Source organism: Dipteris shenzhenensis, chromosome 16, assembly GCF_047967505.1.
Source record: "Dipteris shenzhenensis isolate YYH24624 ecotype China chromosome 16, Dip_SZ_1.0, whole genome shotgun sequence".
In the NCBI taxonomy this organism is placed as follows: Eukaryota; Viridiplantae; Streptophyta; class Polypodiopsida; order Gleicheniales; family Dipteridaceae; genus Dipteris; species Dipteris shenzhenensis.
In genome coordinates, this window is record NC_141611.1 from 40,942,539 (window position 1) to 41,086,717 (window position 144,179).

General features: G+C 42.3%; 1 protein-coding gene across 2 annotated transcripts; it reads right to left on the minus strand.

Moving 5' to 3' along the window:
• Positions 1 to 22,699: 22,699 nt before the first annotated feature.
• LOC147892958 (zinc knuckle (CCHC-type) family protein) lies at positions 22,700 to 69,232 on the minus strand. Of its 2 annotated transcripts, XM_087387348.1 has the most exons (8): positions 68,808 to 69,228; positions 66,451 to 66,503; positions 53,472 to 53,637; positions 53,189 to 53,277; positions 52,640 to 52,772; positions 52,375 to 52,467; positions 31,415 to 31,517; positions 22,700 to 23,228 (listed from the first exon to the last, which is right to left on the minus strand). In XM_087387348.1, exons 1-8 carry the CDS (start codon positions 69,006 to 69,008, stop codon positions 22,939 to 22,941), a joined length of 1,128 nt encoding a protein of 375 aa, XP_087243474.1. In that variant the 5' UTR covers positions 69,009 to 69,228; the 3' UTR covers positions 22,700 to 22,938. The 2 variants fall into 2 exon arrangements, with proteins under 2 accessions (XP_087243474.1, XP_087243475.1); XM_087387349.1 differs by lacking the exon at positions 52,375 to 52,467 and having other exon boundaries at positions 68,808 to 69,232.
• Between the last annotated feature and the right edge of the window lie 74,947 nt (positions 69,233 to 144,179).

Consider the following 144,179-nt stretch of genomic DNA (forward strand, 5'->3'; position numbering starts at 1 on the left):
CATTTTTTGAATATGGAGTTTCCCTCTCTTGCATCTACCCTCTGTCCCATCCTGCTTTGGCACCTATTGCTCTTCTCATTCTAGTTACAACAACTCCTGTTGTTGCTTTGCTGCCTCATTTCTACCCCCCCTCCCCCCCCCCCCCTCTCTCTCTCTCTCTCTCTCTCTCTCTCTCTCTCTCTCTCTCTCTCTCCTCTGCCTTTGCTAGAGCTGCTCTCTCCCTCCAAGATGTACCAGCCTATGTTTTTAGCTCTATTCTTGCTATTGTGACCTATGTAGCATGGTCAGGAACAAGGCTATAAGGCCATGCAATGTTGTAACATCTTGTGTGTTTGCACAACGCTACAATGCATTGCATGAGTGGAACCCTTGCACCTACATCTTGAATGATTGGGGATTCATGAAACGATCGGCCAAAGGACCACATAAGCTTCCCAAGAGCAAGAGAGGTGATATCTTGCATGCCATGGAAGGGCCACATCTTGAACTTCATATCTATGTACTTTTTTCACGTGTAACTGTAACAAGTCCATTTGTAGATTTGGTGTTGGTTTAATAAGAGATCTTATTCATTGCAAATGTATTCCCTTTAGACTTTGAGGAGTGGGAGTCAATCGAGTCATTCATATGTAAGTTCACTACGATTCATGAGGATTTAGGAAAGCAAATACATGCTAGGGAGAAGTTGGACTCTTTGTGAAAGAAGAATGTATATTTTTAATGCAACATACATCATTCCATGGACAACATCAAGCTATGGCCATCTACAAAGCATTGCACCACCACAACTTCAAGACATGGATTGTGGCATGGTGGACTAAAGACATTGCAATCATACAAGGACAAGATCACAAAGGATGTGGGCATGGCCATGAAGCTCACATTTGGTTCCACATGGGTGAGGTTTTCTTGGTTTATGCCTCTACATATTTTTGTTTCTTGTTTTTAGAATATACATATGCATAGAACAAAGTCTATGTGGTCCTACAAGCATGTAGATGAAAATGCTCTTGAAGATTTGCTTGGGATGAATTGGGGAACCAATTTAGGTGTACAAAAGTGTGATGTGTTTCAAATGGCATGCACAATGTGGATATTAGATACCACATATCATGCCAAATGTTGTATTTATCTTTTTAGAGGCACTAGAAGAAAAAAAGTGGTCAGTGGCTTCCCCTTGGCTCTAACGATGAAGACAATATAAGAGTATGTTTATCTATTGATGTTGATCAGGGAGAAGTCAAGAATGTGATAGTGACATCATTATGGACTCTAATGGACATGCAAGAACACCTATTGTCATGTAGGATGGCATGTCAGAGTCCTTCAACTTTACTTTAAATGGCAAAAAAGTTGTCTGGTGTGTAGAGAAGTGCATGTGTAGTGCCAATTTCATGCCTCCTACAATATTGAAGATAGTAAACAATGTGTTTGACTAGTGTAGCATTAAATTATTTGGCATTTCCAAGTTCTTATTTCAAGAAATGGAGGACATAGAAAATGTGATATAATCTATTGTTGTTCTTCTGCTTTGATGTTAAAAATTTTCCAACAAAATTTGGGATTTTAGGATTTAGGGTTTGGATATATATAGAGGTAAGAGGCAATTTAACATTCAATTCTCACTTTCACTTTTAAAGATAGACTTTGCTTATACACACGCCCACTTGTCGAAGTAAGAGGACGAGAATAGTGACAAATGAGGAGGAGGAAGATACAAACGAGAGAAAAACTACTTTATAAGTAACAACTTGCTAAAACAGTAACCTATGCATTGGGATAGGGGTCCCATGTTTGGGCACTAAATGCACTCCATAAATAAAAGCAAGCCAAATTTTGGGGGATGGGGCTCCATAAATAGAAGCCTGCCAAAATTATGAATTCTTTACTTGAGAAGCAAACCTAATGTATGGATGAGCATAATGGTCCTTGTCCTTTGTTTTGTAGTACTCATCCTTGTCCTTCTCTCCTCTGACACTTTTGTACTCCCAAATATTTCGGAGCGAGTACCTTCATTCTCCCTCCACCTTTCAAATCTACACTAATGTATAGATATGCACATAGAGATCTGGAGGTAGAAAGCACAAAGGTCTACACAGAGGTCTAGAGGGAAAAAGTAGACAAATTTTAGCCAAGATCTTCCAGATCCACACACAAATCTAGAGGAAGGAATGAGGTGTGAGAGCTATTTGACGCTACTTGAGTTTTGGTTGCTCTAAGTTTGAATATAATATTTTGTCAAATCCAAAATATAAGGGTAGGAAGTCCCAGAAAAGGGCTCTAGATTTTACTGAAGACGTTGTAACTAGGTATCATCCTAATCCAGATAGAATCATCAAACATGTGTCCTAGATTTCATATAATTTTACTCTGAGAAATTGTGCTTGTGAAAGTGATTTGGCTTGTTGGGAGGTTCTTTGGAGCCAAGTAGCTCTATTTGGCACATTTGGAAAAAGTGTGCTTAAGAAAGTGATTTGTACTATTGGAGACCTACCCAATCAGCCAAATTGCTTTCTTGACCACATTTGAGCTTTTTTTGCCATATTTGATGGAGTAGTGCTTATGAAAAAAATTGTTGTTGTTTGAAGCATGGACAAATAATGGAATAACTTTTGTTGATATTTTTAATAGGATTGGTCCTCATAAAAGCTATTTTTACTATTATGGGCCTTCATAACGTTCCAAATGTCTTGCTAGAGAAAAAAAGCTTAAGAAATTGATTTATGCTATTGGAAGTCCATCCAACATGCCAAATAACTTTCTTGAATTAGTCAATATAATAATCACTTGTTCTTCCTTTAACAAGGTCGTTTTGGAGTTCATCTAGAACCTGCAAAAGTATTCTAGTCTAACAGAAACCCAAAGTGCAATGCACAACTCATATACGGAATGCTGAATGTCATTACAGATAGTGCAAAGAGTACATCATCAGAATGTTGGTCAGAAATTGACAACACATTCAGTAAAAAGAGTAGATCAATAGATACGGAAGAAATACTATCCATTTTGGAATATAGTAGATCAAAATCTCTCTCCATACTCATAATCTCGGAAACATAACGTTCTAGCTCTCATACATTTTCAAGTGTGGATTGAAGAGGTACACCCAATAGGTGGTGATCCTTTGTATATGTAAGCATTTAACTATACCTAAATATATCTAAATACTATCTGGATAATATCCACCTATTTTGAAAGCATTCTTGGACTTGAAGACCTGAACCCACCAAAATGCTTCCATATGAAAGTCTTAATGCTTTCCATATAATCCCTCTTCATGATGTAAACATCACATCAATACAATACTATAATGGACATAGAGTGAAGAGCCTGGTGTAGTACCAAGATTCAAACTATGCCTACACATAGTTGCTTTACATGGTTTATAAAATAATATTATGAACAGACTAGTCTTATTATTTTCCATAGCAAAAATTGAAACTATTTATGAAATATAAACAAATCCTGCTTGTATCTATTTGTGTTTAAAAACACAATTAGTGGATGTTTGGTAAAGATGTTGTTGTGTTAGAAAACACAAGTGTGGTGACTGTTTTGAAACAAGAAAATGTATACTGATATTAAAAGATCAATTAGGGTGAATTCTTTGTGCTCAACATGTGTTTACAGCTTTAGCTACTAGTTTTTTCAACTCTTTTTGTAAAGGAACTGGCCAAGCATCTTCCTTTTCTTTCAACCTTCCTGATATTTTCACTTGATATGCCTACTTCTTTTGTTCTAACATATCACTTGACCTGCCTGCTTCTTTTGTTCTAACATATCACAAATTATGTCTACTAACTCTGAGATTGTCTGTGCTACTGCAAATCCAAATCTTCTTTCTCATCATTAAACTGTGTATGCACTATGAGCTCAATCTATGCATCTCTTTCCTCATTATCTTTACTGTTATGGGCCTTGAGAGCATTCCAAATGTCTTAGTAATGTAAGAAGTGATAAAGAAAGCGATATGTTCTGTTGAAGTCTATCCAACATGCCAAATCGCTTTCTTGAGCACATATTAGACTTTCTTGAGCATATTTAATGAAGTACTACTAATGAAAGAAATTGTTGCTATTTGAAGCAATGGACAAATAATAGAATAACTTTTTTGAGATTTTTAATAGGACTGATACTCTCAAAATCTATTTTTACTATTATGGGCTTTTAGAACATTCCAATCTCTTGGTAGAGAAAGAAGAGATTTATGTTGTTGGAAGTCCACCCAATAGGCCAAACCACTTTTGTAAGCACATTGTGGACTTTCTTAAGCATATTTGATAAATTAGTGCTTATGAAAGAAATTGTTGATGTTTGAAGCATGGACAAATAATGGAATAACTTCTTTTGATATTTTCAATAGGGCTGGTGCTTACAAAAGCTATTTTTATTGTTATGGGCCTTTAGAACATTCCAAATGTCTTAGTAGAGAAAAAAGTATTAGAGAAAGTGAATTTTTTTTGTTGGAAGTCGACCTAATAGGGCAGATCGCTTTCTTAAGATCTTTTTTTTGTTTGCTTATGTAATGATATTTTTATTTTTTTGCAATTTGAAAATATATTTTTCCTATCAAATCAAAGAGATAAGGATGCGATATATGAGAAAAGGACTGTAGACTTCACTGTTCGTTTGGCCTTGCAGGAGGAACCTAAGCATGGTAGAACATTCATTCTATTATCCTCGGATTTTTCTTGTTAATGTTTGTAAGAAGGTGTTGATGTAGTCTTTACAATGATGTAGAAAAAAAGAGGGGGACCAAATAAGAGGTATCATCTATTCCCAAGGAAGGGAGATCCCTTATCCTTGAATGTTCCAAGACAGGAAAAGGAAGCAAGTCATGTGATGAAATGCTCTTTGACTTCCTCCATAAGTGCAATGTCCAATACAAGTTTATCTTCTATGACATGTTCAATAAAGAGTTGGATTATTTAGCTTTGGTGGATGAGCACAAGGAGATTTTGGCTAAATGTTGGTGGTGTCTCCAAAATACTGAAAAAAACCTACACATATCCAGTCCTGGCAATGGGAATGCCAGGGTCAAGACTTAAATCTAACTAATGTCAGGAAAGGAAGAGATAGTACAAAACATGCAAATAGTCGAGAGAGAGTCGAGACAATCGTTTCTAAAGTAAAAATATTGCGTATAGTTTATATTTTAGTAGATAGCAACAACAACCCTCATGCAAGAGATGATGATCAGCTTATAACAACATCTGATGGTATTCCGACCTCAGTCAGATAAGAGTCAGAAACAGACAGTCCCAAAAATGATGTGGTGGATAAGGCCACTACTACTGGGTGTTAGGGACAGTTATAATTGTCCGTGCAATTACAAAAGTATCCACTACTTATTGCTATTGTAACCTCCCTTTACTAGAGGTCTACTAACCCTCCTTAGTTGAGGTCCAAGTGGGTGGAGGGGTCATCCTCAACACCTAGCACACCCGATGGTAGAACTTTTTGCAAAAAGTTGGAGGACTTAAACCCTTCACTAGAAGTAATCCATCAGTTGAACTTTGATGGTGTGGGTGGAGTTCACATCTATGACAGCTCCCTTAGCAGCAATTGGGTCTACCTCATCTGCATCTTCTTTGCAGGTTTCATTCAGTTCTAGTTCCTCCGCAAAGGTTGTCAGTTCTTCTACAATATCTGCATAGGGGCTCAGGCATGGCTCGAGGTTGCTATGATTTTTGTGTCTTCATATGTGGCATCCATGAATGTGGTGTGCTTTGCATCCAATTGTGTTAACAGTTTCTGCTATTGTGCTGTAGCAGGCTTCTTAAGCTCTGCCTTTAAATCAAACAATGCTATGTCATCATGCATGGGCATCTACCTCTGTTTTGCACCCTGTGCTTTAGATCGAAGCGTCTCTAATTCCTATGCCATGATATCATATGCATATGTAGCAGATGCAAAGGCATCACAAGGTCTTTCAGCAATTATGAACATGCATTTTTTGATATTTGACCATAGGTCTTGAGACGTCTTTAGCAGCTGATTCTTCAAAACTATGATTTCAGAGGAGCTGAGAAAAACTCCATCTACCTCTTTTGCCATGTCTTTGAGGTGTTGTTCAACTCCTTCCAATGCATGGATCCATTCCTTCAGTATAATATTCTCAATATTCAAGTCTATATGGGCTACACCCATTCGATCTAGTTGCAGAAAAAATTATGTTTTCATTTCCTATAGCCAAGTCGTCACAGTTGGCAGGCATTCTTGTTGTACTTTCACTTGGGTAGTGAGTTTAGAGACTTGCTTGTCCTGCACAACTCTGTATTGGGCATATTCCCTCTTGATTTTCCCTAGTTCCAGCTGAGTGGCATGGAACTTTTCCTGCATTTTTGACTGCTTAAGCATATATTCGTGTCAGTCCTTCTTATCTTATGTCGATTCCTGCACTTGCCATTGTAGCTGTAGCTGTACTTTTTTGTAAGACTATGAGGGCATGTTCTAGCTCCATGCTGGAATCTATTCCTGCTACAAGCGGACCGGTCATATCTTATTCAGGGAATTGCTACAATTGTGTCATTTTGTGGATAGGGGATAAGGCTTCAAAATAGCTTCGGGGAGGAGTTGTAAGCAATACACTGGCAATGTTCTCCTCTAGTTTTTTCCATGTCTCTAGCTTTTGAAGCATATATTTTGCCCAAGGATTTAATTTAATCTTCTTGGAAGATTTGGGATCTGCCGAGTATCTAACAGCTCTTCTCCTACTAAGGGCATATCCCATAGGCATTCTGTCAAAGATTGGCCATACATATCCATAGTAGCTTCCTCTTTGGAGTACTGAGCATGTTCCAATGCCTGTAGCATGTCCTAGTTTGTCTTTTCCTCCTCATGCTAGATGTCATGCATTGCTTTGGTGCACTCTTCTCTGTACTAAAAGATTACCTTCGAGGTCTTTGTACCCATCTGGCCAGCAAATTCAAATAAGGTAGCAATAAACGGTCCTATCTTGGAATGAGCATTTGAAGCGCTCAAATCCTTTCTAGCTATCTCACTCATAAGGAGTGAGTGGAGTAGATGGGCCCATGGTATCTTTGTTCCCTTCTCGGCTGCACTCAGCATAGCATAAGAATCTCTCCTCATAGTATTTGTCTTTACTAGCAATTGCATCCTTTCGAGATACCAAACAAGCTACTGGCGCCTTCTTAAATCCTGAACATTATTGATGAAAAAATAATTTTTCTATGTCTCTGGTGGCCCGAATTCTTTCTGCATGTCAAAATCGACATCCTTTTTGTACACAACCTCCTCATTGATGATGGAAAGCTAAAAGACATGTGCTATAATTTCATAGGAAACCATGACACTCTAAGCAAGCATACCTCCGCTTCGCCTAAAAACTCTTGTATTGTGCAGTGCATGCAGGGAAGCCTTCCATGATGCCCAAGGTAAGCTCGTGTACTGTAATAAATTGATTTTCTTTAGCCACTTCTAATGCTTGGAGAGATCCAACAATACCTTTAAGTTTGCAAAGCTGTCCATGAGCATCTGCTTCTTTTGTGGAGGAAGGGGTGGTTCTCCATCCGATTTAGTCTCCTCCGGATCTGGTATGTGTATAGCCTTTTTCGCGGCCGGCCTTTGGCGTGGGCTTTTCCGAGCAGGGGTGAGAGATTTCTTAGGACCCATGGCTATGTTGAGGAGCATTGTAGCGCTTAAGAGTTCGAGATTTGGCTCTCATTGTCCTGATGGCCTAGTAAGTGTGAGCCAATGGCTTCTTTTGGGCACCATAAGTAGATCAGTCGCATGGGAGAAGCTTGTCTCGATGTGTTGTTGTGATGGACCGTCTGTCAGTGCGGCATGCAAGGAACTAGCAGTGCTTTTCAGCAATTGGGAGGGACTAGTGTTGATCTTTCATTTGGAACTGCGGGTGTTATACTCCATGATAAAGTTCATCGGGCAGGGGTCGGCGAGGATGGCTATTGTGGGAGTGAGAGCCTTATCCGAGGGAACAAGCTTGTCCGACAAGAATCGGGTTGATACCTTGTACGTCCTTGGATGGTCCGGTTGGTACAAAAAATCTAGCACGCATGGCACAAATTGCGTTATTTTTGGTGGAGAGTCAGGGCGACACATTTGTTCATCGGAGCTGTGTCATATGCCAAAGTAGTTGTTGGATCGGACGTGGGTCTTTTCTTTTGCGTGAAGTGGATCAAAATTGGATGTCTCAGTCAGATTGCAATCGACTGTGTTGTCAGCGCAAACTCAAAAAGACTCATCGGATGTGAGTTCGGGTCGGACTGTAGGATTCATGTCGCACGTGTTGGGCGGAGTCGTTTGTCCACTCGCGTGCATTCGTCGGATTGGGGTCGGAGTCGGACACACTGGTCAAACTCAAATCATACTCAGAGTTCGTAGTTGTGGACATTGTATCAGTTGGATTGGAGTCAAGACCCAGACTAGCGTCATGTGGTCACCACATGTGGTCGCCATGAAGGTCAGCTAATTGGAAGGTGCCTCGATCAAAAACCTCAAGTGCCTTGAATGGGCCATCATATCTTAGCTTAAACTTTCCTGGCCTTTTTCCCAACTTTTTGTTGAACATTAACACTAAATCACCCTTCTTGAACGACTTGAACTTTATGTTTCTATTAATCCAGGCTACCATCCTTTTCTAAATAATATCAACAGCAGTATGTGAACTTATGAGCCTATCCTCATCCAATTGTAGAAGTTTTTCTAATCTTGCATTGATGGAATCTTCTAGGGATAGTCTATTATCTATTGCCACTCTCAAGCTACTTGCAAGAAATTCCATAGGTACTACTACCTCACAGCCATACACTAATCTGAAAGGTCTTTATCCAGTTGCAACCTTGTGTGCTGCTCTAATTGCCCACAATACTGAATCCAAGTGCTGATCCCAATCCTCTGGGTGATTAGCACAACTGTTCTTCTATATACTTTTTTCATGAGTTTGTTAGAGCTCTGAGCCTACCCATTGGCTTGTGGGTAATAGGCGGTAGACTTTTTCTTCAACATCATGTGCATTTTAGTCACCTTCCTAATTGTTTTGTTGAGGAAATGGGTCCCTCTGTCAGACACTATTTCAAAAGGAACACCAAATCTGGTGATAAAGGAAATGTGCCATAGTCCTAGCCTTGCATGTTTTGAGTGCTAGAGCTTCAACCCATTTTGTACAATAGTCAGTGGCACCCAAAATATATTGATTACCTGAAAACTTTGCTAAATGTTTGATGGGTCCAATAAAATCTAGTCCCCATTTTGGAAAAGGTTCCAAAAGGACAATTGGTTGATGGGGCATCCTATCATTGTCAAGTGGTCTATCATCTCTCTAACATGGCAAACATGCTTTGGCCCAATTATGAGCATCTTTTAAAAGTGTAGGCCACCACAAACCAGCTTGCAAAATATTTTTACCTATAATATCTCAAAGAGAAGTGTCCTCCTACTGGTCCTCCATGGGCTTTAGCTAGAACAGCAATCTGCTCATGATCTTGCACACACCTTCTCGTCACTTGGTCAATTCCTCTTCTATACAAAACACCAGCAATTACTAGGAAAGGTCTTCTCTATAAAATAAGTTTCTTTCTCTGATCCCTAGTTAATGTTTCAGGGATCAAACCATCAGTAAGAAAGAACAGCATTTTATCATACCAATTTCGTGGTTCTTCAATTCTTACCATAAAAATGTTTACATCAGGAAGTTCATCTGGTATATCTGTTGGACCTTCCCATGAATGTAGCCTGCTCAAGTAATCAGCAATGGCATGTTGCTTTCTAGGCCTATGCACAATGTTATCGTCAAACTCCTACAACAAGAGCATCCATCTAGCCAATCTTCCTATTAATTGCAGTTTATTCACTAAGTAAATGAGAGCTTGATGATCCACATGAAAATTCACTTTGTTTTCCAATAAATAATGCCAAAATTTGTGCAATGCATAGATCATTCCAAGTGCTTCCCTCTCTATGACTGCACAGTTCTTTTCATGCTTTGTTAAGATTTGCTGGCATAGTAAGTTGGTTTGAACCACTTAGGTGTTTTTTGCTGCATAAGCACTGCACGTATTGCTATATCAGAAGCATTAAAAAACAACTCAAATGGAAGAGTCCAATCAGGGGGTTGTAGTACAGGTGTCATCATCAACATTTTCTTCAGGATATTAAAAGCATATTGTTGTGGATCACCCCATATGTATGGCTCAGTTTCTCTTGTGAGTTTTGTAAGTGGATAGCATATATCAGCAAGGTATCTAAGGAATTTACAGTGCCATTTAATCTCGCCTATAAATCTATGAAGCTATTTTATGTTTTTGGGTGGTTTGGCATGTTGTATGGCTGACACTTTGTTGGGATCTATCTCCATTCCATCCTGTGAGATAATATGCCCTAGGAGAATTCCTCTACTCACAGTAGCAAATGCACATTTGGCTAGGTTTAATCTGAGACGAGCCATTCTACACTTTGCAAAAAGTAAACTCAAGTGTTGCAAATGTTCCATTCTTCTCCCAAATACTAAAAAATCATCAAGGAAGACTTTTGTAAAAGATGTAAGATACTCAGAAAAGACCTTCTAGATATACTTTTGAAAGGTTGGCAGAGCATTCTTAAGACCAAAGGTCATGACATTAGAAGCCTATACTCCCCACTCAGTGTGACAAATGTTGTTTTGTCCTTATCTTCAGGTGCCATTCTTATCTAGTTGTAGCCACTGAAACCATCAAGAAAGCTATAGATTTCATGACCTGCCACAGCATCTAGCAAAGAGTCACAAAATGGTAGAGGGAAAGGGTCAGTAATGGTGGCAACATTCAGCTTTCTGTAGTCTACACATATTCTAAGCTTTCCATTCTTTTTGGGCACAATGACAATAGGTGAAAGCCATGTAACATGGGTGAGAGGATATATAAAACCAACTCTCAACAACTTATCAATCTCTTCTTTGACTTGCTTTGTATAGTTGGGATTCATTATGTATCTTCCTTGCACCGTCTCCAAGGTTCATCTCTTCCAGGTCATTCTGTTGGACTATGGCACTCTTTTGCATATGCTCTTCAAATTGAGTTTTAGCTTCTAGGATGGCGTGTGCAGCTGATTTTTTATTGTTCTCTTGTAGGGTGTCATCTGGTTCGGCATGATTGTCACTTATCACTTTTGTAGTTGGTAGAATCTGCCTCCAACTGCTTTCTGACCATTGGTCGGTTTTAGGTTGGGCTATTGTGTTTGTTGATTTGAGAATGTATACTGATCAATGATTTTGATTACATCAATTTCAAATATGGGGAAAAATAGTAGGATTTCTCCTAAGGAAAATCTCCTCCTCATCTTTCTCAAATTCAGCTATCATTTGGGTGGTTCCTACTACTTCATGACGCTAATCGATGAATACAGTAGAAGGATATGGATATACTTCCTGAAGACTAAAGATGAGGCTTTTAGTAAGTTCAAAGAATGGCATGTAATGGTCGAGAAAGAAATGGGGAGGAAGGTGAAGAAGTTGAGATCAGACAGAGATGGAGAGTTCACATCAAGTGAACTCAAAAGTTGCTTTAAAAGTCATGGGATTAAGAGGCAGAAACCCCCACCACATACATCATAGCAAAATGGAGTAGCAGAGTGCAAGATGCACAACGTCTGCAAAATGGGTAGGAGTATGATGAAAGGGAAAGATTTGCCAAAGATATTGGAACCAAAATAGGAAAGGGGGCTCCAAGGAGGCCGTGATATCACAGCCTTGTACCAGGCTCCTCTCGCGAATTTTACTTTGGCCATAAACTTATAGTGGCTGAACTTGTCTCGGGAAGCTTCTCTTTGAAGAGAGATTGATTTTAAACTTTTTTTGCCTTTCTTGATCGTTATTCTTTCTGATCCCTAGTCTTGTTTTACTTTAGCAGCTCCAGCCATGGCCTACCCAATAACATGGAATAGGCACAATCTCTTTCCTCCATTCTGAGTACCATAAATGTGACCATAAATGATAATCCCATTATGCTAATTTCTAGTTCTCTTAGTATTCCAAGAGGTTGTATTCTTCTTTGATCAGCCATTCTGACCTGAAATGGTGCTGGTGCAAGTTCATTGCAATAAATTTTCTTAAATAGATCCTCAAAGAGAGGATGTTCACTCCTAATCCTCCATCTACCCAATACTTCTGGTATCCTTTGCCTTTTATAATCCACATCTATGAGTGGGACTTGGTAATCCACATCTTCAATGGTGGATGTGTAAATGTCGGGTGTTTCATCTTCATCTTCACTCTATGGATGATTTTTTGTTTGAGGAATGTCCTTAAAATGCAAATTTTGACATAATTGGTTCTTGAATGCTGGAACAAGATTCAGAAGTTGATCCAATGTGATCTGAACTTTGGAGTCCCAAATCTCTTTAAAGAAGAGTGTGGGATCTTCATGTTCATATTTTGTCTTTTCCTGCATCTGACTTCTATTCTTCAATGTGTTGTCTGCAATTAGAACATCTTGCTCCTCTTTGATTTCTATCAATGTGACCTTGTCCCCTCTCTTTTTCTGCACTGCTGTTGTTCTGTCCAACAAATCAATTTTTTCTTAGGGAATATATTTTGGGTTGGAAGAAGCTTGTCATGCTGTGTGTGTATTCAAAACCCTATTAGGTTGTTGAATGCTTCTTTGCTAAAGTTTAACCACGATAAGTACATGCTAATCCATCGCATGGGCACTTCAAATTTTTAAAAAACAAAGATATTAAAAGCTTAACTATGAGGTCCTGATAGAAAATTTATTGCTAGCACGAGTCAAGGTTGGGATCAAATCCACTGCAAAGAGATAATTTTATAGGAGCCTTCAATGCGAATCCATTTTTGCATATTTTCGAGGAAAGAAAAAAGAGGAAATGGTGAATTTCTTAAAAGGTCCAAAAATGAGTTCCCTTTTTTTTTTAAGGGTCTCCTACCAATAACGCACACAATGGAGGAGTGCTTTATTAGACATTCTTTATAGATATGCTTTATTCTTAGTGCTTATTATCAAGAAAAAAGAATGCATGCAAGCTACGTATATATGAATATAAAAGTATATATCTCTCCATGATAAAGAAAGAGTGCATGTGTGTGTGCGTGTGCATGTGTGTGTGTGTGTGTGTGTGTGTGTGTGTGTGTGCATGCGTGCGTGTGCGCTCGCACGCACATACATACATATAAGTATATATTTATTTATTTATACATATAGTACCCGTGGCATTAATAGGTTAGTATTGGTTAACATTAATAGATTAGCATTAAGCATTCTATACATCCAAAAGATGTTATCTTTGAATCTTTAATATTTAAGCTCTTTAGTTTTCAATAGGTGAATATTTTAATGATAGTTTTGAAGTTTGAAAGTTATTACTAGGTTAGCTTGAAGAGGTTGAACACTAGGTTATTTTATTAGACTTTACTAAAATCTAGCTTTGATATTTAGTATGAAGAGGTTATTATATAGGCTACTATTAATGTGATTTTTTTTTTGCTTTAGTTCGTATGTTTTTTTTTGTTGCTTTATTTAATGTGATGTCTTTGATTTTTTAATATGCAAATACTTTATGTAGATATTAACTTCAAAATTTCAAAAAAATATCATATGTAGATATAAACTTCAAAAGTTTATGTATGTACTTTATGGAAATTTTAAAATTTTTGGCTTTGCAAGGGTAGAATGGCATTAGTGCCATTCTCCCCTTGCAAAGCCAATATATTGAATTCTAACATTGTAAAGCCAAAATGTTGAATTAAGACAATGCGATGAGGAAATGACACAATGCAATGAGGGAATGGCACTAGTGCCTTTCTCCCCTTACAATGGCAACATTTTTTAATTATGACATTGCAATGGGCCAAAATTTTGGCTTTGTCAAGGAGAATGGCACTAGTGCCATTTTCCCATTGCAATGCCAAGTTTTTAATTATGATATTGCAATTATTGGTGCTATTCTCCCCTTTCAAAGACAATATTTTGGATGATGACATGGCAATGGTAGAATGGAACTTGCATAGAGCCAAAAAATTTCAGCTTTGCCAGGGGGGAATGGCACCAACACCATTCTCCAATTTCAATGTCCTAGTTTTGGCTTTGCAATGGATAATGGCACCAATATTTTGAATTAAGTCAATGCAATGAGGGAATGGCACTAGTGCCATTATCCCATTGAATGCAAATTTTTGAATTCAGACATTACAATTGGGAATGGTAATCGTGCCATTGTCTCTTGGCAAAAACAAAATTTATGCAAATTTTAGTTTCCCATTAGGAGAATGGCACCAGTGCCATTCTCCCATTACAATGTCATAATCCAAAAAGTTTGGCTTTGCAATCCCATTGCAAATCATAATGGCACCGGTGTCATTCTCCCATTACAAAGCCAAAATTTGGAATTGGGACATTGTAATGGGAGAATGGCACTAATGTGGTTCTCCCATTGCAAAGCCAAATAATTAAGACTGGGATTGCAAAGCCAAAAAGGTATGATGGCACCGGTGTCATTCTCCCATTACAAAGCCAAAATTTGGAATTAGGACATTGTAATGGGAGAATGGCACTAATGTAGTTCTCCCATTGCAAAGCCAAAATTTTTAACTAAGACATTGCAAAGGAAATTTTGAAAAGCTGGAATTTTGGGAGAATGCAAGGCATTCTTCCCTTGGAAAGATGAAATTTGGGAGAATGCAAGGCATTCTCCCGTTCAAAGCCAGAATCTGTCTATTGAATCTCATTGGACTTGTCTTATGAATCTTTTGTGTATAATCTACTCACAATCTTACTTTCCATAGTTGAAGTGACAAGGAATATCTACTAGATGTGGACACAAGTTTAAGATGTTTGTTGGAAATGAAGTAGTTACAACAACAGGTGCAGTTTGTGTAATTGATCCAAATAGGTATTGTAGGGTGTGAAGATTGAGGTGGATATTTGTATCGCTGATAGTGGAGGTATGTATCAATAATGAGACCCTCTTGCTGCTCCCCACTGCTGATGCAATCATTATCAATGAAGCACTTTGGAGTGTTATCAAGTGGTGTAAGACCTCTCTATAGCATGATGGTGTTGCTTTAGATGAGCCAATAGCTCAAGGGCCTGCGGCAAGTGAGCTTCAGCAACCGTTTGTCAAGGCAAAGCTAGTTTATTCAATGGAAACTAACAACTACATTCATAAACATTCTGTAGGCAATATTCTCAACAATGGTGATATGGTGGAACTTAGTATTAGTGGCACTGTTGTTGCACATGGTGCAATATTCAACAATGATGCAATGAGCTTGTGTCACGCTGTGCAAAATGGGTCTTCATATTGTACGTGTAAATTGATGCATGTTTGGGTGCCGACATTAGACTTTCGTTTCCAACAATGAATACATGCAAACTTGGGGATGCAGTGGGAAGAAGTATTAAGTGAATACGAAAGACTTGCCAGAGCTTTATAATAAAGGTAGCATTGTAGAGGAGGATGAGGTGCATGTAGAAAATATATGTAGAAAACTTAGTAGATCAAGTGGATTAGAAGTATGGGAGACATGGAGGCTCTGCTATGGGCAAAGGATAAGACACAAAAATTAGAGGTAGTGTTTCTAGTACAACCTTATGATATTGTGAACTTCAAAGTATTGAATGAAAATAATATAGGAGTGATAGTCGAAGATTAGTTAGAGAATTTAAGCAATGACATGGTTAAAAATTTTGTTCCAACTCTAGAGGCATGGCCTATGGATCAAATCACATTCAAGTATGGCTTAGTATTACAACCCTTGGTCTATGAAGCATGCATGGATGAAATGATGGGAAATTCCAAAGCACAAGATGGGAATACTAGTATTGGGCTGAATGTCAAACCACTTCGCATAAAATAAAAATATCACGAGTCATGGGAGTAATATGCATGAACTTAGAGAATCGATTGGAGTTTTGGAGTATGAACTTAAAGAATCAAATGACTCATGAGTCGCGGGAGTAATATGCATGAACTTAGAGAATCAAATGACTCACGAAGTATTTTCACGAGTCGTGGGAGTAATATGAATGAACTTAGAGAATCGATTGGAGTTTTGGAGCATGAACTTAGCGAATCAAATGACTCATATCTTCAATAATTTCACTAATACTATGCGGATTGATTCGAAGGGTGTTGTGTCACACTTGTTTAGCTTTGATGGGAGGAAAGAATGTTGCAAGGCATGGTGTGAATTGCATGAATTACTATAGTATAACGAACAACATAATGCTATATGTAAAAAGGTTAGGCATGGAAACAAAGTAATCCTCAGAAAAGGATGGGATCATGTGGAAGCTATCTTACATGACTTTGTGAATAACAATGCTGAAAGGATGTCCCATAAAGCTCAAACAACAATGGATGGCAAGAGAGAAACACAACTCTTCATTCTTCATATGTACAAACAAGTGGCTATAGGGGTGGTGTAGATGTATGGATTGATGAGATAAGCGATACACACACGCACATACCCATACACATAAACATACACTTTTCTCGTCCCCATGTATAACTCTTCGAGATAGATATGGAGATACGGACATCTAGCCATTGTTATAACCATAATTGTATGAAAAAAGAGGACTTGAAAGGGATAATGGCTTATTCATATTCATTTTCCTAAATATCAAGATTTTTTTGAAGTTAATAATACAATGTTATTTCCCTTTTATATCTTTTTAACCGTGGCATCTACTTGGATTCCCTCATCGACTTGCACCTTCAACTCGTATTTCCTTGGGCATCCTTATCTTGACATCCTTGCATTGCCATCATGTTGATAGGTCTCAATTGTCGTGTTCTATGGTGCTTGTCTATCCTTCACGTCGTGCCTCTCACTTTGTCGCCTCCTCGAGATACTCACCTTCTTGGCCTTACTACTTTGTTTATTGGTGCTTTGACCTTCACCTTTACTTGTCACTTATGTCCTCGCCTAACACCTTTTGTCTTTTAGAGCTAGACCTTTGTCATTCCTTTTAGGCCCTATTCACCTTCGGCCAGATGCTCGTTCTTCGTTCTTCCTATTCACTCTCGATCTTTGGCCTTTGTCATCGCGATGTTAACAAAGTTTTCCTTTGATGTTAATATTTAACCCCCCCCCCCCCCCCAACAATCCCCTTTGACTTTATCCATGTCCTCATGGACCTCATTTGGTGTGCTCTTGTTCATGATCATTCGGTTGTGACGACACCTTTCGTTCATGTCTCTGTTGTCGGACTATTTTTTGTCTCACATAGTCGGGGTACACTTTGTCGGTTCTTCAAGGCATCATGGCTTGTTTTTGGAGGCCGTATCCCTGAAACCTCGTAGCTCCTTCATGCTGACTAGCTCAGTTTACGCTCTAGCTCAATTTCCATCATTCTGTCTTTAGCCATTCTTCAGTTTTGTTCTTTGGATTTAACTTCAATATTTGCGTGTGATGTTGGCCTCATGTCTTGCCTTCCAATGTTGCTTGGCTTGTCACCTCTGTCCTTGGTCTTTGGTCTCTTGGTTGCCAATCCTCTAATTGATGCTTGGCTTTGCTTTCCTTTTTGGTGCCTTCATCAGTTGATTCGACATCACCAACCTCTTGACCCAAAACATACGGTCCTTGAGGATGCCTTTGTGAATGTCCTGGCAATCGGCCTTCTTTTGGTCTTGCACAGTCATCAATGGATGCGGCTCAATGCTCTGCCTGCTCCATTTCTCGATCGGTTAATTCGCCCTTGTTGCTTCTGACTTGGTTCACTTCTTCATTAACTTGCACTTTGTTCTTCATCCTTTAATTTGTCTTTGGTATTTTGGTTGTTTTCCTCTCGATCTAGTCTGGCCTATGCTTTTCAAACCATCCTTTTGCGACTCCTCTTCCTACCAACATTCTACCTGTGGACATACAATCTTGGCATCGCCTTCTTCACCACCCGGCCACCACCGTCCTTTTGGTTTTGTGCAATCTGGTGTGCTCCTTCAACTCGCCTCCACGTGAAGGTCCGCGGTCGACTGGAAATTAATTCCAGTCGTCGGATCACGACCTCTTCATAGAAGTCAAATCCTGTACTGCGACGAGTCACATCAAACGAGACAAAGGCGCTGATTCTGGAATTTTTGAGTTGGCACATGGAAGATCGCGCTGTTGTCACACTCAGACGGAGACACTGTGAACCTGTGTGAGGTGTCGAATGGAAGATGAGTTTCCTATCATTGTCGCTCTGCCTCCCGTAGGGCCCTCCACATCCAGGAAATACCTCCCTCAGGCATTTCCTTAAGGACTTCATTCCTCAGGTAGATGCTCGTCATTTAGTGCTTTCAATTATCTCATGTATCTTGTTTTTATCCAAAAGAAGATTCTACTTCTACTTCCCTATCATATTTAGATAGATTATAACTGTAAACAAAAGTTTCCATTAAGCTCTGAAACGAGCAGCGTTGCGGAGTTATGTGATCATAGCTGACATGTCCCCACTCCTTCTACATACATAAAATCGTTGGGAAAGGTGGCCAAACTCACCTGCATCCATCCACAAGCATAGCATGTTAGGACATGAATACAATGCAATGTGGGACTGCAAGCTTCGCAGCGCAGCGATGGTTGTTAACCATGTCAAACCCAACCCTTTTTTATTAAGAAGAAGACACTAATGATGATTTTTAGGGCCATCAAGGACTGTAGTGTTTACCAAGGGCATTAAGACCCTTTTTCCTCAAAAATCTTAATATTCATACTGTGTGAATTTCTATTAATTTGGGAGAGTGTAATCATCAATCCCATTAATAATGTGCAATAGTACAATACCCCTTTCTTTCTAATAACATTTGCTTTCCTAAATTTCTAACTCTTGTCTAGATTTTCATCTGTCATAAAATGTATGTGTCCAGAAAAGTTGTAGGAATCACTTCCTTCTTTGGGAGGCAATCCCTCTTCGACCTTCCCTCATCGGCTTCCATGAACATGCATTCATGAAGTTGCCTCAGTCGGCCATGTTGTTGTCTACTCTAATATGGTCCCCAGGGGTGCATCATTTAGAAGGCGCGAGTCTTCATGATTTGGTAGTCCCATGCTTCTACATCCTTGGAAGCGTTCCATGGGTTTGTGGGGCTACATCCCTCAAATTCTTTTATTGCCGGCCCTCACACAGCCCATCGCTCCGTCATGCTTTCTTTGGCCCCTTAGTTCTTCATTCTTCCACCTTGGACCTTAGGTTGTCATGTTTTGTTTTCAAGCTATGCAGGGGTTTCATCCTTGTGTTGTTGCTAATCCTTGATTTGAACGCGATAACAATCCATAAAGTGATTTACAACTTGTTGGCCCATCCTTTTGTTCTTTGCTACCACTATCTTGAATGCAGAGGTCAGCATTCTGCCAACTCCCCTCCATGTTACTACTTTATGGCATTTGCTTTCTTCAGTTCTACTGACAGTTGCCTTTCTTTCGGCAATAAGTCATCCTTTGGGATCAACCAAATGGGTAGCTAATATGATTCAATACATGTGGCTCTATCGGCTTCATCTTACATGTCGGATATAATTGAATATCTACCGTACGATCTCAGGTACTTCCCCTAGAGAAGATTGCATCGATTGAGCTGTGCTTCACTGTTATAGGTTAAAATCATTGGCAATTGACCTCCCGTCCCGTGAAATGTGAAATTTCCGAGAAAAGAAATGGCCTCATTTTTCTTTTCTCAGAAATTTCTCCTGGGGCCATTTCCCTAAGGTCTTCTTCCCACCACCCTATTGTTTAGTGCTCGGAAACGTCCCTCTCTGAGAACTGCTTCATCTCCAGTGTGTTCCCTTGGTTGTGTTCGTCCATTTTGCATCTCCAGTGTGTTCTTTCGGCAATAAGTCATCCTTTGGGATCAACCAAATGGGTAGCTAATATGATTCAATACATGTGGCTCTATCGGCTTCATCTTACATGTCGGATATAATTGAATACCTACCGTACGATCTCAGGTACTTCCCCTAGAGAAGATTGCATCGATTGAGCTGTGCTTCACTGTTATAGGTTAAAATCATTGGCAATTGACCTCCCGTCCCGTGAAATGTGAAATTTCCGAGAAAAGAAATGGCCTCATTTTTCTTTTCTCAGAAATTTCTCCTGGGGCCATTTCCCTAAGGTCTTCTTCCCACCACCCTATTGTTTAGTGCTCGGAAACGTCCCTCTCTGAGAACTGCTTCATCTCCAGTGTGTTCCCTTGGTTGTGTTCGTCCATTTTGCATTTTCAGGCTGGTTATGCAAACCATGGAACTACTCCATCTCCTACTCGGGCTTCATCCTTCACCTTTGCTTGTTACTTCTTTCCTCGCCTGTCGCCTTTTGTCTTTTAGAGCTGGAGCTTCGCCATTCCTTCTAGGCGATGCTTCGTTTTTCGTTCTTCATCTTTGTTCTTCGTCTTCGCTCTTGGTCTTCGGCCAATGTCAACGCCGCTTTCCTTCGACGTTAACAATTGACCAATGTTTATTGCCTCTGATTGTTGCATCAATCGACCACATATTCAGTCAGGATGCATAGAGGGCATTCCCCATGAGGGATAGCTTTGCACATTATACGATATGCAAGAGGTTGAGTCACATGAGTACTCTGTTTTAGAAGCCCAGTGCAATATCCATCCAAGGATGACACTATTGCCCATTCACCACTCATCTTTCTCGAAAAAGACATGTGGCAACTTTCCTGCACAAGGCCAGTGACAAAGATCGATTGCTCCGAGTGCAAAGACGAGATCAAGAGGTCTCTATGGAGCCAACCATACGACGGTCCCTGATTTCTTCCACTTGGATGACACAGACTAGTGGTCATGGAGGGGACGATGCAATCGAGCCTCAGAGTGTATGACACGACTAATCCACCAATGTGTTGACACATACAAGGAACAAATATATCCCCTCTCTACTCTCTAACTTGGGACAAACAATGAGTGATAGTGGTGCTTGGTAAGCAAGAATCCATTTCTCAAAGCCCACAAAGGAGAATAGCATGGTACGAGCAGGCTACCCCAGCTCACCACCAATAGCATCCTATCACTCTCACTAGAGCCATTATCCATTGGGATTATTTTCAATATCCTCATTGCGTAGTGGCCCTGGTGTCCTAGACAACGTACAGAGAACCCAACACATAGGTGATGAATGACCCCGACTTGCTCTCAATAGTGATCTTCCATGGCCTCTTATAGGCTGATATGATTTGCTATGTGATCCTTCCACAAATACATGCAAAGTTATTTTCAATACAAATTCTCCCCTTTTTCTAGTTTCTGTCTTTAGTTTTCTCATTGTATCCAATGTTCTTTAGACCCATAAACCCTTCGGTCCTCCAAAGACTATAATAAACTCTCTTGCTTTCTTGTGTCATGCATGTACATGCAAAAGTAAAGTGCAAATGATGGGCCTTCTTCCTTGTTAAAAGTATCCCCATCAAAGTGAGCTTGGCCACCCTCCACAACACCCTTCAAAAATTCCTCAATCAACAATTGTAGGGTGAAGAATAAGCACCCAAGTGAGTTTAGGCTTAGCAAAAACGACCCCTGAAATCCTCATTCCACCAATGTGCACCAAAGCATAAGTTAGGGGCGAGATCAAGTACTATTTGCAATTGTTTAACTCTACCATCTACCTTCACATAGGTCGACCACAAATTTGATTTCTTTCAATTATAGTTTGTAGAATGGTTTGCATGTAAAATATCCACTACCCTTAAATGTTGTTACTCATGGGCTCCTAATGTTTTTAGCTTCTTGCATATGCCTACCTATCAACCAAGGGATTCGTTGTTTAGCAACTCTCCGGGTTTAAATATGACTAGTTCAATTACTTGCCCAAGCTAGTAAGGATTGTTGCATGGTTGGCACAAGAAGTGGGTCAGACTCTGCACCCTCAAACCCTACTTTCTTTAATTAGTTCATCCAATGTAATTTTGTCTTAAATAACCTCCCTTTCTACTTCTTGGTGCTCTCTCCTACTACAGCATGTAAATGAGAGCAACACATGCTACTTGGCACTCTTAGTAAAGAAAGTTCGCATGCAATCAATTGCCAATACTTTTATCTAAAATTTGGCATTCTCGATAATTAAATGCATGCTTTGCTCCATATCTTGCAGGACCATTATACCATTATATGCACATGGATATATGGATTTCTTGTTTCTTTCAGTGACTTGGAATCTCTCTCTTCTTAGATGTTTTGATTAAGCACCAAGTTATTTCCCAAACTTTCCTCCTTTAGGGTTCCTGGTCTAAGTTTGGTTGTTGGCAACTAGGGCATAATTCTCTTTCACGGGTTTGTGTGTGTAGACTTATCTTTGCTTGCTAAATTTCTATTGATCAAGATCTATGCAACAAAAGGTAAGCACTGCTACATTGGTGGTGGTTTTTCTTTTGTTGTAGTCTTTTGCTTGATAAGGATTACTTTTAATTCCCCCAAAAAAAGCATTGAAACCAAAAATCAGTTGTTCTGGTGAAACAATAGCACCATTCTTGGCAAGTATTAAACCAAGTATGACTTTGATAGGTGCTCTAGTGGGAATTTGGCAGTTGTGCTATGTGATCTTTATCGGCAAACAGAATAAAACTAATCACATTCAAACAGTTGCGAACTACATCACATATTCAATATGAAAACCAAAATTCAGGACGATGTGAAAAAACAGCAGGAAATGAAAGATAGTGCAATTGACAATTAGTACAAGAGAGATTCATTTGATAGATCATAGTTATACAACACTGTAGCCACAGTTACAAAACAAAAGGCTCAATAAATTCATCAACTGCACAAGAGACATCCACTCAGGTAAGCCTTTGAGCTGTCCAGTGTCATCATCTATGCATTGCATAAGCTGCCAATTTCCACCGTACATAATCTTCAGGTGCACTAAATTATGCTAGTAAATTCCCCAAAATATTGTATTTAACATGACACTTGCAACGAAATTTCACACACCTGCAATAGAGGAACAGAAAGCATGCGATCATACATTGTCATACAAGGCTTCCTACCCACCAATATCCTTACTGCCTTTACTTTTTAAACTATTTTGACAAGTCCTGGCATTATGCCCGACTACTTTACAAATACTACATTTATAATCCTTCTTCTTTATCAGAGTGCTTTCCATGGCAGCATTCAATTTACCGCAGGTCGTCCGCTTATGTCCAATCTGGCCACACAAGCTGCAATGATATGATCTCGGAGTCTGCTTTTTTGGTTCTGCCTCTGATAAATCTGGACAGTAATGGCGGCGATGGCCTTTTCCCCCACAGTAACTGCAGTGAAAGCCTACACCTGTAAAATCACAACAAAATTAAAAACTCATCATTAAAAACTCGCTCGTGCATACTCTTGGAAATTCCACACAAAGACGGATTAACCCATGGTTGGGCAGAAATTGTCAACCTTCTTATTCTACTCTAACTGGCAGCAAGAAATCACACATAGGAAAGTAGGGCATCCTGTTGTGAAGACACTGCCCTATCTCGATTTGCAAATTCCTCCCTTGGAAGAAAACGAGGAAGATGGATTGTTTTTCCAAAAAGGATAAATGGACGAGTTGCAAAGATTATTGAAGCTAGAACTAATTAAGTAGATACCCCTAAGAACCAGTTGATTAGGGCATAAAATCTACATCTTTCTGGAAAAACGTCTTCAATATTGAGTATAAACATATAGCATGGTCTAAATACATGATTTACCCATTACATGTATTCCCACCTGCACGTTTGCCAGGGTCTAGAGATATCCCATAATTCATCATAAGACTTTCTAGTCTTGGTTCCATATTCCTCTTGGCAAACCTTGATCCTTGCATTGACTCCTTTTGGGCGAGGGCATCAGTTTGGTTCAAATTGAATCATAGTCATAGTGACCAAAAATTGTGTTTCACCCTGTAAAAACGTCTAGAATGTTTTTGCAAAACTAGAATTGGGGCACTTCTGCACGAAACTCCCTAATCTTGCCCCTTTTTTGGGGGGCAAGAAATAACCCTACACTGATTTGTGTGTGTGTGTGTGGAAAGATCAAAAGAAAGAAAGTTCATTCAAAGTCCTCAAAAGACCAAAGGGTCTATGAGACTAGAAGAGCCAGATACAATGAGCTGAATGGGTGTCTAAGACGGGATGGAAGCTATGGTGTGGCATCACTGTGATGATCCTCTAGAAGCTGGCTAAGGGGCATAGTTTTTTCCATACGTTACCATATGCATACGGCATATGGGTATGGAAGTATGATTGGAGTATGGTTCAGCCCCTAGGGCTGAATCATACGTGACCCTAATTTTACCCCCCCACAAAAAATAAAATAGACATTGTACACATTTAATTGACACAGAGAAAAAACTTTCAACTTAAAATTTTAAACTTGTATTAATTTTTAAGTCGTGATTCATGAAAGTGTCCAAGGACCCGAGTCATCTGAATTCGGGTACATAGCAATAGATCAATACTACACCACAACATCATGATCAAAGGTAGTAGATAGTAGAAAATTGGAAGTAGGTACCACACCAAAACATCATATAAGAAAAGGCTGCCAGCCTGCAAGCTGCCACAGCTAGGAAATAAAGCTGAAATGCATCACAACTGATGAGGCTCAAGCCTCAAGCTGTATCCTCATCCTCATCCCGATCATCATCACCATCAGCATCAATGCCATCATTCTCCTCCTCATCATACTCATCACTATCTTTCTCATCTGCCTCGCCATGGGACTCCAAAAGACTAGAGCTGCTTGAAGCTGCAGCAACATCCATCCTTCCTATAACAAGAGGGGTTGGAATCTCCTCTTCTCCCTCTGTAATCTCTTGCAAAGCAAGAAGCCTCTCATCATCCTTCTCCTTATTGATCATTTCCAAGGTCACTTCTATCTTCGAAAATCCCTTCCTTGATTTTGGAGATGAGACACAAATGTTGGAAAGGTCACCTCCCCATCTGTAAGCCCCCAAATGAGGAGAGCATGGGGGAGGGAGACCTAGGTCAGAAGATGCCCACAGAGAGAGAGGGGGGGGGGCTGCCACATGGGCAGCACCTCACAAGAAAAGATACATGGAGCTCCAAAAGCTGTCTCAGATAGCGACCATGTGCAGGAAAGGTGGCGAGGGAAAAAGTCCTTGGATCTGGCCTGTCCAGAGGCGCAGCAGGGCAGGGAGTCTCTGGGCAGTAGGCGTCTAGGTGGTGAGCCAGTCGGCAAGGGTTGTGGGCAGGAGCACGACCTGCAGCAAGCCCTAGCAGTGGCAGACACATGACAGAAGGAGCCAGCACCTGATCGGCTGTTTGGAAGGATGATAGGGCTGGTCACAGCCAGCCTATCAGGCCTGGAACATGGCTGCACACAGGGGGGCTGGACCCTGTATATATAGGGGGGCATGTGCCCTAGTTCGTGGGCCAACAGGCCCTTGTTTTGAGCCCCATAAGGGGCGCATTTAATGGGCCAAAGGGGCCACGTTGACCGACCAGCAGGTCGGCCATTTTAGGTCTGCTAGGTCGGTTGGTTGGCCAGCCCTTTAGCCCTATAAAAGGGAGGGCCTTGTGCCCTCATAAATGATCACTTGGAGCAGCATTTGAATTTTGAGGAGCAGAAGGAGCAGCACCAGCAGCAGCAGTTGAGCCTCATCCTGGAGGTGAACCTGGCTGGTGTCACCATAATGTAAATATCCTAAGTCAAAGTACAGTTGACCATTTATTTGATCATAATTAAAGAGTTTTATATGTATTAATTATGGTCAAAGAGTTATTTTAATGGTCAAAGGATTGACTACGGTCAAAGATACTTGACTCCAGTCAAGTAAACCTGACTGCGGTCAGAGAGTGTTGAGTCTTGACTTCGGTCAACAAGACTTGGCATGCGCCAAGAGGGTTAACCCCGGTTAACCAAGATGTGCCAACTTCGGTTGGAGAGACTTGGCTATAATTAAGGCGCCTTGACCCTTAGTCAAAGCTCTTTAATTATAATCAAGAGTGTTGACCCTAGTCAACCAGAGAAAATATATATATATGTTTATTTGTATATATATTTGTTTTGATGTGCACATGTGTTCAGTGGGGACGCCCACCGTGACTAGGATTAGTCCACAGTGTGTTATTTGCATGCAAAGCGCTAACAATTAATGGGTACCATGGTGGTGCGCTTTAATTAATTGTTGCAGGTACTAGGAAGGACTATTTTTCCTAAGCGAAATGGGAGCCTGACAAGCATCTAGGAGGCGGTTCGTGTGACCGAGAGCTTTGAAGACTCCAGAATGGCCCTTAGAGGCTTGTAATAGGATTTAGTCTAGATTTTAGACAAGTGGCATGTTGCCAATTTGAATGGAGCTTGAAGCTCTTGTAAAAGTAAGGATTTTTCACGTTTTAAAGAGAGAGACTTACGAGACAGCTTGAAGCTGGACTTATGTAACAGAATTTTTGCAATGAATAAAAACCTTCGGGGGGGTCCAGCCCGACAATTTGTCCTGGGCCCTAGTGTATCTTCAGAGAGAGGGAGTGAGGGAGAGCTTTGGAGAGTAGAATTCCGTCTGGTTTTATGAAGCCATAGCTGTTCCCACCGTCTGGTTGTAGCTGGAGACCTGCAGACTTAGCTCACTCGGAGGGCTGCCCACCTAGGCTGGTTTGCAAACAGCAAGGTGGAAGAGATCTGGACAGAAAGTCTACTTACGCTCGAGGTGGAGCACACAGGCTCGATTCTAGAGATAGCCAGCAAATAAAGGACCTTGTGGTAAGATCAGAGGACCACACCATTGGTGGGACTCTAGATCTATCTCTTTTGTATTGTGTCCATAGCTTTGGACGGAAATATATTATTTTGGTGTCTTCTATATCTGGCTGGTTCATTGTCTATTGACGAGTCTGCACACCTATGCTATGCACATAAGTTTAAGAAGTTTGTTCCACACCCCACACCACAATGTGTGAGCTCCTGGGCTATTCTATCAGTCTTCCGCTGTGCGTACCCTCTGTTGGGTGATTTCTAACAACAAATTCGTATGGATGTATTATGTATACTAATTTCTCTTTATTCTTTGGAAGCAGCCTTCTTTTAGTATGGATAAGAGAGAATGTGCTCCAATTCCTCTCACAAGGAGAAGCACATGTGCCTTGTGAGAGCACTGGAATAGCCAACTGCTGCAAATTTGGTGTGTGAGCCCCAAATGTCTCCCACCATTTCACCCTTTGGTGCATCCTCTTATCATCCTTCGCAACTGCCCGAGCAAATGTGCCTGACATGGACTCGTAAATATCTAACTCATCACATAAGATGCCATGTCTCTCAACATCATACTTCGTATACCGCTCTATAACATCCATCCACCCATCATGCACCTCTTTGTCACCATCTAGATTTTTCTCTCCAAATAGGATGGAGAACAAAAGTTGCTGCATGCAATCGAGAGTGCATCATATCCCACCTCAACACACAAGGCTCTGACATCAACCAACTTTGAGGAGTCAATCCCATCCATAGTTTGTATCTTCTCCACCATTTGATCAGTGAGCTCATATAAAAGTCCCATGGTAGCCCCTTCCTATCAGCCAAACGAAGAATCTTCAAAATAGATGCACAAATCTTGACAATGACTCTTGCTTCCTGCTAGAATGAAGCACCCAATACAATGGGAGACACCGTGACACCTTCTTCCTACAATACTCATCACTCACAACCATGCGGCACAATCCACTGTAGATTATCTCATCCAACAAGTTTGCTAACAAGATAAACATGTAAGAAAACCGATTCTATGCAGGTTCACCAATTCCTTCTTGCTGAAAGTACTATACAATGCTAACACGGTGTGCTTCCGAGTAACAAATGTCACAATCATGTTGGTATGTGCCCACACAAGCTTCACCCATGCAAGCTATCCAATGTCCTCAAACAAGAGGTCAAGGCGATGGCATGTGCATCCAGTATAGAATCGAGGCACTCTTCCTCTACCAATTCTCCTGCTCGCACACAGTCAATGCATTGTCCATGCACACCTGCACCACATTATCAGCCCCAAAATCAAGAATGGCATCTTTCAATATCCCAAAAATGTACTCCCCTGCCTTATATTGCCCAACTGTATCCACTGACTTCAAGAAGACTAAGCCAAAAAATGCATGAGACAAAAAAAAAAAGCATGAGACCATGATATTCTACGTTGAGTGTCAGACCAGCCATCACATACTATGCTGCAGCCATATTTCGATTTCTCCTAAAGCTGTAGCAAATCTTGATCTATGCATACAACCTCATTATTTAGCTCTTTGGTGTGCAAAACTTTGTAAGATGGAGGGCCAAGGCTTAAAGCTAGGCCCAACTTGGCCAATTGCACAAACCATTTCTAAAAAATAAGGACTCCTCACCTTCCAATGAGGAATATCCTCTTCAAAGAAAAAGCAACAATGAGGAATGTATGCATCCTTTCGTGCTTGTGACTCCCATGCCTTGGGCCAAGGCTCCCTTTGATACCTTGTGTTTCTTTTGTTTGGCTCATGTGCAGATGCACTTGCACTTGCAGCATCACTTTCCGAGATCAGCCACATCTACATCAACCTCTTCTGCAAATCTTTTTAGACCTGCCTTTGCATGCAACCGTTTGCAAGTTTCTTTCACCTTTTCAGGGAGAGTTACATCTGTCAACCCCAAAGCCTGTCAACCCAAGAAAGTGTACTCTTATGCGGGTAGGTCCTCCATCCCAATGATGAGGGAAGCACTTGCATTTACAAGTGCGCTGCCCCTTTCCCAAAGGCTTCCATGTGTACACAAATTGCCTTTCAGCTCGCTCCTTTCTTCCGATCTACGTAGTTCTAGGCACAATGACAAAAGAATACGTCGCTTCATCAAATGAGAGAGAAATTTCAATTGAATTGCCTGTAGCTCCACAGTGAATTGCTCACTAGAGAGAGAGAGAGAATCTAATATTCAAAAACTCGAAAAATGCAGACGCTCTGAAGCGGAAGAGAGAAGGAACCTTCAACAGAGAGGGACATGGGAGATATAAGGGGGAGTAGGCCAACCTCCTTGAAGAGCTCTCAGGCTGAGGGCTCTATGCTCAAGGAGCCTTCGAATGAGTCAAATCTATAGATGCAGCGCTAAAAAATAAGCGCTTGGGGACTCTAGGCTCCGTTGTACGGTGCTGTATGGAACAACAGCCTCAAAGACAAGTGCAAGTGATGCAGGTCGAGACTCCCAAGGAGGCGTGCTGCTCCGACATCCGTACGAAAATGTGGAATAAATCTTTTCACAAGACTTGGGGAACCGTTCCCCCTCCCCCCTCCAAAAAGCATGTACGGTTGGCAGTACCATACGTGTATAGAATCCGTACAATTGGCAGTACCATTTGTGTACGGAATCATAAAAAGGCACATACGATTGGCCGCACCATACGCATAAATTTGTACACTTCAGCCAACCGTACGTGTACGAATCCAACTAAGCTAAGGGGTCCAGCCCAAGAGGGAGCAAGATGGTGTACAAGGCTATGGGGGCATAAAACCTGTGAACACTGGTGGCAGTCGATGCGTTCGGTCCGTTGTGGTCTCTTAGCTATGGCCCTGGGGTTGGACGAGTGCCATTTCAAACCCATCATCTGTGCTCCAGTCTAATGAACATGGACGGAAGATTGCATGAACCCTCTGGCGAGTCTGTCATGTCTCTCACTCTCGACCTCAGCTCCACCGTCTCCCGAAGGCCTACTGGTCCATGCTATCAGGCTGGAAAAACTAAGTGATCATGCTTTGAGTGGATTCAGGATGTACACCCTAATCTCGCCTATGTGTCATGCGCAGATGTCATGTGTAGATGCTCTGTGTGTCGGACAGCCTCGTATGAAAGCCGCTAGGCGTCTTTGATCTAGGTAAGACATGATACTGGAAAGGGTCCAAAATCATCCTTGAAGTGAATGGTAACAACCTTGAATCTAATAGTACAAAGAGCATTTGAAAGCGAAGTGCTCCTCCAACTTGATCTCCTATCAACCACATAGAGTACAAATGCGGCCCTCTCTAGATATGCCCTCAGCTCGTCCACTCACAATACTTAGCCAATGCGATGGGACATGGAACTACTTGATCAATATCCTGAAAGAATAGGGAAGGTAAATGTGTATAGCCTACTGGGTCAATGAAGCCCTCCTCTCGAATCTGTAAACCGTGATCTCTATAGAAGCTGAGCTTGTCCTAAATGTGTGTAGCTGTAAGAAATCCTTCCAAATAACCCGGTTGACCTTGTGATAAGAAAACCCCAAGGAGACAACGTACACGAGGCGTAGAGCGAGCGGACCAATCACAGATCATGCTCGAGGATCTTCCCTTTATGTTCACCAGAACAGAGACACGGCCGACGAGTGTGCCAGTGGCACTCATCTGACATAGGGCCATAGCTAGGAGACCACAACGGACCATATACAGTGTTTGTCGTTAGCACTCTATTATAGGTTTTATGCTGCCGCCGCCCCATACATTATTGGGATCTCTCGTAGGCTTTGACCCCTCTACCAACATCTAGACGTCCATTGCAGTGATGCCACACTACGGCTTCCATCCTCTGCATGGGTTCAGGCATTTTATGTACTAGTGTTTCTATGTTGATGTTGCACTTGTCTTAGCTTGGGCGCACCATCCATTGAGTTCATTGTATCTAGTTTTTCAGTCTCATAGACCCTTCAGCTTTTCGAAGACTTCGCATTGAGAGCGGATGAGGGGTGGAGGTACCCACTGAGAGCCAAATCTGCACCTTGTGTGATCGGCAAGAGATCAAGTTAGAGGAGCACTTCACCTTCAAGTGCCCTATATACTATGAGTTGCGAGGCCACTGTCACTCTCTCTTTAGGGATGGTTTCGGGTCCCACTCCAAATTAGACTTTTTAGATCTCTGCTGCCCCCATAGCCTTCTCTGATGTGTGCGTAGGCTCTATATCTCAGAAGTACATGCTGTTCATTTTCTACCTCCACTGTGAGGCAGATTTGCAGATTCCTTCCTCTCTGGGGATCCTCGGTCTTGCCATCTACCCCTCTCTACCTCGAGACCATGTGAACTATTTGTCGTTAGGCACTTCATTAAAGTCTTCGGAAGACGGATGGGTCTATGAGACTCAAAGAAACCTGATACAATAAGCTAAAAGGGTGGAGCTTCTAAGCGAGAGCTAAGTACTACATAGCCACAGCATCATCATCATATCAAATATAATATCAAGTCATCAGATATGTGAACGGGAGTCCAAGAGAGGTGTGGGATATCACGGTGGGCTCGATGCTGAGCAAAATTTTCAAGGACGTCTCATGCTCCATTTCATGCACGTTTCGGTAACAAAATGAATCGTGTTTAGCAAACCCATGCACTTGTTTGGACGCACCACAAGCTGCTACCTTAATCAATTAAATTGCAAAAATATATCACAATCATCCTCCAATAGATGAGCATATGCACAATGCATGTCACTAATTCTTTCCTTTAACAATAATGCTATGAAAGTTGTGTGGTGTTGCACCAAAGGATACCTTTTAAACTAAGGCTGCGCTGAAAACGATTCTCTGGATTTTGAAAATACAAATGCAATTTTTCACTCGTGTGTTTTCGTGCAGCTTCCGTGCACTTTGCTTTCTGTAAGAAAAAAAAGAGGTAGCTGATAAGCTGTGATTAAGAGAAACCCTAAATCCAACGTAAGAAACTTTTCATTAGTATTGGCATAGAAGTTAAAACGATTTTCAATTGATGCCTTCCAAAAAAAAGCTGCAGCTTTCCCTGAACATTAAAAAAAACTAAACTTTTCTTCATTGCCCTCATTAGATCTATTCTTAAACAAATATTTCATTGTTCCTTCCGATTAAAAGAATCCAATTTTTAGAATTTTATGCCAAAACGTTTAACCCTATACTATACAAAGCTCTTCACACCTTTGGACAATAAGACAATTGATGTCAAGAAATTGTACTTATCCCAAGAAATAAAGAGAAATCCTTTTATTATTGACTCCGGTCAAAGAAAGTTAACTTTAGTCAGCTAGAGCAAGCTTACTTTCCTTTGTTTTGCATTGCTTAATGTGCACTATGGGTATGGCCACAAGGGACTAGGATTAGTCCAAGAACCAGAATGCGTGCATTAGCTAACCTCTAATGGGTTAAAGTGTGTTGGATATTGTTTTATTTGTTGCAGGACCTTGGAGAGTGCAAGAAGTCCCATGTTTCAAGGGAAAGGGTGCCAAGGTGGACTACCAATTTTTAAGAATGGGTCTCATGGGGCAAAGTGTGAATTCCAGCTTTATGGGTGCCTTTCCTAGAGAAAACGAGATTCAGTCAGCTTTTACTGGCTGAAAGCTCCGCTTTTCGGGCAAAGCTAAAATTAGCAAGGCTGCCCTAGTTTATAAATAAGTGAGCTTTGAAGCCCTTTGTAGCTGTATCAGATTCATGCTCCCCATGAGCCATCTTGTAAACAGTTATAAAGACCTTCAGGGAGGGGCAACCCTTATATCCGGCCCCTAGTGTTGTGTTCTCTTCTGTCTCTCCCCCCCTCTCCACCTGCAAGCTGATAGCTGAGTGAAATTGCTGCCTTCCCAACTCTGTTCTTCAGTTTGAGTGCAATTCCCTGCAAATCGTTGAGTTCTAGCTAACTCGTTCCAATTTCAGTTCCATCACTTGAGTTTTTGTTCCAGTTTCTGAAGAGGGATTGAATTGGTTGTAAATTCCAGCTTTGCTTTGGAGGTGATTCAGATTAGTGTTTGCTGTGGTTTATTTTGCCAAAGGTATCAGAGCCTAGTATCGTCACTTTCCTTCGTGAAGAAGATCCAAGCCCCCAGAGATTGTGGAGACTGCTGCATTCACACAGACACACACGATAGCCGCCATCAAAAAGCCAGAAGAGAGCTTTGACTGCAAACAAACCCTGACAAGGAGCTGCCAGGGTGATTGCAATTTCATGTGCATGTTCCAGTTCATATGATTTCAGCCAGGATTTTAGGCGGATTTGTAGCTTCAAACAGCCCTCGACTTGCTTCAAACTCTGTTTGCTGTCCCAAAATAGCAATTTGGCCTGGCAATTTGCTGATTTCACTCAGGCTATGAAGCTGTTCCAATTTCAATTCAGTTTTGTCCCTGCTTTTTGTCAATGATCTAGTGTTTTCTGTACCAGCCATGTTTTGAAATAATTCAGCCCTGATTTCTTTCGACTTTTGAGAAAGATGGCTGATCCTACAGAGCACCGACGTTCAGCTACCAAATGGGGGATCTGCATATCCAAATGATGACCTTGACGAAGAGCCTGTAAAAGCCACGATCCAAGAGCTTAAGACTTTGAAGAAGATCCCTCGATTTCAGCCTGTTTCTGAAGGTATGGAGTGTGTGTCCATGCAGGTGACAGTTTTTTCCCCTAAGAAAGTCAGCCAGAGGCATTGTCCTAGTCCATCACCACCCCAAAAAGCGTCAAGGCTCCAGAAGGCGTTCCCTAGTCCATCACCACAAAAGGGTCATAGCTTGGGCCAAAGGGGAAGGAGTCCAAAGCCAAGTAGACGAAGAAAAAGATGACCTACTCCCCAAAGCAAGAAGCACAAAAGGAAGTCTCCTAGTTCCAGTCCCTTGCTACCAGTACCCAGTCCCTCTGCTACCAGTATGAGTTCATCATCCTCTTCTTCTCTTTGTCTAACTCTTCACGCAGAGGACATCGAGGAAAGTGCTCAAAGACCAAGGAGAAAAAGCTTAAAGAAGCAGGCAAGTCATTCACTTCGTCCCATATGATGGAGCCTATGGACAAACGGAGAAAGCTATGCAGTCCATACGCCTGTTTGAAGTAGCCTTTGGCATAGAAGCTATCAAGAATCATCCAAGCTTCAGATGGTGAGCAGAAATATTTCTACTAGCAGTTTCTTCCCGGGTGCATATTGCATGGAAAGGCCTTCACATGAAGGAAGGACAAAAGATTGAGTCCTACAATCAAGGGTTTTGGGATGCTTATTTGCAGGTTGCCCCATTCCAAGAAATCCCAACCAAAGTTCAGCTTCGGAAGTATCGAGCAGGATTGCCTCCCAATGTTCATGCCTTTGTGAATATCCTGCGAAATACCCAAATTCAGGACCTTGTGCATTCCACCTCAATTGGTTTCCTTATGAATATGAAGTACTCTCTTTCAGTCCAGAAAAGGAAAAAGGATGTACCAGCCCCAGAGAAGAATAACTTTCATATGCCTCAGATTGAAAAGAAAGAATCCCACCTACGAAGCGCAAGGGGAGAATCGAAGCCCTCCAAAGGCAAGTCAAAGTTCACACTAGAACAAATTGAGACCTTCCGAAAGGAGGGTAAGTGTTTTCAATGCAAAAAAGAAGGGCATATGGCTGCCTAGTGCCTTGCAAATCCCTTTGGCTCTAGGGAGCAGAAAACACCTATAGAACAGCAAAAGAACTTGGCAGGAGGAGCCCTTGACGTACTAGGGAGAGTGGCTAATTCAGAGGCCTAAGTACTTCGTCTCTCTAAGAGACCAGAACATGCTGATTTTGTTTGATCCAAGAGCCATGGACAATTTTATCTCAGAGGACCTGAGGCTAGAATTCAGGACGGAAGATTTGAGGCAATCCCTTGTTGCCCAACAGATACTCAAAGGAAAACTAGTCCTAGTCACTCCTCTTATTAAAGAACTCCAGATTCATATCAAGATTACGTGGATCAGGTAGAATTTATCATCTCTCCATTGAATCAATTTGATGTGGTTTTGGGTATGCCTTGGTTCCATAGGAAAGGAGTGCATCTCATGATGCCGGAGGGGACACTTGTTTTCAATCATGGAAGCAAAGAGCATCGGATTGTTGCTGAAGGAAGAGGGGAAACCACACCTCTTGTATCCACTGCTTCAGTTGGAAAAGTAATAAAATCTGCAATTTCTGCGTACATGATGTTTGTTAGGGATAAAGTTGATGATCCAAAAGCTGAGTTAAATCCGAAAGAAAAAAGAATTTTCAGTTTTTAGAATCCTTAAAAGATTTCTTTTCAGAATCTTTGCAAGGAGAGCAGCCAGCTAAGCAACAAGAGGAACGTACCATTGAGCTTATTCCAGGAAGTGGACCCCCCAAACAGCTGCCCCAGGTCAGTACAACCCAAACCGAGAAGATTTATGGCGCAGGTACAAGACTTGCTATCCAAATGACTTATCAGACCCACCTCTTCTCCCTTTTGTTCTCGTCTTATTCGTTCAGAAGAAAGATGCAGCCTTTTTTCTCGTCCCATCATATGTGTCTTGATTATAGAGCCCTCAACAAGATGATTATCAAAAACAGGTTTCTGATTCCACACATAGATGATGTGTTTGATAGGTTAGAACGAGCCACTATTGTCAGCAGGATTGATTTGAAGAGTGGCTATCATCAGATAAAGATCCATCCCCAAGATACTCACAAGACAGCTTTTCAGATGACCTTTGTGCTGTACAAGTTCTTGGCCATGCCTTCTGGTCCGACGAATGCTCCTGCTACCTTCAACAGTATAATGGACCAGACCTTCAGACCTCATAGCACTTCACAGGTACTTTTTATGATATTCTTGTGTTTTCGAGGTCAAAAGAGGAGTATAGAGGGCATTTGGCCCTTGTATTTCAAGAATTGAGGGATAGAAAGCTCTATATTAATGGTAAGAAAAGTGTGTTTTTTTTTTATAAACCCCACTACCTTGGTCGTGTATATTCAGATGGAGCGCAATGGATCCTGCAAAGATCAAAGCCATCCAAGAATGGCCGAAGTTGAGAATGGTAGCATGAATATGCAACTTTTTGGGACTATGTCCCTCGTGCATGAGGTTTACCATGCATTTTGCCGATATTGCTGCCCCGCTTCACGACTTGACTAGACGAAGGGGAGGGTGGCAAAGATGCCATACACTCTCAAGGAAAAGTTGACTATGGAGCCAATGCTAGTTGTTAATGACTTGCATAAGCCATTTGATGTGGATAGCGATGCATGTGGAGAGTTTGTTGGGGCTTCTCTTTACCAAGTTGGCCATGTAGTGGCCTACAAAAGCCAGAGATTGCATAATGCTGAAAGGCATATGCAGGTTTATGAGGAGTTGTTGGCTGTAATTCATGCTTTAACCATCTGGAAGCACTATCTTTTGGGAGCTGATTTTACAGTCAAGACAGATCATCAAAACCTCACGTATTTCTTGACTCAAAGTAACCATATGAGATGGGAAATTTTTATGTCCATATTCCGTTTTCGGATTGTGCGTACTCCAAGAGCTCATAACAGAGTGGTGGATGCCCTATCTAGAAGTCCTCAAGCGAATAATGTCACAATAGCCTATCATAGGGACCTAAGGACATGAAAGAGCACTATCGACAGCACACGGATTTTGGGGAGATCATGAAGAATATTCGTCGACCAGCCAATACCCGATCTGCCCCCTTCCAAACCAGTCACATGCTTTGTACTTGGCACCCGCTCTTGCAGTCTTTTTCCTTTGTGAGGTGCTGCCCATTTGGCAGCCCCCTCTCTCTATCTTCTTTGGGCATCTTCTGCCCTAGGTCTCCCTCCCCAACGCTCTCCTCATTAGGGGCTTACAGATGGGGAGGTGACCTTTCCAACACCCCTCTCACTAACACAACTCGGCCCGATGCCAACACGTCGATGACGTTGCCCCAACAGCTCCCATGATGAAACCCTCTGGCACAATCCGGTGTCGATTCTGGTTCCTGGCTTTTCAACTAGTGGCTTCTGCTCCTCTAGGTCCGGTCCTACACAAGCAAACCATCCTGGTACATAGGTCCATCCACGGTAGCACCAGATGGCACCACCACCTTTAGTCACGTTCCTACCTTCGAGCTTGAGCAATCCAGACACGACGATCTTCCAGTTGTCCCCCTGGTAATTAGTGAACAACCTGGAGTCTTCCAGGCACCATGCTCTCAGGGTCTGTTTCAACCCGTCCTTCCTTTCGCAAGGTCCGCAACAAAAGAACCATCTCAAGAAATGAAATCCCAATAACATTTCTAGATAACTTGTGCCACGAACTCTCATTGAGCTCTCAAGCAAGTACTCTTCTGGCACGGGCCTCTTTTTTAGCAGAGCATTGTATCATACCTACACCTTCGGCCCCAGATTTTCAGCCCCTAGATCACTCTGTCCACATCAACTATGCGGTCTTCTTCGACCCCACATCATTCGACAGAGATTACACTACTATAGCATCCATTCGACGTTACTGTCAATTCTTTTGGGTTGGTGACACTTTTGTATGTCACAACCTACCGGATCACATCGCCATAGCTACATCGACTAGCCTCACATCTGGATGCCTCTTCCACAGAGCAGCTGCACAGTTCACAGTGACTCACGACACGTTCAGCTTTGACATGTTTAGTACGCAGCCATACATACTGTTGTTCACACAATTTCATCTTTCAATCGATCAGTCTTTGATCTAGGTGGACTTGACTCAGTACACCTTGTCCATCACCTTCCAACAATCTGTGTTCGAAATTTGAAGAAGCACCCACACTTCCCCTTCTGCCTTCGAAGAAGGCCCATTCCTTCCAATCTCGCATTACCTAAGACTTATGAGGAGCAGTTATCTCCACATCATGCTATAAAGGCTTAAAATAAGTAAGAACATCAAGTACATACCAAATCGTCGCACTGCCTATGTGCTTGCTTTGAAAGAAAACCATGCACTTCATGGAGGCACGTTCTAATAACCTGTGTGCCATAATGTACTATCCCCTTCTGAATTACAGCAACCATCTGAACATGAAACCTACGACTCTCCATGGAATCCACCCTCGTGTCTGTATCAACAACCTAGAGATAGCCGGCAGATAGGAGAAGGACCTTATGGTAAGATCAGAGGACCACACCATTGGTGGAACTCTGAATCTATCTCTTTTGTATTGTGTCCATAGCTTTGGACGGAAATATATTACTTTGGCGGTTTCTATATCTCTGGTTCATTGTCTATTGATGAGTCTGCACATCTATCTGATGCACATTAAGTTAAGAAGTTTGTGATTCCACACCCCACACCACACTGTGTGAGCTCTTGGGATATTCTATCAGTCTTCCGCTATGTGTACCCTCTGTTAGTCGATTTCTAACATGACGTGCCTTCCATTGCCGTGGAAGCAACACATCCTGAGAACCTGTATGCAGCCGTCTATCAAACTCAGTCAAGGACTGATCTGATTTCTCTGCACAAATCACATTTCTACAGACAAAATTCCTTCTTGTCTGAGGATTGTAGAGACAATAACCATGGCTCTCACTGTAGTAGCAAACATAAATGCACTTAATGGCCTTAATCATCTAGCTTGCTTCTCAACTGACTAGGCCTATGTACTAGGCTATGCAGACCAACATCCTGAGGTAGTCCACCTTGGGTTTTCTATAATACAAAGCCTAAAGGGAAGTCAATGGTTTCACAGGTTTGGGAGGGCATCTATTCAAAATACGTTGCACACATTCTTGCCTCCATCAAAAATATGTGGCAACCTGTTCCTTTTGATCATGCATTTGTCCATTTACATCAAAAACCTCTCAGCAACATCGTTTTGCGGAGGTGTATATGGAGCTGTATGCTGATGCATAATCCCTCTCTCTCAAGAAATCTTTGAAGGCATCTGACATATATTCTCAAAGCCTGCACTTTGCACCCAAACTCATTCTTAACCATAGCAACAAACTGCTTAAGGCACTGAAAGACATCTGATTTGTTTTTTAAGGGATAGACCCAGGAGAATCTCGATAAATCATCTATGAAATTTAGATGCTGTATGAGTATCAATTTCCTTCCATGTCTAGAGAAGTCTCCAAAGAAGGCATATTATGTACCATCCCATGTCTCTGCAATAACTCCAAACTGCCAGAGTTCACATGGCCACATCTTGCATGCCATAATTCTGCATTTTTTATTTTTGAAGTAACTATTTCCATATACATTAGACATGCTGCTGTCGTGTGTCAATGACTATCTAATTGTCCTTTTCTCTATATCCGACAACGCACCTGTCATCTTCAAGATGAGAGCAACGTCTCTTCTCCCAAAAGAGGACACTGACAGCAAATTCTTCTTAATCCCTGGTACATATAAGACATTTAGAAGGCATAAAGCAGTCCCATCAACTGATGACCGCAAAATCCTCCCAACTTCCTTTATGGCATGAAGCATTGTTCGCACAAGATACTCTTTTGCCAACTAGAGCAGGCTGCAGATCTGTGAATAAATTCTTGCTAGAAGTAATGTGCCTAGAAGCCCCACTATCAAAGTACCAAACAGCAATTGAAGCATCACTCACACTAACTGAGGCGACTTTATGGTCGGCATAACGCATGGCATTATAACTGCATATTGACGAAAAGAACCAATCTTCAGCCACAAAGTTTGCTCCATATTGGCACCAAATGCATTGGAATATGAAACTGTCACTCCAGCTTCCTTCTTTTTCCTTTCTCCAACCTCTTCCTGCATTTATTGATGTGGTGTCTAGGTTTCTTGTAATAATGGCATTTACACTTTTAGGGCTGACCTGCTTTTTCTTTGATGGCTGAGCTGAATCAGTCATGGACGCAGAGACGCCAAAATGAGGCTTGTTTCTGCCTTTAGCCAACAAGGATTGATCCCCATCATGCACATCAAAAAACATATTTTACCCTGTTTGTTCTTCATGCAATAACAAACCCACTAGTTCTTAAAAGTAAGTGGAGCTATACACCCCCCAAATACAAATTTAGAGAAGTGTGAAAACACAAATAAGACTCTGGCAAAGAATTCAAAGTTGGTAGACACAAAACTAATATCATGCATAACTTCATCAATGTTCAACAGTTGTTCTCTAAGAGGATCTGACATTGAATAAAGTTTTATGCATCCTAACACTGTCACACTGTCTTTTCAAATAAGAAATCCTGGCCTCATTTCTTGCTTGATACATATTCTCCGAAGTATCCAGTTTGGCTTCATCTCATTGTCTTAGGTAAAAAAGAATGAATTTCGGATTAAAACCAAACCAAAAAACTTGTAACGACTTCGTTAATGACAGCACTCTACGTTTCCCTAAAGCCCACCCAAAGTGCTTTGATCCAAAATGTCACGCTCAAGTTCAACCAACGCAGTGGTTTCACACATTTGTAGAAATTCGTGCAGAGGGATTCCTAGACTAATCATAGTATCTTTTTATTACCAATTCAATATTGTAATATGGGGACTAGAACTAGATATTTATTCGATAGTTTGTGGGGTATGATAGATATAGCGATGGACTTGTTGTAAATTTGGAGGTTATCTTTTGCATGGAAGTGTGGGCCAAAGGCCCTAGAAAAGAGAGCCCCAAAGGGGCGTTTATATACAGTCCAGGTCAGGGCCTGGTCGGCCTGTTTGGTTCGGCCTGACTGGTCGGTTTTATGACAGGCATTAGGGCCTATCATAGGCAGCCTGACTGGTCGGTTTTATGACAGGCATTAGGGCCTATAAAAGCAGAGGCACTTGCCTCATTTCAATATCCAGCAGCCAGCAGTTCCAGGGCAGAAAGGAGCAGCAGGAAGCCTACTCTCTGGGCCTATCTACAGGAGGTGAGAGAGTGCAACAGGTGCTGCAGACCTAGCTCTAGGGAGATGCTGGACCTTGGCTGTCTTCTAGGGCAGCAAGGTGCTGAGATCATCATACCTTCTGGAGCAGCCATTCACAAGCAGGCTGGAGCAGTGGAACAGCTATCTTGGGGCCTACATTCAGGAGGACCAAGGGGACCTGTGTGTTGCAGACAAAGCTTGGCAAGGGCTGCCCACCTAGGCTGATTCACAGGCAGTAAGGTGGAGAAGAACACACTGGATGGAAAGTCTACTTATGCTCGAGGTGGTGTAGGGGTAAAGGCACATTGCCACCCCTTTATTAAAGATAGGACACCTATGACTGTCTTAAGACAGTCATAGGGTAAAACCTAATCCTAATAAAACTAATGAGTTTGTGGTGTGGCTCATCACTTCACACCCGCACACTTGTGTCTTCTCTCTCTCACACTCTCTCCCTCTTTCTCTTCTTCCCCCTTCAGGCCCTTCAACTGGTATCAGAGCCACTTCTCCCTCTACCCTTGCCTACCCACACCCCTCGACCTCTACCTAGCCTCTGCAAGGGCCAACGGGCCAGCAGGCGTCAGCGCAGGTCAGTAGGTGACAGCGCCGTACGGACGTACGTCGTCCGTACGGACGCACGTCGCAGATCTGCAGGCAGCGAAGGCATCGCAGCGCGGGGCGCATCGGCAGCACGGGCGCGGGCACAGATCAGGGCGCGGGCGCGGTCGCGGGCGTAGAGCAGGGCACGACGCGGGCGCGGGCGTAGAGCAGGGCAACAGCTGCTAGCTGCTAGCCTGCGCAGGTGCAGCCTGTGCACAGCACCAGGCTGCGCGGAACTAGAGCGCGCAGCGCGCGCTCAGGTACGGACATCCGTACCTGCTGTACGGACTCCGTACAGGAGCCATACATCCATACGGATCTACACTCCGCAGGTACAGGGAGCTGCATCAGGGAGACCGTCGAAATTTTTTTTTTCTTCTCTCTTCTGGGATTCTGCACACGTGCGCAGGTACATCAAGTACAGCAGGCAGAATTTTTTTTTGGGGAAGAAAAAGAAGGAGAAAGAGCTCTCTGCTCTTGATTCAGGATCATCTTTCAGTTCACAAAACTGTGTTTTTCTTGAAAGTACAGCAAGTACCTTCATTTACCTCGTGCTTGAGGTGAAGAGAACCACAGTGTGTGGTTGATTGCACAGTTGTCTGTTTTCGTGAAGGAAATGCCTTGATTTTGCAGAGGACTTTTATGCTTTTACTGGGCTTGAATCTCAGTTTCCGGGTGAGCAGATCATAGGGCTTTTGCCTGGCAGTTGATGCTTTGTATGCCTTGAGGTAGTGTGGTGCCACAGAGCACACATTTGCCTCGATTTCCGCAGTGTCGAGGTGACATTTTCTTGCAGGTCACATTTCTTGTGCAACACTCAGAGAACCTCAGTTGAGCCACGCTTGGCCAGGGCGCATCGAGTTTACTCGGTCCCTAACTGTCCATCGTTGACAGTGCTCAAAAGGTTCCTCATTGAGTGTTTGTACGTTGGGATCTGTGTATGTCATTTCTACACAGGGCAGTATATGCATTACACTGTTGGATGGTTTTGTCAGAGAGATTTTCATATTGCATGCTACCTCAGTGTTGAGGTGTTCTTCACTTGGTTCAGGTGTCAGATCAAGGGGCTTTTGCCCAGACTTTGTTTGATAGCACTTGGGTTACTGACAGAGATCTTCAGATGCATTTTATCCCCTTGGTAGAAGGGTGATTGCTTGGGATTTATCCCATTTTCTGTTGCAGGTTTTGTGACAGGCTGAAGTGTCATTTTTTTTTGGGTGTTTGCCAAGTGGTTTATGCATATTAACTCAGTGCAATACCTCATCTAGGAAGTGATCACTACAGCCAGTACAGCAGTGTTTACAGCAGTGTTTGTGCTTTGTCAGCTGATTATGCACTGTTAAGCACTTGTTGAGCAGCTGCAGCAGTCTGAAATTACTGTCTTTATGCCTATTTGAGCACAGTACAGTGTTTCTGAAGGTACAGTAACTGGGAGAATTTTCTGTTTTGCTGCAGATTTCCTGACAGTAAAAACAGCACTATTGTGAGTGCTCCTGGCTCTTGATAGAGCAGGTTTTTTCTGAGAAATCAGAAGTTTTTATTCAGTCTTTTTTACTTCCAGGGAATCAGATACTTTCCTTATCTGATATGGCATCACGGGGAAGTGAATCTTCAATTCTGAACATAAAGAAACTGGAAGGAGCACACAATTATGCATTATGGGCAGAACAGTGCTTGAATGTACTTTTGTTAAAGAAGATTTCTAAGCCCATAAGGGTGAAGGGTGTCAAGCCATCTGACATGGCAGCTGATGACTGGGAAGAGCTTGATTTGTCCGCGAGGGCAGCTATCATGCTCACTATTTCTGACACTCTTGTGTTCAATGTTCAGGCTGAAAAGACCTCTTATGGTCTATGGCAAAGGCTAGAAGAATTGTATGCCCAAAAGAGCTCAGCCAGTAAGGTTTATTGGTTGAAGAAGCTGGTTGATCTTCGCATGAAGGAAGGTACAGCTATGACCTCACACTTGAGTGAGTTCAATGCCATCTTTACACAGCTGATTGCACAGGGATTGAATCTTGATGAGGAGTTCAAGGCTACTTTCTTGCTGTGTACCCTCCCTGAGAGTTGGGACACTTTCAAGACCACCCTGTCAAATTCGAATGTCACTCTTATGTCTCCTTATGGAGGAGATGAGCAGGAAGAATAATGCGAGCAGCAAGTCTTCAAATGCCTTGCAGGTACAGGATAGAGGCAGGACTCAGCAGAAGGGGAGATCTGCTAGTAAGTCCAAATCCCGCAGTCAGTCCCGTAGCAAAAAGGATATTGAATGCTTTTATTGTGGCAAGAAGGGACATGTGAAGTCTAAGTGCTTCAAGTTCATACGGGATCAGAAAGCCAAGAAGGCTGAAACAAAGGATGCAGGCAATGCAAGCAAAGGCAAAGGCAAGGCCAAGGCAGATGACTTGGATGCAGTGAATGTTGCAGCAGAGGACAATGACAGTGACATACATGATGTTTTATGCTCTTCTGCTGTAATAGCACATGCTTTGGTTATTGATGGCCATGACATGCACACCTGGCTCTTGGATTCAGGTGCTTCTTTTCATGTTACTCCTCATAGGGAGTGGTTTACTTCCTACACAGGTACTCATGGAGTTGTTCATCTTGGGAACAACTATGCATGTCAGATTGCAGGGATTGGCAGTATACAGATAGTATTTCCTGATGGACACATATTCATGCTTGATGGTGTCCGCCATGTGCCACAAATCAAGAAAAATCTGATTAGCACTGGCTTATTGGATGACAGTGGTTACCACATCACATTTGGGGATTCCAAATGGGTGATTATTGATGGCCAGGCTGTAGTGGCTGAGGGTTTTAAGAGTGATACCTTGTACCCTCTTTATGTTTCCAGTGTGGGTAATCATGTTGTTGCCATAACCGAGCTGCCAAAGGTTTCATTGTGGCATAGCCGGTTGGGACACATGTCTGTTAAAGGAATGCAAGAACTGTCACGTTTGGGTTATCTGCCGTCTCTTTCTTTTTCAGATTTGCCTACTTGTGATCATTGTATATTTGGCAAGCATTCTGTGACTCCTCATAAGAGGAGAACTCCCCAGAATAGAGCACCACTTGATCTAGTGTACACTGATTTGTGTGAGATGCCACAGTTATCACTAGGGGGTGCAAAATATTTTATTACTTTCATTGATGATGCCACACGCAAAGTGTGGGTCTATTTCTTGAAGCATAAGGGCGATGCCTTAGATGCTTTCAAGAAGTTTGTCACTCAGGCTGAGAATTGGACAGGTCGCAGGCTGAAATGCCTCAGATCCGATAATGGGGGTGAGTATGTGTCACATGCTTTTGTGCAGTTTTGCCAAGCTAAGGGCATCAAACAGGAACTCACAGCCCCTCATAATGCATCTCAAAATGGTGCAAGTGAGCGTATGAATCGAACTATTCAGGAGAAGGTTCGATGTATGTTGTCTTATGCTGCATGTCTTATGCTGCATTACCCCATGGCTTTTGGGCAGAAGCCGTGCAAACAGCAGTTCACATTATTAACAGGTCGCCAAACAAGGCTTTGGAGTTGAAAGTGCCAGAGGAGGTGTGGTCTGGCAAGCCACCTTCATATAAGCACTTACGTGTATTTGGCTGCGAGTGCTTTGCTCATGTACGCAAAGAACTGCGCACCAAACTAGATCCAAAGTCTATCAGATGCATCTTTATGGGTTATGGTGACGAAGGTGAAATGGGGTACAGGTTATGGGATCCCGTTAAACGGAAGATTATACGCAGCAATGATGTCATCTTTAAAGAGGATAGTGTACACAAGGAACCCGTGCAACCTGTGGAATACAGGAGGGTTATTTATGATGATGTTGGACAGCAAAGAATGCCCATTTATCTGCAGCAGCAGGCTGCTGCAGATAACCCTGTTCAAGAGGGTATACAGGCTGAAAATCAGCCAGATAATTTTGCCAATGATGCACCACTGGATATGCCAGCAGATGGGGCTGTAGAACAGCCAGATATGGTGGTACAGCCACCCGTCATGCATGAAGAACAGGCTGGACATGAAGAACAGGCTGGACAGCAGCCTAATCCGGAACATTTTGTTAGAAGGAGCACCCGTGTACAATGGCCTCCTGCCAGGTTTGTTCCAGGAGCCAATAATGTGGCTGATTTTATCATGCTGACAGATTGTGGTGAGCCTTCCAGCTTCAAGGAAGCTATGGGAAGAACAGAGAAAAAGAAGTGGGAGAAAGCCATGCAGTCAGAAATGGACTCCCTACTTCAAAATGATACATGGGACTTGGTGCAGCTACCTGCAGGCAGAAAGGTTTTGCCATGCAAGTGGGTTTACAAAGTCAAAGTGGATTCAAATGCTTTACCGAGGTATAAGGCCAGATTGGTTGCCAAGGGATTTAAGCAGGAGAAGGGCATTGACTTTGATAAGATCTTTTCCCCTGTAGTCAAGATGACTACTTTGAGAGCAGTGTTAGCTCTTGTTGCTCATGACGACATGGATTTATGTCAGATGGATGTGAAGACAGCTTTTCTTCACGGAGATCTCCATGATGAGATCTATATGAGTCAGCCAGAGGGATATGCTGTTAAAGGGAAAGAGCAGCTTGTGTGTAAGCTCAAGAGGAGCTTGTATGGACTCAAGCAGGCGCCAAGAGAATGGTACAAGAAGTTTGATGCCTTCATGCAGTCCCAAGGGTATCATAGGTGTGAGACCGATCATTGTTTGTACACCAAACGGGCAAAGGATGGCAGTTTGATGCTCCTCATTCTATATGTGGATGACATGCTTATTGCCAGTAAATCTCAGCATGAGATTAGTGCTTTGAAGAAACAACTGCATAAGTCTTTTGACATGAAAGACTTGGGTGATGCAAATCATATTCTTGGCATGCGGATTACTTGTGACAGGTCCAAGAGACTTTTGTTTCTGTCACAGAAAGAGTACATTGACAAAGTACTGCAGCGCTTTAAAATGGAGGGGGGGAAGTCTATTAGTACCCCGTTGCCTCCACATTTAAAACTCAGCAGTAAGGACAGCCCCAGATCAGATGATGATAAGGCTGAAATGGCCAAGGTTCCGTATGCATCTGCAGTTGGATCTTTGATGTATGCCATGGTTGCCACTCGTCCGGATATTGCTTTTGCGGTGGGAGTCATCAGCAGGTATATGGCAAATCCAGGCAAGCGGCACTGGGAAGCAGTGAAAGGTGTCTTGAGGTATCTCAAGGGTACCAAAGACTTGTGCATATGCTATGGTAGGCAGGATGCATTGGTGCATGGTTTTACAGACTCAGACTATGCAGGGAATGCAGATAACCGGAAGTCTACTACCGGTTATATTTTCACATTTGCAGGAGGTGCTATATCATGGGTGTCTCGGTTGCAGAAATGCATTGCACTGTCAACTACTGAAGCTGAATATGTTGCAGCCACTGAGGCTTGCAAGGAAGCAATATGGCTTACTCGGCTGGTGGGAGACTTGGGCATTAGAGGAGATATGCCAGTTTTGCATTGCGATAGTCAGAGTGCTATCATGTTGGCAAAGAATCCGGTCTTTCATCAGAAGACCAAGCACATAGATGTGAAATATCATTTCATCAGGGAGGTACTGGAAGACAAGCGACTTGAGCTTGTGAAGGTGCATACTGATGATAATCCTGCAGATTTGCTCACTAAGAGCTTGCCTACTGAGCGGTTTGCACATTGCCGCCACATCATGGGATTAGGATGAGACCATTCTTATTTTATGGTCTTGTATACAGTAACTGTATATTGCTGTAATTTTTATTCTTTTCTCCCCTTTAGGCACATTGGCCTTTAGGTGGGAGGTTGTAGGGGTAAAGGCACATTGCCACCCCTTTATTAAAGATAGGACACCTATGACTGTCTTAAGACAGTCATAGGGTAAAACCTAATCCTAATAAAACTAATGAGTTTGTGGTGTGGCTCATCACTTCACACCCGCACACTTGTGTCTTCTCTCTCTCACACTCTCTCCCTCTTTCTCTTCTTCCCCCTTCAGGCCCTTCAGGTGGAACACGCAGGCTCAAGTCTAGAGATAGCCAACAAATAGGAGAAGGACCTTGTGGTTAGATCAGAGGACCACACCATTGGTGGGACTCTGGATCTATCTATTTTGTATTGTGTCCATAGTTCTGGACGGAAATATATTATTTTGGTGCTTTCTCTATCTGGCTGGTTCATTGTCTATTGATGAGTCTGCACATCTACGTGATGCACATTAAGTAAAGAAGTTTGTGATTCCACATCTTGGTCTTCAAAGCTTTTGTGGGAGCCCGATTCAAAACATAATTGGCACACATGAGACCTTCAAGCCAAAATTTGTGAGGCAATTTTTTGCTTTTTAGCATGCATCTATCCATCTCCATAAGAGAACGATTTTTCCTCTCAGCTTTGCCATTTTGCTGAGGAGTTAGCCTCACTGTAAGCTGATGTGCAATGCCCTTGTCTTTCAAAAATGCATCAAAATCTGCAGACAAATACTCCCCTCCTCTATCTGTGCGTAATGTCTGTATCTTGAGTCCTGATTCATTTTCAACCATGGCTGCAAAGTGTTTGAAAACCATAAACACTTCTGATTTGCGTTTCAGCCCATAAACCCAAGTGTAGTTGGAGTAGTCATCTATAAAAGTGACAAAGTAAAGATGACCACCCAATGATGGAGTCCTCATGGGACCACAGACATCACTATGAATGCTTGCTGTAATTTTCGAACAGCTTTTACTGATCCATCCTTTTGAAAGGAAATCTGTGCATTTTACCAAGAATGCACCCTTCACAGGCATGTGGAGGAGGTGTTTCAAGAGGAGGCAATGCATCAACCATAGCATGTTTTTGAAGTGTCATCAAGCTACCATAATGCATGTGTCCATATCTGGCATGCCATAACTCCGCATTCTGCATAGCAGCAGTAGGAGTGGAAACTGCAAGAGCATGTGCTAGTCTTTTCTCATACATGTCAAGCTGAAAAAGACCACGTAACAAAGTGCTAGACAATCTCAAGGCATAGTCATTCTCTCTGTCATGGACTGCACACTTGTCATCTTAAAAAATGACCTGAAATCCAGCTCTGTTTAGAGGGGACACTGAAAGTAGATTTTTTGTGATACCAGGCACATACAAGACATCAGAAATTTTGAATGTTGAGCCATCAATGGCTGTAAGTTCAACTTCTCCTGTACCACGAACTGAATAGGAGGAGTTGTTGGCACATGTGACCTTTTTACCAATAGGAGGTGGATGCAGAGATGTGAAAAGACACTTCCTGGAAGTGATATGCTTTGAGGCACCGCTATCAAAATACCATGTATTTTGTGTCTCATTGACACTGAAAGCTGATGCATCCTTGGAAGAATCATAACTGCATGTCAGAAAAGCATAAGAGTCATCATTACAAGTGGCTGTAGTATCCGGAGCAGCCAATTGAGAGTCTGAAATGCAAGACAAGAAGGCATAGTCGTGCTCCACAAAGTTGGCTGTAGCTTGCTCATTGTCAGATACATGAGGAGCTGAATCAGAAACAGCCATACCGGAGCTGTTTTTCTTTTCTTTTGCAAGCCTTTTCTTGCATTCTCCAATGTAGTGACCTGGCTTTTTGCAGTAATGACATATTCCCTTCTTCTTGGGTTTACCTGCATCACCTTTAGCCTTTTGAGAAGGCTGTCCTGAACCATTGGAAGGCTGATTTGCTGATGTCTTTGCTTGTCCCTTTACTTTAGGCTTGAATTTTGAAAGCATGGCATGTTCACCTGCTCGTGAAGCCATGTTTTTCCTGGTCTGCTCTTCCTGTAACAAAAGTCCTATCTACTCGTGAAAATTGAGAGGATTTGCACCCCCCCCTCAACGACAAATTCAGCGAGGTATGAAAGCTGAGATAAGACTCAGGAAGAGAATTCAGAGTAGTGGTAATCATCTCTGAATCAGGAATGATGTCATCAATATTCAACAATTGCTCTCGTAAATCCTCTAGCTTTGTGAGGTGCACTGACATGGAGTCACCCTCTTCCATATGTGTATGAGACAATTCTCTTTTCAAAAAAGACACCCTGGCATCATTCCGAGCTGCATACATGCTCTCCAAAATATCCCATGCTACCTTTGAGGTCTTACACGACCGAATATGTGGAATGATGAATCTTTTCACCGAAAGAGAAATACACGACAAAGCTAAAGCATCACGTGAATCCCATCTCTTTTGCTCTGGAGTGGTAGGTATAACTGCACCAATAACTTGTGCTGCAGCTGTACCCTGTGCACAACCTCTGCCTCCTCCTTGCTGGAGAGGGGTATTAGGTGCCACATTTGCTGGCCGGATCTCATCCCCATTTACATAGTCCCACAAATTACGGGAAATCAGAATATTGCGTACCATAAAACTCCAGAGGGAGTAGTTGGTACCATCCAGCTTATCCTCTTGTGAGAGACCACTGAACTGAAAATCATTCTGATTTTGTTGGGCCATGTCTGAGAAAGAAAATACAGCAAATGCAAATCTGAATTCCCTTGCTGGGAATGGAGTGCACAATTCCCAAACAATACAGCCAAACACTGGCTAAAAATGCAACTCAAATCTCTATAATGTCTCTGTCAAAAATCTGCCAGAGCATCCAATCTCTCCCAAAACCTGCCAAAAGTGCTTCAAAACACTCACAGAAAGGCAGTGTGAACTGAAACCTGCAAAATTGCTCTCCCAACACAAAAGCCCCAATTTGTGGCTTGAAATTGCAACCAGAAAGGGGCAAATGGTCTGAAAGCCCCAAATGTTGCACAAATTGCTCTCTGCCTGCAAAAGCCCCAAATTTCACTGCAAAATTACAGTGTGATTGCAAAAGCCCCAAATTTTTGCAATCTCTGCAACAAATGCAAAAGCCCCAAATTTGACAAATTCCCAATACACAAAATGTGTCCAAATCTGCCCACAAAATGGCCTGCAAAGCAAAAATCTGCCTCGAATTTAATTTACCAACCAATAGCTCCCTTGCTGTACGGACGGTACCCTCCTGTGTACGGATATATGGAACTGTAGGGATGTACGGCACCCTGTACAGACGGCATTGTACGGTTGTGTACGGTTGTGCGGGTGACGCTGTACGGTTGTACGGGCGGCGCTACTCTACAGTACATAGTACGGACGGAGCAGTGTATGGGTGCCGCTTCAGATCCGACGTATGTACGGATCACGTGCAAGTACGGATGGCGCTGTCGACACGTGCAGGTACGGACAAGCATGCGGATGGCGTAGGGCAGTTGGGCCTGGTACGGACGTACGGAACAGCCAACAATGGCTGTACGGAGTTGTTCACGGGCAGCTGTACGGAATGGTACGGGAGCTGTACGGGCTGGGGCTGTACGGCGATGATGCAACAGCAGAAGCTTGGGCAGCTCGACTTGCAGGAGGAGCTTGGGCAAGGAGCTGGGAGCACGTCCGGGAAGGAGCACCGCTCTGATACCAAATGTGAGTTGTAGAGGGAGAGAGAGAGCAGAGTGTGAGAGCAGAGGAGAGTGAGAGCTAAAAACGATAGTTGCAATAGAAGAGTGTATTACAACTCAAGAGAGGGATAGGTTTTGTCTAAGTGACAAAACCTTATCCTTCACTAACCGTAGTTAGTGAACTAACTGTGGTTAGGGGGAAAAACCTCTAAATGAGGGAAAAGTGCCCCTAACCTACTTATTACATTACATTGGTCACTGCTAAATTATAACAATAATTCTAACACAAACACATGTCAAAGTTGGCAGGGACTGCTCCAAGAGGGTGCCGTAATACAACTTGAATACAAATGGAGAGGAGAGAACACACAGCTGAAGAGCATACTTCTGAAAATATACAAAAACTGAGGGTTTTGTAAGAAAACTTAAACCTTTAATGAGATTAAAACCCTAGAGTTACACATTCATCACAAATGTATCGTCCGAAAACTTGTATTGACCTTTTAAGCTAGTGATCAAAGTAGCCTAGTGCTGACAACCAAATACAATGACAATGACTACAGTAAATGAGGGCAGTACCCCAGCAGAAAATATATGTAACGAGCAATAATCAAGTGAAGCAAGGAAAAAGGAGTCCCAATCAGTAAACCAGTGGCAAGAGGGAGGAAGGGGTAGAACTGCATAAAAGATGCGAAGGAGAGAGCAAACAAAGCTGAATCATTCAATTACTTCCACTCACAGTATTGTTAACATAATTCCCGTCACGATCTCCTGCACACACTGTCAACTCAAGCCTCAAGCTACTATAGATTCCACAACAATACCTTGTAACAAAGGGATTGCTCAAGGATAGCAAACTTTTACTCACAGAATTCATACTCCGGTATGAACCACTGGCTCTTTCAATATATTTAGTATAGATGGCTGACAAAGGATAGAAGGCCAAGAACAGTAAACACATAATAGACGGTTCATGATTATAAGAATGGTGACAACTACGGGCACAGAATAAAATAGTATAAAGTACTATAGCAACATCTTGGAAATAGAAACATATATTTATTAACGAACATAAATTATTAGCAAATATTTAAGAGATCACCAAGTTGTAAGAACGTTGACAACCAGGAGCAAAGGCCAGGTAAAAAGGAAGTGACGAAAACGAAACAAATTTACACTGAATTGCTACATGATATGATTAGCATTAAAAAAATATTCAAAAATACAAAGCAAACATTTTGGAAAATTAGCATAAATGGCGAACATTTTGGATGAGTTATCTCAGATCTTCAATGATTCAATTCAACTTCAAATCAAGCACACTATGAACGTCCTCAGTCATATTATGACATACAGAACACGGGCCAAGAACTATTCTGAATACTTCAAAATAGTACTCATCAAAACAGATAAAATCATGAGCATTGCCACTTAAAATTAGAAAAAAGTGCACCCTGAAAATAAGTGAGTGATAGAACTCTAGAAAGACTTGTGATAAGCCTAACACAAACATAACCATTTACAATGACAATACTGGAGAAGCACAGGATGTGCCCAGTTTTGCAATTTTCTCAACCAAGGCATGTAAAGTTGCCTACCATCCCTGTGCCTACAAGATCCTGCACAATTGACCATTTTATATATTTACCCTAAACGCTGATCCCCAAATTACCTCTATTGCAATAGAACTGTGAAAAAAAACATTCACAAAACACCCAAGAAACCTTAATTTATAGCTTTACTACCTAATACTGACCATGTTGCACAACAATTTTACGACGCAAACGCCTGAAGTTCCTTCAAATACGTGTTATTTTTTAAGAATTTTTGTGCACCCAGTGACCATAATGATGTGCAAAGTTCCCAAAGTTTGACAAAGGAAAACAAGAAGCATGGAGTAAACCTTTAAAGCAGCTATCCTTTTCGCATTTAAAACTGGGTCACTATGTATCTTCCTCATTCTCCTTGTGACAGACCCTGTTCGGGCATCTAATGTCTGCAAAGGGTAAAGCTGCTGATTGGCATCAATTTAATCTATACTAAACATGCTATTATACTTCCACAACCACTTTTTCAATTTCCTAGGTTTGTTGAGAGACAAGAACAGATTTTCTAATTTCCCCTAACATGAAGCAAAAAGTAACAGAATATCTTTGAGCTTTACAGACCTTCAAAGCATGCCGTATCTTTTCACGGACTTCCGCTGGTGGTGAACTGTATACACGCTTGGATTTCTTTTCTGGGGTAAGTTGAATTTCCATGCGATCAATGATTTCGTCATCTTCAATTTGAAGGGGAGAGCTAATCCATTAAATACAATGCCCATTCAGAACTATCTATCTGAAATGAGTTTTTACATAAGGGGACATTACTTTGTCCGGCTTAAAATATGTTACAAACCCATAAATACTCCCTCAAACTATGGACAGAAAGTAGGCATTCATCGCAATAAGTAAAGATAATTGTCGATTCCTTCCATTAGACATGCATAATGCAGACTAAGACGCATTGTTTTGTGGGTACAAGCCAAGTGCTTAGATAACAAGAACCTATCGCACAACTTTTTTTACTGGACTTTCAATAAGCAGTGAGCAGCAAATAGAATAAAGAAGTAATACCTTTGAAGCCCTTCCAACAGCAGAAGAGAAAACACCCAACAAAAAGTAAAAGAACATATGATGGCACTGACAAAAGGCCAAGGGTAGCAGGATACATACCGAAACTGTGTATTTTCCCATGGTATTTCATCTAGACTCTTCATCCATACAGTGCGTTCTCCAAGACATTGCAAGCAGGTCTTCAAACCCTGTGGCAATCGTTTAAAGCAAGGTGGCAATTTACAATCTTCTTTCTTCAAATAAGAGAGCCTGATAGCACAGTTGAAAGTTTCTCTTATGCAAACCCCTGACCAAATAGAGGACAAATCAGTGATACAATGATATATAACAACTTCAGTGCCCATTCATTATGACAACCAGCCACTTCCATCATGGTGACTACCTTTCCCAAGCACTCTGGGCAGGAAGCTTCTGGAGTTCCAACATCACACCTTGGACAAACATCATAACCGCGACCCCTACAACTGGGGCACGGAAAATCTCTCACTAATTCTCCATCTTGGCCATACCAAGATCTCAAGTCAGGACCCCGAACAGCAACCTGCCGTCTATAAACACATACATGTCATTCGTTAGATGAGGATCTTCAGAAATCGATACATGTAATTATGTACAACAGAAAGATGAGAAAAGACTTGTTACATATATTCCACAGCACCAAAACCGACTTGTTACATATATTCCACAGCACCAAAACCTCTTATCTGATGTCTTTTCAAGGCCTTAGAAAGCAAACTTGAATTGTCAATTAATTAGTGCTTGCACGAATAAAAAGGAGAACGAGCCAATAACACAAGCTCGAATCACGAACACCAACCAAAGAAGACATGAATGAGAAAAAACTCGCGAGCACCAAGAGGTAAGTAGAATGTAAAGGAACACTACTCCAAACACCCAAAACAAGTCAGATCGTGATTCATAAATTAAAGTCTGAGTGAGAGAATATAACATGCCTACACTTTTCCAGGGTTTATATATAGACAATGGTACCACATTTTCTTCTTTTTTGAGCTGATTTATTTATTTTACACATTGAGTACAAATTACTAATCAGTTTCCCTATTACAAGACGTCACACGTCCGGCAAGACATCTACATCAAACCCAATCCCAAGGTTTCTAAGAGGTCATCTCTGACCCTGAGAAAGACCATGCGCATGAAGAAGAATAGATCAGTCAGATTTGTGGACCAGACTGAAACCGAAAACTTCAGATGCTTGGGAAGGATTACCTACAGGGAAGAGTCACGATGAGCACCACTACAAGAGCCAAAAACTAATCACTTATTTGAGCTTTTCGACTCATTTAAGGCTGAGATTGAGGCTGATTTGAAATAGAAATTTTTGAAGTTGGGGTTCAGCTATTGAGCAGGCTGCAGGGAGACCTGGAAAGGAGGAAAACATGGACAACGCAGCCCAAAAACAGGTTTCAGTAAGAAAGAACGAGAGTGAAGAGAGGGGCTGATGATGACAAGTAGAAAGGAAAAGATAGCACAGTCCCAAAAGATTTTGTGGAATGGAAAATATGAGATGCACTAGAAGAAGATGCAGGTTCAGAGGAATTCACTGAGAGGATAAGCTCACTGATTATGATGAGAAAGAATGGGAGAAAAGAAGAGCCATAGTGCCAAAGTAGGTAAAATTGCATGGAAGGAAGTATAGGCTCATATCACATGGGGATTCCGATCCTTCATCAGATCTAGACACTCACTCTAGGCATGTGAAGCAGATAGATTGGGGGAGGAGCATGTGCGGATGACAAAGTGCAACCGTGCTCATAAGCCTGGACGCTTCTAGGATGGCGCTCGAGTCTGGATACAAATTTTGCACAAGAAGAGCCAACACTCGAAGCCTTGGGAAGATTTGAAGAAGCAAATACTTGTCTCCTGTTTTGAGAGGGACATGTCTGTAGAGTGGGACAGCTTTAAGCAGAAAATGGTGAATGCGTAAGAGAGCACACAGACAGGGTTTGGGCTACTTTGCTGAAAGTACAAACTTTTCAACCTGTATCTCAAAGTAAGCCGTCCCACAAGTTTCTAAGTAGTTTGATTAAGAACATTCAAAGGGAAGTAGCTTATTTGACACCCTCCTTGAGAATTCTTTCGCATCGTCTAGATTGGAAATCATAATGTCATCCATGTAGTGGCATGCGTGCCATAATCTTCTTCATAAGTTTAATGCTTGTGAGCTTATGGGTCTCTTTTTGAAGTTCAATTCAAACGAGGAAAAATAGATATTATACTGAAGGCATGAGCAGGAAAATCCCATGAAAACAACCGCCACTCATCTAAAGACAAGATTGCCAAGTCTAACAGGCATGTTAGACAAGAATCAATTGTTTAACTATGTAAGACTACCCTTGTTCTAGGCCTTCTCAAATTTAGGTTTGGTTTTCTCCAGAGAGCCTTTCCATTTGCCATAATGGCAATGAATCCTTTCTGTATACGGGTAAAGGCTAATTCTTTCCATGAGCAAACTTCCTTCCAGTAGAATGTTCTGGTAACCTTCGCCAATGTCAAAGATGCATTGCAATCTTTTGAGGAAAATTAAGTGCCACATTGTGTATCAAGTATACAAACCAGAATGGTTAATATGAATGCAATCTTTGCTTTGAAATTTCTTTTGTAGAGTAGCTTGTAATGCAGTGTTACCATTACAGCAATTTCAAAAAAGATAACTGTATGTGCGTTGGTAATCCAACAAAAAGTATTCTTATGGGCTTTCAAGGTCCCCATAATATAAGGAAGAAAGTGGCCCGTAAAGTGGGCCAAAGTGAAGTATCTCTTAACCAAATTTGTCAAGAGTGCAATTATCAAATATTGGAGTAAATTCTGTGATTTGAAGTCTCTCCTTTGACAGATTGGATATAATTTTGCAGCATATAAATGCAGGTGTATTAGCAGACTTGTCAGTGCGGTAATCAATAGAGGAAGTCAGCTTCATATTTGGCATCTCATCAGACTCTAGACTTCACGACATCCTCTCCTTTGCAGAATATAGGTCCCAACTCTTTGCAAGGGCTTCCACTCCCTGTGATGTTCAAATGGCTGGTAGCTAACAAGGCGATCTACAACTACAAGCTCAACTTGTTGATTGTCTCCAAAGAGAGTGCTAGGCAAATGATGGTAAGGGTCTGAAAGAAAACAAGATGGAGGCCTTCTAGACAGAAGTGCCCTGTCAAACACATGGCACAAGAATATGCTAGGAACTACAACAACCAACTGCAAAACACATAATGAATCCTTGAGGTGAAGCCACCCTTTGACGTTTTCGAAAGGTAAGGGTCAAACCACCTATGTGGCACTAACGTAGTGTGCCCAATCGGAGCCCTGACACATGCACAGATGCAATATTAATATCTACTTGGCTGAGCTAGAGTGTGTGAATGGTGATTTCCATGTATGTGTGACACATGGCAAAGTCACTTAGTTAGAGCAATAAGGCATCCATCACCTCGAAATCTCTAGCTACCTACCAATGACATGAAGTCACATGTGGCCTTACCTAGGACCTAAGGTCTAACTACCACTCTTTTTTACGTTTTAATAATCCAACACACCAAATTTTCTAGAATACGTGAGATAGTGATTGCTTGCCAAAGCCACTTAGTTAGACCAATTATATGGCGCCATGTGGCATCCATCCCCTCCAAATCTCTAACTACCTACCAATGACATGAAGTCATATGTGGTCTAGCCTGAGACCTAACTCTTTTTCACCTTTTAATAATCCTAACCACCAACTAGCCCCATGTGTGGGTCAATAAACTAAATCCATAGTTCATTCTCATCACTACCCCTTGATGGACAATGGATGCTTCACACCCATTATGTTAAAGAGCTGCTCTTGCTTAATCTTAGCAAGAGGTTTGGTCAGAATATCAGCCATATTTACTTATATTTATAATCTCTCTCTCTCTCTCTCTCTCTCTCTCTCTCTCTCTGAAAACAGCTGAAAACAGAGATAAGTTTGAGTACTACCGTACATTTATCAACCCCGAATATTGGGCTACTTATACAGGAAGAGAAACAGCCACGCAGAAGTACATTTGCACACCTATGGCAATACATAAGCGAAGAGCTTTGGCCTCACTTCGCACCCGATCACACCAGCTGCAGATTCAAATATGAGGATGGAAAGATATGCCAAAAGAGAGCAGAATATGCCAATTATGTGACCAGGGAATGGCAGAAACTGAAGAACACATGGTAATGATATGCCCTTACTATACTCACATCCGGAAATAATTTAGCTCTCTTCTCGAGGGACATAACAGACTGGCTGATATGCTACATAGCGGGTCACCCCCAGCTTTAGGAACGTTTGTCTATAAGCTTTTCAAGCACAGGAACTCACCTAAGACATAAAGGTAGTTTCTCTTAATACCCTCCCCTCCAAGGGAGGAGTCTTTGTGTACGAGGATTTTGTATTGCTCAGGTCCCATAGGCCGATTTTTGGTCTTCAGAGGACGATAATATATTCTTCTTCTTCTTCTTCTTCTCTCTCTCGCATTTCCAGGATCCACCGACGAAGGGTTGGCTCTGACACTCTCGTAAGACTGACTGCCATGTATGTAGCACCTTTATGGGGGAGTGACCTTTCAGCACTGACCGGAATGTAGGCCATCTTCTGGTGGTTCTAGTGATGCCCTTTAAACCAGCAGCAAGGATGCACAGAAGGAGTGCAATGGGCGAGAGGCGGCGAAAAAAGGAGCCAGGCGGCGAAATCGCGATTTTGGGGGTCTAGGGCAAAAACAGGTTTTATGAAACGGCGTTTCTTCAAGAAACACCGTTTCCATTTCGCCGTTTCCGTTTCTTGCCACGAAACGGCTGTTTCGTGCAATTATGCGAGTCAGCATAATCTATGCCTTCTTTTGGGCATAACCCTTTGCAATCAACTTGGCTTTATACTTTTCAATACTTTCATCCCAAGTCTTATTTTGTATGATACTCCTCTTTCATGGCTTTAATCCATACAAAGCCTTCTTTAGCTTACATTCTTGCCTTTAACCTTAAATCCATGTATAAGCTTCCTCTTTCATAACGCCATTAAAAATAGTGGTTTTAACATCCAGCTAACCAAGAGGCCAGCCATAATGTGTGGCAATGGTAATGATCAATCAAATTGTATTGTGTTTAGCTATTGGTTGGTGTAAAGGTCTCAGCATAATCTATGCCTTCTTTTGGGCATAATTCTTTGCAATCAACTTGGCTTTATACTTTTCAATACTTTCAGTCTTATTTTGTATGACTCGGGATTCTTTTACTTCCTAACCTCTCTCAGGCTAAAGTATATCTTTGAATTTCGTCATTAAAGCATGAATTACATTGAGCCTCTCAGGAGCTCTTCTACAACATGGTCCATGCTGAAAACGCCGTGTCCACCAATTGAATGTGTGTGAGCACCTAGTATGTAGCTGTGCCAATGGTTATGGCCAGGACGTCTGGATCTCACCATAACCAATCCCTAACCGCATCTGGATCTACTAATGTCACCACTACCCTAGCCGCATTTTTTATATGATGTAGCCTTAGCTCCCCTCCGGTCCTAATCTCCAAAATCATCCGACCATGGTGATCAAGATTGAGACAGGTGTACTCCTCCTAAGCCCTTGATTTCCTTATCATGGCTGTTATCCTACCCCTTCTCACAAGGGTATCTGTCCTTCAAATGTTAGAAGTCGATTTCTACAAGCTTGAACCGAGATCTCCTTTCAAAGATTCTCACCTTCGAGCTTCCAACACTTGTGAGGAAGGGTGAGCCTTCCTCAAGGCTCTGATACCATGTTAGAAAAAAGAGGTGGAGGATGCTTGCTACAGCCAACACTCCCCGCAGCGGAAGATTGTCAAAGTGTATGCCCAGAAACCCCACATTGCTATTTCAAATATCAATTCTTTCCTTAATCTGTACACAAATGCAGAGAGAGATGCATACAGACCTAAATCTTTGAGCAGTGCAATGTAGGCCATCTCATGGGCTATCCATAGATGCCACTTATACCTTGGTATGAGCCTTGTAGGCCTAGTTATAGTAAGTTAGGACTATTGGTACAGTTAGTTTATGTACCATCTAGGTCAGTTAGGACACTTAGTCCAGTTAGGGCAGTTAGCCCTAGGGTTTGGTTATGTTGGCTCTCCCTTGAGCCTCCACACTTGTACTTGCAGCATTTTGATCATAGCCGCTCGTTTTTGGCTCTTTTCTCTCACTCATTTCTGAGCATTCATTGATTGCCATAGCTAACATGCAACAGTACACAGTAGATCATATATTATAGATTGCTCCAAAAAAATGGAGTAACCTCTTTCTAGCACCTTCAACCTGTGTCAGCCTGCATGCTCTCCTGTGAGCTGCATAGTGACGCCCTCCAAACACCCTTCCTTACTGCTCCATGGACAACCAATGGTGAGGCATTGCTTCCTCCTTGATCCTTGACCTCCTTGCTGCTTCCGTCTGCAGCCAAAGGCGAGGCACAAGTCTCCATGATTCCTGTCCTCCTTGCTGCTGTGATGGTAGCCTGTTGTGTGGCTCTGTTGTAGGTGTTCCTGGACCTCCCAGCTGATGTGTATGCAGCCCAATCTGAGGCACCAGATAAGCCCACACACTGAATGACTATGCCCAGTGCTTGGGCCCTCTTTCTAGGGCTGGAGGCCCCCTGAACAGGCCGACTCAGTATCCGCAGACTGGCCAACCAGCTGGCCCAGTCTGTAGGGTTCCAGGTCAGCCGACCTGCTCCCTGGCCTGTTTAAGGTATGTTCTGGATGCGCCTTGCTTCTGGTCCCTGCTCCAGACCTTCTGCCTTCTGCAGGCCCTGCAGCAGACATGCATGCTGCAGTACCTGACCAAGTATGTGTTAGAAACTCCCTGTGCCCACCTGTGAGCCCCCGATTTGAGGGGACAAGGGGCAGTGAGAGGTAGGAGGGCTGGGGAAAGAGAGAGACTCAGGCCGGCATCTAGGCAACCAGCACACGGGCTGGTTGCTGCCTGCAACAGCAGGAAAACAGGGGCCTTAGGCCTCACTTCGAGGCGCCTGCAGCTGCGCAGACTGGCTGCACAGGGCACCCTTAAATAGGGGCCTGTGGCAGGCCAAGTCAGCCCAACCAGGGCCACCGACCAGGGCCAACCCTGGTCGGCCACCAGACAGGGTACCGACCCTGCTGGTCGGTCAACTCAAGGGGCCTGGGCAGTGCCTATAAAAGGCCCACTCCTTCATTGTTTCCAGTATCCAGTGCAAGACTGAAAGCCTCCTTCCAAGGCTGTGCTGTGCACTCAGTTCTGGAGCAGTTTGTGAGAGAGAGAGTCCTTCAGTATTCTCCAGCACTTTGCTGTATTTTGTATTGCTCCCTGTGAGCTGTTTTTCTGCCCACCATCCGGTGGATGAATATACTCTCTCTCTCTCTCTCTGTCCAAGTTATTTCTGAGTGAGTGTTTATTGCATCTGTGATCATCTATCTGAGTTGAGTGTGTGTAAGAGTTGGAGAGATCTTGGGTGGAGGTTTGAGTGATTCATTCCCTCCTATTTTCAACATGGTATCAGAGCCATAGGCTCTCAACTCTTCTTCATCAAAGCACTCTCTGAAGGAAGGAGTCCCTTGGCAGAAAGGCGATTCTGTTTTCAGCTCAGGCTAGCACGGGAGGTCAGTACATCTTTTTTGCTTCAGTTTTTCAGTTTGCTATTCACCGAGATGGATCAGCATTCAGAAGCCTCTACACCCATTGCTCGTCCTTCCTCCTTCTCCAGTCATCTTCCTTCTTCATTTATTCCCAATTTTGGTGAAGCTGGAAAGCTCGATGGGATGAACTATCCAATCTGGAAAGTCAAGATCCGAAGCCATCTGTTGGCACGGAAGCTGTGGAAGATAGTGATTGGGACCGAGGAGAAGCCGAAGGACATTGTGGACAAAAGAGGTAAAGTTTTAGTTGAAGCAGATGCGGATGAACTCAGTGCATGGGAGGAGAGGGATGCTCAAGATTTAGCAATGCTTATTGGCACGACAGCAGATGCTGTGATTCCTCATATCCAGTTGGCAAAGACGTCTTCAGAGGCATGGGCCATACTCAAGGAGCTGTATGAAACCGATAATACAGCCCGTATCATAACTCTTCAGCATCAGCTTTATAATCTTGATATGAATGAGGGTGATAGTGTGCATGACCATCTGACAAAGGTGAAAGTCATGCGGGACCAGCTCGCAACGGTTGGTCGAAAGGTGGACTCGAGTCAATTGGCGTTGCTCACACTCCACAAGTTGCCACGGAGTTTCAAAAGTTTTGTGACTACGGTCACTGCGGGTCAACGGACTAAGCCAATCACCTTTGAGGAGCTTGGCCCACTCCTGCTTCAGGAGGAGGCTCGAGAGAAACTCTTTACGCAAACCGACAAGAAGGCATTAGTGGCCAAAGACAAGCCTGGAAAAGGCAAGCCAAAGGAGTTCAAGAAGTCAGAGGACGCTGACCGAAAGAAGAAAATGAAGTACTATTACTGTGAAAAGCTTGGCCACTCCGCCAAAGAATGCCGAAAGAAGAAGGCAGATCAAAAGCGGAAGAGAGAAGCCAAGAACAAAGAAGAGCCTAAGAATAATTCTGCCAATGTGACGACTGGACCGTTGTTTTTAATCAATGAACATTGTTCAGCATATGCAGTCAGTGAAGGTAAAGAGGGTTGGTATGTTGACAGCGGTGCTTCCAAGCACATGTCCAACAGAAGGACTTGGTTCAAAACCATGGAAAGTACACACCCGGATTCCAAAGTTTATGTCGGGGATAGCCGAACGTGTCCTGTGAAGGGCATCGGTAGCATTCCTTTCATTACAACCGCAGGTGAGGAGAAGGATATCTCGAGTACTTTATGTACCCAACCTTTGCAAGAATTTACTGTATGTAAGTCAGATGGACAAAAACAACATGGTAGTTCTCTTTCAAGATGGCAAGGTCACCGTGACATCCAAAGCAAATGGACAGATGGTGGCTCAAGGAGTTGAAGAGAACGGACTATACCGTCTCAGTGCAATGTTGGTTCATGAAGACAACAGAAAGTCCAAACTTTGGCATGAGCGCTTCGGTCATGTCAACTATGGAATCTTGGCTGAAATGTCAAAGTCGAAGATGGTGGATGGACTTCCACCAATTACGGGCAAAGATGATGTCTGTAGGGCTTGTCTAGAAGGCAAGCAGCACAGGGATAAGTTCCCACAAGAGGCCTCGTTTCGGGCCAGCAAACCACTTGAGTTGGTTCACGCCGACATTTGTGGCCCAATGTCTATAGCATCGTGGGCAGGATCCAGGTACTCACTTCTCTTTGTGGATGATTTCAGTAGAATGACCTGGGTATATTGTTTGGCTAAAAAGTCTCAGGCTTTCGAGAAGTTCAAGGGGACTGGAAGGCCAGAGTTGAAAAGGAGACAGGGGAGGATGTCAAGACGTTCCGCACAGACAGGGGGGGAGAATTCACCTCAAATGAGTTCAACACATTTTGTCACAAGCATGGGATCAAGCGACAACTCACCACAGCACATACTTCTCAGCAAAACGGGATAGCCGAAAGGAAGCATAGAACCACCACAGAGACAGGGCTTGCTATGCTCCGAGGGAGGAATCTTTCTAAAGCCTATTGGAGTGAAGCTATCAATACAGCCGTACACATTCTCAACAGAACAAACACGAAGGCCGTCAACTACAAGACTCCATATGAGGCATTTTATGGTAAGAAGCCCTCTATCACTCATCTTCGCATTTTTGGATCTAACGCATGGGTGCATGTGCACAAGGAAGACAAGACCAAGCTTGATTCCCGAAGCAAAAAATGTATCTTTGTTGGATATAGCGAAGAATCCAAGGCCTATCGACTCTTCGACCCAGTAAAGAAGTAGATCCTTGTTAGTCGGGATGTTGTCTTCGAGGAAAAGGAACCTGAACCCCAGGAGGAGCCTCAGATTGAGGAGGAGGAGATTGTTCAACCCCCGAACCCACCCCGCCCCAGGTTGACCATCCAAAAGGTGGCAAAATCAAAAGCTGATGTTCCACAAGATACTGAGAAAGAGCAGGATGTTCCAGAAGCAGTTTCAGTTCCTCCTCCCACTGAGAAGCAGAAAAGGTTGCCCCAATGGTACCTAAGGACATTGGAAGAGTCTCAGGTCACCGAATTACCTGAGAGTAGCAGTTCCGGATTGCATCGGTCCCAACGTCTTCAAAAGACCCCATCCGTGAATTTTGCGTTGGTGGCTCAGCTTGACGAGCCAAGGACCTTCGAAGAGGCGAAGGACAATCCAGAATGGCAGGCTGCCATGCAGGCAGAGATGGATGCTATCCTGAAGAACAATACCTGGGACTTAGTGGCCAGGCCCCCGCGACGGAAAGTCATCGGCACTAAGTGGGTATACAAACTTAAATACAAATCAGACGGCAGCTTGGATAAGTATAAAGCAAGGTTAGTGGTCAAAGGTTTTGCTCAAACTGAAGGCATGGATTTTAATGAAACTTTTTCTCCCACAGCCCGCATGGTTACTATCCGGACAATGATTGCCCTTGCTGCTCGATTCCAGTGGCCTATTTTTCAAATGGACGTGAAGTCCGCATTCCTTAATGGAACCCTGGAGGAGGAGGTATACGTGGAGCAGCCACCGGGCTTTCAAGATCTAGGGTCCCCATTAAAGGTCTGCAGGTTGAAGAAGGCGTTATACGGGCTGAAACAGGCCCCCAGAGCTTGGTACCAAAGGATTGATGTATTCTTTCAGAAGATAGGGCTAAGTCGGAGTCCTTCTGAGGCAAACCTTTACTTGTTCATTGAGAAGGGATTGCGACTGGTACTCATCCTTTATGTTGATGACCTTATCTTGACAGGTGACCATGTCAAGAAGATTTCACAAGTCAAGGAGCTACTCATGTCTGAGTTTGAGATGACTGACCTTGGGTTATTACACTACTTCCTTGGGATAGAAGTAAAGCAGGCCAAAGGCAAGATCTTCATTTCACAGGAGAAATATTGCAGAGAACTTCTGAAGAGATTTCAGATGGAGGATTGCAGGACAGCAGTAACTCCCATGGAGGTCGAGCTCAAGCTAAGTGTTCACGACACATCTCAGCCGATCGATACTCCTCTGTACCGACGATTGGTAGGAAGCTTGCTTTACCTTACCAATACTCGACCTGATATTTGTTATGCAGTTGGGCTATTATGCCAGTTTTCTGCTTCTCCCAGGAAGAGTCATTGGGATGCAGGTTTACGGGTGCTGAGGTATCTAAAGGGTACTTGCACCTATGGAATCACCTATACCAAAGGCATCGAACTAGGCGGGTTCTGTGACAGTGATTGGGCTGGTGATGCTGACACCAGAAGATCGACAACAGGGTATTGTTTCTTACTTGCATCTGGTGCCATCTCTTGGCTCAGTAAGAAGCAACCCACAGTGGCCCTTTCATCTACAGAGGCACAGTACAGAGCCGTGTGTACAACAGCTTGTGAGACACTGTGGTTGAGGTGGATTCTGGAGGACATGGACGTGTGTCAGGACGATGCAACAGTGCTGATGTGCGACAATCAAAGTTGCATAGCCATTGCCAAGAATCCAGTGTACCATGCGCGGACCAAGCACATCGAAGTTCATTACCACTTTGTTCAAGAGCTCATCATCGACGACGTGATCGCCCGACCGCCGACAACTTGTCCGACCTCTTCACGAAGGCACTCCCTCGAGAACACATGGAGCACCTCATCAAACGCATGGGGATTGGCCCACAGTTGTGACATTGAGGGGGGGTGTTGGAAAATCACTGTGCCCACCTGTGAGCCCCCGATTTGAGGGGACAAGGGGCAGTGAGAGGTAGGAGGGCTGGGGAAAGAGAGAGAATCAGGCCGGCATTATAGGCAACCAGCACACGGGCTGATTGCTGCCTGCAACAGCAGGAAAACAGGGGCCTTAGGCCTCACTTGGAGGCGCCTGCAGCTGCGCAGACTGGCTGCACAGGGCACCCTTAAATAGGGGCCTGTGGCAGGCCAAGTCGGCCCAACCAGGGCCACCGACCAGGGCCAACCCTGGTCGGTTTTCTAGGGCCCACCTGGTCGGCCACCAGACAGGGTACCGACCCTGCTGGTCGGTCAACTCAAGGGGCCTGGGCAGTGCCTATAAAAGGCCCACTCCTTCATTGTTTCCAGTATCCAGTGCAAGACTGAAAGCCTCCACTCAGTTCTGGAGCAGTTTGTGAGAGAGAGAGTCCTTCAGTATTCTCCAGCACTTTGCTGTATTTTGTATTGCTCCCTGTGAGCTGTTTTTCTGCCCACCATCCGGTGGATGAGTATACTCTCTCTCTCTCTCTCCGTCCAAGTTATTTCTGAGTGAGTGTTTATTGCATCTGTGATCATCTATCTGAGTTGAGTGTGTGTAAGAGTTGGAGAGATCTTGGGTGGAGGTTTGAGTGATTCATTTCCTCCTATTTTCAACAGTATGTAATACATGTCCTGCAGTTTTTCTATCTGATGATCTTTGAGTAGAAGACTGTTTGGAAGCCCTTTTTGCCCTAATGAAAAATGAAACCTTTCTGATCATTCCCCCCTTTTCCAAAGATTTTCTTGTTATTAGGTCTACTAATTTTTTGGGAGTGTTTCCATCAACTCACAACTGAAAGAGTAAAAACCTCTCAAAATGTCTACACATCTAGGCACCTTTTGACTGTGCACAACTATTTGAACATATAGGTCATAGGTCATGCTTTTATAGGGTGATTTAGGTATTAGGGTATGGCTGTTGGAATATGAGGCTCACCTCACCCCTTGTGAGCGCCCACATGAGGGACATGGGGGAGAATGACTTCCCATACTAGATGGGACGACCAGAAGAGATTAGGGCTGCCATGTAGGCAGCAGACTGGCTGCTACATGGGCAGCACATAGGTCTACTGTTAGGTCAAGCTTGTGAAGGTACCTGGGCTCCTACAGCAGCAGGTACAGCAGGTACCAATAATACTGCAGATGGTACAGCAGCAGCAGCAGGTACGGAGGGTGCTGCAGGTGGTAGGGCTAGTGCAGCAGCATGTACAGCAGGCCGACAGAGGCAGCAGCTCTATCATTTTGCATGGAAGAGATAGATATGTGAACCCAGATAATTCCAGAAAATTCCAGAAAGCTACAACCATCACAAACATGATCATGCATCTCCTTTTAAACTATATCATGAGAAGAACAGCTCACACTTGCCACAAAAAACAAACTTTGAATGTCATTGTAACACAAACAAATTATTATTGACTAGGGAAAGAATGCTTCCAGAAAGGTCTTCAACCTAGACATATATAAGGTTGAACAAGAATTCAAGAACTATGCCATATAAGAAAGTACTGTTAACAGAAAGCCATCAAAGTAGCTGAAACCAACCTGGGAGACTCCGGGTGAGATCCAAAAAAATCATCAAATGGATCCCAATCCAACTGCCAAGTTGTCCATCAAAGACAATGCCCATTTTTGTGTTAGAATCCCTTTCATGAAAATCTAAATCAAGTAGCTTGATTGAAACTGCTTCCTAGAAAAGCTTTATTAAAGCCACTACCTAAATAAAATACAAAGAGTTGTCTTGTTGACCCATGTATGTCCTTGCTTTATAATACAAATATAGCACATCATGTACCCAAGGGACTTTCAGAAACCATTAAAAAAATAACAAAAACAGGAATGTGAAGCTGCTGGAAGGTGGTCTAATTTTTTCCATATAGGTGTTAGGGTCTACATCAATTATAAAGAACTCAACAAAGGAACAATGCCTGATTACCCTCTTCCCTTCATTGATCGGATTTTCATCAAATACCCGGAAAGGAATTATACAATTTTATGCACTGTTCATTGGGTACAATCAGGTACCTGTGGCACCCGAAGACAAACTGAAAGCTGTTGGCATTAGTCATCTCCTCTATGTATATTAGAGAGTGAGGGCTGCTATGTGGGTGTGCCCGCCCAGAAAGAGGTGTAATGTGTGAGACCTTTCTTACTGTGTTTTCTCCTGGGTAGTTGGGAGTTTAGCCAGGGCACATTGCCAGGGCTAACTGCTGGTTTGAGGGTTGCATAGTGGCCTGTTAGGCCAGATTTGGCCAGCTGCATCAGCCAGGGTTGAGGCCAGATTTGGCCACCCAACCAGGTCAGTTGACCCGACCAGTCTGGTTGGGTTAAACTAACCAGTCTGGTTGGCTCAGGTTAGACAGACCAGCAAGTTGCTTCAGTCGGCAGCAGGGGAACTCCCCCTATAAATAGGGGCCCCTGCCCTCTTGTATGCATACTATTTGTGGAGGGTTTTCTCAGCAGTCAGTGCAAAGTTTTCCCTGACTCTCCTGCCCATTTCCATCTGTCTCCATTCGCATTTCCTTGCTGTTTCAGTTCACTTGTTCTGCTCTCAGTTTCTGCTTGTGGATTCCATTGGTGCAGGGATGCAGGACATCTTGTAATCTTCAAGGGCCTGCTAAGATGTCTTATAGCCATAATAAGCTTCACAAAGCTTATCTATCCACACTGAGATATTTAGGGCTCAATAATATGAATTGACGCCGTCATGCTGATGATCCCCTGGGCAGCAGTTTGCATCCAGGAGACCTTGGATGGGACTTAGATTTCTCGCAATTATGTCTTGGTGGGAAATTCTAAAGGCTGAAAGTGACGTTCCTTTAATCTACAGAACCCCTTTATACCAATTGCATGCCCTTCTGCAATCTTGCATGAGGCAACTGTGCGCATGTGCATGCGCACAAGAAGGAAAAGGAGAAGGGAGCTTGTACAAAGGAAAGAAGGAAGTTTGTATGCAACTTTAAGCAAAATTATGAGTAAATGAGAAAATTAAAACATAAAAATAACTTAGTCCACAAAGCTACGCTTATGTTCTCATCAATATCCAAGCATAAGAGAAGACTAGCACAAAAGTATAGAAGTGAGAACAAAATATTTATTCATGGGGATTTGGAAAGAGGCAGTAGCATTGTAACCTTGGACTAGAAAGTTTCATGTATCAAGTCAAAATGATGTCTGGTGTTGATTCCTTCTTCTGAAACCGGTGTTGATTTTCTTCTTCGGCCTTAACATGATGAATACGAAAGGAGTATCCATCTTGATAAATACACATAAAACATTCAACATGTCCAGTATAGCCGCTCCTCAAGTGAGTCCAATAACACACAGGATTTACTTGGCACACTTAACCCTTCGGCTAATGTGTCTACTTGCATTAAATGCTGATATGGCATTGCTTAAGTATAAGGACGGACGTCAATCCTTACAGATTGGGAATCGATAAAATTGTAGGTGCTTATACCCTCTTTTTTCCCCAAAAAAAGAGAACCTTCTATTAATGCTTGAAAAACAACATATAAGTCAGCTTACAGCAGGAGCTAATGATGGTAAATACAAGAAAAGAAACTGGCTGTCAACCAAGACTGTTTCCAGGAAGCCCAGCTCACTGCCTAGGTTTCAGATGCACGTGCAGATAAAATTACACGAAGTATGCCTCCCTGTTTGTCAACCAATCTGAGTATATAACACTGTCCAGTGACTGAATCACAAACAGCCACCCATACTATTAAATCAACAAGGGATGAATTCAGCTCTGCGCTCATAAGGACGTGCAATTTTGTAACTCGGGACAGCATATTTTGCACAGAAGAAGCTGTGGCGGCATCTTATTTACTGAAAGAGTATTAAAGGATTAGAATTTGCTCACACAAAATGACTTCATTGATACGTGTGTGTGCACGCACCGAAAAATTTCGCGAATCCTTTTGCACATGGCCGTTGGCGAAAGCCAAGAAGGAAGCTAAGGTCCTGCATTTTCGAAGACTGGGTGGAAGAGTGATACAAATCCTGTTGCAAGTATCGAGTTTCTCCAGACGGGTGATACGGTGATGGAGGAAGGGTGTTCGGAGCAGATGCAAATCACAGCAGGAGAAGGAGATTTGCATTGCGGATGAAGTAAGATGGCATCACTTGTGGGCAATTGTGTATTGTAACCACAATTGTGGATTGTAAGCGTGTCTGTGCTGGTGAAGCATGTCACCCTGTGCAAGACCCAGTTCGTGAATTGCTCTCCTTTTCTCGCTAAGGGTACCCCCGCCCAAGTCAAAGTCAAAGTCAAAGTCAAAGTCAAAGTCAGCTAGGAAACGTTCAAGGCATTCGCGTGGTGATCGCAAACATGTGTGAGTGCAGTGTGGATGTGTGTTCGACCACCCACTGTGCTGGCGAAGCATGTCACTCTGTGCACGAACCCAATTCGTGAATTGATCTCCTTTGCACCATTGGCCATCCGCAACGTCCGCCCAAGTCAAAGTCCAAGTCGCTAAGAACGGCCAAGGCACTCGCGTGGTGATAGAACGTGTGAGTGCGCTGTGGGTGTGTGTCTGACCACCCAGTGGTTTGCCCGTAGGGATCGGGTGAGGTTAGAGTGATGGTGAGGGGAAAAAAAGGGTAGGGCGGGGGTGGGGGTGGGGGGCAGGGGAAGGTAAGGCTCGAAGGCTCGATATGGACTGTGTGATCAGTCGGCTCTCAAATCTAAAAAATGTTGGGTGCTACGAGCTTGTTGCCGTGTCCAGAACTTCAAAAAAAAATCTTTCATAACTTATGACCTGCTGACAATTTCCTCATGACGTCACAATAAGTGCAAGACCCAATTGGTCTCTAAGGGTGTTTATAGAGTAGGGTAGCATCATGGGCAACACCACGAGATCATGATTGCTCATCCAACTCAAAGTCGCTTGGGCTTGCAGGCTCGATCTGGATCTTCGATTCACTGGCTCTCAAATCTAGAAAATGGTGGGCACCATGAGCTTGCTGATGTGTCCAGAACTTCGAAAGCGGCCACTCACATCATGGTTAAAACCTTTTATAACTTATTGACTTGTCTTAAACTTCCTCACACACCCATCATATCATAGAAAACTCTCAAAACATTTACCCATCAACTTTGACAACCTATAGAGGCATTGATTCTATCTTTACCTCTGGTAAAAGTGACTCGCCGCTTCGCTGATCACCACTTCTACCTGAGGTAATGGCCTCGCCCAGGCCTCTACCTAGTTCGTCCACCTTATGGCCCAACTGCATTCAATTTACCATGGGCGGGCATGGGCAACTCTAGTCTAGTTTTTGGCCTTGCTGTGGAACGTTGGGATTTTTTGGGGCTCATGTTTGTGGAAGACTATGGGGATTTCTTAGGTGGAGTACCCCAATTAGGCTAAGGTAGGGTTAATAAACTGCAAAACAAGGGGAGGAAGGATGTTGAGACGCATTGGCACAAAATAATTCGTGGAACTTCATGTCCATTGAATTTGTTTTTATATGTCCTGCTCGAGGGTGTGGACAAATTGAAAGTTTGAGGGGACCATCTCAAGTTGATCAAAGCTGCTGCAATGTCTAGTCGTGCGAAATACATCAACTCCTAATCACCATTTCCTCCTACAATGTTCACTCATGTGTGAATCCTGCCTAAGGTCGAGGGGATAGCTTCAAAACTTCTTGCAAAGGGGGACATAAACTCAAGACATCCAATATGCCCTCTCAAGGTCTTACCAATAGGTTAAATGAAGTTGTTGCAAAGTACAGGTATGATAAGAGGGGAGGGGGCTGCTCCCTTATGAATAAGGGACTTCCTCATTGATCACTCTCGTCTTTATTAGCATTGCCCCCTAGAGCAGGCTATAGCAATGAAGAAGTTGCCTTTTGAGGTGCCCATCTAAAGCGCACTTGCTAACTTTCATTTCCAAAATGAAAACCGTGGGCAATGCTTTCGGCGCCACTTGTTCCTCCCCTTGCCTTTCCACCCTTCCTCTTCGCTCTCGTTGGCTCCTTACCTGCTTGACTTTGGTTTTCTGTCCTAATTTAGTGCATCTATAGGGAATCCAAAAGCACTATTGTGAATTTGCAAGGATTGCAACAATTCTATCATAAATGCTCTCACCGAAATGTAGTGAGCCAAATAGCTACTTTGTAACAAGCAAGAATTACTTTAAGACAAATATATTGCTTTATGGTCCAAATGTCAATAAAGTTCTATGCCTTGAGGAGCCTTTTTTGTTTATATATTTCATAAGTTCTATGAATGCTAAGGCTATCTTGGCTAGCATAAGGAAAAATTGGTGCATTCTCCATTAACCACAAGGGGCATGTTGTGGATTTTTAGCATAAACAAGGAAGGTAGATCTATTATGACGTATGCTTCATGTGTCTAATCAGACCTGCAGAGCTGCGATTTGGAAACCTTATGTAGCCAATATTTTGTTCCTATAATATCTATCAACCTTAATTACTTATGGTTTTTGTTCACACACTAGACGTTGTCAGATTTTGAGCTCGATCAAGAAAACTAGATTTGTTATGTTGTATGCTTCTTTTATGTAGCTTAGATCTACACTACAATCACATTTGGAATAAGAATTCAATAATCTTTTGTAGCCATCTTTTTTTATTTTTAACTTTTATAAATGTTTTTTACTTTTTCACAACAAGCTATTGACCAAAATGATTATATCATGTATCTCTCACTGTCTGAAGGTTATTTGCCACTTGGTCCATTCAAGGATACATTTTGTGAAGAAATGTCATTCCCTACATTATTATTTGGACAACAGAGAATATATCATAAGGCTGATTGCCAAGCAAATGCAAAGTGGGAATCAATGAATAAAGATAGAATATCTGCAAGACACATAGAGAACCTCTTCTTCATAACAATGAGTAATGATATCTTAGCATTGCACTAGGATGCATCTACAAAAAGGACAATTATATGGAAAGCAACTGAATGCAAAAGATATTTGAGATGATACAAACATCAAGAAATTGCTAAATTCAAAGATTGGACACAATCACTTTGAATCTTTGCAAACACCAAGAGACAACACAGAAAATTTGATGAAATGAGTTTGCAATTATATGACAACTTGGATCACCTACATTCTTTGTCACATTGTCATGCATTGAGAGACACTAGCCAAACCTCCTAGAATGTCTACAAAATATCAATCCAAAGATTCAGCATTCAATAGATGAATTAGAGTCATCATAAATTTGCCATTGTTTTTGTTCAGATCCCATATAAAAACAAAGTATTATGCCCATCATTTTCAAGCACTCAAATAAGAATTAAGAAGAGATAGCATGAGATTAGGTAAGACGATTGACTTCTTCTTTGTAGAAGAGTTCCAACATGATCATGGCTTGTTATGGATTGAAGATGCACCAACAATTCAGAAACATTCAAATATAGAAAGATTGAATTCATTTACAAATATATATCTTTCAACAACAATGACTTGCATGGAATGCTACATGATGTGCAAGTGCACCACCATGGTAGAGGTTGCAACAAGCCAATAGAACATGCAGATATGGCTTTCCAAATCCACCTTCACAAAAAAGTGGCAAAGTATCTACTTGAACTTCAATACGAAACAATAACTTCTTTTAACAAATGGTTAGACTTATTAGACACAACAGGAGAGAAGTACGTCGAAGCAATGAGATATACCATTACAAAACCATTGATTCTAATGAAAAGACAACCAAACAACATATACATTAGCAAATTCAATGCTAAGATATCTTGCTTGTGGGTTGAAAACACAGACATATAATTCATTTTGAATGCACATGGTGCAGTAGCTTGTTGCACATCTTACATGACAAAGATGGATACAACTACAATGGAAGCCATGAGAGAAGAATTTGACTATTGCATTAAAAACAACCTCAACATGATCGACGAGTGTCTGTGAAAAGTTGGCAATACAATGATAAATACTCAAGAATTAAGTTTGCAACAAGATACTTACATTGGATTATCATTGCCACCAACAAGCTCCTCAAGGTGATTTATCTTTATCAACACTAACTTTCAAGAAGACAGAACAATTTTATTAAATATAAAAGCAACCTTGCAATCCCTAGTTGATCATGACACCAACATATACTTAAAGATATCACACAGAAGTATTACAACCATCAAAGTGCATTACCAAACATTTGCTTGGCAAAGTATGCTGCCCACTACAGACATTCAATGGCAAGCAAAAAAAGCCAAAGAAGTCATAGATCATATGTTTTGTGCACTTTAGTCAACACAAAAATCCAACACATTACTATAAGAAAACAATACAACGTCTGTGCTCAACAGATAACAGGATCTCGTATGCAAGAGAGAAAAACAGATAGTATGGAGAATCAAAAATTTGATTACTATAAAACTGATACAATAGATGGCGCTACCTCCCAGCCGTGCGCTCCTGTGTGAGAAGCTTCGATGGCATGCTGGAAATAGTAGAGGATGGAGGCTAGATGCTAAGGAATCAGGGTTGCTGTAGCCAATGATGATAATGGGCTTCACGGGCTTGCTCTTATATAGCCACCAGTCGTAGTCGGTTAGACCCAATTGGGTGACCGACCCAGTCCGACTAGGGGTCGGTCCCAAAATAGGCCACCGACCACACGATAGAACCGTGGCGCAAAATAGAGCAACTGCCCTACGATCGCCATTCGGCCCAGAGCCATTCGAGATCATCTGGGGCTTCAAACAGGCCCCGCAACCCGAGAGTGGGCTGCTGCCCCGGGAAATGCTCCATCTACCCTCAATGCGGTCAGTCATGGGATGGCTTCTTGCACTTGCATGTAGCCTAGTTGGCAGTGTGCCTACTCTATCTGAAGCCATCCAGCCATCAGGCCACACATGGCCCCCATCTGGTGTCCAAACCAGGACCTACCGGATAACCGAGCTACTCAAATGCCTTCTCCTCATATGGGGGGCTTACAAGTAGAGTTAGTTGGTTCCCGCGTAGCTACACAAGAGTGGAGCATTGATATCTAACACCCCCCCTCAATGTCCACCCGCAAGTGAACTTACTTTTTCGGCCCAATGCCAAGTTGATGAAGATGCCTCTCCAGCAAGTCTCTTCCAAGAGCCTTCGTGAAGATGTCCGCAGCATTCTCTGTAGTCGGACAGTACACCAAGTTGACCTCTCCATCCATGATGAGCTCGCGTACAAAGTGATATTGAATCTCAATGTGTTTTGTGCGAGCGTGGAACACAGGGTTCTTTGCAATTGCCATGCAACTCTGATTGTCACATGATAACTGCGTAGGCTTATTCTGCACTGCACCCATGTCCTCTAAAATTCTCCTCAACCACACTGCCTCACAAGAAGCAAAACATGCTGATTTGTACTCAACCTCGGTAGAAGAAAGAGCAACTGTAGGTTGCTTCTTGCTGACCCATGACATAGCTCCAAATCCAAGTGAGAAACAATAACCTGTCACTGATCTCCTGTGGTCCACGTCTCCTGCCCACCAATCCGAGTCACAGAATCCGGTCAAGATGTTGCCCTTGGTATAGGTGATGCCATAGTGTGCCTTTGATGTATTTCAACATCCTCATCCTTGCCCTCCAATGGTTCTCCCGGGGCTTATTGGAAAACCTGCTTAGTACACCAGTCACAAAACTGATGTTTGATCGCGTGTTGCACAAGTAAATCAAACTGACCTCAAGCCTTCTGTACTTCGCGTCCACCAGTGGTGATGAATCCTCATTTGAGAGCTTCACGTCAACCTCCATAGGGGTGCCAACTGTCTTGCACTCAGCCATGCTAAATGCTTTCAGTATCTCTCCAGCATACTTCAGCTGTGAGATGAAGATCTGTTTTGGCTCTTGCCAAACTTCAATCCCCAAACAGAAAGGTCTGTCATTTCAAACTCTCTTCCTAGCAAATGCTTTGTCTGCGAGATCTTCTCTTCATGGTTCCCTGTTATGACAAGGTCCTCCACATAAAGGACCATGATCATACACCTGCCTCCTTCTCTGAAGATATACAAATTTGCATCAGATGGGCTCCTCTTAAACCCATTTTGTAGAATGTAGGCATCAATCCACTGGTACCATGCTCATGGGGCCTATTTCAGCTCGTAAAGTGCCTTCTTCAGTTTACAGACTTTACCTTTCAAACCAGGGATCACAAAACCTGGTGGTTGTTCCATGTATACCTCCTCCTTGAGATCTCCATTCAGAAAGATGGATTTTACATCCATTTGAAACATAGGCCAACTTCCCTGGGTCCTAGCAGCCAAAACACTGCGAATTGTGGTTAGTCGAGCTGTGGGAGCAAAAGTATCCTGATAATCAAAACCATGTACCTGTGCGAATCCTTTTGCCATGAGCTGAGCCTTGTACTTATCCAACGTGCTGTCTGACTTATACTTGGTATTGTATAGCCACTTGGTGCTGATGACCTTGCGTTTTTGGTGGTCGATCCACAAGGTCCCAAGTGTTATTCTTCATTATGGAGCCATAATCTGACTGCATAGCCTCCATCCACCTATCATCACCCTGTGCCTCTTCAAGACACTTGGGTTCTTCAGCTCGGATCACCTCTGTCATGAAAGCATAGTTGACCAAGTGTTCCTGCACCCTTCTTTGCTCCTCTAATCTCTTGGACCGGTGGTGTTCAAATGGTTCCTCCTCAATGGCTGGAGGTTCTCTGCCGTCGAAAAGCTGCTTTACCCACTTCGGGAATGGCCGTTGCCATTGTGGTTCTGCAGGCTCTTCTTCCTCTTCTTTATCTTGAATCCTCCCAAGCACCGTTGGGGGAGTTCGGTCTACTGTTGGTGGTTGTACTGGATGGATATCCTAGTCCTGGTTATCTAGGAAGGAAGCATCCTCCTCCAATTGATGCGGCTGTTCTGAGAAGACCACATCGCGACTTACTATTACCTTCTTGGTAACAGGATTATAGAGACGGTAACCCTTCGCTTCTTCACTGTAGCCCAAGAAAATACACTTTCGGCTCTTCGGTTCCCATTTGGTCTTGTTTGCATCAGGGACATGCACAAAACAGTCACATCCAAAAACTCTGAAATGTGCAGTTGATTTCTTACCAGAAAAGGCTTGCAGTGGAGTCATCCCATTCACAGCCTTCATGTAGCTGCGATTTAGAATGTAAACTGCCGTGTTACATGCTTCAGCCCAGAAAGTCTTTGGCAAATCTTTCCCTTTCATCATACTCCTACCCATTTCGTAGACGATGCGCATCTTGTGCTCTGCTACTCCATTTTGTTGTGGTGTATGTGGCCGGGGTTTCTGCCTCTTGATCCCGTGACTTTTGAAGTAACTTTCAAATTCTCTTGATGTGAACTCACCACCTCTGTCTAATCTCAGCTTCTTCACCGTCCTCCCCGTTTCTTTCTCAACCATTACATGCCATCCTTTGAACTTACTAAAAGCCTTATCTTTAGTCTTCAGGAAGTATATCCATATCCTTCTACTATAGTCATCGATCAGCGTCATGAAGTAGTAGGAACCACCCAAAGCTTCCGTCTCCATCTTTCTGCAGAGGTCCGTGTGAATGAGCTCTAGAGGAGCCTTTGCCCTACTGGCCTCTTTAGGAAAGGGCTGCCGATTCTGCTTGCCCATCATGCAAGCTTCACATACATCGGGCAGATCTGTAATTTCTGATAGGTCTGCAATCATTCCACTTTTGTGCATCTCCTTTAAAGAACTAAGGTTTAGATGACCAAACCTCTCATGCCACAGCTTAGTGTTGCTCACATGGGCTCGAGCACTGAAAGCTGAGAGTTTGTTGTGCCATGTACCTTTACCAATGACCTTCCCTTGAAGAACCAAAATTTGTGTGCCATTCTTATCGAAGTGAACTTTGAGGTCCTGATTGGTGATTGCAGAAACGGACAACAAGTTCCTCTTGATATCTGGCACATTTAAATGTATTATGGCCTATGGCCCATGGAGCAGCTATGTCATAAGTGGCCCTTTTTATTGCCACTCACCAATGATAAATCATGCTAGATCATTGTGTAGGATCGAAGACTCTAATTTTATGTTAAAAGTAGTTAGCAGTGTTAGAAAATAGACCTTAGTTATTGCTTAGCACTCTAACTCTACTTAGGCCACTACTTAACATAATAGTAGCTAGTAACTAACTACTCAAGACTTACCAATCCCTCAAGAGTCTAGTAACTAGGTAGAGCTAACTACTTAGTGTTAAGTCTAGCTAGTAGTCTTCCACTTCTTCCATTCATGGTTTCCAACCATTCCATTGAAAGATCCAAGGGCCTCAATGGGCTATTGTTTTACTGATGTTACATCAAGAAAAGACCCATCACCTAATGATGCCAATTTGGTATCGTTGGATCGCATGAGAGTGGTGCAATGAATATGATTGATAGGCTGTGAATGGCAAGATGACTCCGCTACAGGCCTTTTCTGGTAAGAAACTTTCAGTTGCACATTTCAGAGTTTTTGGATGTGACTGTTTTGTGCATGTCCCTAATGCTAACAGAACCAAATGGGAACCGAAGAGCTGGAAGTGTATTTTCTTAGGCTACAGTGAAGAGGCGAAGGGTTACCGTCTCTATAATCTTGTTACCAAGAAGGTAATAGCAAGTCGCGATGTGGTCTTCTCAGAACAGCCGCATCAATTGGAGGAGGATGCTTCCTTCCCAAACAACTAGGACCAAGATATCCATCTAGTACAACCACCAATAGCAGACCGAACTCCCCCAATGGTGCTTGGGAGGATTCAAGATAAAGAAGAGGAAGAAGAGCCTGCAGAACCACAATGGCAATGGCCATTCCCGAAGTGGGTAAAGCAGCTTTTGGATCATAGAGAACCTCCAACCATTGAGGAGGAACCATCCGAACACCGGCGTTCCATGAGATTAGAGGAGCAAAGAAGGGTGCAGGAACACTTGTCAACTACGCTTTGATGATAGAGGTGATCCGTGCTGAAGAACCCAAGTGTCTTGAAGAGGCACAAGGTGATGATAGGTGGATGGAGGCTAAGTACAAGTCTGACGGCATGTTGGATAAGTACAAGGCTCGGCTCGTGGCAAAAGGATTCGCATAGGTACATGGTTTTGATTATCAAGATACTTTTGCTCCCACAGCTCGACTAACCACAATTTGCAGTGTTTTGGCTTTAGCAACCTAGGGAAGTTGGCCCGTGTTTCAGATGGATGTAAAATCCACCTTTCTGAATAGAGATCTCAAGGAGGAGGTATACGTGGAATAACCACCACGTTTTGTAATCCCTGGTTCAGAAGGTAAAGTCTATAAACTGAAGAAGGCACTTTACGAGCTGAAAGAGACCGCACGAGCGTGGTACCAGTGGATTGATGCCTACTTTCTACAAAGTGGGTTCAAGAGGAGCCCATCTGATGCAAATTTGTATATCTTCAGAGAAGGAGACAGGTGTATGATCATGGTCCTTTATGTGGACGACCTTGTCATAACAGGGAACCATGAAGAGAAGATCTCACAGACTAAGCATTTGCTAGGAAGAGAGTTTGAAATGACAGACCTCAGAATGATGCATTTTTGTTTGGGGATTGAAGTTTGGCAAGAGCCAAAACAGATCTTCATCTCACAGCTGAAGTATGTTGGAGAGATACTGAAAGCATTTGGCATCGCTGAGTGCAAGACAGTTGGCACCCCTATGGAAGTTGACATGAAGCTCTCAAATGAGGATTCATCACCACTGGTGGACGAAGCGAAGTATAGAAGGCTTGTGGGCAGTTTGATTTACTTGTGCAACATGCAATCGGACATCAGTTTTGCGACTGGTGTACTAAGCAGTTTTTCCAATAAGCCCCAGTAGAACCATTGGAGGGCATGGATGCAAGTGCTAAAATACATCAAAGGCACACTTGATTATGGCATCACCTATACCAAGGGCAACATCTTGATCGGATTGTGTGACTTGGATTGGGTAGGAGACGTGGACAGCAGGAGATCAGTGACAGGTTACTGTTTCTCACTTGGATATGGAGCTGTGTCATGGGTCAGCAAGAAAAAACCCATAGTTGCTCTTTCTTCTACCGAGGCTGAGTACAAAAATCAGCATGTTTTTCTTCTTGTGAGGCAGTGTGGTTGAGGAGGATTTTAGGGGACATGGGTGCAGTGCAGAACAAGCCTACACAGTTATCATGTGACAATCAGAGTTGCATGGCAATTGCAGATAACCTTGTGTTCCACACTCAAACAAAACACATTGAGATTCAATATCAATTTGTACGCAAGCTCATCATGGATGGAGAGGTCGACTTGGTGTACTGTCTGACTACAAAGAATGCTGCGGACATCTTCACAAAGGCTCTTGGAAGAGACTTGCTGGAGAGGCATCTTCATCAACTTGGCATTGGGCCGAAAAAGTAAGCTCACTTGCGGGTGGACATTGAGGGGGGGTGTTAGATATCAATGCTCCACTCTCGTGTAACTATGCGAGAACCAGCTAACTCTACTTCTAAGCCCCCCATATGAGGAGAAGGCATTTGAGTAGCTCAATTATCCGGTAGGTCCTGGTTTAGACACCAGATGGGGGCCATGTGTGGCCTGATGGCTGGACAGCTGCAGATAGAGTTGGCACACTGCCAACTAGGCTATATGCAAGTGCAAGAAGGCATCCCATGACATACCGCACTGAGGGTAGACGGAGCATTTCTCGAGGTAGCCCACTCTCAGGTTGCGGCACCCGTTTGGAGCCCCAAATGATTCCGGATGGCTCTAGGCCGAACGGTAACCATAGGTTAGTTGGTCTATTTTGTGCCACAATTCTATCATGTGGTCGGTGGCCTATTTCGAGACCGACCTCCAGTCGGCCATTTTGGGTCAAGTGGGTCGGTCTCCCAATTGGGTCTAACTGACTATGACTAGTGGCTATATAAGAACAAGCCCGTGAAGCCCATATCATCACTGGCTACAGCAACCCTGATTCCTTAGCATCTAGCCTCCGTCCTCTACTATTTCCAGCATGCCATCGAAGCTTCTCACATAGGAGCACACAGCTAGGAGGCAGTGCCATCTATTGTATCAGTTTTATAGTAATCAAATTTTGATTCTCCATACTATCTGCATTTCTCTTGCATACGAGTTCCTGTTATGTGTTGAGCACAGATGTTGTATTGTTTTCTTACAATTTCCTCCTCCTCTTCCTATTCCTCTAGAGAAAGAGTCTCTTTTGGTGCACTCCATCATGCATATATTCATGTTTGGCATAATAATTCTCTCTTTCTCTCTCTCTCTCTCTCTCTCTCTCTCTCTCTCTCTCTCTCTCTCTCTCTCTCTCACTCCCTCCTTCCCTCCCTCCCTCCCTCCCTCTCTCTCTCTCTCTCTCTCAATGTTGGGAGGACCAAATTTTTTTATAAAATTGTATTGATCATTTGGCTTGATAGAGTTTTAAATACATCATTTGTCCTTTTTATAGCTCATCAAATATGAGCTATAGTTTGAGAGTTATGACCATCATCATGTCTCCCCTTTTGCTAGTGAAAGGTCTTAAAAATATGCAAAATTTTATTTTTGAGTAAGCAGTTTGATACAACACAAAAAGCACATCACATTTTATTTTTACATCTCATCAATTCAAGCTACAGTTAGAGAGTTATGAGCACTTTTGTTAATCATCATCATGATAACTTTCCATGGTTTTTGAAAGGTTACCTCCATTTGTCATACCTCCCCTTAATGGAGGGAAGATGATAGGTGAAGGAAAAAAGAGGGGTGAAGTGGATGCTCCAAAAGAGAAGCGACACAAGTTGCAATGGAGAAGGGCTAGTAATACATAGAGAGTTGATCTTAAATTAAGGTCTTAAAAATACCCATAGGTCCCTTTCATTGGCCAAATGGTCTCTTGGACTTTTTCTTTTTTGCATTGAACCTCAAGAAATTAAATCAAGTTTGGTTTGAAAAAAGACCATAGAACCATTTAATTGGCAAAAGGGTCCTTTGTCCTTTTTGTGTTACATTATGCCATAAATTATTAAAAAGGAATTGCTCATAGGAACCTTCCATTGGCTAACTATTCACTTGGACCATTTTAAGAAATAAATTTATTGAAATTTTTTTATTTGAATGCAACAAAAAAATGCTCATAGGACCCTTTCATCCAATCTCATGGGCTTTTTAAAGACCAAAATCCATTTATTTATTTTTAAAATGAATGGATTCAAAAAAAGCTCAAATGACATTTTTGCTAGCAAAAGGGTCCTACAAGATTGTGTTTTACTAAAGAGCCTAAAAAACTTATGAAATTTTGGTTTATTCACTCTTTAGGCAACAGATGTTTTTGAAAGGATCCAAGGAGATATTTTTTCTTAGCAAAGATGTAGTCAAAAGTAGTTTTTTGCATCCTTCTAGGACCATTTCACCAGTGAAAGGGTCCATGGATATGTGATGAGCCTCAAACCGTAGCTCGCATTTGGTGAGATATAAAAAGAAAAAGTGATGTAATTTTTGTGATCCATCTAATAATGCAATCAAATACATGACAAAATATGAAGAGGGGAGAGGAGAAGAGTGGAGATGAGGAGAGAGGGCATAGTTAGAGAGCACACCACAAATGACTAATTGTACACTAGATTTAGTTGAAAATGTAGAATATATACAAACCCATTTAGGGTTAGGGTTAGGGTTAGGGCATCTAACCCTTTCCTTAATAGCACTCTATTGGGTTAGTGCTATGCACATATGATCACATGATGTTGAGCATGAACTCTCAACACCTTCCCTCAAGAACAACATTATGAAGTAGGCCTTCCCTCAAGATGGTGACTCTGGGGAATCAAAGAAGGACTAAACATTACATTCCATCACACCCCTTTAATGGGAATGTCCTTCCTCTGCATCAAACCAAGAGCTAGTCGGTGTTTCTCAAAAAACTCTTTATTGAGTGGTTTGGTAAAGATGTTTGCAACATTCTCTTTGCTATCACAATGCTGCAGTGTGATGTCACCAAGCAACACTCTTTCTCTGATGAAGTGCTCTTTGACATCGATGTGCTTTGTCTTGGAGTGATATACTGGATTCTTGGCCACTGCTTGAGCCGATTGATTATCATAGTATATTGTTGTTGGCTTTGAGCTTTGACTCATCAAAGTAATCTATTTTTGACAATAGTCTTATGAGCCATATAGCTTCACATGCACCTATAGTGAGTGCCCTATATTTTGCTTCAGTCTAAGACAAAGAAACAATTGGCTGTTTGTTTGGCAACCATGATATAGAACCTTGACTAAGGAAAAATGCTTATCCCTGTGTCAATCTCCTAGTCTCATGATCTCCGGCATAGTCATTGTCACAGTATCCATGCAACCGTGGATGACTTCCGCTGTATCCTATCCCAAACTTTCTTGTACTTCTAATGTATCTCAAGAATCTTTTGGCTGCATTCCAGTGAGACTGTTTTGGATTTGCCATAAACTGTGCAAGTGAACTTACTGCATAACAGATATCTAGCCATGTGATAGTCAGATTTGTAAGAGATCTGATGAGCTGCTTGTAGTACATGTCATTGGCCGTATGCTTTTCTAAAGCTTTAGTAAGTTTCAAACTCTGTTCCATGGGAGTGGCTACAATCTTGCAATCAGCCATATGAAACTTCTTCAAGAGACTGTCAACATATTTGAGCTGACTCATAAATGTGCTATTGGAATCTCTCCAAAACTCAATACCAAGACAATAGTCCATAAGTCTAAGATCTTTCATGTCGAACTTTGTAGATAATTCTTGAGCTTTCTAATGAAGCTATCCTTACTTCCTGTCACAATCACATCATCTACGTACAAAAGTGCAATAGTAATGTCTTCCCCTTGAAATTTGTAGTAGAGAGAATGATTTGCATTGGATTTCATGTATCCCAAATTAGCAAAATACTTGTCAATTGTACTGTACCAACTTCTGGGTGCTTGCTTTAAGCTGAAGAGACTTTTCTTGAGATGGCAAACCTTATTCTCCTTTCCTGGTTCAACATAACTTGCTGGTTGTTGCATGTAGACTTGCTTGTCTAGATAACCATTGAGAAATGCATTCTTGACATCAAATTGGTATGCATTCCAGCTGCTGAGTGTAGCTAGTGGTATCAAGAATTGTATGGAATCCATCTTTGCTACTGGAGCATAAGTCTCATCATAATCTTGACCATATTGCTGTGCAAATCCTTTTGCAACTAGTCTAGCTTTGTATCTTTGAATACTTCCATCTAGATTGTACTTCACTTTGTATACCCATTTGTTTGCTATGGCCTTCTTTCCTAGTGGAAGCTCACATAATTCCCAAGTATTAGTCTTATACAAAGCATCCATTTCTTCATTCATAGCAATTTGCCATTATGGCTTGTCTACTGCATCTTTGAAGTACACTGGCTCTTATGTAGCCATGATGGTAGTCATAAGAGCATAGTTGCTGGTTTCAACCTGAATTGCTTTGCCTTTCTAAGCATATGTCAATCTGACTAGAGGTTTGCTTTCCCTAGTAGAACGTCTAAGCTGCTGTGGCTCTGCTTGCGATGTTTGTGGCAATTATTTCTCTTCATCAACCTTTTTTGTAGATGACTATGAAATCGGTGTGTCTATCTCCTATGTGTTTAAGGTTTTCCATTCTAATTCCTCATCAAAGATTACATCTCTAGAGATAATGACCTTGCGGTTGATGGGATCATACAACTTGTATGCTGCTTTCTTCAGTGTAGCCAACCATGATGCATTTGCATGACTTTGCATCCAATTTTCTATGATGATCATCATGTATGTGGGATATGCGATGCAACAAAATTTGCAGAGATGCCCAATGTGTGGCTTGTATCCAGTGAATGGTTCATAAGGTTTCATACCCTAAATCAGTTTAGTAGGAAGCCGATTAAGCAAATAATTTGCAGTGGCTACTGCTTCTGCCCAATATTGATTCAGAAGATGCTTTTCACTAAGATTTGCTCTAGCACTATCTGCTAAAGTTCCATTCTTCCTTTCAGCTCTTGCATTTTGCTTAGGAGTATCTGCACAAGTGAATTGTCTTCAAATGCCATGACTTCTACAAAAGTTCATGAATGCTAAAGACATGTATTCACCTCCTCTATGTGATCTCATGACTTTGATCTTTCTGCCTGTCTAGTTTTCTACCATGATTTTGAATTCTTGAAATCTAGAAAAGACTTCAGATTGCTCTTTTAAAAAGTAGACCCAACAATATCTGCTATAGTCATCAATGAAATTCAAGTAGTAAAGTGAACCATTGATGTTGCGAGTCTGAGCATAACCCCATACATCTGTATGTATCAAATCAAGAATACCTCGTGCTCGAGAGATACTTCTCCCAAAGTTGGTTTGCTTTTGTTTGCCAAAACAGCATGCTTCGCAAACTTTTCCAAGAAACTGTAGCTTAGGAATCCCAATTGCCATATTCTCATTCGTGAGATCTAGCAAGCTCTTGAAATTAACATGACCATATCTCTTGTGCCATTTTGCGGATAGTGGCATCTATTGCGGTTGAGCTGACATGGCATGCTTTTCTGGTACTGTACCTAGCATTCTGTATAAGCGTCCTTCCTTGACACCTTTACCTACTAGTTGAAATCTTCTGGATTTGTCTCTAATAGTGCATTCATCTCCATCGAAGATGACTCAATAGTTGTATTCTATCATTTGACGCACTGACAAGAGGTTCTTGATGAGCTTCAAAATGTAGAGTACATCTTTCACCAATCCTTTCGTACCAGTGAAATTGTTCATAGGGATAACACCTATCCCTCAAACTGGATTCGATGTATTGTCTCCTATGTGGATGAAATTCTTTTGACCTTCTAATGATTTCATCTCTCTGAACCATTCTTGATGATTTGTCATGTGAGATGATGCACCACTATCGATGTACCAAGGATCTTGTTCTTCTTGGTTGACTTGATAGCTCAAATCCTCTTTTGGATTGTAATCAGTGTCTAGATACGTCTAGATACACTGTATTAGTATGCTGGAATGATGTGCACAATGCCATGAAATAGCTGAATAGGCTTTACAATGATGGCATGTGTGAAATAGGATGGCAAGACATTTGTATCATTATCCTCAGCATTTTGATCAACACAGTGTTTTGCACAATGCGGAATCATGGCCCATTGGAAACTTAATCCAATCTAAAACTTGAACACCTAAAAACTCAAAGAAACAATTAACAAAGCAAAGATCTTATGTTCGTATCTTGGTCCTTAACATTTTATATCTTAGCAAACTCTATAGATGATTTGTAAGCTATAGGTTGTTGATGAGAAAGAACTCTCACCTCTATGCCAAGGTCTCCTATATTATGAGTCACACACCATTTTGAATTGGGACACCTGACACTATGGATAATTCATGAAAGAGAATTGAACTTGCCAATGGGTGAAATGCAAGTGGAAGAACTAGTTCAGGAGGGAAAGCGAGAGAATCCTTGAATTGTGAAAGAGAGCTGATAGACATGTCAATAGGTCAAATGCAAGCAAAAAAATCAGTTTAGGAGGGAAACCACATGTGAATCTTTGATTAGTCAAAGACAACTAAACATGCCAATGGGCAAAAATGCAAGAGGGAAACTAGTTGAGGAGGAAACCACATTTAAGTCCTTGATCTTTTTCAAAGATGACATCGTCACATTTAGAATCTTGTCAAGATCCAAAAAGGGTCATTCCATTTATTACAGTTGTATATGTGTAGAATTATTTGCAGTTGTATATGCATAAAGTATTGTTTGTTTCTTTTATTTTATGGAATTATGCTATTTTTTCTAATTTTCCCAATGTTACATTGGCCTCTTGTGATTGGTGGAGTGATTTTTCATTTTGGCTAAAAGGCCCCAAATGAATTCTGTTTTTTCCTAATGGTCATGAGGAAATAGACTATTAGCCAAATGGAGGCGGCTATAAAGATTGCAGTCTTGGCCCTATGTGTGTGCCGTTAGGAGAAACGAAGGTGCAAACCTTCTAATGGCTTGGAGTCTTAGCTCAAGCTATAAAACTTTTCAATTCCCAGTGTGGGAAACGTAGTAGAAGGATTTTGCAAAGAAACCAGCGTACATAATGTAGAAATGTGAGTCATTTGCAAGTACAATAGGAAATATCTACCAATTGAGTGTTTCCAATCTCTCATTGCCAAATGTATAGCACTCTCTCTCTCTCTCTCTCTCTCTCTCTCTCTCTCGATCTGTCTTGCAAGCTTGCTTCTCTTCTAACTTAGCAACACCATGCTTGTCCAAAAATTCAGAACATGGGAGAATGAAGGAGGAAAAATTTCATTTAATAACAATCGAGTTTGAGAAGCATTTTGCAAAAGGCTAGGTCCCTTAGCCCAACCATCATCAAGTCCATATCTACCTCAATGCTTCTTCATCCCTCCAAAAATAATTCTCCCTTTACTGCCACCAAATGGCTTTCTCAAGTATCCATGGGGTTTTAGACAAATAGGAGATGTTAACTCTTAGGGTAGCTACCACCCCTTGAGATAACCTAAGACAATTGGCTCCCCACCTGAATCTTTCTCTACGAGTTGGAGTGTTGTGAATGAAGATCATGCAAAGTAGTCTTTCTTGTGCACTAGGCTGAATCTCTCTCGCTTGCTCGCTCGATCCCTCTTGCAAGCTTGCTTCTCTTCTACCTTAGCAACATCATGCTTGTCCAAAAATTCAAAACATGGGGAAGGAGGAGAAATCTTAGTTAACAACAATCGAGTTTGAGAAGCATTTTGAAAAAGGCTAGGTCCCTTAGCTCAACCATCATCAAGTCCAAATCTGCCTCAATGCTTCTTCATCCCTCTAAAAAAAATGCTCCCTTAGCTACCACAAAATGGCTTTCCCAAGTATCCATGGGGTTTTGGACAAATAGGAGATGTTAACTCTTAGGGTAGCTGCTACCCCTTCAGATAACCTAAGACGATTGGCTCCCCACCTAAATCTTTCTCTAACAATTGGAGTGTTGTGAATGAAGATCATGCAAAATAGCCTTTCTTGTGCACTGAGCTGAATCTTCTTTTGGTCCATTGCAGTAGAGGGATGTAGTGGCTCCTTGTTATGGAATGATTGCTGGAAGTATAGATGAGTGATTCTACTGGAACTAGCACCTCAGGGTTTGAGTGAGCTGAGCTGAGTACTTGTGACCATTCAAAGAAGGAATAAGAAAAAGAAAAAGAAAAATCTAAGGCGTAACTTATTATGAAGAAGATGTTAGTAAAGATTGATGTAAGATCCTAGTGGTGTTAGTGTTAGCGACGTGTTAGCAGAGTAAGTAAAGTGCATTCTCATGCTCCTCTTAACTCCCATATTTTATTTGAGTGGGACTTCTAATGGATTCTCATCAGACTATGTCTTTCACATGCCATGTTTGAACGAGAGTTCTGCATGACATTTTGTCTTGCTTTTTTGCATTGAAGCTCATTTAAAATCCATTTTATGGATTATATTTCATTGAGCGCTTTGCTTGTTGTGGAACCATCTAGTATTAAAACATACATGCCTCAGGATTTATGGATCGCTCTAAGGTGGATGGAACCTATGCAGAAACATGATGAAGAGAGTGCTCATGACATGTACCTCAAGTCAATTAGGTTCCAAGATAGATTAGCTTGGACTCATAAATAGAATCTTGAGTGAGTGTGCATTTCTCTACTCAACAATACATGATAGGCCCCTTATATAGAGAGTGCCCTTAGAATAGTCAACACTTGTGGGATCCTCTTATCCACATCTCTCCTTGTGGATATCCTCTATCCACATCTCCACATCATGTAGTCCACATCCTAGGGTGGCTACTTTGACTCTTTCCTATACCATACCTTAGCCTCTAATTATGTGCACATGGCACCATATCTCAACACCTCCCCTTGGTGCCATGATCCATTGGCTACTGCAAGGTGGTCAGATGTGCGTTTACATTCCATCACCTACACTTAGTGCATGCATTGATACTTAAGGTGGTCAAGTGTGGTATTTACATGTCAATACCTCCCCTGGGTGCTTTCATAGCTACTCTCAGGTGGTCAGGCTTGATTTACAGAACATATGGGCTGAAGGTGGAAAGGATGTTGCTTCTCAATACATGTTTCTCAATACATGTCAATGTTGTTGCCTTCTTTGCTTGACGTAGCTTGATGCATGACGCTTTGTTCTTCCATGTGCCGTAATGCTTTATGTGTGGATGCCATGTTCTGTGCTATGGTCATCTCATGCACTTGTGCTTTCGGCATGCTTTTTGCGTTCATGCATTGCTTTTCCATTTGTTGCAAAGGCCTTACCAATTGATTTCTTTCAATATTGGAAGTTTCTAATTGCTAACAATGATTCTGACTTGACGGGCATGTAGAGCTCAAAAGGATGATCACTTTTCCTTTCTGGAACATGTGCAAATTCCTCCTGGATTGCAAGTTACGGCTTGTTGAAGTTTTTGTGAAGAAGAGGGCCTTTGATGATGTGGCTCAAGAGTTAATATGTTGCTTACAAACTGTGCTTGGCAAGGGGTTTCTGTGCTTAGATGGCACTACTGACTCTGCATGCTTATCTGTGGCACTACTACTCTGCATGCTTATGTGTGGCACTCTACCATGTGGCACTCTACCCAAGGTTAATCAAACTTAACTATGGTCCAAGCACTAAACCTAACCCCGCTAACTTTGGCTTCGTCTGGGTTGAGTTGCCATGTGTTAATCTTACCTAACCTCACGTACAAGGGTTTACTTGACTAACCCTATCTACCATGTGTCATAAGATCCTTCACCTTAGAAGAAGAAAATGCAGCCTTCACCTTAGAAGAAGAAAATGCAAAAGCTTTGCAAAAGGTTTCCCTCTCTGATGCGATATCAATCAGAGTCTCTTCCAATGATCGGCTCTCACTACCGACCATGTCCTCTTCTATACTGATAAGAGGCATAGCCTCTGCTATTTGCAAGTCGCCTAGGGCTAGCAAAGGTACCAAAGATGCGCTGCTTGTAGAGTTTGGGCTTGCTAGCTATCGGCTGAAGGTCCTCATTCACTGCTGCTATTGGAGCACAAGTTAGTCTCCCCTATTATACTTAGGTTGTCATGAGTCATTGTGCTTACATAAAAAGTGTTTCAAGTTCATAAGTCCTTAGGTAGCATGCTTATGCATGTTGCTTAAGGATTTCTTAATACATTATCAACTTAGTTCATAAATACTTAGGTAGCATGCATGAAGTGAAATTAAGTTGATAATATATTTGGGAAAACATTCTCCATGCATGAGACTAAAGTGAGTGGGATTTACTCAAGAAAGGTAGTCATAAAAAGGAATAAGCGCTAAAGGACTTTTTACCGGATGGAATGAGTTGCATGTAGTACTACTTACTTGTGACTCTTATTCATCATAGAGGGGATGTCTTTCCTTAATGAACCAATGGATGTAGCATTATTTGGGATTTTTCTTTGGATTGATTAGTTATCAAATCTTCTTGCCACTAAAACTAAAACTTAAGGTTATAACAATTACGATCTGATTTATGAAACATTTCCTTAGTATGGTGTTTGTGCTTGAAATATAAAGGTGAATGTCCATCTTAAAAGTATTCACTTTGACTATTGCTATGATACCTAAATGTGGTAGCCCTAGCCCCTCACTCAAGAAAGAAAACCAAGTTCACGGTGTCCTAGTAAGAGGACCAGTGTTGCTTTCCTTTTTGGAGTTTGGGAGCAAATCTCTACAGGTAGCACAGCCGGAAGTGCAAGAGTGCACTGTCTCAGATTGAGACACCCTTCGCGGTGTGGTGTGATGGCATTATATGCTACAGGAGGCCATTTCGGGGCCCGTTTTGAAGGTGGAAGTTCTTCACAGGCACTCAGAAAAAGGCCCTGTTTTTGCTATGCGACCACTGCTTTGCAGGTCGGTGAAAAGTTGCCGCAGAAATTGCATCATATGCCTGTGCATAGAGATATTGGGAGTTGTAGAATCATCCTTGTTGCTTGTTGATGCAAAACCGTCACTAGGAAGTGATTGTGTGGTCAAATACCACTTTCATCAGTTTTGCAGATCTACCCGTGTGAGGCAAAAGCTGTGTTTTTTGCAGTGACAGAATATTTTGCACTGTTTTGTAATGGCGTCTGATTCTCTTTCACAGATTGTCACTGAAAAGCTTGACAAGAACAACTTCCAGGGATGCAAGTTTAGAATGATGAATTTCCTTATGGGAAAAGGCTATTGGTAGTTCATTATAGGAAATGAAGAAGAACCAGTTCTTCCTAATGTTCCCAATCAACAGGAAATGTAGGCATTTAAAGGATGGCATGAGAGAGCCAGAAAAGTTATGTACTGGCTTTCTATCAGTATTTTGGATTCTATGATTATGCATATTCAGGATGCAAGTACGCCAAAGGAGGCATGGGATACTTTGGCAAAAATGTACAGCACAAATATGCAAGCCAGGAAAATGCAGCTCAAGCACGAGTTGCACAATGTGTAGAGAGAAAATATGAGCATCAATGACTACCACATGAAGGTGAAGAAAATTGCAGATGCACTTGCTTCCATTGGGTCACCACTGGAAGATGATGATCTAGTTTCTGTGACCTTGAATGGTCTAGGAAAGGATTATGCACAGTTCCGGACATCCATTGCCGTCCATGAAAAATTTCCTGATTTTGAGGAGTTGTTTGCTCTTTCAATTTTTGAAGAGCAGAGAAATGGTGGTGCATCTTCTTCAGGAGGAACTTCAAAAGAAACTGTCTTCTACTTAAATGCTGGAAGAGGTAGAGGCAAAGGTAGAGGAGGCCGATCTGGAGGCCGTGGTAGAAATCAGAATATGCAACAAACTCAAGAAAACCAGTCCTTTGGAGGAGGATGTGGTATTTCTAGAGGCAGGGGGAGCCAAAGAGGTCGTGGTGGATGGTGCAAACAGCAATGTTGAATGCTACTATTGTGGTAAAATGGGTCATATGGCTAAAGACTGCTACAAAAAGCAGAATGACATTATGAATGGAAAATTGCAGCAAGGCAATTATGCATCTTCTAGTAGACAGGGTGATGACAGAAATGAGCATCTGTTTATGGTGCAGCACATGACCAATTCTATGACAAGCACAGAAGAAAGAAATGATGTGTGGTATGTTGACTCAGGTGCATCAAACCACATGACAGGTCATGCAGAATGGATGCAGGTTGCAAGGAAAATGGAAAGACAAGGATTTGTGGAGACTGGTGATGATATTGCACATCCTATTGTGTAGATTGGCAAAATTCCTTTATCTATGCAGGATGGGAAAAAGAAATACCTGTCTGATGTATTTCATGTCCGAACATCACCAAGAACCTAGTTTCTGATGGTCAAATGGTTGAGCAAGGCTTGCAGGTCAGATTTAATCCTCATGGATGCTTTGTTGAGGATATGAAAAATAATGGTCACTTGATAGCAAAAGGAAAGAAGAAGGGCAGGGATGTTTACATTGGATGCGGACATGAGTGCACCAATGTTTGCACATGGGACCAGTGTAGTTGTAGATATTGATATCTGGCATAAACGCATTGGTCATGTTAATGTTCAGTGACTTAAATCAATGCAGGCCCAAAATATTGTTGAAGAATTGCCTAAATTCAAGGTTGCAGAAATGCATAAGGTATGCGAAGCCTATCAATTTGGAAAACAGGCAAGGAAACCATTTCCTAGGCATGTTCAAGAGAGTAAGAAGCCATTGGAACTATCCACTCTGATGTATGGACTACTAAAGCTGCATCTATTGGAGGCTGTCATTATTTTGTCACTTTTATTGATGACTACAGCAGAAAAGTTTGGGTATATTTTATGAAAAAGAAAAGTGAAGTGTTTGGGCACTTCAAAACTTTTAAAGCTATGGTTAAAAAAGAAACAGGCTTGCAAATAAAATGCCTAAGGTCAGATGGAGGGGGAGAGTACCTCTCAAATGAGTTTGCAAGGTTCTTGCAGGAGCATGGCATAAAGTAGCAATATTCATGCAGTCATACCTCACAGCAAAATGGACTTGCAGAAAGGAAAAACAAGCATATTGGAGAGGTATCTCGGGCCATGCTAAATGAAAAAGACCTTCCAGATTATTATTGGGCTGAAGCAGTTGCTATAGTAGTTTACATAATGAACAGGACTCCCACTGCAGCAATACATGGCATGACGCCAGAGGAGATGTATACTGGTAGGAAACCAAATATTTCTCATTTGAAAATTTTTGGTTGCATTGCCTATATTCATCTGCCAGATGAGTTGAGGTCTTTAATCCAAAAGCTGAGAAGTGCATATTTATTGGTTAATCTCTGTAGCAGAAAGGGTATAGATGCTATAACCCTTCTATGCATAAGTTTATAATGAGTAGAGATGTTGTTTTTGATGAGATGAGCAGCTGGTATAAACCAGTAAATGTGATTGATGATGTAGATGCACAAAATGGTAATGCTGCACAGAATTCACAGCAGCAATCACAAAATATTAGTGGACCTACAGTGTCCTCTAGCAGTGGTTCACATACTTCGCCATGGACAGGCAGATTGAGATCAATAGAATCTCCTCAAAGAAATGCAGATAATGGTATGCAGGTATCACAAAAAGGAAAAGAGAAGGTAGATCAGCCCATGTTTAATGTGAATGCAGGTCACTCTTATGTGGATGGTGAATCCAGTGGCTCAAAACAGAGCATTGATGATGAGTTGGGTATTCCTTCTATTGCTACACCTGGAGTAAGAAAGACCAGGGATGTTTTGAGAGCACCTGGAAGTGAGCCTATTTTGCACAGGTCTACGAGAGCTAGATATCTTGTGGATAGGTTGAAATATGATGGATTTACAACCATTCACTATGCCTATATGGTCAAAGTGATACAAGAACCAGAACCCACTTCTTTTGAGCAAGCCATGGGAAAAGAAAAATGGGAGAAAGCCATGGATGAAGAAATGGATGCCTTGGAAGAAAATGCTACATGGGAATTGGTGCCTTTACCTAAAGACAAGAATGCGATTGGCTGTAAGTGGGTTTATAAGGTAAAGCACAATGCAGATGGTTCTGTGAACAGATACAAGGCAAGATTAGTTATCAAGGGGTATGCACAAACATATGGGATTGATTATGAAGAAACATTCAGTCCGATTGTAGGGATGGCAACCGTAAGAGCAGTCATTGCTATGGCTGCATCAAAGGGATGGTCTTTACATCAGATGGATGTAAAGAATGCCTTCTTGCATGGTGATTTGCAAGAAGAGGTCTTTATGGAGCAGCCACCAGGTTATGTTCATGCTGTTCATCCTGAGTTTGTTTGCAGGTTGAAGAAAGCCTTGTATGGCTTGAAGCAAGCACCTAGAGCATGGTCTGATAAGATAGGACAATATCTTGTCACTATTGGCTTTCAGATTTCCAAGGCAGATTTCTCACTTTATGTGACAAAAAAAGAGAAAGGTATTATGCTGCTTGTCATTTATGTTGATGATTTGATCATCACAGGTGATAGTGATGAAGATATCCTTCATGTGAAAATGCTATTGAAGCAAAAGTTTGAGGTGAAGGATTTGGGAGAGCTGCATTATTTCTTGGGCATTGACGTGATTAGATCACCAAGTGGGATACAGCTCTTGCAGAGGCAGTATGGATTGGACACGCTGTCTAAATATGGGATGACAGGCTGTAAGCCTATTTCAGTTCCTTTGGAGCAAAATGTGAAGCTGAGCACAGATGCAGGTGAGCTTCTGGAAGACCCTACTATGTACAGACGCATAGTAGGAAGTTTGATTTACATGACTATTACCAGGCCAGATTTGAGCTATGCTGTTGGATTGGTAAGTCATTTTATGCAGGCTCCAAGGAAACCGCATCTGGATGTGGCTACACGCATACTCAGGTATGTGAAGTCCACATTGCAGTATGGACTATTTTATGAGGCTGGGGTTCAAATACAGTTGCATGGATACACTGATGCTGATTGGGCTGGTAGTATTTCAGATAGACGATCTACCAGTGGATATGTGTTCTCTTTTGGGAGTGTTGCAGTCACTTGGAGCAGCAAGAAACAGCCTACAGTTGCCTTGTCGAGCACAAAGGCTGAGTACAAGGGTGCAGCAATGGCTGCATGTGAGGTAACTTGGTTTCATAAGCTACTTTATGATATGCATCAGTCTACAGATGGGCCCATTGTCATTTATTGTGACAACATGAGCAGTATACACTTGGCAAATAACCTAGTCTATCATGCTAGAACAAAGCACATTGAGGTGCATTATCACTATGTGGGAGAAGGTTTTACTAGGTCTTATTGATCTAGTTTATGTCAGCATAGAGGATCAGGTAGCTGACATATTCACGAAGGCATTGGGCACAGAGAAGCTGCGCAAGTTCAGAGACCTGCTTGGTGTGCAAGAATTGGGATTGAGCTCGAGGGGGAGTGTTGAGATATCGAGCTCCACTCGTGATATGCCAGGGTGACCGTTGTGCATTTATGTCACCGACTTGTCAGCTGAGTTTGGTTTGAGACTCACATATAGGGTTCTTCTATTTCTTTGTACTAGAGTTCTTTTGGCTTTTACAACTAAGAAGAGGAAAACTGTCTTTAGCCTCCACCTTTGTGTGTATTCCCCCATTGTGTATGTGAGAAAGCTGCAAGTGAGACTCCTTCCCTCTCTCCCACTATCTTCACAATTAATTAAGGAGAGCAAACATTAAATAAAGAAACTCTCTGTGAAAAATGAACTCACTCCATTTTCTATAAAATCAAGCTCGGAGCGCTATCTAGTTTATAAGCACAAGCATAAATATATAGCAATATTTGTGTACCATAGAAACCATATAGCTTTTATTTTCCCCATATTTTTATTAATATAGCTCACTATACATGAATTAGTTTTCTACTACCTAGCTTATCTCCTATTCATGTTCTTTATACAAATTCTATGGATGAGGTAGTTGGAAAATTTCATTTGATAAACTTTATAGTATGGGTGCAATTAACAAGAAGAAAAAGTTGATTTCCATTCTTAAGAGTCCTAGCCAACATTCCTTAAAATGGGTAAAATTGTAAGAGGTCGAAATTGATTTTTAAAAAAAGTTGAACCTCCAAAAATGGTCCAACATTGCTACCATGAGTATGAAATGGTACTTAGTCATTTAAATGTCTTCATCATTATTCTTCAACATTGAAGTTTGGAGAATCCAATCTTTTTTAAACTTTTGTATGTGATGTTCACAAGTTCAAACACCAATTCAACTATTCAAGATGTGCTAGTGTTCTTGCATAGAGAAAATACCATGGTACTATGAGAAACATAGCAAGGAAAGACAAAAATTTTTTTGAAAAATACACAAACATAGTGAAAGGAAAAATCAGAGGCAAAAGGTAGTTAGAATAGGCTAGAGGAATGGGCAATGATGTTTAAGTATATTGATCTTAATAATGTGTTTTTGGATGCACTAAGGCTCAAGCTACAATGGTATACTTCTGAAAGCTAGAGTGAGGGAATATCTTCCTTACTTTAATGGATTTATTTTTCACATTGTGGTTCATAATGTTTTGATCTTGTTATTTTTGTAGATTGCAACCTGGCAAAGGGAGAGGAAGATACTCTCCACAGGGTAGGAGAGTTATATCTCAAGGTGTATTACTTCCTTATAGGTTAAAATGCAAAGGGTGATGGCTCTTAGTCAATAGAGAAAATGATGCTAACTCCAACATAGTACTAAGATAGTGTCAAATTAAAGACAAATAATGGAGGGTGGGAGGGGTATATCTCATGGTAGAGGAGGCTATGCACATTCTTCTAGGTGGGTATGATCTACTCAAGGTGTTTTACTTCCTTACAGGGAACAAAATGCAAAGGGTGATGGCTCTTACTCAAGCTAGAACATGGTGGTGGCTCCAACATAGTAGTAGGATAGTGTCAAACTGAAGACAAATAATGCAAGTAGGTGTAGAACCAAAGGTAAGCTAACCCGACCCGAAGAAAATATGCAAACAACTAAGAGCTTTAAAAGTAGAAAACTGTATACATAAGGCATAAAAATTCAATAGTCATCAATTCATTTGTCATCTTTTTAGTTCAAATACTATTTATAATTAACATCAATTGACCAAGTGATTATTTAACTCATCAAAAGTATTTTAACATTCCTTTGACCATACAAAGATTGATTCATTGATTAAGACTACTCAATAATTCATCTAATAATGAATGATTTTGATGGAGCAAGGAGAACAAGGACACACAAAGAATTATGGAAACAAGAAACATGAAGCGGGATAATGTGTATGTGACTAGAATGTCACATTAGAAAGATATACAAGTACAAACACCCTTACACACCCATGGTCACATGCAGCATGTCTACTCACCTAACTTGTGGGGGAAAACCTCCACTAGTTATAGCAAAGAGTGACCCAACCTAGGTCCTCTGTGATCACCCATCACTCCCATAGATAACCCTATAGAGATGCAGTGATCAAATATAAGGTAGAAATGTGACATCAATCAGCAAAAGGAAGCAAGTTTAAAAGCTTGAAAAATCCTTCAAACTTTCCACCAGGCAAAGCCTTAGTAAATATATTTGCCACATTTTCATGTATAGGTACTTAATCATGTTGATGTCTCTTGGAGACAATCTATCTCTGACAGAATGATAGTGTACCTCAATGTGCTTTGTGTAATCATGAAAGATAGCATCCCAAGTGATGTTATACTCAAGCATAGGGAGAAGGAAAGGATCAGCGGAGGCCATAATCTCAGCAAGCTAGTCTACACCAAAGATAAGAGCGATATGTTGTTGAAATAAGATCTTGTGACTCAATATGACATGAACTGATATATATCAAGGAGTTTAAAGGGGCTGATTAGGTCAAATGGGCAGGTTCCGAGGAAACATTGCACCTCCTTCATAGACACCTTTACACTTAGCTCAAAACACTCTCCAAATCATCATAAGACACAGAGACCCATAACTTTCAGTAGAGATGTGATATAAAATATTCAAACACATATCCAAATGACCCGTGAAATGGGCTTCGCTCTGATATAAGTTTCATAAGAAACAGAGAAGCGATCGGAAAGATATGGGTAGTTTACTGGACGGGGGTAAAAACTATCTAAAAAAGAAACAGTCACACACAAAGAGAGTCATAGATTTTGGTTTGGAATCTAATACAATAACTAAAGACACAAGATGATGATTCTAAAAGAGAGCTTCTGGCTAATATAAGTTTCGTCTCAATCGAATGAGGGAGCAAAACGTTATGAGCAAAATACTGACAGGGGATCAAACTGTCAAGAAAAACACCTACTCCTTCTACTGGTGCCGACTTGGGAAAATAGTACCTCCATGCTTAGACTTCATCAACTATCCAAGTCCCATAGAGGTCATCTAGGAGGGAAGGAAGAGCTCCCTTTGTGGCTTGGGAAATAGATAAACCATGTGTGTGCAAAGAGCAGCCGAATAGACAACACTTTTGAGCACTTTGGAAGAGAAAGCAATGGAAAAAGGGAAGAGACACTCAAGAGAGAAAACCTGAAGTGACCTTCATTACCAATAGATTGAGACTCCACTCGAATGCAACTCAAAACAAACACAAGGGATAGGAAGAAGTTTCATACGCATAAGTGGGAGCGGAAGCTCCAAGACTACTCATAGAGAGAGAATGAGCTAGAGAGAGATGGACTCAAGAGTCTACATAAGAGAATATCTACAAGAGGGAGAGAAGGCTCATGGAAGAGGCTTGAGGAGACTAGAGCTACAACAATGTGAGGCCTAATGGTAGAAGAGATGATGAGAACAAGGGAGAGGAGGGCTCTTTTTATAGAGATTTTGTCACCCTCCTTCACCCATTTACAATTGCTACCTATAGATTCCTTTCCCCATCAATCACATAAGTCTGTATGTCACCATCCATGTCCTTTTTGGCTACTCTTGCCATGTGTCTGATCAAAAGATGCTCAAGACTCTTAAAATATTGAGAAAGTCAAGAGTCTCCCCACATGGAGCCCATAGGGACCCTCTCTTTTCCATATGTCCACATCCTCCTTATTCCACATAGGAACTCTAGAAGGATTCCTCTTGACTCCACACTCCTCCACATGCCTTCCACATGCTTGGCATGTGACCTCTCTTATATTATTGGAAAACATGGACATGAGCCCACCTCTTTATATGACTCACTCTTCCTATTTTTTAAAAACCCCATAATATCCCATACACAAATAACTCTCACCCCATACCATGGTATTTATCATTCATACACATGGTATTTACAATGATCCATTCCACTCATCCTCTCAATCCCATACAGTATCTTAGAAAATAGAAATAAGTGAGAGCCACTAGGCTATCACTTGATACTCAAATTCTTATCAAACATAGAAGAAAACAATACCAATGCCAAATAAAAAATATCAATTCTTGGCATGACACCAACCCATGGTTAACTTGATCTTATTCTATTATCCTATGGTGTGGTTAGTTGATTACCACATGTCAGCCCCAATAGACCACACCTATGTTTGTGTGGCTACACTTGCAGTAGATATGGTGATAGAATGCATGAGCTCCTTGGTGTTGGCGTCTGCTATTGCTACTAAGCGGGGCTGCCCGTGGAAGCTGCTGAAGCAATGGGCTATAGAGGCTAAGCCTTACATAGAGAAGGAGCTAGGACCAACTCGTGGAGTTGCTAAACATTTCTCAGCATCGTCCTCTGGCTTGTAGAAGGTTTGGTGTCGACAGAGCTATCATTGCATGCAGTCGGGCTACTTCTCTGAGCCTTGTTGAAGACTAGAGGTGCCTCTGTTGTCATTTATGGATGCATTGCAAGGACCTGCATTGTGGTTGGCATTGTCCGTTGGAGCAGAGTCAAGTGACATTTGTGTGTCGATGCAATTGGTCAAGGTTGCCCATTGTAGCTCATGTGTGAGCCATCCATTGGAGTCATCGTTGCTGTTAAAGGTGTTTGCTACAAGTCTAGCTTGGAATGGGCACAATGAGCTCATAGGAGAACAGAAGTTTAGTTGGAGGTCATGGTTGGCAGCTCGTTTGGAGTGGTTGCTCAGTTGTAGAGTTCAAGTCAATTGGTGGGCTAGCCACATTGTAGCTTGGAAGCGTTGTTGGCCGTGGAGCCTTTTGTTGGCAACATAGAAGGTTGATGAAGTTTTTGTGAGCTTCTTGCCTTCCTTGTGGTTGCCTACTTGTGCTGCTTGCAGTTGCTTGCTTTTGTGTGCTATTGATTCACTTGGGCTGTTGATTCTCCCTTACTGCAGTAGGTAGTTGTAGGCTTGACCATTGAGTTTATTGAGCTCCTTAGGCATTGAGAGGAGATCGAAAAAGAGTAAGTAGGAGAAAGTGTCCTGTGTCAGCCAAGAATTGAGAGCAATGATCTTGTCTCATAGACTTCTCAAAGAACTTGAACCTTATAAAAGAGGAATCTCTCTCAAGAACATCTCAAAGTCTCTCATGAAATGTATGATCTCTCCCTATGTCTCTCTCTCAGAGTACAAGGTATGGAAGGAACAAGACTTCTTCCACAAGAAGCATTTCGATACAATCTCTCTCGCTTACAAGAATAAAATCTCTCTCTCTCTTTCTCACTTGAAACTATCATAAGCACTCAAGCAATGAACGGAAACTTTTCAAATGAACACAAATCTTTCATCAACAGAATGAAAGCATGAAGCTCAATCTCACTCTCTCAAGAATCGCAATGGCTCAGCGGAAGGCAAGGGAGATCTGATACCATGACAAAATATGAAGAGGGGAGAGAGGAAGAGTGGAGATGAGGAGAGAGGGAACAGTTAGAGAGCACACCACAAATGACTAAGTGTACACTAGATTTAGTTGAAAATATAGAATATATACAAACCCATTTAGAGTTAGGGTTAGGGCATCTAACCTTCCTTTATAGCACTCTATATGTGTTAGTGCTATGCACATGCACATGTAATCACATGATGTTGAGCATGGTCTCTCATCAAAAAGATGTATGTCAAAAGAGGTTAGGAAAAAAGTTGTGTGAAGAATCCTATCCACCTTCTTGAGGAGCCTCAAGTCCAGTGTACTCACTCCTTAGTAGCTTTCATGGGATTGCTATTGGGTACTTCCAATAGAAAAAATAGTGCTTTACACATTCATTGTCCCCCCATAAATTCTATGGATTTTTTAATTGCTTTGGATTGACGTGCTTTTTGACTTCTTTGAAAATGTTGTGTGGCTACTAGGGGCCACAATGAAGATCACATGCAATAAAGCTACCAATTCTTGGTGTTTTTTTATGGCTTTTGAGTTGCTTGGGGTCATGTGGACTCCCCCCCAAGTTGGGGGCCACATAAACTCCCCTAAGCACCAACTAAACCTGCTTTTGGGACTGTTTGATAGTGCTTTTAGAATGCTTTATAGATAAATCCATGATAAATTGCTTTGAGGTTGCTTCAGATTGCTTTGAGAATGGTTTGTGGTGGCTGGAGCCATGATAAACTACTTTGAGACTATTTGAGGCTGCTTTGAAAATGCTTTGTGGCTAGAGCCATGATACTGATTTGTGACTGATTAGATCCATGATGAACTACACTGAATGTGTTTTCATATTTCTTTCTGATTGTTTGGAGATTTTCTAAATGTTTTTAGATTGCTTTCAGAATGCTTTTTGATTGTTTGAGAGTTCTTTTAGAATGCTTTGTGGTTAAAGCCATGATAAAGTACTTTGAGACTGTTTGAGATTGCTTTGAGAATGCTTTGTGGCTGGAGCCATGATAAACTGCTTTGAGACTTCTTTGAAAATGTTTGTGGCTGCCATGATAAGCTGCTTTGTGACTGATTGGTTCCATGATGAACTGCAATGACAGTGTCTTCAAATTTCTTTCTGATTGTTTGGAGCTTTCTGAATGTTTTAGGATTGATTTTTGAATGCTTTTTGGCTAGTTATGGAGCCATGATGAGCTGCTTTGAGTATGCATTGAGATTTCTTTCTAAATGCTTTCTAACTGGTTGTGGAGCCACGATGAGCTACTTTGAGACTGTTGTTTGACTGCTTTCTTTATCATTTTGTTAAGTAATCCACTGTGGACCTTGACTGTCAGAAGCTTACCTTTGAGAGGCTCTGAATCCTTTGTAGCATTTGGATCAGAGGAGGGAGAGAGCTTTGTTGGTTCTGCGCCTATGGAAGATGCGGTGTTGCTGAAGATTCTCCTGGCTCATAATGTGAGTTGTTCCCAGGCTTACTATCTCGGCATCGCCGGGGCCTTGAAAAGGCTTCTACCTCTCCCACTGATAGCACCAGCATAGGAGCTTTTCGACAGCTCTGACATGGATTTCCATTATGGAACCTGGTGAATTGAGGGCTTGGAGGCACCATTGGAGCAAAGTTCCTTTGCAACAAAGAAGACAAAATGGGGCTTGTGGACTGTTACTAGTGAAAAAGTTGCTTGATGGAATAGTTTTAAACTTAGCATGCAAGGATGTGGAGACAATAGATGACTTGGTAAGAAGATGTGGAAGGCAAGTTGGTTGTCATAAGGAAAGTACGGTCTGTGAGAGGCTCGAAAGAATGTATGATTGGAAGAGCTTCATTCTACCTTTCATACAAACGGGTGGTGACGCATTGACAGGTCATGCCAATCCACACTACCTTCATTTTTTTTAAAAGGATGAAAAACCAGTAATGCAATGGCAACACTATTCTCATGATACAAAATGGGAGCCTAAAGAACCTTGCAATCTCTTAACTTCAATTCCTAGTAGCAAGGAAATGTATCCAATGGGCTACTATACAAGAATTCAATGAGAGGTCTAATTGTGAAATAGAGGATTAAAAGCATTTATTACATACAAAGAGGAAATCCTTTGGAGATATCCTCATTCAAAGCCTACTTGGAGAGAACACACTACCACTATAATTAACAAGACACACAAATTAATAAATAACCTTGAGAGAATGCGAGGCTCAAAGGATGGCGAGGAAGAATGCAATTTATTTTGGCCAAATGTTCATAACGATTTGTGACCAACTCCAATCTTTGAAAATGAATTTGTATCAGTACTCCCATGTCCATATTGTGGACTAAAGAAGAGAGAGTTCATGCCAGAAGTGGATAGAGAGGTCACTTTTTTTGTTGTGGTTCATCCATCAAATAATGAATATGAGAATGTGAAGTTTTGGGTTGCAAAAGTGGTTGACATGCAAAGAGATGATCAAGGGAGAGCTACAACATTTACACCAGTATGGTATGATCCAAAGGGAAGGAAGGATAATGTGGATAACAACACATTGTATACTAATTGTATAACGAAGGATTGGGTCCCAAATGATGACCCAGTCTCACAAGTTTCGACAGAGACAATCATAGTGTCTTAGCAATCAAGGGAAAAGAAATCAAAGAAGTGCACGTGATATGAGGTAGAAGGAAAAATAAATATACCATAGCAAGTATTTTGCTAAACACGAATTTTTAAGGATGCTCGCCATGGAGGAAGTAGAAGGAGACAATGCAAATGGAGAATGTCCATGATAAAATCTTTGTATTGAAGTCCATTGAAAGATTGGGTATTAGAGGCAAGAAGCCAATCAATTATAATTATATAGACTAGGTGTAGTACTGAGTCATCACCTCCTATGTTAAGTGAGAGTCAATGCAGATGTCACCCAAGGGGCAAGGATCCCTCTCTCTCTCTCTCTCTCTCTCTCTCTCTCTCTCTCTCTCTCCCTCCCTCCCTCTCCCTCCCTCCCTCTCTCTCTCTCTCTCTCTCTCTCTCTCTCTCTCTCTTGCATGACCATTTTTGCCTTTACTCCACTTTCTCTTGTGTTTCTTTCACTCTATCTCTTGGCAATGGCACTCCCTGCATAGTTCCTCCCTTCTGGTATGTCGTCTCCTACTCCCTCTCTGTCTCTCCCCTTTCGGCATTGAAATACCTCTCTTGATCTTTCCTTTCATGACCCTTGCTCTACAAATTGGTTGGCTCTTAGCCTTCAGAGAATTTGAAATCTTGCAGCCACTCCCCAGCTTTGGTCGTCAAAACATATGTAAGACGACGGAACTCTTACAATTTCATAAGTTTTATTATTTTGTGGTAAGTTCACAAAGGTATGATGAAATAGGTTACTTATATTTTTTTGGCTTAATACACTCTTTGGTCCTTACTTTGAGAGGAACAAAAAAGGGCAAAGGGGGCTCACAAGAGACCGCAATGTCGCAGTCTCATGTGAGCCCTCTTTTCCCATTTTCTTTGACCTGAAAGGGCTAACACATGGCCCTACAGGTCAGCCATAAGGTCTTTGCTTTGAAGGAATCCCAAAACAGTCATAAGTTAAAAGGAAGGGGTTTAGAGGGAGGCTATGAAGGGATACATCGAAACAGATGTATGACCACAAAACTCTCATTATTTCTGGATACACCTGTTTAGCTTGCATTTGGCCATTTAAAGGGAAAATCTTGGGTCTCACATCCTCTTGGGAGCTCTAATTGGTCAATTTTTTTGGGCCTCAGGTGACCCAAGAGTTGCCTAAATACAACCGCAATGTTGCAATATGAGCATCTCAAGGACATTCTTTCTTCACATCTTCATACTGTATGTGATGGCGAGGTATATAGTTATAATGCAGAGGGCCAAGGCTAAAGGCATATAATTATGAAAACATTAAGGGCAAGGTTTTCCACACACTAATGTTGGAAGAGAACATACATCATAGGAGGCCTTTTGTTAGGAGAAAGGGAAGAGAGTTGTGCCTTTCTCCCCAGGACGAGGAGGTTCAAAAGGGAGGTAGAAGGGATTGAGAGGTAGGGAAAGCAATGGAGTGCAAGATAAAAAAATGTGGCAGATAGGGCTCATACAAGGCTACCGCAATATCACAGCCTCCTATGAGCCCTCTTTTCAACATTTTCTTGTTTTTTCTACATGAAAAAACATGCATGTGCTACAAGCAGTTTCAATCCCCTTCAAACATGCAATGAATCGTTAATGCCAGTACTAGCTGACTTGTGGGACATTCCATAAATTGAGGTCATGTCCATTCACTCAAAATAATTTTGCTGTTGATTTGCTACTTTGCAGCACAATGATGGAATTTGGTACATAAGGGAGCTTGTTTGGTAGTACAAGGATAAACAGAGAGACATGGGAGTTAAGGCATATGCTTCCTTCTTGTACTAAACACTTGGTGTTTACTAACTTACTCTAAATAATGCTCTGACTTAGCTTTTACTAATAGATAACTTGAAAATAACTATGTGACTCTAATTAATGGAGCTAACAATGTGCTAACTAACTTGTTACTAGTTAGTAAACTAGTTAAATCTAACTAACAAGCTGACAATGTACTAACTAGTTTTCTAGTTACTAGTTAGTAAACCAACTTGTTCACTAGTTAACTCACTAGATAGAGCACATTAGAGCACATTTGCATTCTACCCAACGGAGTAAACCAACTTGTAGTCCTTGGAGTAACAATACATTAGTAAGTTCATGAAGTGAAGTTCATATGACACTAAGAAATACCATAAAGGCCTCTCAGTAGTTGAATGAGTCTCGAAAGATGCCCACTTTTTGGTAATAACTTTTTTTTCCCTTTCATATAAACTTATAATCCCATTATCAATAGTTGTGAGTTGCAAATTTGATAATAATTTTGTGATAAAACATGCAACTAGAAATAACTTGACATAATAACATCAATATAGTTCACAAATCTTGAGTATATATGTGTTCTTGATGATGTCAAATGCTAATTTCTTAAAGTTAAAGAAAACAATCATGTCCTCAACCGGGCCACTAATTACTAAATAGCAAGCAATAACTCTACTACTATATGTATGGACCCTGATTCCTATAACTAACTATCTAAATAGTAATAATGACTCCATAGGGGCATTGCTTTAACCTCCATAGGGGCCAAAACAATAAGTAAAGGGGGCTCCCGGCTGGCAATAATATCATGGCCTCCTGAGAGCCCCATTTAACTACTTTCTTGGCCCCTATGGAGGCTGAAGCAATGCCCAAATGATGGTAATGGAAGAATGCCCATTTGATGAACTGATGCAACAACAGATTCATACCGTAGGATCTTAAACAAAGATAAGTATTTTAAACAAGACTTTTTGAAGTTGTATACTTTTTGCACTCTAACATGCAAAATGGCTTCATTCATATTATTCCAATTGTTTTGACTACAAACATGACCATATTTGAAGTCCTATCAATGAAGCTATGTGCGAATTAAAATTGGCAGGAGGAGCCTCCCAAGAGACCACCACATTGCATCCTCTTTGGAGCCCACTTTGCCTATATTTTCAACCCTTATGAGGGCTCCCTTCAATGCCCATATCTTATCTATTTTGGATTATGATATTCTTTGGTCAAGTAGCCACAAACTCTATATGAGAAGAATCCAGGGTCATAAGAAAATAGAGTTCGATTTAATCTAGATCTCATGAAATGGAGATAGGTATTTCAAGCAAGATTTTCTAAACTTGTAGGATTTTCATACTCTAACATGAGAAATGGATTCATTCATTCGTTCCAATCATCTTGATTACAAACATGGTCATATTTGAAGTCCCATTGACAAAGTTATGGCCAAAGTAAAATTCGCGAGAGGAGCCTGGTACAAGGCTGTGATATCACGGCCTCCTTGGAGCCCCCTTTTCCTATTTTGGTTCCAATATCTTTGGCAAATCTTTCCCTTTCATCATACTCCTACCCATTTTGCAGATGATGTGCATCTTGCACTCTGCTACTCCATTTTGCTATGATGTATGTGGTGGGGGTTTCTGCCTCTTAATCCCATGACTTTTATAGCAACTTTTGAGTTCACTTGATGTGAACTCTCCATCTCTGTCTGATCTCAACTTCTTCACCTTCCTCCCCATTTCTTTCTCGACCATTACATGCCATTCTTTGAACTTACTAAAAGCCTCATCTTTAGTCTTCAGGAAGTATATCCATATCCTTCTACTGTATTCATCGATTAGTGTCATGAAGTAGTAGGAACCACCCAAAGCTTCCGTCTCCATCTTTCCGCAGAGGTTCGTGTGAACGAGCTCTAGAGGAGCCTTTGCCCTATTGGCCTCTTTAGGAAAGGGCTGCTGATGCTGCTTGCCCATCATGCAAGCTTCACATACATCAGGCAGATCTGTAATTTCTGGTAGGTCTGCAATCATTTCACTTGTATGCATCTCCTTTAAAGAGCTAAGGTTCAGATGACCAAACCTCTCATGCCATAGCTTAGTGTTCTTCACATCGGCTCGAGCACTGAAAGCTGAGAGTTCGTAGATGTTGTTGTGCTGTGTACCTTTATCAATGACCTTCCCTTGAAGATCCAAAATCTGTGTGCCATTCTTATCGAATTGAACTTTGAGGTCCCGATCCGTGATCACAGAAATGGACAACAAGTTCCTCTTGATATCTGACACATAAAGAACATCGAACAACTGTTTTACAACTCCATATGACTTGAGAGCAATCGTACCTTTTCCTTTTGCTGGAGATTTTGCATCATTCCTAAATGCTACCAGGATGTCATTCCCTATCGGATGTAGAGAGGTATACCAATCCTTCTGATTGGTCATGTGGCGTGATGCACAACTGTCAATAATCCAAGGCTCATCCACAGGTACATGAATTGCTTCCATGCAAATATTTTCAATTACTATGAACAGCTCTACTGGTACTGCCTGCACGCTGTAGCTGGACTCTTTCTTTACTCCGTTCTTCTCATCTGCAATCTTCTTCCAGCACTCATTCTGCTTGTGCCCTACCTTGTTGGAATAGAAGCACTTGATCTTCTTCTTTCTCTTTTTATCATCAGAAGAAGATGGGTTACCAAAGTCCTTACCCTTACCTTTCTTTGATCCAGTCGAGAAAGCCAAATCTTCTCCAGTCATCTTTTGATGCATCTCCTCCTCTAGAAGCATTGTGCTGAAATCCTCAAAGTTGAGGGGTAGATTTCTGTTCTGCATATTCAGCACCGTAATAAGACCGTTGTACTTTGGTGGGAGAATCCATATGCACCCTCGTGCTAGATTCTCGTTGGTGATAGTGATGCCAGTCGCAGTCATCTGATCATGCAGATTCTTCACCCTAGTGATGAACTTCTCTACCACTTCAGACTCAGACAGTTTCTCATTCACGAGTTGAGTCTCCAGATTCTGAATCCGCATCTAATTCGTGGTCTCGTACTAACTTTTCAAGACCGTCCATGCCTCCTCCGCTGTGGTGACATGTTGAATTAACGCCATGATAGAATCACTTACACTGCAGACAATAGAACCCAACACATATGCATTTCTTCTTATCCACACGAGAATCTCATCCGCAGTTGGTACTATTTGTTGTCCTGCATTAGCTGGATCCAGTCTCGCAACCGGCTTCACGTCCACCCCAGTTATAGTATCCCAAAGCTCGTATGCACTTAGGATGGCCTTCATCTTGAACTTCCAGAGTGGATAGTTAGTGCCGTCCAACTTTTTGCTTTTGTCGAACAGTGGGATTCGCAGTCTTGCGGGCTGGGCCATCTCTCACAATCTGCTCACAAATAGAAACACACTACCAAATCTTCTTGCTAGAGTCCAAGCTTTGATACCATGTAAGAAAACAATACAACGTCTGTGCTCAACAGATAACAAGATCTTGTATGCAAGAGAGAAAAGCAGATAGTATGGAGAATCAGAATTTGATTACTGTAAAACTGATATAATAGATGGCGCTGCCTCCCAGCTGTGCACTCCTGTGTGAGAAGCTTCGATGGCGTGCTGAAAATAGTAGAGGATGGAGGCTAGATGCTAAGGAATCAGGGTTGCTATAGCCAGTGATGATATGGGCTTCACGGGCTTGCTCTTATATAGCCACCAGTCATAGTTGGTTAGATCTAATTGGGAGACCGACCCAGTGGACCCAAAACGGCTGACTGGAGGTTGGTCTTGAAATAGGCCACCGACCACACGATAGAACCATGGAGAAAAATAGAGCAACTGACCTATGGTAGTCGTTTGGCCTAGAGCCATCTGGGATCATCTAGGGCTCCAAACGGGCCCCGCAACCTGAGAGTGGGCTGCCCCGAGAAATGCTTCGTCTACCCTCAATATGGTCAGTCATGGGATACCTTCCCACACTTGCATGTAGCCTAGTTGGCAGTGTGCCAACTCTATCTGAAGCCGTTTAGCCATCAGGCCACACATGGCCCCCATTTGGTGTCTAAACTAGGACCTACCGGATAACTAAGCTACTCAAATGCCTTCTCCTCATATGGGGGGCTCACAAGTAGAGTTAGCTGGTTCCCGCATAGTTACATGAGAGTGGAGCATTGATATCTAACAGAAATACTACATTTTCTAATAAGACTAGAGCCAAGAGGACTTCAACTAGCCAAGATGTTGGAGTCGAGAGATTTAGTGTGACACATGAAGAGCTTCTCCACGATACTGAGGGGGGAGACCAACATTATGATGAGAAGGAGGAGAGCAAACCTCAAGTATGTAGATGATAGTGAGAGAGATGGGGATTGTGACAGGTTTAGAGGTCAATGATGCCAACTTTGAATTGGCAAGTGGGGGAGATATCATTAGCAAATAAAAGGATTTTAGTTCAAATTAATATCTTTGATTTACCCTTATGCACACCAATCATTCACTCAAGGGTTAGGTGTGGGGGTTAAAGGTCACTGTGCCTTTACCCCGATTATGTACAATACTTAAACACATATATAAATGAATGAAAAAGAAGATTAGGGTGGTTCTGTACCCACCAAAACTTGTGGCTCTCTCTCTCTCTCTCTCCTTCTTCTATTCTTGCTTCCATTGAGAGCACCCTCAACTGGTATCAGAGCCCGGGTGATCTAGCTAGGCGTGCGTGAATGCTTGAAGCTCAGCAGCTTTGTGGAAGGAAGGAGAAGCTCTGTGGGAAGCTTTGTGGGTGACTTTACTTGCATCCGAGTGTGTAGAGACCTTGGAGGAACCTTTGGAAAAGTCACTTTGGTTTTGCAAAGTGGTTTTGAGAGCTTGTTAAGTGTTTTCAAAGAAAAAGTCGTTTTTTGAGCTTTTCCCTGTTCCGTTCAATGACAGAGACTCCATATTACTTATAGAGGCAACTATTGCTTGCTTTTGGTGTCTACTTCACTTCAGGAGCTTAGAAACACCTTCATTCTTGAATCTGGGATCATTTCATTAGATTTCAGACTCACTGTGTCAGTTCCTGCGTTTTTTGCCCGGGTGTTGGAACTCAAGTTTAGAGCAACCATTTGCAGATCTGTCAGTTCCGGTGGACTCAAGAGGTCCTAAAACTTCTATGTTGCTCATCATTCGCACTTCGGTGGAGTTTACAAATAGCTCTGTTTCCAAAAACGTTTTTCAGTCCATGTGTTGGACCCAGTGATTGAGACCATGGTTTCCAAAACCGTCTATCCCATTGTGTTTCAGACGCCCAAAAACCCCTACCTGTCAATTCTTGCGCGATTCGGTGGAGGATTTTTAGAGTTATATATCTCTATGTATTCGATTTCGTCTCTCTGTTATACATTTTTCATTCTAAGGTTTTGAAACCTTAGATTTATGCCACATGGCAGTGGATAAGTGTTGACTCCCATTTCTCACTCATCGGTTGGGATTTTGGAGTTCTGGCAGAAGAGAGATATTTGCAGATTTTCTTGTTGAGTCCGATTATGCAGTGGCGTCCATGTTTTGAGGCATCTCAGGTTCTATTTTCAGTAGCGGTCATTACTGTGGGACTATGATTTCTTGAGCATACCTTATGCAGATCACTCTGGTTGTAGTTTGAGCAGTGTGCACTCATTCGTGGTATGCATTGGGTTGCAGTGGATGATTTATAGGCCATTTGGATGCATTACGGTCCTTATTGGATGCGCTGATAGGCCCAAATTGCCTTGTGGGATGCTATTTTTATGGATGCTTTGCAAATGGATGCTATTTTATGCTGAGGGACAGCTTTGACACATTGCAGGTGATGCACTGATAGTGCTATGCTCTCTTGGATGAGATATTATTGATGCATATGCCAGTGGATGGTGTTTATGCTTGAGTCATTTGGTACTTATTGGCATTTTGGATTGCCATTGAAGTTGGCATTTTCTTTTGGGCCAGATTTGCTCATATGGATGCATAGTATATGCACATGAGTCAGATGCATCTTTTTATGCTTTGAGCTTTGAGTTTTGGTGATATTTCACTCTATTGTGGCATACACATTTGGGTGCACCTGGTATTTGGTGTGATTCTCTCTTGCAGGCACTAGCATTTGGGATTTTGTTTCATTTACATCATGGCATCCTCTTCCATGTCTGAAAAGGAGGGTTTCAGCATTAAAAAGTTTGATGGGACAAACTTTTCTTTGTGGAAAGAACAAATAAGGGATGTGATTATTCAAAAGAAGCAGATTAAACCCTTGGCAGGGATTGAAGCTAAGCCTGCAAATATGTGTGAGGATGATTGGAATGAGTTGGATGCATTAGCAAAATCTACTATTAGACTTCATCTTGCAGAGTCAGTTTATTTCACAGTAGTAAATGAGTAGACTATGGAAGATTTGTGGAAGAAACTGTGTGCCACTTATGAGAAGGATACTACCTCTAATAAAGTTTACCTCATGAAGAGGTTGTTTGAGCTCTGCAGATGAAGGAAGGGGTCTCCATTGCTTCTCACTTGAATGAATTCAATATTATTTTCAGCCAGCTTCAGGCTCAGAAAATGAATTTTGATGCGGAGACTAAGGCAATATTTCTCTTATGTTCATTGCCATCCTCATGGGATACCTTCCGTACAGCTGTCAGTAACTCTGCACATGGTGGAGTACTGAAATTTGATGATGTTGTGGGTAGCTTGTTGGCCGAGGAGATTAGACGGAAGTCTATGGATGGCAACAAGCAGGATGCAGCCTTAAATTTGCAAAGGGGCAGATCACAATTCAGGGGGAAGTCCCAAGAAAGAGGGAAGTTTCGTAGCAAATCCAAGGCACGGAACATTGAGTGTTACCATTGTGGCAAGAAGGGCCATATGAAAAAGGATTGCTACAAGCTGAAAAGAGAGCAAAAGAATAAGAAAAAGAATGCAAATTGGGGTGCAAATCAAAAGGAAGAGAGTCCAAGGGAGGACAAAGGAAAAGTGAAGATCGAGGAGATCAATGCAGTCACACATGATAGTGACAATGACGTTCTCTTCATGTCTAGTTTATCTGCAGAGTTGCTTACCACTTTAGATGATGCATATTCCCAGGATTGGATTTTGGATTCTGGTGCTTCATTCCATGTTACTCCCAATAAGGAAAGGTTCTCCGCTTATGATAGTGGAAAGACAGGTTGTGCGCATCTTGGAAATGACTATGCATGTGACATAGTGGGAGCAGGTGACATAAAGTTTTCTTTTGCAAATGGGTCTGCATTTGTTTTGAAACATGTGAGACATATGCCTAAGCTGACCAAGAGTCTTATTTCAGTGGGTCAGCTAGATGATGCTGGTTTTCACACCACTTTTGGCTTTCAGAGTTGGAAAATTCAGAAGGGCTCTATGCTTTTGGCCAGGGGTGCCAAGTGTGGGACTTTGTATCCCTTACATGTATCAGGGGTATTTGATCATGTTGTTGCAATAACCGAGCAGCCAAGGACTTCTTTGTGGCATTGCAGGTTGGGGCACATGAGCCAGAATGGAATGAAACCCTTATGCCGTTTGAGTTATGTACCGCATTTGAGTTTCTCTGATTTTGAATTTTGTGAGCACTGTCTCTATGGGAAGCAAACTAAATTAGCCCATAAAAGAAGGGGAAAGAAAGAGTTTGAAAAGCTTGATTTAGTGTATTCAGACGTATGTGGTCCCATGCCTACACGGTCATTAGACGGGGCTGAATACTATGTGGCATTCATTGATGATGCAACTAGGAAAGTGTGGGCTTATGCTATAGCTCAGAAGAGTGATGTGTTCCAGGTATTTCAGAAATGGTTGGCCTTGGTTGAGAATCAGTCACAGGTAGAACACTTAAATGCCTATGGACTGACAATGGTGGAGAGTATCTCTCTCATGACTTTTAGCATTTCTATGATACACGTGGGATTAAGAGGGAGCTCACATCCCCTCATACTCCAGAGCAAAATCCAGTTGCAGAAAAGATGAACCGTACCATTCAAGAAAGGTTGCAATGCATTCTTTCCAATGCAAGTCTTTCTGGTGGTTTTTTGGGCTGAGGCAATGAAGACTGCAGTGCATGTGATCAATAGATCACCTAGTAAGAGTTTATATGGTGGTATTCCTGAAGAGGCATGGAGTGGCAAGAAGCCCTCTTACTCTCATTTGCATATATTTGGGTATGAGGCATATGCACATGTGCCAAAAGAGCTTCGAAAGAAGCTAGAACCTATGTCTAGGAAATGCATCTGTCTAGGTTATGGTGAAAGTGGAGAGATGGGCTATCGTCTCTGGGATCCAGAAGCAAAGAAGATCATACGCAGCCATGATGTGGTCTTCAATGAGAAGAAGATGCATAAGGCACCCATGAGGGATGTGGAAATGAGGAGAATCACTTTCCAGGATGTGAATCCACCTACATATGTTGATAGACAGCAAGCTGTCCATGCACCAAATGTGCAAGAAATGGTACCACCAAGTACTCCCATAGGTATACAATCAAGGGTAGATGATGGATCATCTATTGGTGGAAATGATGAGCCAAATGTGGCTGATATGTAGGTGGGATAGCAAGCTGAAATGCCCTTGAGAAGATCATCTAGAGTGTCTAGACCACCTGATAAATTTGTTCCAGGGGTAGACTATGTGATGCTTACTCATTGCGAGGAGCCTTCTTGCTACAGAGAGGCTATGATGCGTGAGGATCAACGCAAGTGGGAGTATGCTGTGCAATCAAAGATGAGTTCACTTATGAAGAATAAGACTTGGGACTTGGTTTCTTTGCCACATGGAAAGAAAGCATTGCCATGTGAATGGGTCTACAAGATGAAGGTCACTGGTGATGATGTGCCTAGGTACAAGGCCCATTTGGTCGCTAAAGGGTTCAAGCAAGAGAAGGGTGGACTTTGATGAGATATTCTCTCTGGTTGTGAAGATGACCACACTTAGATGCATGCTTGAACTAGTGGCATCAGAGGATATGGAGCTTATGCAGATGGATGTCAAGACAGCTTTCTTGCATGGGGATTTGCATGAGGAAATTTACATGGTGCAGCCGGAAGGCTTTGAAGAAAAGGGCAAAGAGCATTTAGTTTGCAAGCTGAAGAAGAGTCTCTATGGTCTTAATCAAGCGCCTAGAGAATGGTATCAGAAGTTTGATGCTTTCATTCGGTCCCAGGGTTTTAGAAGGAGTGAAATTGATCACTGCCTCTACACTAAAAGGGCTAAGGATAATAGCCTGATAATCTTGGCACTATATGTGGATGATATGCTATTGGCTAGCAAGAATACTTATGAGCTAGATGCATTAAAGGCCAAGTTGCATGAGGCCTTTGATATGAAGGATTTGGGACTTGCAGGTCATATTCTTAGTATGCGCATCACGCGTGATCGGAGTAGGAAACTCCTTTGGCTTTCACAAAAAGAGTATGTTACAAAAGTATTGCAACGTTTCAATATGGAGGGGGGGAAGGCAGTGAGTACTCCATTGCCTCCATATGTGAAACTGAGTCATACAGATAGTCCCAAATCAGATGAGGAAAGAGCCATGATGGCCAAGGTTCCTTATGCATCAGCAGTTGGGAGTCTTATGTATGCTATGATAGCTACTAGACTAGACATTGCATTTGCAGTGGGAGTTGTTAGCCAGTAGATGGCTAATCCAGGAAAGAGGTATTGGGAGGTAGTTAAATGCATCATGAGGTACATGAAGGGTACCAAGGAGATGTGCATCTGCTTTGGTAAAGGAGACATGCGTGTACTTGGGTACACAGATTCAGACTATGCAGGGCATGTGGATAGTAGGAGATCCACTTCTGGTTATGTGTTCACCTTTGCAGGTGGTGCAGTGTCGTGGATGTCTCGTGCACAGAAGTGCATTGCTTTGTCTACCACAGAGGCTGAGTATGTCGCAGCCACAGAGGGTTGCAAGGAGGCTATATGGCTTGATTGGCTAGTGGGAGATTTGGGGATTCATAAAGGTGTACCGACATTGCATAGTGATTCCATGAGTGCTATTCAGCTAGCATGGAATCCGGTCTTTTATGCAAATACCAAATACTTTGAGGTCAGGTACCATTTCATCAGGGAGGTACTTGAGGACAAGCGCATAGAGCTTGTCAAGGTTCATACAGATGATAACCCTGCAGATATGCTGACGAAGAGTCTACCTAGTCAGTAGTTTGAGTATTGTCGTGTATTGATGGGCATTGGATAGTATGCTCACTGGTTGTTCTCCCTTAAAGGCACATTGTACTTTAAGTGGGAGGTTGTGGGGGTTAAAGGTCATTGTGCCTTTACCCCGGTTATGTACAATACTCAAACACATATATAAATGAATGAAAAAGAAGATTAGGGTGGTTCTACACCCACCAAAACTTGTGGCTCTCTCTCTCTCTCTCTCCTTCTTCCATTCTTGCTTTCATTGAGAGCACTCTCATTAGGTGGTATGTAGTAGTCCTTAAGGTGTGTGGGGACTCCATACCCTAGGGTACATCTCTAATGCTATGGTTCTATGCTATTTTCAATTGACCAATGTGGTGGTTAGATTGCATGTTGTTGGAAACACTTTGACTATGATATGTTTGCTTGATTTTGAAGCATGGGTATGATCATGACTACACTACTTAGCCTTACATCTTTGGTATATGATTGAAGAAATGTATTGGTGGTATGACAAGAATAACACCATATCTATAGTGTTTTGTGGTTTGTGGTTTGGGTGCACATTCTATGTTGGTATTGTATTTTTGGTGCTATGTGGTTGGTAAGACTTTGTGCAGAGAAGGATGGGTCACTATCAAAGTGATTGCATATTGAAGAACAAACAAAAGTGTCACCATTGCAAGAAGATGGGACCTCAGAGTTTGAAACCTGGAAGGTCGAGGGCCTAATTGGCCCCCCCTCATGAAAACCTTATGGGGTTCCAAGTTGTGGTACTTGAGGGTCACGTTGGACATGCCAAACCAAACTTGTTTCTAAACCACGAGCTATGATCAAAGAATTGGTCCATTGGTGAGACTGATTGCCTATGAACACCGTGGGTCTTGGCTCCATGAAGGTGGGTTCAGTTACCACAGGTAGGGTAGAAACTGGAGGTTGTTGGGGCTCTCCTTGTTCCTTGGCTTATTTGACAGAGGGATTCACAACGTCAGAAGAGTTTGAGAGCCCAAAACTTCCCATGATGTTGGCAAAGGTGCCCCTCAACCAGCCTACTACCATAGAGGGTGTAGGAGGGTGAGGTATGATGAGCTAGTGTAGGATGCTTCTGAGGCTTGCAAGTTAGATGGCTCTCCCATTTTATCATCCAAGCTTACATACTCTTCCAAGCTAGAAGGATCACCTTGAAGTGGCCCACACACTGATGAATATGAACTTGGAATAGAATTCATTGTTTGTGTGGATGCAAAATTGGGCTGGTGGGTGAAAAAGGTATAATTTGAGGCACTGTCCTCTGACTCAGGTTCTTTGGGTAGGAATCCTTTAGACCTCAGGTTCATGTATATAGGTCAATTATTTATGAAGGAACCCAAGCTGCCCTTTGTTTTGGAAATTCTCTATTTTTCTATTCCCAAGCTAACCCTATGGGTTGTCACGTTCATTGCTTATCCCTATGGGCAATGGGTTAGCTACCTATCCCTGCAGGTCGTGGGGATAGCAGCCATTGGGTTACCAATAGTTGGGATAGCCTTATCCCTACAGTCATGGGGTTACTTGTTTATCCTTATGGGTCATACTTTTGGTCCTCGAAGCCGATGGCTTGTCGGTATGACCTTATTCATATAGGCTAGGGGATAGGCATAGGAGCTTGTGGTTAAGGGTCAACTCGGACTTACACAACATAAATGTGGTAGGTGAGTTTAGGTGAGTATGATTGTAACAATCGTCAGGACAGGGGATTAACCCTATGAGACATCAGGGTAGCTACCTAACCCTACAAGTTTAAGATAGGGGTTTTTCCCTACAAGTCAGCACTGTCACTTATCCGTGCAGTTTTGTTGACTCAAGATTGATTATTCTTGGATGATTTTTTGTCCATAGTTTTTTGTGTGAGGGGGGCGCTAATCTACCTGTTCTATCTCCTCAATCCAAAAAGCAACAAAGAACAATAACTTTTGAAGAAGAGATGGGGTCTTTTGTAAGAACAACATCCCAGTCAAAAATGTAGGACCTTTCTTTTATGTAAGGTCCCACCCATCAAAAGTGATAGTTTGTCCACTTCAAATTCACTTTAAGCATTGTTTCTTAATGTTGTTTGTTAGAGTTTGTGGGGGTTAAAGCTCATTGTGCCTTTACCCCGGTTTTGTACAATACTCAAACAAATATATAAATGAATGAAAAAGAAGATTAGGGTGGTTCTGCACCCACCAAAACTTGTGTGGCTCTCTGTCTCTCTCTCTCCTTCTTCCGTTCTTGCTTTCGTTGAGAGCACTCTCAACTGGTATCAAAGCCCGAGTGATCTAGCTGAGCGTGCATGAATGCTTGGAAGCTCAGTAGCTCTGTGGGAGGAAGGAGAAGCTTTGTGGAAAGCTTTGTGGGTGACTTCACTTGCATCTGAGTGTACAGAGACCTTGGAGGAACCTTTGGAAAAGTCACTTTGGCTTTGAGAAGTGGTTTTGAGAGCCTGTTAAGTGGTTTCAAAGAAAAAGTCGTTTTTTGAGCTTTTCCCTGTTTCGTTCGATGAGAGAGACTCCATATTGACTTGTAGAGGCAACTATTGCTTGCTTTTGGTGTCCACTTCACTTCACGAGCTTGGAAACACCTTCATTCTTGAATCTGGGATCATTTCATTGGATTTTTGACTCACTGTGTTAGTTCCTGCGTTTTTTGCCCGGGTGTTGGAACTCAATTTTGGAGCAACCATTTGCAGATCTGTCAGTTCCAGTGGACTCAAGAGGTCCTAAAACTTCTATGTTGCTCATCATTCACACTCCGGTGGAGTTTACAAATAGCTCTGTTTCCAAAAACGTTTTTCAGTCCGTGTGTTGGACCCAGTGATTGAGACCACGGTTTCCAAAACCGTCTATCCCATTGCGTTCCGGACACCCAAAAACCCCTACCTGTCAGTTCTTGTGCAATTCAATGGAGGATTTTCAGAGTTATAGATCTCTGTGTATTCGATTTCGTCTCTCTGTTATGCATTTTTCATTCTAAGGTTTTGAAACCTTAGATTTATGCCACATGGCAGAGGATAAGTGTTGACTCCCATTTCTCTCATTGGTTGGGATTTTGGAGTTTTGGCAGAAGAGAGATATTTGTAAATTTTCTTGTTGAGTCCGATTATGCAATGGCGCCCATGTTTTGAGGCATCTCAGGTTCTATTTTCAGTAGCGGTCATTACCGTGGGACTATGATTTCTTGAGCATACCTTATGCAGATCACTCTGGTTGCAGTTTGAGCAGTGTGGGCTCGTTCGTGGTATGCATTGGGTTGCAGTGGATGATTTATAGGCCATTTGGATGCATTGCGGTCCTTATTGGATGTGCTGATAGGCCCAAATTGCCTTGTGGGATGCTATTTTTTATGGACGCTTTGCACATGGATGCTATTTTATGCTGAGGGACAGCTTTGACACATTGTAGGTGATGCACTGATAGTGCTATGCTCTCTTGGATGAGATATTATTGATGTATATGCTAGTGGACAGTGTTTATGCTTGAGTCATTTGGCACTTATTGGCATTTTCTTTTGGGCCAGATTTGCTCATATGGATGCATAGTATATGCACATGAGTCAGATGCATCTTTTGATGCTTTGAGCTTTGAATTTTGGTGATATTTCACTCTATTGTGGCATACACATTTGGGTGCACCTGGTATTTGGTGTGATTCTCTCTTGAGGCACTAGCATTTGGGATTTTGCTTTATTTGCATCATGGCATCCTCTTCCATGTCTGAAAAGAAGTTTTTCAACATTAAAAATTTTGATGGGACAAACTTTTCTTTGTGGAAAGAACAAATAAGGGATGTGCTTATTCAAAAGAAGCAAATTAATCCCTTGGCAGGGATTGAAGCTAAGCATGCAAATATGTCTGAGGATGATTGGAATGAGTTGGATGCATTAGCAAAGTCTACTATTAGACTTCATCTTGTAGAGTCAGTTTATTTCATAGTAGTAAATGAGCAGACTACGGAAGATTTGTGGAAGAAACTGTCTGCCACTTATGAGAAGGAAACTACCTCCAATAAAGTTTACCTCATGAAGAGGTTGTTTGAGCTGCAGATGAAGGAAGGGGTCTCCATTGCTTCTCACTTGAATGAATTCAATATTATCCTCAGCCAGCTTCAGGCTCAGAAAATGAATTTTGATGTGGAGACTAAGGCAATATTTCTCTTATGTTCATTGCCATCCTCATGGGATACCTTCCGTACAGCTGTCAGTAACTCTGCACCTGGTGGAGTACTGAAATTTGATGATATTGTGGGTAGCTTGTTGGCCGAGGAGATTAGACGGAAGTCTATCGATGGCAACAAGCAGGATGCAGCCTTAAATGTGCAAAGGGGTAGATCACAGTTCAGGGGGAAGTCCCAAGAAAGAGGGAAGTCTCGTAACAAATCCAGGGCACAAAACATTGAGTGTTACCACTGTGGCAAGAAGGGCCATATGAAAAAGGATTGCTACAAGCTGAGAAGAGAGCAAAAGGATAAGTAAAAGAATGCAAATTGGGGTGCAAATCAAAAGGAAGAGAGTCCAAGGGAGGACAAAGGAAAAGTGAAGATCGAGGAGATCAATGCAGTCACACATGATAGTGACAATGATGTTCTCTTCATGTCTACTTTATCTGCAGAGTTGCTTACAACTTCAGATGATGCATATTCCCAGGATTGGATTTTGGATTCTGGTGCTTCATTCCATGTTACTCCCCATAGGGAATGGTTCTCCACTTATGATAGTGGAAAGACGGGTTGTGTGCATCTTGGAAATGACTATGCATGTGACATAGTGGGAGCAGGTGACATAAAGTTTTCTTTTGCAAATGGGTCTGCATTTGTTTTGAAACATGTGAGACATGTGCCTAAGCTGACCAAGAGTCTTATTTCAGTGGGTCAGCTAGATGATGCTGGTTTTCACACCACTTTTGGCTTTCAAAGTTGGAAAATTCAGAAGGGCTCTATGCTTTTGGCCAGGGGTGCCAAGTGTGGGACTTTGTATCCCTTACATGTATCAGGGGTATTTGATCATGTTGTTGCAATAACCGAGCAGCCAAGCACTTCTTTGTGGCATTGCAGGTTGGGGCACATGAGCCAGAATGGAATGAAACTCTTATGCCGTTTGGGTTATGTACTGCATTTGAGTTTCTCTGATTTTGAATTTTGTGGGCATTGTCTCTATGGGAAGTAGACTAAATCAGCCCATAAAAGAAGGGGAAAGAAAGAGTTTGAAAAGCTCGATTTGGTGCATTCAGACGTATGTGGTCCCATGCCTATGCGGTCATTAGGCGGGGCTGAATACTATGTGACATTCATTGATGATGCAACTAGGAAAGTGTGGGCTTATGCTATAGCTCGGAAGAGTGATGTGTTCCAGGTATTTCAGAAATGGCTGGCCTTGGTTGAGAATCAGTCAGGTAGAATGCTTAAATGCCTACGGACTGACAATGGTGGAGAGTATCTCTCTCATGACTTTCGGCATTTCTATGATACACGTGGGATTAAGAGGGATCTCACATCCCCTCATACTCCAGAGCAAAATCCAGTTGCAGAAAAGATGAACCGTACCATTCAAGAAAGGTTGCAATGCATGCTTTCCAATGCAAGTCTTTCTGGTGGTTTTTTGGGCTGAGGCAATGAAGACTGCAGTGCATGTGATCAATAGATCACCTAGTAAGAGTTTGGATGGTGGTATTCCTGAAGAGGCACGAAGTGGCAAGAAGCCCCTTACTCTCATTCGCATATATTTGGGTGTGAGGCATATGCATATGTGCCAAAAGAGCTTTGAAAGAAGCTAGATCCTAAGTCTAGGAAAGGCATCTTTCTAGGTTATGGTGAAAATGGAGAGATGGGCTATCGTCTCTGGGATCCAGAAGCAAAGAAGATCATACGCAGCCATGATGTGGTCTTCAATGAGAAGAAGATGCATAAGGCACCCATGAGGGATGTGGAAATGAGGAGAATCACTTAATCCACCTACATATGTTGATAGACAGCAAGTTGTCCATGCACCAAATGTGCAAGAAATGGTACCACCAATTACTCCCATAGGTATACAATCCAGGGTAGATGATGGATCATCTATTGGTGGAAATGATGAGCCAAATGTGGCTGATATGCAGGTGGGACAGCAAGCTGAAATGCCATTGAGAAGATCATCTAGAGTGTCTAGACCGCCTAATAGGTTTGTTCCAGGGGTAGACTATGTGATGCTTACTGATTGCGGGGAGCCTTCTTGTTACAAAGAGGCTATGATGCGTGAGGATCAACGCAAGTGGGAGTATGCTATGCAATCAGAGATGAGTTCAGTTATGAAGAATAAGACTTGGGACTTGGTTTCTTTGCCACATGGAAAGAAAGCATTGCCATGTAAATGGGTCTACAAAATGAAGGTCACAGGTGATGATGTGCCTAGGTACAAGGCCCGTTTGGTTGCTAAAGGGTTCAAGCAAGAGAAGGGTGTGGACTTTGATGAGATATTCTCTCCAGTTGTGAAGATGACCACACTTAGATGCATGCTTGGACTAGTGGCAGTAGAGGATATGGAGCTTATGCAAATAGATGTCAAGACAGCTTTCTTGCATGGGGATTTGCATGAGGAAATTTACATGGTGCAGCCGGAAGGCTTTGAAGAAAAGGGCAAAGAGCATTTAGTTTGCAAGCTAAAGAAGAGTCTCTATGGTCTTAAGCAAGCGCCTAGAGAATGGTATCAGAAGTTTGATGCTTTCATTCGGTCCCAAGATTTTAGGAGGAGTGAAATTGATCACTGCCTCTACACTAAAAGGGCTAAGGATAATAGCCTGATAATCCTGGCACTATATGTGGATGATATGCTATTGGCTAGCAAGAATACTTATGAGCTAGATGCATTAAAGGCCAAGTTGCATGAGGCCTTTGATATGAAGGATTTGGGATTTGCAGGTCATATTCTTGGTATGCGCATCACGCGTGATCGGTGTAGGAAACTCCTTTGGCTTTCACAAAAAGAGTATGTTACAAAAGTATTGTAGCATTTCAATATGGAGGGGGGGAAGGCAGTGAGTACTCCATTGCCTCCATATGTGAAACTGAGTTATACAGATAGTCCCAAATCAGATGAGGAGAGGGCCATGATGGCCAAGGTTCCTTATGCATCAGTAGTTGGGAGTCTTATGTATGCTATGATAGCTACTAGACTAGACATTGCATTTGCAGTGGGAGTTGTTAGCCAGTATATGGCTAATCCAGGATAGAGGCATTGGGAGGCAGTTAAGTGCAGCATGAGGTACATGAAGGGTACCAAGGAGATGTGCATTTACTTTGGTAAAGGAGACATGCGTGTACTTGGGTACACAGATTCAGACTATGCAGGGCATGTGGATAGTAGGAGATCCACTTCTGGTTATGCGTTCACCTTTGTAGGTGGTGCAATGTCATGGATGTCTCACGCACAAAAGTGCATTGATTTGTCTACCACAGAGGCTTAGTATGTTGCAGCCACAGAGGGTTGCAAGGAGGCTATATGGCTTGATCGGCTAGTGGGAGATTTGGGGATTCATACAGGTGTACCGACATTGCATAGTGATTCCATGAGTGCTATTCAGCTAGCACGGAATCCGGTCTTTCATGCAAAGACCAAACACATTGAGGTCAGATACCATTTCATCAGGGAGGTACTTGAGGACAAGCGCATAGAGCTTGTCAAGGTTCATACAGATGATAACCCTGCAGATATGCTGACGAAGAGTCTACCTAGTCAACGGTTTGAGTATTGTCGTGTATTGATGGGCATTGGATAGTATGCTCACTGGTTGTTTTCCCTTAAAGGCACATTTTCCTTTAAGTGGGAGGTTGTGGGAGTTAAAGGTCATTGTGCCTTTACCCCGGTTATGTACAATACTCAAACACATATATAAATGAATGAAAAAGAAGATTAGGGTGGTTCTGCACCCACCAAAACTTGTGTGGCTCTCTGTCTCTCTCTCTCCTTCTTCCGTTCTTGCTTCTGTTGAGAGCACTCTCAGAGTTTTCTATCACACATACCTTAGCAATGACCTAAACTATCTTCCCACAAGCTTGAATCATTAAAAAACATGAAAATCACTTGAAATGACTTCAAACACCTCTCTTTCACTCACATTGTCTTGTACTCTGAAATTGATCTACTTTTAGCTATTCTTCAACTATGGGACAATGGGTGGGTAACGAGAGAAAGAAAGTGCAATGAAAAAGCACACGTCATCTAACTCTCCCTAGGAGCCTAGAAGCTCTAAGTAGGTTGGCTGGAAGATGGTCACTCAGTCCTCCAATTTAGAACAATGGACCTAGGTTGCCTCTCCGAGTTATCAATATTGCTTTACCAAGCTCTTGCATAGTGGCATAAAAGTAGAGTTCCAATTTGTAGCACGTGACTTTTTAAATCTCAATCTTAGCTATTTATTGGCTTTCAAGATTCCATACAACCCCCTTAAAGCTGCTCTAGTTCGCTCATCGTCCTTTCATAGTAGTTGGTCTATCATGCTTTCTTTTTCAATGTGGTTTGTATATTGCAAAGCCATTGAAAAGGTTTTCCTTTTCCATCTTCTGGCTATCAAGAGTTGCTGCCATGGAATTTATCCACCCCTCTGCACTATCATCCTCCATTTCAATACCTTCAACTATTGTTTTAGGCACCTAATGTGGTTCTTTGCTTCTTTTCTTCTCTGCCTCTCTCCATAGTAGACTTTTCATCCTCATTTGCCTTTTTCTTGCCTGCCTTATTTTGTAGCCATGCTTGCGATTCCCTTGTGCATGCTGCAACTACCTCAAATTGTGCCTGCTCTACCCTAGCTTCAACATCCATCATGAGATCTCGCTTGAATACTGTAGTCAAGTGTTTCTTTCCTCTATGCCTTTCTCGCCTCCTCATCCATTTGGCACATATAAGTGAGAAGTTGGGTGTCCAACAAGTGTATTCTAATCTCATTGGCCTGAGGGAATAGTAAAGAATTACACTCAAAATCATTCTTTAAGTTAGTTAGCATTTGGTTTTGGTGATCATCATGGAATAGGAGACTTCACGGCCATGCAATTGCTCTACTACTGCCCGAACTTGCGAGAACTTTGCAATTCCTTGAGAGATGCCTTGTTTTCTATGAACTTTCTAAATTTCTTCTAGCAAGCTTGAAACCCCTTAATGAGGTCCTATTTCTTCCATGGACGCTCTAAGAAATCAGTCTACAAATTGTCTCTAGGGACTTTGAGCATGTTCTTAACTATTTCTGTGTTGATGTGGATTGTAACTTATTCCCATAGATAATGTATCCCTCCTTCATGTTCACTTCTCTTAGATTTTTTAGGCATTGGATGTCATAATTGCAAGACTAGTTGAAGTTGTGGACCCACTAGATGTCGCCGAGAAGCTGTTTGGAGGGTATGTGAACATTGGAGTGAGATTGGAGTGTGCCTTTAAGGCTTTACAATCAATATTAGGAACAAACATTGTAGGAAGAAGGCCTGCAAGGTGAAAGGATTATAAGGTCCTCAAGCAAGTAGGAATGCAAGGAGTAGGTAGGAGATGATGCAAGGCTTGCAAATAGAGGCAAGATGGCCAAAGTAAAAAATGCCGCATCTCTAATTCTGCCATGGTATGTTATTCTATCCACTTTGGCGGAGAAAATCAACTAGTGTGCTTGTTTGGTTCTGGCATTCAACTGACTTCATTTGACAAATTACAACTACTAAGCTTGCATGATGGCCATGTGGTTGATATGTATGGTCTAATTAGCTATAAAAGGTGGAGAGAACCACCTAATAATGATGGTACATCTCTACTTGAGTCGTACGTTATTCTACCACTATAGGGGAGGAAATTGGTCAAGCCGTGTTGGCATTCAATTGGGAAGTGGACAATTATAATAATGATGGTGCATATCTAATTTAGTGGGACCATCCTTCTAGTGGAAATCAGACACCTTGTTGGCATTTAATTGGCTTCATTGGGACGTGGATGGAAAATTATGTGTGTACTGACTTTTAACTATTTTGTCTTTGAGTTAGTTAGCACTAATCAAGGCCAAGAATCCACAAAGTCACGAACAGATCAATGCTTAGCAAGTGATTTGAAGTAGCAGTTGTTTATAGACATTAACTTGCATTACGTGATCATATTCAAGTTTTGACTTTCAGTTAGTTAGCACTAGTTAAGGCCAAGAATCCATAAAGTCATGAATAGATCGATTCTTGAGTGAGAGAAGTAACACTCGTTTATAGACATTAACTTATCTTACATGATCGTATTCAAGCCCCTATTGATCGTAGTTTGCACCATTCCCCTAATGCAGATGCTAAAACAATCCCAAGCTGATGGTATGCTCAAAGCTCGCTCAAAGGGGTTATGATGCCATCCGGAGAGTGCCTATGCATTAAGCTTTTTGCAAATGATGTCTTGGCTCTATCTCAAGAAGATGAGCAGAGTGTGCTAGTGCTGATGCAAGTGATGCAAACCTTTTGCAAGGATTCCAAATCAGAATACAGTTGGAACAAAATTTTTGGGTTCAGAACAAATTCGGATCCCCCTCCACAATGGGAAAAGGATATTTCCGTGATGTGGATCAAAAGAGGCGAGGTGGTGAGATACTCAGGAGCCCCAATTGGCATTGGGGTTATCATGAAGCAGAGGTTTGAGAGAAGATCAAAGTAGATCTCAAAACATGGAGCGGCATTAGGGGAATTTTTGACTCAAAAGGGGCCTCATAAGGAGGGATTAGCAAAATGGATTAAGAAATGAGGCCTATAAAGGGTCTAATCAACCCATATGGGAACAAAAAAGTACATCTCCCTAGGTCCTTGATCGTCCCCAAAAGTGCACCTCCCTCTCCTAGTTGGAGGGCCCCCCCACTCTCAAAAATTTAACTCTCTTAACAACCTTTAGGTGGTCCACATTCCCAAAAAGTATCTCGTGGGTACACCCTAGCCCAAAAATTTGAAAATTTTCAAAAGTGCCCAAAATGGCCCAAAACTCTTCAAAACTTTCCCCCAAACCATGCCTATGCACCCAAATCACTTTTCAAAATCTAAGTCCTACTCTTTGTCACCATAATCATCTTCCAATCCCACATTCATACTCCTATTATAAGCACTTTGCAACACCCAAATCCAATTTCTTCTCATCATTTTGTCTCAAAATTGCTTCCATTGATCCTATTATATCTTTCCATTGTTCCAAACTTGTTTCCATTGATGCTATTCTATTCTTTGAACTGATCCAAGGCCTTATTTCTAAATCCCTTGCATGGCTCCATTGGAAGATCACACCAACAAGCCAGAAAAAGCACCTTGCACATCGAAATTACACCAAAGTATGCCACAACTCATCAATGTTATGGCCACAAGGTTGCCAACAAAGATACACTAGATCAATTACGACAACAAGGAACAGAGCATGTTGACTTATGGAGTGTTGGTGACTCTATCCAGTGGATCCTTTGATAGGTGCTCCACCTTTGTTTGAAAATGTGATGAGTTTGATTCAATACATAGGAGATGGTCTTCAAGGCTTACTTGGATATTGTAAATGCATCGGCCATTCCAATGTTGAAGCACACTTTGCGAAGGTTCACTTGTTAAGAATGGAATGAGAGACAAAGATACTTAGAGATACGGTGCGTAACCTCCAAGAACAACTAACCCAAGAACCAAAAAAACTTGCTGACTTAGAAATTGCAAAAGAGAGGTCACAAGAGACAATCACAAAATTAATAGATGATAAGAACAAACTGTTGAAAAAGGCTTGGTGTATCCAACAAGAGCTTGCTACATTGACTAGGAGATTAAAAAGGATAAAAAGAACCCCTCTAGGTTACAAACATAGGATCAAGCCCGTGCAACCAATGGAGAGCTTGGCATATGGTGGTGGAGCAAGGAAACACAGGGTGAAAGCTACAAGTTATGTATATTTGGACTATTTTGTAATTATGATGCATTACTTACAAATGAGTCATTTATTTTTCTAAGTTATCATGATTTTTGCAAAATTTTTAAGGAGGAGGTTATTGGAAGAAATTCCTCTGATAGACTTTGTGCCATAGAGAGTGTAGTTAAGAAGAAAGAATTCATTTCTATTCTTAGGGACCCTTATCAGCATGCATTGTGACATGCAATATTACAAGAGTTGCAACTGATTTAGAGAATCTTGTAGATCCATCGGAAGTTGTCCATGCATGTGATGCTGCTGGCATTAGTCTTGGCAAGGGTACTTAGGTGTGTATAATGTCTTTGTAAATGCACTTTGAGGTCAAGGCATTAAGAATCCTCTATTGCCGAGACTAGTATATGTTAGAAATGCAAGGAAAGAAACAAATTTTGCTATTCAAGACTTATTGGGTGGATTTATACACATCTCAGAAAGCATGATGTTGGAAGGCACAAACAAGACAAATGTCCAACATAGCAAAAAGAAAGGAGGACCAACTACCAAAGGGGCAAAGCAAGGACCAATAACCTTTGAGTACATAGAGCATAATAATGTTTTTTTGGATGTACGTAGGGTCCAAGCTGCAATGGTGGAGTTTTACAACATGAAAGCATGGGGTATGTTAAAATTATATTGTTTAGAGAGCTCGAATTTTTATTGAAATCTTTTCTAATCATGTATATCTTTTAATCTTTCAGATTGTGAAGGAAAGTTAGTATTCGTTATCAAATTGGATGAGTGTGAGGTTGTAAAAGGCCACAAGTTGGAGAGGGTTAGTATTACTTTGATGAATAAATCCCTTGGACATGCAAAAGATAAGAAAATTAGGGAAGATTTTAGTGTGCAATCGGAAAAGCACATTTGGTGGCTTGTCACATTTGAACTTTCCTAAAGAGACACACTCATTCTTCTAATGGGTATTTGATAGATCTCCAATTCCAAGTGTCATAGATGCACAAACGAAAGGAGAGTTGCTTCAAGTTGAAGGTTTCGGATCATTTAAAGTTGAATGGCACATGGCACGAGATCTTAAGACATTGAAGTGTATGTTTGGAATCGAATTGAGTGTAAATGTGACATATCTGTGTCTTTATTGTATGCACTCACACCAAACTCGAGGTAGTAACATAGGAATACATAGAGGGAAAGAGCAAGTAAAAAGAAGAAAAGACTTTGGGAATGCTAAAGATGTAATGAATGACATCACAGATGATGATGCTAACAAATGGATGTATTGGAGCAATGGAGTAATGAGCTACAATCAGGATGCTGAACCCAATAGAGATCAGAACGATAAAAATTGGGATCCAATTTTAAACATTCCATTACAGAGAATGCATTTCTTTTTGTGTGTTACATGCAGAGATGCGACTCATTGATAAATTGCTTTAGTTGCACATTGTAAATGCATGGAACATGAAACTAGAGGAGAGAGTGGCATCATGTGTAGCAAGGGTCGAAGCTTTACTCTCGAGCATGGGTCTACATGGGGGGAATGCAAAGCTAATCAAAGATGCACAATTGTCAGGAAAATTAGGAAATCTTCCAAATAAAGTGTCCATGGGAGGCTCTGAGGCACGAAGGTTTTTGTTCAATCATGGAAAACATCGATTAAATCTGCATTGAATTATTCGAAAAAGTTATGTGATTGCACGACTAATTTGGAAGTTGATCCTCATGTCAGAACCTTGAGAATACGTGTTTGGAAAGAATTGGATAATCTGGTAAAGATTGAGGAAGCCTTCCATAGACGATGATGATGTGCAACTATATAAAGTCATCGTGAAAGAGTTCATTGAAGCCATGGTAGATGGATGGGGTGAATCACACATTACTCACTACATGGTGTGTTTGGTCTTTGCTATTTTCAAAATTTTAATTGCAATCAATTTATTCTTGTTTACCTCATGTGTTTTTTCTATGTATGCAACACATTCTTTATGCTCATGGTCCATGGTTTCTTCACCAATATGGTTTCTTGAATGCTTGGAGTGCCCAAGGGATGGAAAAGTCTCATTATAGAGTTCGAGGTGTTTATTTCAAGAGTATGCAACATGGAGGGGGGATTAGTGGAAGTAATGCTCTTCATAAGATGTTCGAGTGGTTCTATCGTGGTATAGTCAGGTCCTCCTATGCAAGGAATAAAGCTTTGCAAATGGAGTTAGCCCAATCAGTTTGTCAAACTCAAATGAGTAAAAGAAGGCATTCATGGATATCTTTGCAAGCTTCCCAAAAACATAGAAGTTGGATAGCAACTAGAAGTTGTGTTAGAAAGCGTTGGATCACTAAACCAAATGTACTTTGATGTTAATTAAAATTGCACTTCAATATTTCTTGTGGACATTTGATTAATTGGCTCTTTTAAAAAAAAAGCAAGCATTAAATTTTGTACTTGTGGACCCAACAAGGGTGGGCGATGAGAAAAGGTTGGGGGAGTGACCTCATGGGAGTTCAAGGGGAATTTCCAAAACCCCTTAAATAAGTTTTTTTCCCCAAAACAAACACCCCTCCTCTTTACGTAATTTTTTCCTAAAGTTGAATGAAAAAACTCAATGTTTTAATGAACTAAGTAATTTTTTTGATAAATATCACTTCTTTATAATGCACATGGTACACTAAAATTTTGTGAGGTTTTAACCCCGAGGGGACGATGACAAATAGGGGGGGGAAGGAAGGGTTGAGGGGGGGTAAAGGGGGAAGAGGAGGGGGGGGGGCTAACTAATCATGATGCACAAAATAAATATACCCCTATATATATATATATGCAAATACCTTCATTTTCTCAGTACCACCAGTACTCTCTCATACTAGTACATTCCTTCCTACCGTCACATTTCCCATAGCCCCACCATCACCACTGACATGGCAAGAACAAAGCGAAGACCAGTTGATTCCAAAACAAAGCTCGCAATCCCTCCCGATGTATACAATGCAATAATAAAAGAGAGAAGAACGAGGAGTCAGGAGGAGGAGGAGGAGGAGGAGGAGAGGATAGAAACCAATGAGCAAACACATGACGATGAAGAAGATCATGGGGAGCAATCCAATCCTTGAGAGCCAAAAAGTAGACCAGAAGAACAGGAGTGCAAAAGACGCAGATTGTAAGAATGGGCCAGAGGACAAGAAGATGTTAGGCAAATGTGGATTCAATTGGCTCAACAACAAAGGGCACAAATGGAGAGCCAAAAATGATGACCCGCATGGCATAATGCTACTTAGGACTTTCCACATTCTAGACAGGGTGGAAAATCTTTGCCAGAATTGCATCACATAGCAAAAGGAAAAGGCAAAGCTCATAGTAGGTGAGGCAGAGGTGGAGGTGGAGGTGGAGGAGGTGGAGTCCCTAGAAGACACTGCAGAAAGCTTGGAAGGAAGGCACTTCAAGAGATAAGAAAGTATCAAACTAGCTTTGATCTGATGAAAAACTTCATCACTACGAAAAAGTATGCTTGTGTAGTCTTGATACCTATCCCTTACTATCTTAAAGCTTGTAATCACCTCTGCTCTTTCCTGCTTTCCCCTTGGTACAATGGCACTCAAGCATGTGTAGAAGTCAACAAGATTATCCGCTTCCACTTTAGTTGCAGTTCTTTTGAGAGTGGTTAAAGGAGAATTAAAAGTTTTCCATATGGTCCTAGCTTTGAGCAACATCTCTGAAGTGGAGGTGATTTTTCGTAGTGCATAAATGTCATGATTAAGTCTTTCCGACTCAATCAAATATTTTTTCTCGTTCTTGAAGATACAAATGCATGCAGAATGGTAGTGAAATTGAGGCACACTCGCGAAGGTTTGATAAGTAATTTCTCCTTTCTTGTATGCATCTCTAGAGCGCTCATTACAAGCATAGGCATAGTGCTGACCATCTATTGCCTCAAATGTACAATGAGCCAAGAAATTTCTCTTGGCATCCCTTATATGTCGTTCTGGATCATTCATTAAACTCTGTCCTTCTTGAAGTGAGGGAACTTGTTTTCCGAGGAACTTAGTGAATTGCATCTCAAAATCTATAGGCTGAGAGAAATTGATGGATTGACTATAATCTCCCATGACTGGCCAAAATGTTCTTGGACGGAGTACCAAATTAGAAACAACTGGTTTTTTTCCATCAATCAAAGCCAGAAAAATCTTTTCAGCATAGGCTGTATCTAAGGTCCTGCTATTGGTGAAGACACTTGCTTTGACCACTGTTGAAGCATGTATAACTTGAGTCTTATGGCCCCATATATATCCTAGATCCTCATCTGTCACAGCCTTATTCAAGCAAAGATTTAGGTTCTTCATTGATAACATTTCTGCTTCTAGATCTGACTCCATTTCAAGACCCTCCGCATCCTCTTCATGTTCTTCCTCTTCTCTTCTTTGCCCTTTCTTTGTATATGAATGACCTCTTTTTCCAGTTATAGGACTTGGAACTGTAGCTTGTGAAGTACTTGCCTTTTGCATTTGACGTCGAGGTTTATTTTTTAGGGGCTCAATGTGAACTGCTTTAGATCACCCTACTTCTTCTTCTATTGCCTCAACTTCAGGTATACTTAAGGGCTTCACTTGATCTGTTATTCCATCAACTTCATGAGTTACACCATCTAAGTGAGTAATACCATGAACAAGAGAAGTGTGTGCATGTCCTGTCTTATCTAATGCATGTCGTGTCTCACTCAATTCAATTTCTGTCTGAGATGCATGTGCATGTCCGGTCTCCACCAATTCAATTACTGTCTTAGATGTAGATCCCTTGTAAGCATCCACGTGTACAAGACCCTCATCCAATGCTACAATGTGTTCTGTCTCATCCACTCCACTTCCTCTCTCATTTGTATTACCATGAACCAGGTCTACATGGCGTGTCTCATCACTTCCTTTCTCATGTGTGGATTCTTGCACCTTAGGTCCCTCCAATGAAGTTGAACCTTGTTGGATGACACCCTGAAAGTATTCAAGGATAATCTTTGACTGCATTTTTCTTGCTTCCTCAATGGGAAATTCCTCCCACACATGTTGAAGGATCTCCAATGCAGGAACCAATTCAGGAAATCTAGGTGCTTTTGGCGGCGGCATCACAAAGTGCATTGCATCTTTCTTAGAAAGAAGAAACGATCTGTTGCTCATTCTTGACTTTGTGTAAATCATCATTGTACTACTGTCTTTTTCAATTTTTATTCCTACTAAGGTGCCCCCTTGAATCAAATTGCTCTTTGAGAAAGATACATTTGATGCCCACTCATCTTTCTCCAACTCTCTCTTTGTCATCACTAGAATGAGATTTCCTTTACTTAAGACCAAGAACCATGCTTTCTTTGTTGTGTCAACAACTGTCGAGTTTGTGAAGTCCTTTGGGGCATAAATTCTTCCATTGTATTTCAGTGTCATACCATTGACAAATGCTGTAGCCTCAAGATCCACCATCCTGTATTCAAGCACAACACAAATTTTAAGTACTTTGACAAACTACAATTACTTTGAAAAATCAAAAGTACAATGAGTCCCATTAATACACCTCAAGTTTTTATTCTTCCCAATCATATAAGTATCAATTTCATGCTTTGGGAATAGCCTAAAAGGCTTTACAAGGCTTAGAGCATAAATGCTTTGGGAATAGCCTAAAAGGCTTTACAAGGCTTAGAGCATAAATGTGAAAAAAAATAAGGATCTACAATGATCTTTGAATACAAATTTGAAGTCTGTCATATATAAGTGCAAAATGCTCTGTCAACTCCCGCAACTGATATAAGTGTAAAATGCTCTGTCAACTTCCACAACTGTAATCTGTCATGTCCACTGATACAACTTTCAATCATCTTGAAAGTTTAAAAACCTTAATCATTGCTTAAATGGTAGGGTTGTTGTGACTGTGAAACCGAATGTGAACGAATGGACTGACTCCGATTAGGAACTAGTCAGGAAATTTTGAGCATGGCTTTGATTGGTTTTTTTGGAGTTCTCTCCTCTAAGGACAAACTAATCTATGCTAATCTAGACTACACCAACCGTCGAAGCGAAGAAAAGCAAGAAATAATTTCTTTTCCATTGTTCTTTTTAATATCCTTAGGTTGCGAATTAAAAGCAAAAAATAATCTATTTTCCATTATTCTTTTTAATACACTAAGGTTGTGAGTTTAAAAAAGATAAAATTTATATTTTATCTTTTTTAAACTCACACCCCTTTCTCTCTCTCTCCCCCCCTTCTCTCCCCCCCCTTCTCTCTCTCTCCCCCCTTCTCTCTCGCTGCCGCCCCCATCCTCCCACCCCACCTCCCCCATTCTCACTCCCATGCCCACGTCCATTCTTTCACCTTCCCCATTCCCACTCCCTCTCCCACTCCCATCCTCCCACCCCTTCCTCTCTCTCTCTCCCCCCCCTTCTCTCCCCCCCCTCTCTCTCGCTGCCGCGGCAGCGGCCCCTTCCCTTCTCTCTCTCTCCCTCCCCCTTCTCATTTTAAAAAAGATAAAATTTATATTTTAAAAAACTAATTTACTTACAACTCATAAGAATTGTACATTCACATTAATAAGAAGTTAAAATCTTAATAAATTTGAATTTAAATAATAAAAACTATAAAGTAGTTTAACTTAAAGTTTATGAAAAAATAACGTAAAATAAAGAAAACAAGACTTAAAATTAAAAATTTAATATTTACCTAGAAGAATATATTAATTCTCCCTAAAAAGAAATAAATTAAAGTAATAATAACGAATGTAAGTTAAACTACTTTTAAAATTTTAATTTAAAATGTAATAAAATTAAAATTATACTTTTTATATGCATTATAGTCTAAATTAAACTAGTAAATTGAAAATGAAAGTGAAACTCATTTTAAATTCAAAAACAAAGAAAATTTAAAATTCAAGTTTCTATAAGTTTTGCTTTTAGCATACATTTGTCTTTTCACATCCACGCATTTGTCTTTTGAAACACAAGGTTGTTTTTTATCACAATTTTGAAGTTTTCACACGTTTATCTTTTAAAACACAAGGATTCATAGTTTAAAAAAAGGCGGGAAATTTGAAATTCTAGTTTCCACACGTTTCTCTTTTCAAACACCAAGGTTTATAGTTTTGTTTGTTTAAGTTTCGACTAAATCACACACCAATCTCCTCTAATATGCCTCATTGATCGTAGCTCCCAAATTCTTCCATCAAAACATCTCTCCTTTATCTCTTCTTGATCGTCGCCCACTCATTTTTTCTCCTCATTGGTAAGATTTTCTATCTCGATTGTACTTTCTCTTGTGCCCTTCCTCTCTAAATTTTCATCAAACACCAAGGTTTATAGTTTTGTTTGTTTAAGTTTCGACTAAATCACACACCAATCTCCTCTCATATGCCTCATTGATCGTAGCTCCTTTATCTTTTCTCGATAGTCGCCGACTCATTTCTCCTCTTCATTGGTAAGATTTTCTATCTCGATCGTACTTTCTCTTGTGTCCTCCCTCTCTAAATTTTCATCTCTTGTCCATCTCTCTCACTCTTCTCTCTCTCTCTTTCCTCTCCGCTCTAGTCTATGTTTCCTCTCATCTTAGTCTACTCTCTCCCCTCCTCTTCATTTCCCCTCTCTCTCTCTCTCCCACTCTCTCCTCACCTTTTCCCTCTCTCTCACTTGCGCTCCCCACTCTCTCTCTCACTTGTGCTCCCCACTCTCTCTCTCACTTGCCGCGGCCTCCCCCCTCTCTCTCTCTCCCCTCCCCTCTCTCTCTCTCCCCCCCTCTCTTCCTCTCGCTACCGCGGCAGCGGCCTCCCCCCCTCTCTCTCTCTCCCTCTCTCTCTCTCTCTCCCCCTCTCCCTCTCTTTCGCTGTCGCGGCAGCGGTCCCCCCTCTCTCTCTCTCTCCCCCCTCTCTCTCGCTGTGCCTCCCCCCCTTCTCTCTCTCTCCCCCTCCTTCTCTCTCGCTGCCGTAGCAGCGGCCCCCCCTCTCTCTCTCTCCCTCCCCCTCTCTCTCGCTGCTGTGGCAGCGGCCCCCCCTCCCCTTCTCTCTCTGCCGCCCCCCTCCTCTCCCACCCCCTTCTCTCTCTCTTCCCCCCCTTCTCTCTCGCTGCCGTGGCAGCGGCCCCCCCTTCTCTCTCTCTCCCTCCCCCTCTCTCTTGCTGTCGCGGTAGCGGCCCCCCCTCTCTCTCTCCCCCCTCCTCTCTCGCTGCCGTGGCAGCGGCCCCCCCTCTCTCTCTCCTTTCCCCTCCCCTCCCTCCCTCTCCCCCCCCTCTCTCTGCTGCCGCGGCAGCGGCCTCCCCCCTGTCTCTCTCTCCTCCCCCCCTTTCTCTCCCCCCCTTCTCTCGCTGCCCCCCCCTCCTCTCTCGCTGCCCCTCCCTCCTCTCTCGCTGCCGCGGCAGCGGCCCCCCCTCCTCTCTCTCTCTCCCTCCCCCTCTCTCTCGTTGCCGCATCCCCCCCTTCTCTCTCTCCCCCCCGCTCCTCTCTCACTGCCGCGGCAGCGGCCCCCCCTCTCTCTCTCCCCTCCCCTCCCCTCCCTCTCCCCCCTCTCTCTATCTCCCCCCCATCTCTCTCGTTGCCCCCCCTTATCTCTCTCCCCCCCCTCCTCTCTCGCTGCTGTGGCAGTGGCCCCCCGCTCTCTCTCTCCCTCCCCTCTCTCTTGCTGCCGCGCCCCCCCCTTATCTCTCTCCCCCCCTCCTCTCTCGCTGCTACGGTAGCGGCCCCTCCTCTCTCTTCCCTCTCCCCCCCTCCTCTCTCGCTGCCGTGGTAGCGGCCCCCCCTCTCTCTCTCCACTCCCCTCCCCTCCCCTCCCTCTCCCCCCCCTCTCTCTCTCTCCCCCCCCTCTCTCTCGCTGCCCCCCCATTCTCTCTCCCCCCCCGTTCTCGCTGCCGCGGTAGCGGCCCCCCCTCTCTCTCTCTCCCTCCCCTCTCTCTCGCTGCCCCCCCTTCTCTCTCTCCCTCCCTCCTCTCTCGCTGCCGCGACAGTGGCCCCCCCTCTCTCTCTCTCCCTCCCCTCTCTCTCGTGCCCCCCCCTCCTCTCTCTCCCCCCCCGTTCCTCTCTCGCTGCCGCGGCAGCCCCCCCCTCCTCTCTCTCCCCCCTCCCCCCTCCCTCTCCCCCCCCTCTCTCCGCTGCCGTGACAGCGGCCTCCCCCCCCTCTCTCTCTCCCCCCCTCTCTCGTGTTGCCACGCCTCCCCCTTCTCTCTCTCCCCCCCTCTCCTCTCTCATTGTCGTGGCAGCGGCCCCCCCTTCTCTCTCTCTCCCCCCCTCCTCTCTCGCTGCCGCCGCAGCTGCCCCCCCCTCTCTCTCTCCCTCCCCCTCTCTCTCGCTGTCGTGGCCCCTCCCCTTCTCTCTCCCCCCCCTCCTCTCTCGCTGCCGCGGCAGCGGCCCCCCCTCTCTCTCTCCCCTCCCCTCCCCTCCCTCTCCCCTCCCCTCTCTCCGCTGTCGTGGCAGCGGCCTCCCTCCCCTTTCTCTCGCTGCCCCCCCTTCTCTCTCTCCCCCCCTCCTCCTCTCTCACTGTGCCGCGGCCCCCCCTCTCTCTCTCTCCCTCCCCCTCTCTCTCGTTGCCGCGCCCCCCCTTCTCTCTCTCCCCCTCCCTCCTCTCTCGCTGCCGCCTCTCTCTCTCCCCTCCCCTCCCCTCCCTCCCCCCCTCTCTCCGCTGCCGCGGCAGCGGCCTCCCCCCCCCTCTCTCTCCCCCCCCTCGCGGCTTCCCCCCTCTCTCCCCTCTCTTCCCCCCCCTCCCCCGTCTCTCCCCCCTCCCTTTCTCTCCCCTCTCTTTCCCCCCCCTTCTCTCCTCTCTCTCCCTCTCTCTTTCTCTCTCTCTCTTTTGCTGCCGAGGCAGCAAGACTCTCTCTCTTATATTCTCTCTCTAAAAATCTTTCCTTCACTTTTCTCTCTCTAAGTTCTCTCTCTATAATAAAATTTCAAAGAATACAAATTTTAAAAAAAGTACCTGGAAAAAAGTTGAAATCTATGCTTGTGCTTGCTTGTGCTTGCTTTTGCTCTTCCTCCTCTTTTTGCTTCTCCTCTTGCTCTTCCTTGTTGAAATGAGAGAAACAATGAGAGAAGGAGAGTATATATAAGAAAAACTAGGGTTTTAAGTGCTTCTCTCTCATTGGTCCTTCTATAACATTATCTCCTCTCCCATTGGCCTCTCTATTAGATTATCTTCTCTCTCTCTCCCACCCCATTCCCACTCCATTCCCACTCCCACCCCCACCCCATTCCCACTCCCACCCCATTCCCACTCCCACTCCCACCCCCATCCTCCCACCCCACCTCCCCCATTCTCACTCCCACGCCCACTCCCATTCTTTCACCTTCCCCATTCCCACTCCCTCTCCCACTCCCATCCTCCCACCCCACCCCTCCCACTCCCACCCTCACCCCACCCCCACCTCCCCCATTCCCACTCCCACTCCCACTCCCACTCCCACTCCCATTCTCCCACCCACTCCCATCCTCCCACCTCCACCTCTCACTCCCACTCCCATCCTCCCACCCCCACCCCTCCCCCACCATTCCCACTCCCACTCCCATTCTCCCACCCTTATCCTCCCACCTCACCCCTCCCACTCCCATCCTCCCACTCCCTCTCCCACTCCCACTCCCACTCCCACTCCCATTTTCCCACCCCCCCACCTCCCCCATTCCCACTCCCACTCCCATTTTCCCACCCCCCCACCTTCCCCATTCCCACTCCCTCCCCCATCCTCCCACCCCACCCCTCCCACTTCCACCCCCACCTCCCCCATTCCCATTCCCACTCCCATCCTCCCACCTCACCCCTCCCACTTCCACCCCCACCTCCCCCATTCCCACTCCCTCTCCCACTCCCATCCTCCCACTCCCACTCCCCACCCCTCCCACTCCCACTCCCATCCTCCCACCCTCACCCCACCCCCACCTCCCCCATTCCCACTCCCTCTCCCACTCCCACTCCCACTCCCATTCTCCCACCCCCACCCCCACCTCCCCCATTCCCACTCCCTCTCCCACTCCCACTCCCATTCTCCCACCCCCACCCCCACCCCCACCCCCACCTCCCCCATTCCCACTCCCTCTCCCACTCCCACTCCCATCCTCCTGTTGGAATACTGAAAGGAAAGAGTAGAGTGGACATAAAATACTTGCTTATGGAATGAAGAAAAGTGAGGTCCTTAAGTAGGCAACTCATACAAGGTCACTGACATCACTGATGACTTCAGAGCTCCACAATCATCTCCTCAATCTGCTCCTAGATTCTCTCAATCATCCTATGTGGCTCTTCCACCACCTAACTGTGCTTGTGGGCACCTAACTGTGCCTCTAGCACTCACACATAGAAACATAAGGTGTGCCTGAGGCATACACCTTGAGATATCCCAACAAACCCCCCCTCAAGGGAATGCCTCAGGCTATGTCAAGGATACATCTAGTCTCATAGTTTCTCATGCCATCTCATGGTGGTCAAGGATTAATCTATGGCTAGGTTCTCATGCTAGCAAGGGTTCCCTTGGGTGTAAGGTAAAACAAAAGGGATACAAAAAGACCTTCCAATGGTTATCTCCCCTGCATGTACATGCACACAATGTCTGCAGGAGGTACCATGGAACAAAACATACACATGGCCTACATCATAAGGTGACGAGATCTGGAGCATACATAGAGATGTGTTTAAAATGCATAATCTTCAAAGGATGCCTCATCTTGTGGAGGCTCATTAACTGTAAGTAGATTTGCATTTTCTGTCTTTGCTTTGGCTCTACAAAACTTCTCATGATGGTTGTTCTTGCCACAGTGCTTGCATGGATTAACTTTGAAGCAGTCCTTTGAAAGGTGATTTGTCTTTCCACAGTGATTGCAAGGAGTATACTTGCCCTTCTTGACTTTTACAGCATAAGCAGTGTCATTGCCTTTCCTTAGCTCCATATGCCTTTCTTCTTCTTGGAGAGCAGAGATAATGCCTTCAAGGTTAGGATTGGGAAGATTCTTCAAAGTGCTAACAATGTTATCAAAACTTTCAGGCATACTCTTAAGTAACACTGCCATAGCATCATCAGGAGTGATAGGAGAGTTGATAGAAGCTAATTGAGTCATAAGACTCCGCATATAGTTGACATGAGCTGCTAAAGTAGTATCACTTGACATCTTTAATTCAAAGAAAGAGATTTTAAGTGATAGTTTAGAGATGTGAGAGCTTGCACCAAAAATCATGTCTAGCTTCTGCCAAGCTTCCGAAGGAGACTCTAAGTCAGAAATATGGTGTGTATAATCATCACCTAGAGCAAGAGCAATTATACCATATGCTTTTTCTTCTCTTGCTGGATCCCTTGCTGGTCGTGTCGGTGTTGAGGATTCTCCAGCATTGGAGGCTGTAGAAGAAGCGGTAGGAGTGGGTTTGACAAGCCCCCATAAGTTCTCCCGCATCAATGCAAATTTCACCTTCATTTGCCATGTATGGAAGCCCTTTCCATTGAACTTCTCAAGATTAAATATGGTAGCCATGAGAGGGTCTAACCCAGATATTGGGCAATGTCTATCTCTCTTACAAGGTAAAAATAACTGAAAGACTTCCAAAATATGAGCACTTGATGTAGCAAAGACTAGTGACCAAATTTCAAACAGTGATGCTTCTTCTTACATGCTTCACAGAGGTGGCTTAAAATGAGAACTTTTCAATCAAAACCAGGTCTAGTAATTCAAAACAAAACTGAATCCACACTTGTACTGAAGTTATTGAAAGCTTCAAAAAACCAGAAATGCTAGAGTAGCATTTTATGTAGCATCATCTTCAAAACTTGTCCAAAACTGTCAAAACTGAAAAGCTGAACTTCGAGGGCTTGTAGCTCACTCTTCAAAGCAAGGAAAAGAGGGCTTTCTAAAGCAAAAGAAAGCTCATATACCCGAGAAGGTCCAGCACAGAGGTTGGACGAAATGGTGCGCACTTTTGCCCGGGAGAGTTGCTACAGGCTGAAACTGAGTTTTGACGATTTCTCCCTCGTTACTAAACCAAATGACCTGAAAAATGGCTCAAAATCTTTGTCTTGAGGTCGCCCATCTACTCCTAAGAGGGCTCAGGCAATGGCGGAGCAAGCAGGGAGTATTGAGCAACAGAGGAAATTCGCTGTTTGGAGAATGGCAGCCACCATAGACGTTTTTTCTTCAATTGCTTGCAGGTGGAAGTTCGCCCATACTAGAGGAGTTTCCAGCTCAGAGGGTTTGGGCAATGGTCGTTTGTAGGTGGAGAACCAAGCTCTCAAAGATTTTGGGAAGAAAGAGGAAAATGGAGAAGAAGAAGATGAAGAAGAGGATGATGATGTGGCAGAAATGGGCTCAAGGGGGATCAAAGGGCTCTGATACCATGTTGGAATACTGAAAGGAAAGAGTAGAGTGGACACAAAATCAGAATACTTGCTTATGGAATGAAGAAAAGTGAGGTCCTTAAGTAGGCACCTCATACAAGCTCACTGACATCACTGATGACTTTAGAGCTCCACAATCATCTCCTCAATCTGCTCCTAGATTCTCTCAATCATCCTATGTGGCTCTTCCACCACCTAACTGTGCTTGTGGGCACCTAACTGTGCCTCTAGCACTCACACATAGAAACATAAGGTGTGCCTGAGGCATATTCCTTGAGATATCCCAACACCTCCCACCCCCACCCCCACCCCCACTGCCCCCATTCCCACTCCCTCTCCCACTCTCCCTTTCTCCCACTACCATCCTCCCACACTCCCTTTCTCCACTTTCCCACTCTCCCTTTCTCCCACTACCACCCTCCCAACTATCAATTCCACTATTACTTATGAATTCTAATTAAAACTATTACTTAAATAAATGATATTACTTGAAAACACTCATAGGATTTAAGGTTTAGGATTTCGTGGTTTGGGTTTAGGATTTGGGGTTTGGTGAGTTAGGGTTTAGGGTTTGTGAGTTAGGAATTAGGGTTTGTGAGTTAGGGTTAGGGTTTAGGGTTTATGAGTTAGGGTTTAGGGTTTGGTGGTTTGGATTTAGGGTTTGGGGGTAGGGTTTAGGCTTTAGGGTTTAAGATTTGGGAGTTAGGGTTTAGGGTTTCAAGGTTTGAGGGTTAGGGTTTGGGGGTTAGGGTTTAGAGTTTAGTGGTTTAGGGTTTAGGGTTTGGGGGTTAGGGTTTAGGATTTAGGGTTTAGGGTTTAGGATTTAGGATTTAGGGTTTAGGGCTTGGGGGTTAGGGTTTAGGGTTTAGGGTTTAGGGGTTAGGGTTTAGGGTTTGGGAGTTAGAGTTTAAGGTTTAGGGTTTGGGGTTTGGGAGTTAGGGTTTAGGGTTTAGGGTTTAGGGTTTGGGGGTTAGGGTTTAGAGTTTAGGGTTTGGGGGTTAGGGTTAAGGGTCTAGGGTTTAGAGTGTAGGAGTTAGGGTTTAGAGTTTAGGGTTTGGGGGTTAGGGTTAAGGGTTTAGGGTTTAGGGTTTAGGAGTTAGGGTTTAGGGTTTAGGGTTTAGGAGTTAGGGTTTAAGGTTTGGGGGTTAGGGTTTAGGGTTTAGGGTTTGGGAGTTAGGGTTAAGGGTTTTGGGTTTGGGAGTTAGGGTTTAGGGTTTAGGAGTTAGGGTTTAGGGTTTGGGGTTTAGGGTTTAGCGTTTGGGGTTTGGGGGTTTAGGGTTTAGGGTTTAGGGTTTGGGAGTTAGGGTTTAGGATTGTTATTGGTTAGGGTTGAGGGTTGAGGGTTTAGGGTTGTTATTGGTTTACGGTTGTTATTGGTTAGTGTCTAATTAAATTTTCAAACAAGTTCTGGATTTTTAAATCATTAATAAAGTAGATTATTGAGAAGAGACTAATGTTCTTTATAATGGTTGTTACAGCTTGTTTGCAAAGGAAACTCACAAAGGAGATGGCTACAAGATTTATTCCGGGGATGGAGGTGATTTTATGTTGCAAAAGAGAAGTAGTTGCATTTGCTACAATCCATGAAAGTGATCCAAATTCTATTTGTCACTTTAGAAGACTTGGCGAAGATAAGGTGGCGGTTATCGTATCAAGGATTCTTAGTGCGCATGTTGAGCTAAAGCATAAGTGTGGGGATATGGAAATCCTTGGAGATGTTATGCCCTATAATACTTCCAACAAAGCATTTATTGCATGGGACAGAGATGAGACTTATCCAACACATGTCATCAGGAATACAAAGTGCATATCTTTGGATTTTAGAGTGGGAGATATTTTACAAATGTTATCATTTACAAATAAGTATGTAGCAGAAGGTCAAGTCTTGGGATTTGAACAAGTTGAACACTGGACATTTGCGCAGATCAGAATTCAAAAAGTTACTGATGATGGTATGGATGATAATTCAATGTCATTGGATGGTCCCTACTATGAGGTAGGTAAGGATTTGAGATGGAGCATGCAATTTTTAAAGATTGGAAAGACTCGGCATGTGGTTTTTAATGATAAACATAATGTATACTACAACATCAAAGAATTGAAAGAATATGCCAATGTACCAAGCTCTATTCCTTCAGAGATGGATGATTCCAATGCACTCAACTATAGCACTGACGTCTTATCAGAAGTCGATGAGTTCATTGGTACCGAGAAAGAAAAATATTTCACAAGTGATGCCTTATCCGGGGTGGATGAGTTCATGCACATTGAGAACTTGGGCAAAGATGTCAAAAGTGTTATATTTTCAAGCATGGATGGCTTCATGGATACTGATAAAGTTCTTGGAGTCAAAGCAGGTAACTATGGAATTATGGAAATCATGCACGATAGTATAATGAGTGATGTTCTCTCTGGAGTAGAGGAGTTTCAAGACTATGGAGTTATGAAATCCATAGAAAGTGCATCAATGAGCGATGTTCTCTCAGGAGTAGATGAGTTTGAAGATCATTCTGGACACTCTATCACCACTGACTATGGAGTTATGAAATCCATAGAAAGTGCATCAATGAGTGATGTTCTCTCAGGAATAGATGAGTTTGAAGATCATTCGGGACACTCTAATGCCATTGTGACAAGTGGTTCTACGATTGTATCAAAAGTAGGGATGAGATCAACAAAGGACTATTCGGTGTTTGACTTTGATTGTGAACTTGTAAATGTTACAAATGGTTTGACGAATGTATCAAAAGCAAGGATGACATCAACAAAGGAATATTCAGTATTTGACTGTCAGAGTGATAAGATCAAGGATGCAACATCTCATGAAAACAACGTGACAAATAAATCTTACAAGGAGAACTACACAAATCCAAATAAGAATGTACAGAAGGTCCCAAAACGGACATACAGATGCATGAAAAGACAATGAGTGCAGGCAGATCCAGAAAAGCAACCAAAGAGAATAAGAGTAATGAATGAAGATGTTATGCTAAAAGCAATGCAATCTACATGCTGTAAGCATACATGTATGCGATCCATTAACTTACATGACATCAAGGGTTGTAGAGAACATGTCTGGCAAAGGAAAGGAAGCAGAAGAAATGAATACCTACTCACGAGATTGTCTTGCTTTCTTGTAAATGATAAGAGAAGGCGAAGTTCAGGACATCAAATAAGGCCTCCTATAAATGGAAAAAGTATATGCAATAATGCATATCACATTATTACAGGATTATCACATGGCACATATTGGAATTTGGCTAATAAAGCAAAGTATGGAGTTAAATTTAACATTCATGGAAACATAGGAAGGCCCAAAACAAGAGCCTCAACGGTTGCGGCAACAGCAATTTTGAAAGATTACATTTATGAAAATGCTTTACCGCAACCCCACCTATTAGAAATGCATCTTCCGATAGGTTTGACGAAAAAAGAAGTATTTAACTCTATTGGAGAAACACAGAGGCAAAGAGGGCATGCACCGGCATCTTTTCATACTTTGTATACTCTTTGGAAAAAAAGCTTTGGACATGTTAAAATCCCAAAGAGGCAAAAAATGTCAAAGTGCAATGACTGTGATGATCTAAAGCGAGCACTTGAGAGTGCAACATCTCCAGAACAAAAAGAAGCTTACAAAAGAAAGAGAGAATTTCATCATGGACTTGTTCGACATTCTAGAATAAAATATGCATTTTGGAAGGAGCAAGCTATTTCTCACCCAAATGAGTACATGTGCATTATTGTAGATGGTATGGATCAAAATACAACAACATTACCTCGATTCGTTAACACTCCACCTAAGCTACAAGGCAAATACTTTTTAAAGACACATCTATGTGGAGTGTTAGTGCACAGATTTAAGTTTTTTGTAGACATATGGATTGATTCCTTGCATCTACACGATAGCAATCAAGTTGTAACATCCGTTATGAAGGCAATTCACAATGTACATACAGAAAAAGGTCGCCTACCAGCAACTTTGAGAATACAAGCAGACAATTGCGGACGAGAGAATAAGAATGTACTCTTCTTTGCATTTTGCTCAATGCTAATTGCTCATAGAATCTTCAATGAGATTGAAGTTGGGTTTTTGTTGGTTGGGCACACACATGAGGATATCGATCAGGTATTTAGCATAGTTTCAAGAGAACTAAAACACAAGGACATGGAGACAATGGATGACTTGATAAGAAAATGTGGGAGGCAAGTTGGTGGCCATAAGGAAGGAACAATATGCTCAATGGTTGAGAGGATGTATGATTGGAAGAGCTTTATTCTACCTTTCATACAAAAAGGTGGTGATGCCCTGATTGGTCATAGCGCTCCACACTATTTTCGATTTTTCTTAAAGGATGAGTGATGCAATGGCAACACTATTCTCTTGATACAAAATGGGAACCTGAGGAACTTTACTCTCTCTTAACTTCAATCTCGAGCAAAGAAATGCATCCAACATGGGCTCCTATAAAAGAATTCAGTGAGAAATCCAAATGTGAAATAGAAGGCTTAAAAGCTTTTATTGCATACAAAGAGGAAATGCTCCGGAGATTTCTTGATTGGAAGCCCTCTTGGAAGGAACACACTATTGTTGTAATTAGCAAGACCTACCAATTGATAAAGGACCTTGCAAAAATGCAAGAAGATGATATTAGGCAGAACGGCCTTTATTTTGGCCAAATGTTGGTAATGACTTGTGTCCAGCATGTGGTCTCTTTGAAAATGAGTTTGAATCGTTGCTCCCACATCCATATTATGGACCCAAGAAGAGAGAGTTTATGCCACAAATAGACATATATGTCCATTGTTTTGTTGCAGTTCGACCATCAGATGATGAACATGAGAACGTGAAGTTTTGGGTTGCGAAAGTAGTTGACGTGAGCATGGATGACCGGGGGAGAGCTACAACATTTATAGCGGTATGGT

Coding starts and splice junctions, on each gene's coding strand:
- LOC147892958 (XM_087387348.1), bottom strand. CDS start 69,008: ATGCAAATCTCCTTCTCCTGCTGTGATTTGCATCTGCTCCGAACACCC. Junction 53,638..66,450: donor TCTCACCCGGAGTCTCCCAG/GTTGGTTTCAGC, acceptor ATGTGTTTATAG/ACGGCAGGTTGCTGTTCGGG. Junction 23,229..31,414: donor GCGCAGCCTTAGTTTAAAAG/GTATCCTTTGGT, acceptor GTGATTTTACAG/GTGTAGGCTTTCACTGCAGT.